The sequence below is a fragment of the Pholis gunnellus genome, assembly GCF_910591455.1.
Source record: "Pholis gunnellus genome assembly, chromosome: 14".
Taxonomy (NCBI): domain Eukaryota; kingdom Metazoa; phylum Chordata; class Actinopteri; order Perciformes; family Pholidae; genus Pholis; species Pholis gunnellus.
In genome coordinates, this window is record NC_136541.1 from 4,677,751 (window position 1) to 4,795,335 (window position 117,585).

At 41.5% G+C, this 117,585-nt stretch overlaps 9 protein-coding genes across 11 annotated transcripts; 1 reads left to right on the forward strand and 8 right to left on the reverse strand.

The window, feature by feature from the left end:
* Positions 1-1,440: 1,440 nt before the first annotated feature.
* Positions 1,441-4,169, forward strand: LOC306706024 (uncharacterized protein; the record flags this gene model as incomplete). Its single annotated transcript, XM_079172935.1, has 2 exons — positions 1,441-1,687; positions 2,253-4,169. The coding sequence occupies 2 exons, from the start codon at positions 1,441-1,443 to the stop codon at positions 3,188-3,190; spliced, it is 1,185 nt and encodes a 394-aa protein (XP_079029061.1). The 3' UTR covers positions 3,191-4,169.
* Positions 4,170-4,780: 611 nt separating this feature from the next.
* nectin4b (nectin cell adhesion molecule 4b) lies at positions 4,781-21,807 on the reverse strand. Of its 2 annotated transcripts, none has more exons than XM_079173553.1 (11): positions 21,371-21,807; positions 17,628-17,828; positions 15,844-16,011; positions 13,212-13,490; positions 10,907-11,024; positions 8,694-8,845; positions 8,182-8,341; positions 7,945-8,020; positions 7,611-7,670; positions 6,913-7,098; positions 4,781-6,029 (listed from the first exon to the last, which is right to left on the reverse strand). In XM_079173553.1, the coding sequence occupies exons 1-11, from the start codon at positions 21,420-21,422 to the stop codon at positions 5,781-5,783; spliced, it is 1,701 nt and encodes a 566-aa protein (XP_079029679.1). In that variant the 5' UTR covers positions 21,423-21,807; the 3' UTR covers positions 4,781-5,780. The 2 variants fall into 2 exon arrangements, with proteins under 2 accessions (XP_079029679.1, XP_079029678.1); XM_079173552.1 differs by having other exon boundaries at positions 4,781-6,065.
* A 2,526-nt stretch (positions 21,808-24,333) lies between these two features.
* Positions 24,334-25,938, reverse strand: fcer1gl (Fc receptor, IgE, high affinity I, gamma polypeptide like; the record flags this gene model as incomplete). Its single annotated transcript, XM_079173571.1, is given in 5 exon segments — positions 24,334-24,623; positions 24,863-24,892; positions 25,335-25,373; positions 25,791-25,917; positions 25,919-25,938. Coding segments are annotated over 5 exon segments (282 nt in total). The 3' UTR covers positions 24,334-24,557.
* A 2,174-nt stretch (positions 25,939-28,112) lies between these two features.
* LOC306706463 (vang-like protein 2) lies at positions 28,113-34,274 on the reverse strand. The gene is made up of 7 exons (XM_079173554.1): positions 33,965-34,274; positions 33,524-33,647; positions 32,160-32,767; positions 31,399-31,532; positions 31,004-31,139; positions 29,950-30,193; positions 28,113-29,827 (listed from the first exon to the last, which is right to left on the reverse strand). The coding sequence occupies exons 1-7, from the start codon at positions 34,033-34,035 to the stop codon at positions 29,567-29,569; spliced, it is 1,578 nt and encodes a 525-aa protein (XP_079029680.1). The 5' UTR covers positions 34,036-34,274; the 3' UTR covers positions 28,113-29,566.
* A 10,500-nt stretch (positions 34,275-44,774) lies between these two features.
* ncstn (nicastrin) lies at positions 44,775-56,018 on the reverse strand. Its single transcript, XM_079173548.1, has 17 exons — positions 55,898-56,018; positions 54,804-54,905; positions 54,113-54,236; positions 53,623-53,744; positions 52,752-52,897; positions 51,750-51,894; positions 51,468-51,580; positions 50,870-51,022; positions 50,665-50,769; positions 50,450-50,527; positions 49,564-49,733; positions 49,352-49,454; positions 48,977-49,075; positions 48,292-48,379; positions 47,832-47,995; positions 46,960-47,172; positions 44,775-46,015 (listed from the first exon to the last, which is right to left on the reverse strand). The coding sequence occupies exons 1-17, from the start codon at positions 55,953-55,955 to the stop codon at positions 45,893-45,895; spliced, it is 2,106 nt and encodes a 701-aa protein (XP_079029674.1). The 5' UTR covers positions 55,956-56,018; the 3' UTR covers positions 44,775-45,892.
* A 2,476-nt stretch (positions 56,019-58,494) lies between these two features.
* Positions 58,495-70,515, reverse strand: copa (COPI coat complex subunit alpha). Its single transcript, XM_079173547.1, has 30 exons — positions 70,342-70,515; positions 69,871-69,984; positions 69,710-69,783; positions 69,365-69,445; positions 69,160-69,236; positions 68,801-68,910; positions 66,962-67,071; positions 66,444-66,543; positions 66,068-66,286; positions 65,635-65,785; positions 65,446-65,512; positions 65,263-65,338; positions 65,039-65,121; positions 64,469-64,694; positions 64,149-64,287; positions 63,467-63,629; positions 63,128-63,274; positions 62,752-62,941; positions 62,548-62,643; positions 62,220-62,308; positions 61,942-62,065; positions 61,724-61,813; positions 61,519-61,619; positions 61,262-61,408; positions 60,959-61,099; positions 60,606-60,788; positions 60,345-60,455; positions 60,090-60,251; positions 59,323-59,517; positions 58,495-58,892 (listed from the first exon to the last, which is right to left on the reverse strand). Exons 1-30 carry the CDS (start codon positions 70,379-70,381, stop codon positions 58,833-58,835), a joined length of 3,666 nt encoding a protein of 1,221 aa, XP_079029673.1. The 5' UTR covers positions 70,382-70,515; the 3' UTR covers positions 58,495-58,832.
* A 1,003-nt stretch (positions 70,516-71,518) lies between these two features.
* On the reverse strand, positions 71,519-76,859 carry pex19 (peroxisomal biogenesis factor 19). The gene is made up of 8 exons (XM_079173569.1): positions 76,755-76,859; positions 75,062-75,150; positions 74,474-74,636; positions 74,291-74,376; positions 74,035-74,208; positions 73,779-73,949; positions 73,416-73,460; positions 71,519-73,053 (listed from the first exon to the last, which is right to left on the reverse strand). The coding sequence occupies exons 1-8, from the start codon at positions 76,816-76,818 to the stop codon at positions 72,967-72,969; spliced, it is 879 nt and encodes a 292-aa protein (XP_079029695.1). The 5' UTR covers positions 76,819-76,859; the 3' UTR covers positions 71,519-72,966.
* A 3,140-nt stretch (positions 76,860-79,999) lies between these two features.
* On the reverse strand, positions 80,000-86,881 carry LOC306706464 (uncharacterized protein). Of its 2 annotated transcripts, none has more exons than XM_079173555.1 (3): positions 86,752-86,881; positions 82,508-82,611; positions 80,000-82,293 (listed from the first exon to the last, which is right to left on the reverse strand). In XM_079173555.1, the coding sequence occupies exon 3, from the start codon at positions 82,289-82,291 to the stop codon at positions 81,080-81,082; it is 1,212 nt and encodes a 403-aa protein (XP_079029681.1). In that variant the 5' UTR covers positions 82,292-82,293; positions 82,508-82,611; positions 86,752-86,881; the 3' UTR covers positions 80,000-81,079. The 2 variants fall into 2 exon arrangements, with proteins under 2 accessions (XP_079029681.1, XP_079029682.1); XM_079173556.1 differs by having other exon boundaries at positions 82,439-82,611.
* Positions 86,882-88,137: 1,256 nt separating this feature from the next.
* glis1a (GLIS family zinc finger 1a) lies at positions 88,138-110,762 on the reverse strand. Its single transcript, XM_079173551.1, has 8 exons — positions 109,734-110,762; positions 104,328-104,489; positions 99,813-99,926; positions 97,462-97,570; positions 95,927-96,083; positions 90,808-90,938; positions 90,592-90,690; positions 88,138-89,764 (listed from the first exon to the last, which is right to left on the reverse strand). The coding sequence occupies exons 1-8, from the start codon at positions 110,634-110,636 to the stop codon at positions 89,622-89,624; spliced, it is 1,818 nt and encodes a 605-aa protein (XP_079029677.1). The 5' UTR covers positions 110,637-110,762; the 3' UTR covers positions 88,138-89,621.
* Positions 110,763-117,585: the final 6,823 nt, after the last annotated feature.

Consider the following 117,585-nt stretch of genomic DNA (forward strand, 5'->3'; position numbering starts at 1 on the left):
TTCAAACAATCACTTCTTGACTTGACTTCTTTCTGCAAAATAGTCTGTTTTTTAACAATTGTGAACTCAGCCACCGCTACTTTTGTTGGATTCCATCTTAAACGTTTCTAACCAAAGCTCTTTGATGTGCAACAAATTGGAGAACTTGAAGGCACGGTCTCTTTGTTTGCTTTTTTTTATGAACCTTATTATTTTTGTTCGTGGGAAATATACTTCAAGAGATGGCCGCTGATTAAACGTTTTGCAGCTTTAGCGAGCGACTAAAATACACTTGGGGAATTCATTGGCTAATAAATAAGTTATAGGCATGTGTATGGGGCCAAATAGGGTCAAATTTGATAGAATATTTTCCTACAAGGGCAGGTGCTTTGACCTCAGCTCTTATGCTCTCATGGAAATAGAGCATCATCTAGTGGACAAACTGAGGCAGCACTGCTGTACACATCAATCTCAAACAACAGCAAGGTATTGCCTTCTACAGGTCTTCTCAGTGTGCAAGTTCGGTGACAACTTTGTGGGGAAAGGGATCTCTAAGTTTGGAGCACAGGCAGTTTATTTGAATAGTCGTTGGTCCAGGATTTAAGCATCGATACAATTTGTGTCATCTCAGCCACTCCTTGAGTGTGTCCTGTCAGAGGAACAAACAGGATCTGAATATTAAGCATCACAAGACAAGTATAACAGCACTGGGTGAGGGCAGCACTGTTTGATTTCATCTGCTCTATCTCCTCCCTATGATGAAGGCCCATTTCCACCACTTATTACAAACTAAATCCATCATGCCAAGTGTATAAGTCTAGTTATGTCACTATTAAGATAATTATTATAATCATATTAGCGTTTATATTTATGAGATACCACTTCATATTTATCAGAATGTTTAGCTTGTTATTGTCACTCAATGAGTATTTGGATGGACTTTCTTTGTTATGGCCTCACAGGCGTCTTCATTCTTGAGATTGGAAACAACATATTATATATTTCCTACATGGAAAAGTAAAGTTTTGTTATATCAAATCACCCCAAACTGTAACACTTAACTTTAACCCCCCAATTAGAAATAAACATTTAATTTGTATGATTTAATTTAATGTGTTTACAACTACTTTATAGTTCGTTATGAACCATTTGTAAATGGTTTCCTTCAAACGCTGAAGGAAGTTTGCTTTTAGTCACGTGTTTCTACTGAGGAATTTTGTCCCACCAGTAGCACCGTATCTCTTCCGTCACATGACCACCAGCGTTTCCTGTTACAATTGTGTTACACTTCCATGTTTTTCGCCTCAAACAGCGACCCGTAATGTGAACCACAGCGGTGGACGTCGTCACTAGTCGTGTGATTCGTGTCGCACGTAAGATACAAGTTAGTTCAACGTCCCGTCGCGGAGGCGCTGACCCGGAGAGGAGGTGGTGGGGGTCGGGGGTCGGGGGGGGTCAAACATGGCCAACTGTGTGGCTTTCCAGAGCAAGTTAACCTCGATCATGGAGGTGCTGGCGAAGGCTGCCGTGGTGGAAATCAGCAAACTGTGGGAGGACGGCTTCGCCCTCGTGCAGCTCGAGCTCCGGCGGAGAGAGGGCGAGATCGAAGCCCTGAACAGAAAGTTGGTGTTGATGGAGAACGAGCGGCTCACGAGTCCGTCTCCACCATCTTCCTCCAAGAGAGAGCTGCAGCCGCTCACCGGTGACGGTGAGCATGTGACCCCTGACCTTTGTTTGGAGAACACATAATGCATGTTTCCATTTGATCATCATTATTGGCCTTTTACCTCAAAAGAAACTTGGAGGCTACTCTCTGACTGCATCTAAATAACATTTTACTCTCATTCTATCTGTTGGTCAGTTGGCAGAAAATGGTTCAACAACAATTTAGACAATTAATCTGTATATATATTCCACTTTCAGATGTGAGGATTTGCAGTTTCTTTGAGTTTGATGTCTTTGTAAACTGAATAACTTTGGGTTTTGGACCGGTAGTCAGACAAAACAAGTCATGTATACGTCACGACTAAATGGAAGAATAATTTATAGATTAATCAATAATGAAAATGACTGTGCGTTGCAGCCCTGCTAATATCCTTTTAGGTCAATCTGTGTTGGTAAGAAGCCATTTTAAACCAGTTAAACTTGTTCCACATCGCTTTGAAACCTCACTTTGTTACATTGTTACTTGTTACATCTATATCAAAGCACATGCATACGGTCAACTGGCTCTCAATGCATGTATAAAACATGCACCTGCTCTGTCGTTTCAGGGCCGGTTATAGATTCAGTCCAGACGCTGTCGTGCGATCAGAGCGTCAGAGAGAAGGCGGACACGTCAGCGAATCACAGGACGCCGCCTCCATCGCAGACGGAGGAGAAACAATGCGAGCAGCTCAAGTCCGACGTCGGCGAAAGCGACGGCAGGGACGACGACGAAGACCTGATAGTGAAGCTAGAGGACGAGGACGACGTCCAGATCGTGGAGCAGATCGTGGACTCGGTGGATCACGGTGCCGCCGACGCCGACGCAGACGGAGCGGGTCACGACGAGATGGAAGTGGACCTCCAACCTGCCGAGGAAGAACAAGAGAGCCAGCATTGGTCGTCTGTTTCGGTGGGAGACAGCGACACTGCCGATGACTCGGACTGCTTCTTTGAACCGAAGCAGCTGTCGCAAAACCTGGACTCGGAAATCCTGCTCATTCAGAATGCGTTGGACATTTTTGACAATTCAGCAGAGACGGCGTACTCGGACAGGTTTGCGAGGGACAATGGACCCAGTGCGTCGGGTAAATCGAGGGCTCCTGTGACTTTTAGCCAACCTCAGCAACAGAGTCAGCCTGTGGAATCATTAAACCACCCAGAGAGAGGAGTGTCCATCAGATTCCTCTCAGAGAAACCACCACAAACTAAAAACATGTCCGCCTTCAACCCCGACAGCAGATTCTTCCTTCTGAACGACCCCGAGTTGAATAAAACGATAGCGAGCCGCCGCATAAAGGAGAAGTGGTTCATCTGCCCGTTCTGCGGCAAGAGCTTCGACCGCGTCAGCCACCTGGAGATCCACCAGCGGATTCACACGGGAGAGAAACCGTACACGTGCGACACGTGCGGCAAGTGTTTCTCTCAGAGGAGCAACCTTCGCACTCACCAGCGGACTCACAAAGAAGCACTTTCCCAAAATGATTCGGTAGCCTTTGAGGCGTGAGAGAAAAAGCTCGAAATATCTGTGTGTCTATGAACTAACAAATTCCCTTTTCTATTTTAATATCACTGAAAAGTAACTGATTTTACTGTGCACTTCTTTCTTTCTTTGAGATGAATTAAAACTTTAACATAGCTTGGAGTGGAAGGACTAACTTTGGTATTAAGTACTGTTTGTAAACCTGGCAGCCAGTTTAAAACAAACACATGTTGGGACATCCAGCCACGGTGACATGGCTGAATATTGACGTCTGCAGGTTACACATAAGGACATGAATTGCAAACGTGTGTGTGTGTGTGTGTGTGTGATGACTGTAGCGCCTCTAATGTCCCTCGACATCACCATTTTCCATCCTTTGTCCGTTATCAGGCTCACGGTGAATATCGAGCAAACAGAACTGCTGGTCGAGGGAAAAGATATAGATGAAAAATAAACAGACATTTTGAAAAAGACAACCGCAGCGCTTAGAGAGTGAGACTGAACTCACACCAGTCTATTGCTTCATGTAACAGTCGCCATTGCACGGTGACCGGACTTGTGTCTTTGTAATACTGCTGAAATGTCAACTTTGGTCACATTTCATTTAATGCAAATTGTGACACTTAGGCAATATCTCACACTTCTGTAAAGTCATGGACTGCATTTATAAAGCGCCTTGCTAGTTTTCGACTAACTCAAAGCACTTAACACTACATACTGACATTTACCACACACACACACACACACTCACGGATCTAATCTAATGCTCATTCACTGCACAGCCTTCAGCAGCAATTTGAGGTTTCAGTGTCTTGCCCAAGGACACTTCGACATGCGGACTGGAGGAGCCGGGGACTGAAGCGCTCTTGCCCCTGAGCCACAGCTGCCCCACCATCTGTATCTAAGGATAACGCAGACAGGAAAGGAAGCACTCATCTTAGCACTTTAAGAATTCAACCTTGCATGCTGGGAGATGTAGGTCTTCTTGTAGATAGTGTCGTCGCCCAAGGTCTCCTCCAGTCATCCATGCCTGGTTCACTTCCTCCCCAAATATTCCTTTTGAAGCCAGGAGCAGCATCCTAAAGGAAAAGTTTGCCATTTTGGGAAATATGCCCTTTTCTCTTTCTTAAAAAAAAAAAAGAGTTAGATGAGAAGATTGATACCACTCATTTCCACCAGCAGCTGATTAGCTTAGCTTAGCACAAAGACTGGAAACAGAGGGAAACAGCTAGCCTGGCTCTCTGGAATCCTCCAGCGCTCACCAGTTAACGGGTTATATCTCAGCTGCGGACATGACAGTGAATAAGCATATTTCACAAAATGTCGCTGTAATCGTTTAATACAGAGGTTTTCTGAGATTACTCAACCATCCCGTCACACAGAGAGAGACCAGCCACCCTGTGAAAATCCAGTTTTTCTACTGGTACCCACAATCTCAATTATTTCGTTCATTACCAAGCAAATGATGAGCAAATCTAATTGAAATGCTGTTAGTGCAGCAGCTGTGATCAGTGATGCCCTTTGTCCTCACATGTATGAGGCGAATCAAGCTTAATTATCCCAGGTTATAATAAAGAACAATGACTTTGTATGCTGTACTTTTATGAATAAACATTTCAATATTTACATGGCAGTTTTTTTTTTTTTATAGTTCCATAGAAAAACACTGAATTAATATAAACAATTTACACGACGACACAAACACACACACACACGGCTGTCTGTGCGTTGATACAGAACTTTGCTTTACAGTTCATCTCCTGCACGTTTGGTCCAGTCTGTTCTTCGCTGTGCACTGATATGGTTTACGTCTGGTCATGGAGACCAGTTTGCTTTGTGTATACATGAACATCCACCAGTTTACTTTGTCCCCGTTTGTGTTCAGGTGCCTTTTTGACCTTTTTTTAAAGTTGCTGGTGGCTGTTCAATGACAAACATAATACATACATACAAAAAAATGCATACACGTCTTATCCACAGGTGCATCCAAGCTGAACATATCAAACACTATAATATAGTTTAACGGGTCCTTGTCCGTATGATCCTCCCTGAATGTCTTTGATGGCACCCGATGGTGTTTGTCAGGATTAATTGGGAGTCTGCCTTTGTCAATAAGATAATATATAACAGAGTAAACATTTTGTAACAGCAACCTTTATTCCTTGCATATTCAAGGAGTGAAAGATCTTTCATTTACACTCCATGGTTGTTTGTGAAAGGCGGAACTCGTCGGCCTGCTACTGTAATTCTCCATCAGCTAAATGATCGAGATCAAAGGCTTCCCAAAAATGGGGGCACCCCGCCATCTCTGGTTCATGTCAGGCTGGGGACCTTTGCTGCATGACAGTCACCATCTTTCTCTCCTCATTTCCTGCCGTCTGTCCACTGTCGGCTGTCTAATAAAGGCATAAAATGCCACAAAAATCAATTCATAGGGTGAGAATAAAAAGACAAAATCTCACAATCCAGATGCAAGAAGTAACAGTTTGGATCGTTCTTGAGGTAAATTACCTCCCTGCAGTCAATTTGTACAAAAAACACCCCGTTGAAAAAGAATAACATCAGTTTCAGTGCAGGCAGGCGTTTCTCTCCTGTTTTGGATGAGAGTCTGCGTCTAGATGATCTGTCCTCTGGGGTGCAGCAGGATGGCGTTGGAGTGTGGCCTGGGCCTGAGGATCCCGTTACTGTAGTAGAAGTGATTGGTGAGCGCCTCCGAGAGCTGGTAGGAGCTGCTATCCGTGTCGTCCGCGTGTTCCTCATCCACCGACTTGGTGGGAGCCCAGTCCTCTCCCTGCGGGGGGTCTCCCTCTCTGATGTGGCCCAGGTCCGGCTCTCTGGGCCCGACGCCTTCGTCCGGCTGGGCCTTCAGGGGAACCAGGGAAGAGGGCAGACCTGAGTCCTGGTATGAACGGCATAGAAACACATTACTGTCTCTCTCTCTAGCGCTGGATGTAGATATGTTTTACTCCTCTTTTTCTTTTTTATTAATAAAAAAATGGGTAAATCCTTATTTGGTGTGAAAAGTTCACTGCTATGATATAAAATGGGATTAAACACTTGCTCCAAATATCCAAATAAGGCGTTGTGTTCACTTTGGTTCAACAAGACATCCTCCAACTATACAATACATTTTAAAACAGCCTATGAGACACAGCATTGTATGTCCGCTGGTGTTTGTTCAAAGTGAAAATCAATGTATGCAGGCTAAACACTGAAGAAGACAGGTACAAAAACACAATATTTAAGGTGGTGAAAGTTACTCAAAGAGGACTCAGGTTGGTGAATTCTCTGCTTTTGCAGCAACATCACGTACTATCTTTTCACAATAGGTTGGGCAATAATACACCGCTACTTCTGCTTAAAAAACAGACAGGAAATATAAACTTTTCTACATTTTGGCAGTGTTGAATGCAACCCTGTAGAGCGGATACTTCCTGTAAAAATGAGTGTTTAAGGGTAGCCAATCAGGTTGTGATACATTCCCTGCTGTTAAGTATGGACCGAGTTTACTTTCCTTCGAGGACATTTCATCCTGTTTGTAGATAAACAAAAGGAAATTTGATCATTTGAAATGGAGCTGACCAGATAAATTTGTTTTGGAAAAAAGGATGTTTCAAGTCCTGTTGTTCCGTCTCCAAGACAACGTCTGACAGCGACGACGCAGTAAATAAAACACGATACGGTATGACACATTACAAACGAAACTAAATGCGTTTCAACCTATTCTCTGGGATGCTGACACATACCAGTGACATGTTGCTGCTCTTCAGGTAGGACTCCACCCTCCTCCTGCGCTCCTCCTTCTCTCTGTCCATCTCGGCTCCTCTCAGGCTCTCCCTGCCGTCGTGCCAGACGACGGGGCGTCCCAGTTCGTCCACCTCCACCCCTGCTGGAGGCCCCCACTTCCCGCTCAGAGTGGAGACGGGTCGTTCCTGCAGGCGGGGGATAAAAACACTGATAAAAGGGCTTTTCACTTCTCACACAATAAATATGCTAATACAGCAATTGCTATTTATGCGTCATCAGTTGCTTAGTTAATATACTATAGTATTACTTTGAGAAACTGTGTGTTTTAAAGGGGGATGGACAACTGGTGTAAGCTAGTCATTGATGCCACTTTTTACATCTTTGGAATAAATTTGACCATAAAAAGGGGAATATTCAGCATTTCTCTCAGATGTTTATTACTGACTAGACTACTGAATTACTTTTGTCTTAATAATAATTTCACAAAAAAACGAATACCGTGATTATTTCACAGATTAATCAATTAATTGTTTATTCTCTAAAATTGTAAAAAAAAAAAAAAGGTCATATTGACACTTTTGTTTCAACATTCTGAAACTCAAAGATATTTAATTCACAATCTTGTAAAACAGAGAAGATACCATCTCTTCACATTTCAGAAGCTGGAATCAAATAATTCTCCCAGAGAGGAACTCACCAGAGACAGCTGGCTGTTTTTCATTCGGCTGTCTACTCTGAGCAGAGCGTAATCTTCAGGCTGGAATAAAGAGAGAAAGTGAGAGAAAAGTTAGCGAACATGAGAGGAAAAGATAAATAAACTGAATCGCCCAGAATGAGATGTTAGCATGCAGTGTTCAGAGACACATTATTTGTTTGAAGCTGCAGCAGCCTGCAATCATCAGCCTCCACACAGCAGACATGGCTGCTGTCTTGGTAGCGGCTCCACCCCAAAACTACACTCGGGCGGGTCGGGTGTGCCCACCTGGATTCTCTGAACCCTGCAGGTTATTGTTCTCAATGTGTGTCTGTACCTGCACTCTGGGGTCTGTGCTGACAGAGTTCAGTCTCCTGAAGGAGTTTTGTCTGGAGAAGCTTTGAATTTCCTCCCTGAGAAAAAAAAATACATTTAAATTTCAGAAAATAGTGTGTACATTTTAAATAGCAGTTAACAAGAAAAACATTCACAGTCCAGCTGGCATCAGCGTATGGGGAATAAATAAAAGTTTGTCACCACATGGCTTTTTTCAAGAGAATGTGGGCCAGCTCACGTTTTTTCGTTGAGCTCCCTCTCAAGCTTTTTGTTTCTGTGTCGATGGTGGCGGTTGACCAGCAGGACGACCAGGACCAGGATCAGGACCAAAGCTCCGGCTGAAGCACCAATAATGATCAGCAGCAGGTTTTCGATGGGGCCCTTCTGTTGAGAAGTCTCTGGAGGAAAGACGAGGACGGGAAGACACCTGATGAATATCTCTCACGCAAACACAGTCACACCGCAACAAAACCACAGTGACACGTTTCCTGCAGCAATTGTGATCCTAAATGAGTTAAACAGCATCAGTTCATGCTGCATGTCTATCACAAGGGGGCAGCAAACATGCACAATTAAGGAGAATTGCTCAGAATTTAGTTTTTGTTTCAAACTCAACTTGTCTTATGATTCATGCAAGTATCTGTCCTCTCATTTCAACCTTCTACACCAACAAAGCATACAATAGCAGGACAGTCCCTCATTTTAGTCCCGTATAATCCGAAAACACCAACAAAGCTGAAATGCACTCACCGGTTACCGTCAACATATACTCTGTTTTTCCTACTCCCACGTCGTTCCTGGCCACACACTCATAGAGCCCGCTGTCATTCATGCGGAGGGCACGTCCAAACACCAGTTTTCCTCCAACCACAGTCACCCTATCTGGCACCGCTCCTCCTTTCCTGTGGACGAGCGGAAGACGACGTTACCATTAATTGGGCAACGATGTGAACCAGAGGTGAACCCATCGATAAACCGTACAGAAACGTGTGACTCACTGCTCCAAACAATGGCTGTGACTTATTTTGGTGACCAATGTGAACCGACCGGCATTCCAGTTCAAAATATAATCCTGTTGTGTCACACAAACATCTATACTGACGCCTGAACAAACACAGCAGCATGAAATGCAGCGACCGGCTTGCTTCACAAGTGTTTTCGGCTAAATTAAAACACTTCACAGGATCGGGTTCACCGCAGCGTGTAACCACCAATTCCCTTGCACCTGAACCAAAACCTGCTGGGCTTACAACTGGCGCCCATTGATCTGAACAGACCAAATAAATATAGGTTTGGGGGATTTAAGCAAGTTCAGCGAGTACACAGTGCAGCTGAAGACATCACATAATGGAGAGCCAGTTTCTGATCAGGTCCACTGAGAGGGGTCATGTTGCCCTCGGTTTCACTGTGCTGCAGCAGCTATTTAACTGCCGCTTCACCCCCCCAAACGGAGGGAAGCTCAGATTTCTTTTCTCCAAAACCCCACCTAGCCTTTCTAAACAGCCTTTTATAAAAGAGTCACAGGAGGAGATTGCATCTGACACAGAGTAGATGGTTGAAAATGATACAGATAAAGTGTGCAAAACCACCTTCAGCAGCCAAAAAGACTAATCTGTTTTGTTGATCTTTGTGAGAGAATTCTCACAATACCAGTGCAACGAGATGCAGGTAGGCGTATTTTGTTACCATTGGTCAGAGCCATGCTAGCAGCCTTTATGCTAAGCTACGCTAAATGGCTGCAGGTTGAAGCTTCATATTTACCTTGCAGACATGCGAGAGGTATAGATCTTCTTATCTAACTCCACAATTAAGTAAATAAGATAACATGTTCTTTATTTCTTCAAAAGGTTCTTGATATGGTATTCAGAGCACTAAAGGTAGGGTGTGTAGCATTTAGGGGGATCTATGGGAAGAAACGGGAATATAGTGTCAATAAGTATGTTTTCTTTAGTGTATAATCACCTGAAAATAAGAATGGTTGTGTTATAGTTACCCTAGAACGTTTATATCTACATACAGAGTGGGTCCTCTCCACAGAGCAGGCCCCCCGTGTTTCTACAGTAGCCCAGAATGGACAAACCAAACACTGGCACCGTTAGTGCCTTTAGCATCGTTAGCTGCAAGCCACCGGAGTTATGTGGAAGCCTGTTTCCCAATCGAATAGTGTTTCCCTCCTGTTAAAATGATAGCAGTCATTACGTGGTTAGGGTTAAGGATATGGGTTGGTTCAGGTACGGGGCAACGCATATCGATGGGAAACATTATTCGACAATGTCTCAGCACCGTTTAACTCAAATTGAAAAGAAACTTCTTCTCTGGGTTTGAACAATGCTTGTCCAAACAGCGTGATCTTGTAATGATGAACGCGCCGAAGGGTCTGTGAAGTTGACAAACCTTAATCCGGAATAATCTTAATATTTTAAGATTGCCTCACGGCTAAAATATTTTCCACTCAGCACACAACATTTGATCGTTGTGTGTTCAGTCGTAGCTGTAATGGCTGGTACGGTCTCTCTAATTTAAGCACAGACCCTGTGTTTTACCAGGCATTACAGTGATATTTAAAGCATGGCACTATGATTAAGTGCTTAGCATGCGTCTCCTGCTCTTCCTCGTGTCGCTGACTCCCTCCCTCGTGTGAAAATATCTCCCTCAATCTTCTTCTGACTTCAAAATTGCGCAACACGACACCACAGTTTTTATTCTGTGGTGAATCGAGCCAGGAGAGGAAAAACGCCCTCTTTTACATTCAAAGCACACTTCCTCGTTGTTCACAGGTGTGTAGTAGTGTGTGTGTGTATGTGATAGCAGTGGCTTATACATGTTGCGAGACACATTCCAGTGCCATGTAAAGAGCAATTAGTGCAACTAGCATCCCAGGGGGCTGAATTAACATGTAATTGTCAGCCAGACAGAGGTAAACAGTTAACGTGTATGAGCAGCAGACAGACTGGTGACGGTACCATGTCCAGGTGATGTTCTGAGGTTTGGGGTGTCCTCCGCTGCCGCAGACCAGCTCAGCTTTCTCCAAACCCACGAACCAGTCCCCTGTCCCAGGGGAGATGGTGGCGTCTGGGGGGTCTGAAACAAGAAACACAGAAAAACCTTGTATGTTAGGATTTGTATCAGCAGAGAGGGCCATGAATGTGTGAGGCTGTTTCGAGTCTTCGATTATCTGAAGATGATGTTGCCTCAGCACTTCTTTACGTTCTCATACTGATAAAGTCTGCAGAGGTGGGACAGAAGCAATTGTTTTGCAAGTCACAAATAAGTCTGAAGACCTGGCAATGAAGTCAAGTCAAAGTACACTAAACTCTGGGTTTTGAGTCGTTATGCACCAACATTTAATACCATTTTAAGACTAATTCAGTATATTCAATTTACAGAATGAATCAGTGTGTTCGGGTACACGATGTCCTTCCAGTGACACAATTAATATTATATTTCTGAGTAATATAGCACTTAGAAAATATCACTCGTAAATCTCACTTTAAAGAGTTTGCTTAACTTAAGAAGCAGAAAAAAATTTACAATATATAATAAACTGTAAATAGTAACTAAAGCTGGCAGTAAAAAGCACAATATCTGTTCTCACATGTGGTGGTGTAGAAGTATAAATTGCGTCGTATAAAAGGGAAATACACAAGTAAAGTACAAGTCCATCACATTTTCTATTTAAGTACAGTACTTGAGTGAATGAATTTAGTTATATTCCAACACTGCAATTATTTTTGATAAAGTAAATTGTAATCTTTTATCTTGGGGAGAATATCAAGTCATTCCAAGTCAAAAGGTTAAAGTACAAGTGGAGTCACAAGTCATTTGCGTTCAAGTTGAGTTGTAAGTCTGATAGCAAAGTCTGATTGTTGTCGAGTCAAGTCTAAAATCATCACATTCGTGACTCGAGTCCACTCCTCAGGACGACATTGAGCTGTCACATTACACTAGACAAAGAGCCATTGTTGCGTAGAGAAGGAACTGAAGTGAAGGGTGATAGTGGAGGACGAAGCATTACTCATACACTTTCCCAGCAACCTGCCAATATTGTCTAATGTTTAGTCGACTGCCAGCCATTTATTTTCCCAATAGGAAGGTTAAGCTATACAAATATCTATTGAAGGTCAGCCAAAAGGGGAAAAGGCCACAGTGGGTTAAATGAGCCATTAGCAGGAGGAGCTAAAGAAGGTTGAACTGAACATACAATATGCAACAGTGTTCTAATTGTAAACTCCATACGAATTCTGAGCAGATTTAAACTGTGTCACACTGACAAAATTAGAAATACTTTAAATTCCGAGATGTACACTACGGTCCAAAAATGCCATTTACAAAATAAATGGGAGTTCTACTCACAGCTGCAAAAATTCAAAATACATTGTGAACGGTGGTAGAACTGCTGCAGAAATATCTCAAAAATGTTATTAACAAATATTTGGAAAACTACTTTGTTCTTATTTGAGTTTAGATTATAGGTTTATTTATTTGGTGACGGTGAAAAGTGAGAAGTGAAAGTGATTTTACATGCATATGCATATACATGCAAAAAAAAGTATCCTGTAAAGATTAGTATACCTTGTGTACATTTACTACAAGTTATTTGGAATAATAAAAGAAGGTTTTCCTAGTTGACATTGCAGGAAACGCACAGCTGTAGCTAATAATAATAATAATAATAATGATGATTTATTTATAATGACTACATTTCATTAAGGTGTTCCCGTTCCACGGCTCTGGTATGAATTTTTTCTTACCGACACACCTAAATGAAACAAAATTAGCATGAATCTATCTATGAGTCAAAAACAGAGCCCGCGCTACATACCACAGAAATGATCAGCAGATCTTTGCACTATAAACAGTCAGTGCACTGAAATAGGTCAGTATGCAAACTAAAAAAAGCTCTTTTTGTCTGTGCAGTTTTTCTGGTCACAGCTGCATAAAAACACATTTACAAATTACAAACATTAAAACTGTGGATGGTCGATCTACGGGTGTACTGCATATTTCCTGTTAGTACAAAATGTGCAGGTATATTCACTAATAAGCAGTACACTCTGATATTAGTACACACTGTATACAGTTGGTACAGCATGTAATTATATTCTCAGACAAAGGGTGGTTCCTCCCACTGATGTTTAACTCAACCAGTAAGATTATTTCTGCACTTAGACAAGCTCTACCTTCGAGAAAATATGAAATTCTATTAAAAACTACAATCTGCTTTTGGCCTAAAAACACGACATCATCATCATCATCAGCTGTACTCACACTGGACCACCAGGCGGTTTGAGATCCTGCGCGGCTTCTCCAGGCCGGGATGCCACACCAGACAGTCCAGCTTTTTCCCGTTCATGCTGCGCAAAGGGTGCAGGGAGTAGTAGCTGGACACGGACCCGCCCTCTTTGGTGCGGTTCTGGGACTGGCCCGGCAGGTCGGTGTCCCAGGAGAGGCGGGGAGACGGGCGGCCCACGGCTCGACAGGAGGCGGCCACGCGGTACGACTGGCCCTCCACCAGGAGCACAGGGTCCAAGTTGGAGATGGGTAAAACTGAGACGAGGAGGAGAGAGGAACTGTTCAGAGGCATCAAAACATGTGTTTTGCTTATTGTGTTTGAGCTTCACTTTTCATATTCATAGATTCTGGATTTTTCAGGGTGAAGAAGTGGATGTAATTTTAAGATTATTTAATTTAAGTTTTGAGCAGATAAACACATCAGACACAATTTATTATTAACATTTCTTTATATGTTAAGAAACATGTTAATTTTAAGTATGAATGAAAATACATGACATTTTTATATATCTATATGGTTTTATTAAAAACAGATAAATCAATTTACTTACTTTTTTTATTTAATTATGTACTTTATGTATCTAACACAACATATTTTTGATGTTGTGTATAATTGTACTGTGGGCTATTATATGAATTGGGTTGTGTTTTCAGATGTTGTATTGTCTTGCTTTTATAGACACTACTTTCTGTGTATTACTTTTTTTAAAACACAATAATTACTATTGCAAATATAGTATTAGTAGGAACACTGATGTGGTAAACCACACCTTCCTAAAGCCTGCTCAAGGTAAATTTGTCTTCACCTTAAATTACCCAAAGTGGCTGTAATTAGATCCATTAAAACCAGGACGTCACTGAATGTTTGACTAGTGATCATCATTGTGGGACAAGTTTCGAGCAACAAGCACTGACAGATTCAGATGAGAACGTTGTTATAAAAAAAAAAAAAAGACCATAAATACATCCTGGAACACAGACGAGACCTTAATCAAGAAAAATAGGCGTCACCAGGATCTTACCGAGGAATGAAATACAGACGGGGAGCAACAGTGAAACAACTTCAGGCATGAACATTAACAATATGTAGAGAATCCTCCAGGATATCAACTAAATCAAGTCCATCTGAACTGTGCAAGAAGACAAAAACTATCTGCGTAAATGTCACCAGGGATATCCTCACATGAAAACATTTCCGTCACCAACTGGTTTAACGGTTGTGATTCACACCCAGCTCACGGCAGCCTTGGCTGTTGTCAACACCTGGTAAATCTTTCCATTGGTGTTCGGATTATTAACGTAGAAGACTAAACAGGTAGTTAGCATTAGCAGAAATATCCCTTATGGATTAACGCACAAAGAAAAGGGCACCACCTGTAGACACTCAAACCTCGTAAACAGAAACTCTAAAACACATGACATCACGGTACCGCCCTCAGTGTGTGATTGACAGGTGGCATGTGGGAAAGAATAATATCCTGCTCTTCTTATGGATTCAACAATTATTAGTTACATGTTTTAAGGGTTAAGGAGTCGAGGGAATCCGATGGTGGAGGTTGTTACTAGTGAGTGTATTTCTGTAGGTTTGTCTGATCTGTGGCGTGTTGGGACAAGTTTACAACTGAGCTGTCACCACTTATGACTTGGTGCAACAAGAGAAAGTCATTTAGAACAGATAGCAGCGCAGCAGGTTTTACTAGGAGGAGGATCCAATAAATAAAAAAAACAGGATCCCCCACAGCTGCTATTAGGCTTCCACTAAAATCAGGACACAATGGAAGAAAGTGATGAAAGGAGGACACCCGAATGACTGTCAGAGCCGGTGCAGACACCTGCATAGATTAATGTGAAAGCGAAAATGTTGTGCGACACGTGCGAGTGAAAAACGCATCTGATACACTTGCAGTCTAGACGGGGGGGGGGGTCAGCCAATTGTTCATTCCATCAAACATTACAGCAGCGGTCACCTGGCGGGCCGAGTGGACCTTTCTAGTTTATTTCATGATTTAGTGAAGCACTGGTGTGATTTAAGGACATCTTCTACACAGAGTGGAAACTCCATATCTTGTCTGATCCATCATTTTCATGCACGTCTGCACTTAATTGACCAAATATTGTCATTTTGTTTCTCCCTATTGTAAGGACACTGTTGTTATTTCTGTCTATACAATATCTATTGCTCTTCCCGAAGTTTCTCCATTTTATTTTTTCCCCTGTTAAAAGGCTTTTTCAGGGATTTTTTCTTTTATGAACGAAACAGTCTGAGGATAGAAGGTGTGGAGCCGTTTGTGCGGTTTTGGGCTGTATAAATAAAGTTAAATTGACTTGGAAACCGATCACTAACCTGTTAATATCCACTTATTGGTTCCATTTCAAACTGTTAATGTTAAAAAATAAACTCTTACAAAAACACCCACTGAAGCTTCAGATATGCCGTCAGTGTTTGTGGCCACGTTGACAAACCTGCTGAAAATCCTCCGGTTGGCTTTTTCTTCTACAAAGATGATTACGGTTTAAACATCATTACAGCAGCTCTGATAGGATTAGGAAAGTGTGGGAGCGCCGAAAAGAAAGAGAGAGAGAGAGAAAGTACGAGGATGACTCTCACCCCAGACGGTGAGCTTGATTTGCCTCTCAAAGTTCCCGTTGGGGAAGGTGGAGATGTGGCAGGTGTAGCTGCCCTCGTCCAACTCGTCAGTGCTGCTGATGAGCAGAGCCGAGTTCACCGTGGGGGTCCCGCTCTCAAACCTCATCCGGCCGGAGTAACGCCCGAACTCTGACATACAAAACAAAGACTTCAGCTCAGGCCAGGTTACATGTTCATCATCCTTTAAAACAAAGTTTAAACAGACAAAACAAAGACTTCAATATATGGGAACAATACAAACGCTTCGTCAAAAGTGTTAACGCCGGGAAAGGATAATAGATTTATAGGCATTGGCCAAAATAACCAGCATTTATCCAAAGACGTCACAACCTCACCGTACAGACAAATAACCAGGTGTAAAACTTAATCAGGGGTCGCCCTCACTTTTTTTGACTTTGGGCCATTACAGAAAAATATCACAGTCCAAACAAGTTTTACTTAGTAGTACTTTTAAACTATAAAACAGTGCAAGGCCTACGCGCCCACTTCAAATTGTATGATTTTATGTGTAAATATGCATATAAGTAGTGCAAAAACAGGCTGAATTTGCCAAATATTGGTTTGTGTTCATGGCCTAAGGGCCAACTTAAGAAATGATGATAGATTTGTAAACGTGAGATACAAGTCTATAAGTCTATAAATCTAATATTAAGATGTAACAACCAGAACAGGCAGACATTGTAAAACATTGGTTTCTGTGCCAAGAGGTTAAGCCAGAGATAATTTCATTATATTTAATCCAAAACTAGTGTTTAAACTAGGATATGCAATGTTAATACAGATTGATTTATTAGAAATGTGCTCAAGCCGTATTCTAGTTTATTTGGCCGTAGTTTTGTCACCTCAAAACTAAACCGTCTCCTGATGGGATCTCATTTCAGATCATTTCCAGATTCTTAAAGTCTTTCATCACAGAGCTATGAACCGACAGAATGAAAAAGTTTAACCTAGCTGCAATAAACTGGGAGGACATTTGGTTTTGATGGTTATCGGTTATCAGTTATTGCATGTCCTTTGAACTCAGTGCCCGTTCAGTATTAATCATGAGAGGAGGGGCAGATTTATTGGAATATAGTTTAACCTTTTGTTGGTGAAATCCGCCCAAATTGTACAAAAAGTAGCTCAAATTATAACAACGAACATTTCCCACCAAAGTAAATAAAACGTTTAGATTGTATATTGTAAGCCTGGACGTGTGGTGAAACAGGTCTGCTGTATACACACTCATGTATTCTCTGACCGCAGCAGCCACTCAACTGACTAATTACAGTGTGTCACTGTCGAGAAGGATTACGTTTACGTGGCTACAGCAGTGAGACGTGTCAAATCCTAAAACTACAAAAAACGAAAGTTAAACTCTCAAACTCTCCGACACTAAATGTTTGACACAGATCACAATATAAACAAATACTCTAAAAGTGTATCTAAAAGTTTGTATTCCTGCCTATTCACACTTCCTTCCAACACCTCTATTCTTCTGACCAACCAGTTTTCAACCATTAGCAGCAGAGAACCTTTTAAATAAGATACACTTTACTTCTTTGTAAGAGTACTTTTGCTAAAGGAAGTAACAGTAGTATTTCCGTAGCAGAACTTTGTATTATTGATTTGGTTGTTGTAATTGCAATTCCTGAACAAAAGCCTGATAAGGACAGACCATGTCACAGTAACTGTAGCACAAACTGCTCTACCAAACAGTCTGGGGACATAACACTCTCCACTGTTAACCCCTCGCTGCAGCTCACCTGTGTGGCCGTCCACGAAGTGGGCCGTGATGATCTGGTCCTTGGTGCCGTCGGGGAGCTCCTTGTACCAGGAGACCTGCACCACCTTCTCGTCTCCCTCCACCTGGTAGTGGCAGGGCAGCCGGGTCTCGCTCTCGGCGAAGGAGCGCTGGGAGGTGACGGACCGAGGAGGCTCCACGAAGTCCGCCTGCACACACACCGCTGAGGAGAGAGGGCGTCATCAAATTAAGGTGAGGGAGTGCGAGAGGTAATTGAAGAGCGCCTGCACAATTTGACCATTAATTAAAAAGGTCAGCCTGTGGTAACTGCCTTTTTGTGGTATCAAAAGTCACGTAAAATGCAATAAATCACAGATATTAACTTTGTTTCTGGTAATCCCTCCAACAGATGAGATATTTCAGTCTGGACCAAAGTGACCGACCGACCGTCATCGTCACCCCGAGAGTCACGCTGCTACCAAACATTTGCTTGCACCAGCTTCTCAAATGTGAAGATTTGCTACTTTTCTCTGTTTTCTATCATTATAAGTTGAATATTTGGGGGTTTTTAATATGGTCAGATGAAACAAGCTATTTGAAGACATCACCTCAGGCTCTGGAACTGGTGACGATCGTTTTCCACTATTCACTGACGAGTCTTTCTTTTTTATTGATCCCTTATGATAAAGTTTCCTTTTAGACTACGATTAAAAACTAACAAAAGCTTTCTTTCTTTACCCATGTCATGTATTCATCATGAAAATCTATTGATTTTCTAAACACTGCATCACAGGAGGCCTTGACGTCACCCCGTGATGCATTAGCCGAGAGGCGAGGAATACCCCAGACAGGTTTGTGCGTAGACAGAAAAACACATTCACACCTACAGGCCGTCACCGGTTCACCTAACCTGCTCGTCTGTCGGCATGCAGACACAAAGAATAACGCAAACTCCCCAAAGAAGGCGCAGGGACGGTTCGTACACAGGACCTTCATGACGGTGCAAACAACTTGAACAATAGTGCTTTTATGCGTCTTAATTCTTCCTTCAAAAGCAGAAATGTTTCCCTGTTTGGGAACAGACTCTGAACAGAGCTACTGGAGAGTCTTTGTTATGTGATGGTTCAGATCCTGTTTGAGAGGTTCTCAGATGCGTTATGTCAGATTATTTTTGTTCGGATTCCTTGATCGTTAATTATTCTGTTGTCTTTGTTTAAACGTCTCAGAAGTCTACCGTTTATTTTGAAGATTATGAAAACATACGAGAGTTGGACTGGTTATTGTCTGATCACCTGACTCTTATTCCAACTCCTCTTATTGATAAAACTCGTTACCCACCGAATATCTTATAAGATATTACTTATCAGTTGTTGACATTACACTATACCATTTGTCTCATGTTTATTTTGTATTATTTATGGATGTAGTTGCCTCAAGTATTTCAGATCTGACCTTTCCTTGTGATTAGTAGTTGCAGCCTGTGGCTTTAGTAGAAAGATTTCATGTTGTGAATTTGATGCCTGACAAAAGTCCATGACCAAAACGTTGTATTTTTAATAAATGCAGCGCACACACAGACAGGTGTTTTTTTAGGAGACTCCAAAAAGAATATTCATGATTAACCCAGCTTCAGTATGGTGGCCATGGAGTCTCATACGAGTGAAGTGTTATCAAAGCTGTCATCAGTGCCGACTGATGACTAAGATTGACTGTACTTTAATCACACCTGGTTAGAAGTCTCCGTCTGAGCGTGGGACAGAAACACAACCATGACGGGAAAAGGGTGTGAGAGAGCAATGCTTCTACAACTCAAACAGCGAAAGCCAAACATTTGCCCTTTGACTTCTGGGGTGAACACACGTTTTTTTTTTTGTAGTTACTGATTTATGAGCTCAATTAATGATTACACCACAGCCAGTATGGGACAGGGCCGTCTCCCACAGATAACATCCCACACAGTCGGACACACAGGGGGAAACTGGTCTCTTCACACAGAAAGTTTAAATTTGGCCAACAAAGAACTGCAGTGTGGGTGACCTAATTGTAGAGTGGAGAGAGAAAACGGACAGAGTTGTAAGAGAGCGACAGAAGAAGAACACCTCGATCATTCATGCCATTAAAAGGGAAAGGAAGGGAAGAGACAGAGACACATAAGACTGACTTTAGAGGAAGGCAACGAGAAATGAAGATAGAGGTGAGAGTCAATAGAGATAAATAACAAACTGAAAGAGTTAAACACACACTCAAAGAAGACAAACACAGGTCCACTTGAGTTACAAGGCTGCCATACAAGCTTTTCCTGTTCACTCTGCACAACAGTAACTTCATCACACGTTTGGTTGCAGGATTAAAAGAGAAAAACAACAGTCTAATAGGTGCATTTGCTCTTTTGATCGGAGCAGCACGGCCTAAATTAAACCGCGGCCAAAGACGGAAACAACAGCAGTCGTGTAGCGACATAATTGGTCACAAAAACACAGGCGGATGCACGTTGGGCAATGAGTTGTGATTCATGTTTACCAAAAGTAAAAATGTGACTGAGCCACATTCTGTCATGCTGCTTCTTTCTCCACACCTGCCAGGACAAACAGTTTGTGAGCGATTGTTGAACATTTTGTTCCTAAACCGGCTTTAATCTGCTGCTTAAACAGCCTCCACTCTTCTGTGAAGACGTTCCACCAGATGATCCTGAGCCCGGCTGCACTCGGCCACCTAGTGAGGTTGGCCGATAAGGTTTGGATCACAGCCGACGTTTCCAATCCTCAAAGGGTGTTGGGCTGAGGAGGTCAGAGGGCTCAGTGCAGGCCAGTTAAGTTCTTGCACACCAAATTTGGGTGAAACCAATTCCTGATGGACCTGTGCTTTGTGCACACAAGTTGAAACATGGGAGGGCCTCACCAAAACGGTTGCCACAAGGTTGGAAGCACTGTACAATCTAAAACAACATACCATCTTATTTCGCTTTTAGATTTTCCTTCACTGGAAATACCTGGATCATGAAAACAGTCCAAAACTAAAGTAACAGAGGAAATGTGTGTCTAGCCAAAGAGTGTATACTGAATAATGAAACATCATCATTAATGTTTGGTCATGTATCTTCAGAAAAAAAGAAAAAACACACCCACACATCAGAAAAGAGACAGACAGGACTGTGCCACCAAGATCAGAGGTGTTCACATGCTTTAACATGGTGTAACCAGAGACACCAATATTCAGACAGTAACCATGAGTAATCAGACACAGTACATGCACAGACATATTAAAATATCATAGGATTCTCTGTTGTGTTTTTTAAGTACACAAATGTGTCTATAGCTTCATTTCATTTGCTTATTGGAATATGAAAGTGTTATTAAGTTAAGACAAAGATAAATGTAAGTTACCATGAAGCATCATGAGTTAGTATTTCCATGGTTCTCCTTTTGTTTTCCTGTAAAGCAGTTTGTAACTTCTGTTTTCTGTCCTAAGAATATCATAGCGAAAACTCCAACCAATGATTTTATAGAAATTGGGAAATACAATAAGGTTAGTGTTTAAATGTGTATTTAGTATGAGACATAATGCAACTCCTTTTGTTTTGGAATATTACAGTAACTTTTTGGAAAAGCACAAGAAGATAATAAGCAACATATATTTTGACAATTTCTTCATTTCTGGACAAACAGCTTAAAAACAACAACAATAAAAGTGAAAATTAAAGGACAGACAGTGCAGGTTGTGTAAAACAGTGAATTGTAATGTAACTGAATGTAACAGAAAACTCACCAACTAGTAAAAGCAGCGCCAGACATTTTGCCCTTTGCCCCTTCAACTCCATCTTTAGTCCCAAAATAAAAGCTGGTGGGAATCACCTTCCTCTCTGAGCTGGTAACACTGTGGTTATCAAGCTCTCATGGTCGATATCTGCTTTGAGATCTCACAGGAAGCCCAGCAGCACGCACGGTGAGGAGCCCGCAGCAGGTAGGCAGGTGCAACAGGTGTTCCCTCTTCAAATCACACATATGATGCTTACTAAATAAAAAATCCTCCACGCGTCGTCCTCTGGTTGAATATTGTTGAAAGTTGTAAACTGCATAAACTTAATTCCCTGTGGAAAGTCCTCTGCAGAGCCTGCACCGTGAACTCAGCACACAACGTATAAGTACACACCTGAAGGTAGAAACGTGATATGACATTTGATCTAACGCGGAAAATAAAAATAAAGCGTGTGTTAACCAAACAGAAACCTGCTTGTTAGTCACGCACAGGGAGAGGCACCTACAACACAGGTTTGAGCCTCCACACCTGTCTGCGTCAGGCCCCGCCCACTGCTCCAGCTAGACACGTCCGTTTGGTGCTGCGTTTATGTGGCATTGAGAGAATCGTTCTTTTCACGTGTTCTAACGTCATGTCGGAAAATAAAGACAGACACACAATAATAGACATCCTGCAGCATAAGCTGATTTATTTATTTGTATTTATCTACGGTTAATAATTCAACTTAATCATACTTTACAGAGCTTTTCATGCAAGAGAGAGAGAAAAACAGAGCAAAATAAATGAGAGAATATGACAGAAAACAACATTATTAAAACATAATAAAAAAGGTTTCACACTGTCCTTTGGGATACCAAACTCCTACCTAGAGAGGGTTCAGCAGAAATGTTGGTTAACACAGTTACAGGCCACTAACATCACGTTTTATTATGACTCTGTCAGCTATACACCTGTACAGTATAGCATTATAAATAACACACATCTTTAATTCAAATAAAGCGTTGCATGGTAAGAAAATAAATATCTATTTTATTATGCAGTTCTAACTGTTTGTGAACTAAAGCTGAAAAAAATCAGAATTACAAAATGAGAGCACATGAACGCCCCAAAAATGAATTACCAGCGAGAGATGCTTCCTGTCACGTGAGCTCTTACTCTCAGCATGGTGGACATTTCAATAGTAAAAAAAAACACATCTGTAGTTGTTAGTAGGAGCTGTTATTGTTTAGAAACACAGGCACTGCTTTTGGCTATAAGATATCTTTAAAAAATGTTCCGTTTATTCACACAAACACGTGGTACTAACGATGTTCACAAACAGAAGCTTGAAGTTCCCAGTGGGACTTGAAAGCAGCATGAATTCTTGCGAAATTCCAAATTGTCCAGTTTTTCCACAACAACATGAGTGTTTATCTCTGACAGGAAGATGCTCCCAGCTGTTGACTGATGATGACCTGCAGCTACAGCAGCAGACAGCAACATCTTCATTCGTATTCATATCATTCATATTTCTCCCCATAATACATATTTTATTCAAGTGAAACTTACTCATCCTGAGTCCTCATCGGCTCTCCATGCTTCAAATGAATCTGTGATGAACCACAAATATACAGAGTAAAAAGACTATAAAACAGCAACGACAAAAAAAAACACACAAGTTTAAAAAAAGGTTGATTCAATACATTTATTATCATTTTGCAGAAAAATAATCACTTCTCTTACAGCAGAAGGTTTTTAGGGATTCAATAATAATGATAATATGAACAGAAACCCTATAAACATGCACGTGTCGTCTAATAAATACTCAGTTCACCGTTATTCAAATGCAGCTGAGCCCCCGAAACATTTTTTTCACACGTTGAGGTGTGAAACAAAAGTGTGTTGTGTTGCAACAGAAGTCTGAGTGAGTGAGTGAGTTTCTGGTGTTGTGAAGAGCCTGAGGGAGAACAGGACACAACCACAGAGCGCACAGGCTGTTTTGAATCTGTTTTGAATACATCGACAGTTATGTTTCTGTGTAAATAAGTGGGCGAGACAATAGTTGAGGCTGCTGTCAGACACTGTGACCTCTGGTGCTGTTGTATGTTTCTGTAAAAAAAAATAGCAATTTTTAGACATGATAGATGTTATATTAACCGTCTATATGCTCAAACTAAATGCTCCCTTCATTCTGGTGAATTACAAGTTTGAAACTATTTTGGGTGTTTTTGATTTCCTCAAAATAATTGACAAAAATGATCATGTAACGTTAATTTTTACCATAAACATGAAGCACATCTGAGAAGTTTGTAACAATTTAAGTTGAGATTAAGTTAAGAGAGTTGAGATTGTGCTTTAAAAACTGCAGCGTGATAAAATGGACATGGAACTTGTTGAAACTAAAATGGTGTTCCAAACATTTGTGATGCAAAATTGAATCAGATCGAGATTTGTTTAACTCTAAAACCACAACATGATTTTCAGGACCAATCAAATCTACTTTATAAGTAGAGTTTAGTCGATTGATCACTTAGTTGATGACAGAAAATGAATGTAAAACAGAAAAATCTAAAAAGCTACTTCCAGCTTCTTAGTTATGAAAATCTTCATAAATTCTGTTTTATATCAGGTTCTGAATCAGCTAGTATCTCCCACATGGAAGGACTTTGACTCTGTTTTTCCTTCATATCATTGGAAACTGAATCTTTGGACTGTTGGTCAGACAACAAAAGACGCTAGAAGACGTCACCTCCGGCTTTGGGAAATTCCGAGGGGTCATTTTGTCATTTTACACACTTGAAAGATTATGAAAAGAAATTAGCAGATTAACTGTTAATACAAAATAATCATTAGTTTCACTCCTTCCTCATGTGTGTTTTCCACATGAAGTGATGTAAAAGTACTGAAAAAAGGGAACACGCACAGAAACAAAAGATAAATTCAAACTTCTGTTTTCTTGGTAACTTGTGAAAAACCAGCTGTGAAACACGGAGCGACGTGCAGAGAACACACACTGACAAAGCCTTTATTAGTAACTTGTTATATTAATTTAGTTTTAACATTTCACACACGATATGCTGAATAAAAATAGTATTTTTACAAAGAGAAAAGTCATGCATAGAAACTCTTCACAGGCTCAACTTAATATACAGTATAAAGCTTTGAGAGGTTCGACACGGTGTCTCTGTGCTCGGCATCCTCTCTGCACCCAAACCCCTCAGTCCATCGGCTTTTTATCCATTTTGATGGTCTCGTAGACATCAGTGCTGTGAGTGGTCAGACCCTGCAGAAAACAGACATCCAACTAGTGAGAAGTAAATACCGGATGTTAAAAGTTTAAATACATTTCTACAACACAATGCTGTGAGCATTTCCTGCACTGAGTCAAAGTGTTTTTCTTTTCTGACAGCCAGGTAGGTGAATAAAAAAAGGTTCTTTACCATCCGCTGGGCCTTAAGCGGTCACTTTCCCTTCATGTGGCTTTTTAAATGTTTTTTTAATCATTAGAATGAGAGGTCTCACCGCATAGATGCCTCCTGAAGCGGGCTGCTTCTGTGGGACAAAAAAACAGTTGAGAGGAATTATCAAGTGTGCTTCAGTGGAAATGGTTTCTCAGTAAACACAACAGAGCGCTGGGTGTAACGTGTGAAATTCTAATCTTTTAGGATCAATGATTAAATGTAATTTTGAATGCATATTATTAGCAGGAAGTGGGATCTTGACACATTTGTGTGAAGAAACTCTGGTGGAAACTGTGACTGCGTGCGTGTATAAATAATGTTGTTCGGTGGTCAGCTTGAGCTTACAGGAAATTACAGATGGAGGTTGGCTTTAAAGCAGAACTACTGCTTTTGTGGGCGAAATAGCAAAAAAAAAAAAACAGAAGCCAAAGCATTAAAGAAAACAGCATTTTCTCAGCACATTTCAGTAAACCATAACTGTCCTGTATTTTAATTTTTTTTCTCCCCACAATAGCATAGAACTTTAATTTTACCTCAGGGTGATTGGCAGCCGTTTTTTTGGACGGAGTCATCTGTCAAAGACAAATCAGAAAGCACAAATTATTGTCAGGAGGTGTAAATTAAACTCCAATGTGTGAGATTTAACTGGCAAAAGTGCTGAAATATTCAAAACCATATGAAGAGTTTGATACATCAGAGACTCTGCTACAATGAGCATGAAAGTAAACAAATACGAATGAGGGAGATAGGATCATTTACGACAGAATAATCTACATTTCTATAAGATAGCGGAACATTTTAATGAATTTTTTATATGCAAAATATAGAGAATTTCTGAACAAAACTTTTAAAATATTGTTAATAATCATATTTCTGTCAGCATCGTCATTCGGAAGAACGTTAACGCAACCATAAGGAACAGTTCTGCACTTTCTTACACTCGTCATGGCGGCGTGTGTGCGTGTGTGTGTTGTTCCTGTTTGTCTTACCCTCAGTCTGCAGTATAAGACGGTGAGAATGACGCCGTAAAGGATGAGAAGCCCATCCAGGATGTAACATACGTTCATGTCTCCAACGGCCTCTGCACACAGACAACACATCATCATCCTCATCGTTCATCATCATCATCATCATCATCACTTCCAGCAGAAATGTGTCCCACCCGACCGACTGTTTAACTAAAGCATTTTCAGTGCTACAGGTGTGTTGAAAATCTCCCGCATGACATTTGACCATCAGGTGGGATTGATCACCAGTAAGACGGCAATGAGCAACGCTCGCAGCGTCTTACCGGCTGGGCTTCAGATGAGAAGAGAGGATCTGTTGCGTTGCTCCCTCGTCGACTGTCAGCGAGAGCTCTTGTCAAACCCTCTGAAGTGAGCTCTGTGAGCAGCAGTGAACAGGAAGTCCGGGGCTCTCTGTCCGTGTTTTTTTTTTTTTTTGAAGCTGTAAAACCACGGGCCTACCACACTGCCATCCTCTCTTCACAGAAGTTCCTCTTAAACGCTTAAGAAGAGAAAGAAAAAACACCCCCTGCTTCTGTTTGGTCCAGTGACACAGAACGTTCAATGTGATTAATGAGAACACACATTTAAACAGAAAGCAGAATCTGTGTGAAACTATATGTCACAAGACAACAGTGAAGATGGTCATTATGTTTCTTAACGATAGCTTCACCTCCACCAACCTCCCACGCTACAGAGTGAGGAAACAAAGAGACATATAAGGAATAAATGGTTTAATAATGGAAAAAGGCCTATCACACTATACAAGCTACAGTTACCAAAAGGAGGAAAATACAAGACAAATCTACAAATATTTTTTACAAGCCACTTGTTTTTCAAAAGTAAAAACATTCGGAAAATTGCATCGTCATAACTTAGGCACCTTTAAAATGATAGAAAACAAGTTATTATTAAAAACCCGGAATAAATTTAGCATGCATCTTTAAAAACATCTGCATTTTGATCGCTCAGAATTGGACCATGATATTTGGATGTTTTGTAAATGTAACAGGCTTTTTAAACCATATTTTCACTGGAAAAAGAGTCCGTCGTGTTGTGGCTCAACAAACTGTAGGATGACGCAACAGATCGGCTCAAGTCTCAACAATCAGGCGAGTTTTGGCGTTACAGTAGGTTTTGGGACCTGGAGGATGAGGAGGAGGATGAGGAGGAGTCAGTGTGGGGACAGATTGTGCCCCACCGCTGCGCCTCCACATCTGGAGAGTAAGGCTGTCGGATGGAGGCAGCATGTTTCTCTGTGCTCGTTTCAGCTCGTGGCACAAGGCGAGTGCGGTGATACGCTACCGCTGCAGAGAGGAGTTACAATCACACGTCTGGTTTGGGATCTTTTGTTAGAAATGCATTAAAAATAAATAAATGAAAACCATAAAAGTCAGCTGATAGTTTAACTTCAGCTGCTTGTTCAGGACTGAATTCCTTATGTGTATATTGTAAAAGAAATACAAATAATTGACCCATTTACACCTGCTATTAACAAGCGGACTGGAAAGGTTTATCTGGACATTGACATCTGATCACAGGCCTGTGCTTTTACACCTGCTAGTGACAGGTGTTCTTGTTGGCTCGATGCTGCATTGTGATTGGATATGAATGTGTTAATTGAGCTCAGGACTCGTCAACGCCGTGTAAATCTTTAAATGGAAGTTTCTAAAGCTTTCAACCACATCTCAACAATGGCTGCCAAATGATTTAGTGAACATGATTTTAGAATCAAGCTTCTATTAAATACATTTTTGTATCTCAACCTTGCTTTATAACCGCTGTCTGTTATGATGTGATGACATGTTTTCTGATGTCTTTTGACCTCGTTTACTTCTTGAAGAGATGTTATCGATCGTTTGTTCACACGCTTACGTTTTTGATCTCATTTAACTAAAATACCGTAATATCATTTAAAGGTCCGTCTCAAAAAGTTCACATCTTTGTTGTTCCATCTTTGACAATTCAGATCTAGTTGTATTACTATAAATACATTATATAGAATAGATGTATGGTTGTACTATATATATATTATATGTAGCACACTCAGTAGAGAGTTGCTCAGGGGTAAATGTTATGGTGAGACCTAAAGTATGTTCATATATATGATGGCGGCCTCCTCCTCCAGCCGTCACAATGACAACTGAGCAGCTCCATCCACTGTGGACGGCCCTGAGATGTGGCTGAGAGCTTCAGAAGCAACAACGAGTTGAACCTCGGGCTGAGGAAGATGTTTCAAGCTCTATTTGTCCTTCGCAGGGGGAGGGATCGCCTGCCGGGCAGCTTGGGGGGTGGCAGGAAGTGGTGTTGTTAAAAGTTTTTTTTTTTTTTTTTTTATGTGGTCAAAATGTCACAAATTGCATGCGCATATCGTTGACATCCAATCGCAATGCAATCCAGACCATCTCCATATCTGGTTTAGCCGATAAGTAGGAAGTAGATTTAGTAGTTCTGCACGCAGTCACGTCCAGAAATAATCTACATGTGTCGTATTCTCAACGAATCCCATGAAGAGACCAAAAACTAAAAATGGATTGATCTTCCTTAAACCATATTATTAATGTAACTAAAGCCTGATAGGAAACCATTAGCTACCACAGCTGCACCGGGTGAGATATTAATGTAATTCTCACTAGCGCGCATTAGTCAGTGGCCCAGTAATTACATCATTTACTCCAGTGTTAGTAGTGTGTGCCCAGCTGTTGGTCTTTAGGCTCATTTTTATTGAATTAAAGCATTTGTTTGTGAAGTAAAGACTTCCAGGAAGTGAAACAGAAGCCAGAAAGTATTGAAACACATTATTGGTTTTCTGGTATTTTCATGGGAGTTGGTGACAGTAAGAAGTCAGAACAACACCAGGCTTATGCTTTAACGTCCTTATCCAGGTACAACAAGCTGATTAAGATTGCATGATAATAACAGGCACCAGTGGGGTCTTTGTTTAGTCTTCTTGTTAAAACTGTCAGATGAATAGTATAAATGCCCGTGTAGAATAAAAACAAAACCTGCATATTTAGATAATCATGAACAGAGAGAGTCTGGAGAAGCTCAGGAATGTTCTTCCATTTTTCTTTACAGTCAGATAAAAAGACATTTTGGCCTTCAGACCGCAAAAAAGAAAGAAAGAAAGCCATGTGTTAATTCAAAGCACATAATGCTACATTCTGTAAGTGTAAAAAAAGAAAAGAAAAGAATAAAGTCACACCCTTTAATATAAAAACAGTCCGTGTCATCTTAAAGAAAACTGACAGGGAGCAGAAAGGCAGTGGTTCACCAGCGTCACAGTCAGAGCTGAGCTCCCGTTAGTCTTTAAGACACAAGAAAGAGGAAGTGACACATGTGATGTAATCCTCCTCCTCTGTGTTCACGTGTTGAGTCAGCACAGTAAAGTAGTCCAGTGGTTACGGCAACAGATGAGGCAAAAAGAGAAAAAATACCCCCTTTCTTGTTGTTGGTTTTTTACAGCGTGTTGTAAAAGACAAAGACGTCACAACGCAGGAGGAGAAAAAGTCAAGGCATCTGTTTAGTTCCAGGTTTGAACAATCGTTGAGCTGATCACAGTTTGATATCAGAGCGTCTGTGATGATCATAGAAACAGGAGGAGGATCCAGACTCTCCTCTTGAATGGTGTCTTTGATTGGATGCGAGTGGACCACATGGCCTCCACATGTCCCGCCACATCAGTGATCCAGCAGGAGCGGGCACGAAGAGAGGACAGCGTTTGGGGGGGGGGGTTGTGTGGAGAAAGAAGGGGAGACCCTTCACACCGAGGTCTCCGACTGCAGCCTCATGACGAACTTGTGGCTCTTTGGGTCGATGAACTCCTCCCCGAGGCGCAGGAAGGGGAGCGGCGTCACCGTGACCACCAGGGAGAAGTCCAGGCGCCGCAGCGAGAAGACGAGGCCCTGCCGCAGGGCCGAGGTCACCGGCTCCTCGCTCACCAAGGTCCACTGGCGCCCCCTGCCGTTCTGCTGCTGGTACTGCATGGTGGGGCCGGGGGAGAGGTATCGCTCCAGGAAGGCCTGACGGGGAGGATGTAGGCGGTCAGTAACCAAAATACCAAGTTTTAGAATAAAGTATGTTACAATTTAAAAGACACACAACATTCAGCCTTTCTTCGCCACAGTGATCACAATCTTTTTACCTTTGGCGTCATGTTGTGTGTGATGCAGAACTGCAGGTGTGTGAGGATGCTCTCCATGCTGTGGAAGGCCTGCTGCCGGGTGGTTCTCAGGTATTTCTGCATGGCTCGGGCCATCGGGGCGAAGATGGCTTGAGCCGCCTCCCGAGGGTCCATCACCTCCCGAGGGTGTTTGGGGGACGAGGCCACTTCGTCCTCATGGAGACGCTTGATGTGTGTGAAGGCCTCTTCCACCGCCACCACCAGCCTGGAGGGTTGAGGATAAAGCTCCGTTATAAACCTCGTCAGATGTGTGCTTAACTCTCAGCAGAGTCTCTATTCAAATAGAAGATTATCTTGGTTGCTTTACCTGTTTTGTTTAATTATGATGGGAGATAAGAGCGTACGTTGGCTGTGCTCTGATGAACATAGAAACTATTTACTGGGTTTAGATTTTAAATATGTTTAGAAACAGAAATAGTTTCCCTTCATAATCTGTTTGAGCTGTAAAACACCAAAAGTAACCCAGGAGATCCTCGATTAATGTCAGTGCTCAAATGATCCATAATCCTGTTTTAAATAAATCTTGCATCTTATAAATCTGTTATGATATATCTGCCAATATACACTTTTGTTTCTCAAATACAGCAAAAGCATCTAATCGCCCTACAAATAAGGTAATACCGGTATAGTTGTGCTAAGCTAATATTAGCTGACATTATCAGCTCAGTCAATTTAATATTCAGACTTTATTGCTACGATTTCTGACTTAGAAAGTAAACGTCGAAAACTTTATTTATACCAAGAGGAGAAATTGAGAGAGTGAATCAAAACGTTTTTGTTTTTGCAAACAGGCATTAAGGTCAAATTGAAACATGACTTCAGAATTAAAAAAAAAAAAATCTTACAGTGACTGTTAATCTTAAAACGACAACCTTAAGTCAGAGGTTCCTCTCTCTCTCCACAAGAACAAATACTACATGCAAGTCTTTCTCTGTGCATTCACATAGTCACACGTCGCAGTGATTCGCCTGCCGTTACATCACACCAGGAGTTCCGTGAGGAACATCTCTCTGACCTGGCCTTGCGCTTGCGGAGCCTGCGGTCCATCTCGGCCTCCTCGTAGTAGAACTCGTTGTGGGAGTTGTCTCTCCTCCGGGCAGCAGCTGCTATCATGGCCCGCGACTGGCCCGATGAGTTGTTGGTGGTGCTTTCTACAAGACGACACATGCGGAGGAAGAGGATTAGCCGGTTGCATTTCAGGTATTTAGCTGATGCTCATATTCAAGTGAGAGAACGCTGAACTCTCACAGTCAGGGAGAGCAGTTTCAGGTAAAAGGGGAATCGTTACAAATCACCCCTCAGCTGCTTTACGGTTTAACCTCAGTGTACGTCATTGAACGTGTCGACTGACAAAAGCCGGAGTTCTGGATTAAGAAACAGGCGTCAGAGCGGCCATGAGGCTGTGATTACCGTCCAGGGAGTAGACCTTGAAGCCGGTCATCTTCTTGGACAGGATGGACTTGGGCAGGTTGAGCAGGGCCGGGTTGAAGACGGAGAAGTCGCTGTAATATCGGTCCAGCACCCAGACGGCCGCCCGCTGGATACTAAAACACAGCGTGTCAATCGTCAGTGTCGCAGTAAGGACATGTCTATCGTCAGCTGCTGACCAAGCAAGAACATGAACTGTATACACACATGACATCGACGGTCAATAGCAGTACGACTTCCAAATGAGGTTATTCTTGTATCAGGAAGTGAATTCAAATGGGAATATCCTCTGCTCAGACGTTGTAAGAGAAGTCAAATAGATTTATAAACCAGGTTTGTAGTCATGCTATAAAACAAAACAAATACACACCTGAATCTACAAGGCTCCTGATATATAACTACCCTCTATGTTTCATCACTTTAGGGGCCAACAACCTCAATTAACCCCACTTCAAAACACACAAACAATCCCTTTAACGGGGCCCCAGCTGCTGATTGAAGCTGAGTGAAATGAGGAAGACCATAAGGTGTAGTTAAAAGCTCATAAAAAGGCAGTAAGTGGACCTCGGGGCAGTGAATATTTTGTCTCTTCAAAACAAAAACGTAGGCCATCAGAATGATTTAAAAGATGCTATAATAACGTTCAAATTGTCAACACATATAATTGTGTTTTGTTATGAACGTTATTAAATGAACTTCTTCTTCTCATCTTTGTTCCGGATCAAAAAGGATCACACACTGACCTGAGGTGGCCCACGTTGTAGAACTTGCTGGCTCCGTCCGTGCTCCGGACCACCTTGAGGCAAAAGGCCGGCTGCAGGTGTCGGACCTCCAGCAGCACCAGAGCCAGGTACTGAATGAAGAGGAGGGCGTCCACCAGCGAGGCGGCGTACTCCACGATCCCCCTGTAGTCCCGCTCCCGGGGCTCCAGCACCCGCACGCCGTAGAACAGCCAGTACGACGCTATGAAGAGGAACACCAGCACCATCAGCAGGCAGCGGAAGACGAAGAAGCGCGGGAGCGTGGCGCGAGGAGGCCGGAGGAACAGCGCCCAGGACGAGATGAGCAGGACCAGGAGCTTGAAGGCCAGGGAGACGTAGAGGCCCTCGCAGGGCGTGCCGCAGGGCTCGAGGGCGTCACGCCACAGCACCTGCGGGAGGATGAGGAAGGCTAAAGGCGTGACCAGGGCGAAGAAGCTCAGGCAGCCTCCCAGAGCCGGGCCAACGAAGCGCTTGCACTCCAGCGGAGTCGACTCCTCCAAATCTTTGGTGATGCGGGTCAGGTCCTCGTTAGAGATGCTGTGCTCTGAGGTGCCGGTGACGACCGTGGTGGTCTCGCCCCAGTTATCATCCTGTCAGAGATACAGGTATCAAGATGCATGAGTGTTTACGGTTCATCTCCACATTAGTCCTACAAAACAGCAGCAAATGATTAATACAAGAATTCAAAAAGCATGAAATGAAAATGAAGCTTTTTGCAGGTTTTACCAAAATATGTTTGTGGTCTTTTTTACTAGATAACTGACTAAAATGATGAACCAGATCTGGTTTTCGCTTTTAAAGATTAACAGTCAAGTAATTAATCAAACAACTTGTGAAAATCTATTCTGTATCAAGGCAGAAACCCAAGATGTTTATGTGAAATGTGTGTTCAGGAGGTAAAGAGAGCCTGAGCAAATATAGACGCATCATTTCTAAAAGAAAATCATTCAAGAAAAAGATTAGACCTTAAACTTAGTCCTTAAACTCTGCCATAATAATATTCTATGAAGTTATGTAAGAAATCAACCCCTCTGTGTCTGTGTGGCCAGCAGGAAGGGTGACAGGTTGGGTAAGCTTAAACACAAATACCTCTTTACTATTTAAAGAAGGACGCCTCTTCACTTCATATCAGGAACAAACAGATATCCTCAGTCCCTCTAATGAACACATGCCTTTTAAACTTAATATAATACGTCGTCGGTATTTTAAGACCACCAGACGACACCTGCTGTCTTCTTAACTGACTGACCAGACATGCAGTGACTGACAGCTCCAAAGAGACACCAGAGGAATATAAAAGAGACTTTTATAGGCTTTTTGAAACGGGCAGAGAGCAGCTAACTGACCCGTTCTTCTCCGCGGGTCGACTCGGCGTCGAGCAGCGGCTCTCCGGGGGTCTGGATGGTCACGGATTTCTCTCCACGACTGCTGCTGTCTCGGCTCTTTGAGCGGTGACGATCCCTCCGATCCCTGGAGGAAAGAAAACACCACAGACGGGGTCACCGGCCGTGTCGCTGAACATACTTTATTTTACTACACATCACCACACCACCAGCTTTGAACTTTCTTTCGTGTGACTCAGTTTTACAGTTCCTTTAATTAAATCAACTTATCGATTGGTCAACTAAGGATGTCTTTGATCGGGGACAGCCCTTATTTCTTTAACATTGCAAATCAGTCAAATTAACCACAATTAGATATTTTTCTAAAACGTTCAGGCCCTTGAAGAAAATCTGTGATTTGTGACATTGGGCCACTTGAATACAACAGACTTGTATTTTACCAACCTGTGCTTGCGGGAGCTTCTGGAGTGGGACGACTTGTACGAGTAGCCCGAGTACTGCGACTCGTTGTCCATGTCTCGGGTCGGCGGCGAGCAGGCCTTACGAAGCCCGCCTCCTCCTCCTCCTCCTCCTCCTCCTCCTCCTCCACCACCCGTGCGCCGCTGCTCGCCGACTCCTCCCAGCTGGCTCTTGCGCTCGGAGATGGACTTGGTGGTGAGAGCCAGGGGCAGCTTGAGCAGGTCAACCTTGCTCCTGAGGGAATCTATCTTGGAGGCCGACGAGGAGGGCGCAGGAGAAGGGAGGCGGGAGAGCGGGGGAGGCTACGGAGAGGAGGAGAAGAGGGGTGGGAGAGGACGGTGGGTAGGAGAGTCGCAGCAGGGGAGAGCTGAGGAGACTGTGATCTGAAAGAGGAGGCAGAGAGAGAGAGGGATGCTTAAAACTTCACCTCGGTGTCTGCTGAGGATCACATTTTAACTGGTCTGGATGAAGATCCTTGAAACTGACTCTTAACTACCAGTCAAAAGTTAAACATGACATCATTTGTAAAGCCCTTCTTGGTGAACTTCCTGCCTTCGTGTTTCCAGCAGTTATCACAGCAGACCATCGAGACGGATACACTTAAAGCTCCCCGGGCTCTATTCTGAGCTTCCTTCTATATAATTCATTAAAGGCTTTGATCTAAACATCGTTTGGAAACACTTCCTTCATATCTGGCTTTCAAACGGGACGTTTAAAAGAAGTTAGTGTTATTGTTTAAAAACGTAAAACTTCTAAGATACGGTTCAATGCTCCAGTAAAGGCAGAGAAGATGTATGTGTACGTTAACAAGGAGGAATTTAAATACAAGAATGTTTTTACTGCAAATGTTTCATGAGGAAGGAAAATGCTTTTAACATTTAGTGATAAAAACTTTAATATAAACATACATTTTGTCTGTTTACAAAAATAAATTCCTAAAGGCCCCTTTAAGTGATGATTTATGTGCTGATGACTTCAGAACTACACTTAACTTAAAGCGTTTGTAAACACAGTTTTAGGGCCTGCGTTAATCTGTTCATATTCTTTGCTTTATTAGATGTTGTCCAGACATGTCGATCGCTGGAGGATCCTCCTCAATGAGCTCCACACAGTTCATTTCTCCATTTGATTGTTCAGTGACACAGTTGTCTCCACACAACTTAAGTATCTTCAGTCTGGGTTTAAATGTGTGTAGAGACCAATGTTTGATTTTGTTATGTTGTTATTTGATTGATTTGTTGTTTTTTAAATTTGATTATTAATTTTTGCTGTAAAATGTTCAGTGTATATATATATATATATACACTGTATATGATTATAAAAAAACCCATCTCACACGTGATATAATAATTAAGTATCATCATCAGTCCAAAACTCAAATATACTAAATTTAAAATGATATAAAACAGAGAGAAGCAGCAAATCCTCACATTGGAAGAACAGGAGAACACAAATGTTTGAGTTCAGGTATGAAAAATTGTCTAATTTAGAAATATTGATGATCAGTTTAACTGTTCAAATATGATGTAAAATGAGATGTAAGAGTCCACGTCTGTGGTTGTTGACTCCTGTGTGACTCAAACCTCTCACCCTGGCCCGCTGAGCACTGTGAGTGACACACAACACACATTAACCCTAAACTGAGGCTTCGGTTTCAGCTTCGTCTTCCGGGTCTCGCCGAGGTTAATCATCACGCGGCTGCGTCAAGGCGGCGGCTTCAGCCGCCGTCAGCTCGGACACAATGGCGGCCATATTGCATTACTGTGTTTTCACAAAACTTGTTTGCCCTCTCTCCCTCTCTCCCTCTCTCGCCATCTCACATTCCCTCCCACACTCCCCTCGTCCCCCTGGGAGACAGGGCCTCTCCGCTGCCATGGTGATGAAAGAGGGTGTTCAGCTGGGAGGGGGGGGATCGGAGGTTGACAGTTGCTGTGGAAACCTGACCTTACGCCGCCCCTCCGACCACTCCGTCCTCCAAAAAGAAATCGGCAAAATAAAAGTGTTGGCATGACGGATGTCGGACTGTCATATGCTGGTTAAGTGATAAAGGGCGGGTGACGCTCGCTGGCTTTCACTGGGCCTCTGGTGGACGTTAGCTGCCATCACTGTCTTAAGGGGTCCTGATTTGACTTAATGTGGGTTTTTCTGCTCCATCAGCGCCTTTGTGATTAAAATCCACTTCCCCCGACACGCCGAAATACTGTGCGAAGACGAATCGGCCCGTGGGATTTCTGAGAGTTTCTCGTGCGCTCCTTTTGTTTCACAGCGTTCATATTGTGTCATGAGAGGAAACGCCCCCTTATCCAGCACCAATAAACCCACTAAGTCTTACCAGACGAGAGGATCTTGAATCCCTGCCGCCATGTGTAAAAACCTCCGCGTGCCTACTCCAGACCACAAAACTCAAACGAGTAGCAGCCTCCTCCCGGTGTGTCATCATACGCTTTTATCTGCAGTAATGGCAGAGGAATGAGCATCTTATGTACACAGTCACGCTCTGCTTTTCATGCCACATAAAGTGCAGTAAAACGGTTTCATGCTGACCACATGATTTATCTCTGCAACAGAGAGGAACCTGCCCTGTAAATGTCACGCAACTGTATAGCACAGTGGTACAGTTGCATGACTAAACACTGGGAAACACAGTAAAAGACCCAAGATTCAAGATCTGTCCTGCAGATAGTCGCTGCGGATTCACATGGAGAAGCGGATTTAAGTGGAGTAAAGTAGGAAATATGGTGAAGGAGAGTACTTACAGACTCTTAGGCAAACCATATGTTTCTAGACCGGCAATAAACTCAATCTAAACAGTGTTTTTATCTAATGGCTGGGGAAGCTTAGCTGGAACCTGCCCTCCCAGACAGAGAAACCTCGGCCAAAATAACAATCTGAATTCATCAGTTGGCCTCATAATGTTTACCCGCCGCCCCGTAAAAACAACAATTAAGCCATTACAGTAATACTGTCCATATTTTAAACAATTACACTGCAAGATGAGTCACTCTAGGATAAAGATAAAAACACAAATATGTTGAATGTCTCATTAAGTTTAACAACCTCGACTAAAGCCATGCAGGGCCATGTATGTATCCAAAAAAGACATGAATAGAAGTCTAAACAGCAAATATTGTGGTGATAAATAAAAGGTTGTTGTGAGGACGGCACGAATAGATAACGTAAGTAAAATCAAAAGGATTTCATCACTGTGTATTATGAGGTACGCTGTGTGTAAAGTTTACATTTTGGTGTGAGGTGGGTGGAGGCGTCAGAGTGTCAAAAATGTAGAGCGATAATCCTCAGAGAATGAAAGTGCTCAGTGAATTTGAGGGCAATCTGCCTGTTAGATTTCTGCGTACAAGTGGAAAGTTTAGCCCAACGGGGCAGACGCCAAAGCCAAAAGGATTCATCCTATGGGGACCATGAATACAGTTACATATCAAGCACATTTCAAAATGTTTTTTTAATGCAGAGAAATGGTCAAAAGCTTAGGTCAAGGGAGATTTTTTACCCCGATGGTGAAGTCAGATAAAAAAAAGTCGGGGAGTCACCAATAAATTGAAGATTAATCCTCAGAGGACCCTGAATATTTAGAACAAATGTACTTGTATTCTTGCCAGTAGTTGTCTCGATGTATTGCAACCTGTCTCATGAAATAGGGTTACTAAGTACAACTTCGGACACCTAGGGATGGGTAACGATGAACAAAGTGCTTCATGCTCAGAGGAGATGTCCAGTCATCACCAGTGATCCGACTTCATTAAATATATTTTTGGTTTTGGACTGTTGGACGCACAAAGCAAGACTCTGCATACACAGTAAATACAAGTTTCTGGCACAGCCAGGAATAGTCGGATGTGCTGAATGGTGATAATGTAAATATTATTTAGTCAAAACAAAACTTGCTTCCTTGTGTTCTTAACTTGTAAAGCTTACCTTGATGAAGAAAATGTGGATCTCTGCAGGTTAAACAACGGCTGCATTTCACAAGGAAGTTCCTCCTGTTTTCATTTTGCAGGACTGACCTTTCAGTCGTCATGTCAACATGACGTCATAACACTTACGACTGACCCGCTTTCCTCATAATGGGACACATGTGGTATGAAGGGCGTATGAGATGTGGTTCGGTTGGTGTTTTAAAGCGGATCCTACATGAAGCCTCACGTCTTTTCAAAAGACACAAACGCTTGAATGGAGAAAGGAAACTGGTTTGTAATTTTAGCCTTGCGATACTGGTAACAGGGATGATATGACCTACAATCTATATCACAAACTCCCACTGTTTTGATACATCAGGTTATGATATTTCCCCTTCTAGTGTTGGCCTGCTTATGATGTGTTTGAGTCCTTAATGGCTGGTTACATATCATTGGTTGTTATTGCAGCTATTTTATACAATTAAAACTATTTTTTAACCAATTTCAAACATGCGTCGTGTATGTGATGTCATTAGTCATTAGTGTTATCTAAACTCTGACAATTGCTAACAGACAGAGTTTGTTACAAACTGGAGGCACGGTGTTTGAAAGACAGGTAGCTTTCTCATGAAAGATGCTATCTGGATGCATTGTGGGAAATGTAGGATCCAGTGTTTTTGGAGCCTTTACATCTGTCTCTCAAAAGTCCCCCAACTTTCTAGAAGTGAAATACAATCACTGGAGGCCCCTTTTTAAAGGAATAGGTCGACATTATGGATAATACATGTATTTGCTTTCTTGCTGTGAGTTAGAGGAGAAGAACGATACCACTCATGTCTGCGCGGTAAATATGTAGCTGGAGCTAGCAGTGGATTAGCCTAGCTTAGCATAAAGACTGTTCAAAAGTTGAAAAGAATTTCCACCTACTAGCACCTGTGAAGCTCACAGTAAACACATTAGATCTTGTTTAATCTGTACAGAACCGTGTAAAAAGTATATATGTGTTGGACTAATACAACCCCCCGTTTATAATATAGATTAAACAAATGTGACATAAACGTGTTAACATGTGAGTTTTAGAGGTGCTGCCGTTGGGACTTGTTACCTTCTGACACAGCCAGGCTAGCACTTTTCTACTGTGTCCAGTCTCTAAGCTAAGCTAAGCTAACAGGCAGCTGGCTGTAGCTTCATATTTATTCATCAAACTCACTGCAAGAAAGCGAATAAGCATCTATTTTAAATTGCTGACATTTTGCGAGCACTGGCTGACGTCATACTCTCAGCTAGCGAGGGATGGGAACCGAAACCAGGTATCGAACGGGCACCGGTGCTAAAGTCTGAAAGGCCGGAGTATTGATGAGCTCCAACGTTATCGGTTGTTTTATCTTTACTTTTAAATGTTTTGCTGTTAAAACTGTCGCAGCTTCTTATTTATTCATCTACCTCTCTGCAAGAAATCGAACACGCATTTGTCCCAAAATGTCCTGTCATTATTAAACAAGATAAATCCACTGAATGCCTTTACCTTGTACATTATGGTTACCCTGATCCTTGAGCAGCACTGGGTTAAACCCGATGTACTGTGCAACAACTACAGCGGCAGCTTGAGACGAGCCCGTCTGCCAACCAGTCAGACGGTTAGTGAGAACGTGACAGAGCGCTTGATCTTCAGGGGTGTGGTCCAGCGCTGAGATGGATACGGTTTCCTATTCATCCCAGTGTCCTATGGCCTACTTAATGAGCTTCACCGGGATGGTCCACCTCAGTCAGCACGGCAACATTAAAGTTAAATTAAAGTATTGAAATAACACAAGCAACAACCCGTCGTCGTTCGTGTCTTTCGATCGACTTCTCCTACGAACACAGAATCGGTTCCTGTTCCTCGTAAATCAAACAGTGGTGGGGTTCTTCAGGATATTTAACTCGTTCGTTTCTCACCACCCCTGCCTCAAAGTCAAAGTCTGGCTTCTAAAAAAAGAAAATGACCTTTGTTCACTTCACGCTCTGGGCAGCTTTTAACAGAGTTTGCACACAAGAGGCCGGTTCAGTAATCTGCGTAGGTGTGTGGTCTGAGATTAAACAGCGATGACGTCGGGCGTCACTCCTACGAGTGCCAAGGATTGTAAAACTATTTAATATCTATCATTAACTGATAGCAAAGACAACTGTCTTCTGTATGAGCTGAGCTGATAAACACATGACATCTCTCCCAGAATGAGGCCTTATAGCCAGGATTCTAGAAACACTGAAATATGCTGAGTCACCACCAAAACCCACTGACCGGAGACATTTTTTGACAAGTCACTAACTAAACTTCAAATTTCTATTTACTCCAATCAAAGTATTTTAGACGGATAAATCTAATTCAAAATGTTTATATCTTTTCTACATGTTGGTCTGGTGCCAGTGATGTCATTCTGGAGCTCCGTTTGGTTCAATTTATTGAGCTTTTAGTTGAAAAACAGTCAATGTATGTGTTTAACTTGTGTTTAACTTTAGAACGTAAACTTCTTCTTCTTCTTCTTGTGTCAGTAAATTAAACCAAAGGACATGACCATGGTGCTCTCAATGGTAGCCCACTGTATAGCTCTGTTTATAGACGCTCCACTTCAACCTGGAGTTACATAACACATCATGGGGACAAGTTAATACTGACGTATGCTTTTGGTACAAACCCGAGATGTTTCTCTTCACCGAGTATGAAAAACTAAGGTACTGGATTCCTCGTAATCTTGTTCATATAAATGCTCATTTTCATTGTATTTAAGTAAAGTTATTATTTGGCTGCTTTGAGTTCAAGCTAAATTAAACGCTGACGCACTTCAGAATAAATTAGCTTCTTTTGGCAACAATTACCATCCCCAATCAGCTCTCAGCTTTTAAAATGAATATTCACAAATATTAGAGCAACAAGTTCTGTTGTAGTTTGAAAAATGTTTTGCTTTCCACTTATTTATTCATTTAGAAATGATTTCTGTGCCTTTATTTGGTGTTTAAATGCCTGTATTTCTAATCAAATACCTCCTGTTTATGTAAATGACGCTGTTAAGTAAGAAACATGTGACGTACATATAAACTCAGCGTGCCTTGAAAAAGCAAAGACGTTGATATTAAACAGTAAGTTCACGCTGCTCAATAAATCGCTCCGACTGACTTTTAAAAGCGTTGAAAATTATTCAGGAATTTTGCCGTGAACATGTTACGTTTGAAACAAGCAGATGTCGGATTTTACAGCCTCGTTTTCCCCCCAAAGGCAAATCAAGCTTTCATCAAACATTCTGAGCCCCGGGCAGCGAGACAGCAGCTGCCAGGGTGGGAAGGCAATCTGGGCCGTCTCTGAGATGACCAGCTCCGCTCAACAGCCATTTGAGGCCCGATGTGCCAACTGTGAAAATAAGGGTCCAGCAGGGGAAGAGGCTCATCACTGTACCAGGGCCACACACACACACACACACACACACACACACACACACACACACACACACAAAGGGCTGACCACCACCCACTGCTGCCTAAAACGACATCAGTAAAACCAGCAAAAACAAGACAACTGCTACTGTCAGCCTTCGTGCACACATGGCTAGCAAACCGGAGCAGGTGTGTGTGTGTGTGTGTGTGTGTGTGTGTGTGTGTGTGTGTGTGTGTGCAAATCTAACAGGATATGGTTGAATCAACAGGCCTGTCCTCTGGTCAGCGCTGTGTGTCAGAGAGCCCCCCTGCACACAATCTGTCTTCATAGCCAAACAAAGTATTGAGGGGACAGGAAGTGGCTCGATGAGCCGAGATGAGATGGATGTGGTTCAGATGAAGGACTCCGGTCCATTAGACGGCGTGGGTGTGAATACATTTCATAATAAATCCAGTTAGACAAACATGTTTAAGGGTCGGTTCAGACAAACCATGAACAATATTAGCCCTAAAGTTGTGTTTAATATAGTTGCAGAGTTCTCTCCTCGGGTTTAGGGCGGGCCCCTCTTGTGAGCACATCTCTGGTGTAAAGTGGTGCTTTGACATGATTCTTGTGGATTAAATTAGTCGACTGAAAAAGTATTTATTCTATGACGGCCCTGCACAGGTTTTGAGATATTTTCTGCAGACGCTGAGTGCAATCCAGTTTGTGGTTCACTCAGTGTTTAAAAATGACATTTGAAAACCTCAACAACACCATCATCAACATGCCTTTCATGAGTTTACTCACTAGAAGATCTACAGATGGAGGAGTTCTCATTGGGAACTATTTTATACTTAATAGAAAACACTCACTATTTCTTGAAATTTTAATTGGCTTAATGATTAAAATAAAATGAGTTAGTTCAGGCCCTACTGGACATTATTACACATGTACAAACCTAACATTCATAGTGATTCTCCTACAGGCTGTTTGAATCCATGTGTGTCAACAAACCCCTGGAGTGAAGCAGCTGTACTGTGATAGTACTATCGGATACTTGATGGCATTATTATGGCCTGTTTTATCACCGTAACAGTCCCTCTGGAAGGCGTTTATAGTGTACATGTGCTCCTCTGTCTCCCTCTAATGAGTATTTATAGCAGTGTACAGTTTGTTTCTCTTGTTCTCTGCAACACACAGCTGAGGAACACCAGGCCTGTTGCTACTGCAGCTACATTACACTGTTTCAGTCTGATCGGCGCAACAACGACGCGAGAGCCATTTGGACACATTTGTATCCTCCCACTGTTGTCGGATGAGGTAACGTGGATCAATAATTCAACAATGTCTCCAACATGCACAAAAGGCTACAAAGAGGCTGACTTACTGTGAGGGATCCGGGAGCATTTAGGGCGAATATGAGGAGTTGTGCGACCCACAAAATGAAAGAAAAGGAGGGTGTTGTACAGGCAGGACAATGGGAGACTCCCAGGCCCCACTGGTCGCGTCCTGATGCCAAATTATAGCCCCCAAAAAATGCTCGTGCCCTCTCTTCCGCATTCGCTCCTCCACCACTGTAAATGAATGGACGCACTCGAAATTCCCTGCGGTCCTTCAGCGAGGAGAAATAATCAAAACCGTCGGCCTACAATCAAACTGGACGCGGTTCTTTTCCTCCATGCGCATCTCTCTCTCTCTCTCGCGCTCTCTCTCTCTCTCTCTCTCTCTGAACGTTTCATTCTCTAACATTTATAAACACGACTCTCTCTCTCTCTCTCTCTCTCTCTCTCTCCCACGTTTAAAACCGCTCCACAGAGCTACGTGGCCTCGGTGAGGACAACAATAGAGCCGATGAGGGTCCTGAAGTTCCCTGCGGTTTCCCAAAAAAAAAAAAAAAAAAGGCAACCATCGCGTCCTGTCGACTATTGTTTGGGGAAACCGGAGACCTCCTGCGCCCCAAGTCCTCCTCCTCTCTCTCCCTCTGCGCTACAGCAGCGCACACAACCACCAACCAGCAGCATTTTAAGACATTATCCGCACAAAATACTACTTACTTATTCCAGATTGTCCATTCAGGTATTTTCTCACTTTCCACTTTCTTTCCACTCAGCCGTAGCACCGTGCGCCCCGCCTCCGCTCCACTTTGGCCCCTCCTCTGTTCCTATTCCCTCCCCTCCCTGTGAAACTGTGTGTGTTCAGCCACAAAACATCCATTACCGCACACACACACACACACTGATGAGTGCACTCAGTGAAAAGAAGTGGACGCTATAATGTCACAAAGTAAAGTGGTTCCCTCGGCTCATAAAAGAGTTTATGGAGCTGCTGATGGGAGAAAAAGAAAAATCCTCCAGAAACCACCAACATCATCATCATCAGATGTTTTTATATACAGTCTGACCTTTGTAGAGCTGTGAAGACACATTTGTGTTCAGACCAGCAGCTTTTTAAGACATTTAGATGAACAAACTCTTTCCTGACCCAAAGCAATATTAGAATGAGCCATTTTTCCTGTAATACTCACAAAAGCAAATTAAAAGCCGTGTGAGTCATTTCCTGCCCTCACGTGTGATCCTCAGAATTACATTGGATAAATACCAAAAAGAGAAGTCATGGTATCTAATGTCTTTACTGTATAACTCACATTTCTTTTGATGGGATTTTATGGTTTGTTTCATGATTTGTTGTCAAGTAATAAATATCAAGGCAAACATATTTTTTTTTAACTAAATGTATCTTATTACAATATAGTTTGTATGAGTGGAGAGGAGATTAAAGTCTTTTTTTCCAGCAGGTTAAATCTTACTAACTTGTTCATATAATGACTTTCAGAGTAGCTGCAGGTTTTATTAAGATACTTGGAAGACTTTTACTTAGTTGTTTTTTTTACTCGATCATGATTTATGAGCATGAAATTACCAATTTTACAACTGAATAACCACAATAAAGAGCATGTATTTTCATAATGAATACAAGTATTTTCTTTACCTTATATTGTCATTTTGCTTCCCCATGCTGTAACTCCATAATCCCTCCTTCTGTCTACTCTTTATGTCGGACACCGACAGCATGTCTGTGGGAAATATGTGATTTCTGGCTTTATAAATAAAATGTACTTTATTTTATTATTGAATTGTAGAATCTGGCTGATTTATTACAGCAGGAACAAACCAAGAGACCTCAACACATTTAAACCTCTAGATTAAAACTAAAGAAGAAAATGAAGTATTAAATATGTTTTTAGAGTTTTAATTAAGATCCGAGCAGTCACAAGGTGACAAGCTGTTCACAACTCATTGACTTCCTGAAGGGGAACCACTGGTGTCACGTAGTTTTTAAATGTGTAAGCACAGAAATAAAAAGCTGATCTGTGGTCACAGTATTTGTTTGATGTTTTCTGTTGTTTGAGTGCTGCTCTCTCATCTGTAACAGGAAGCTCTTAAAACATCAATTACATTTCCTCAGTGAGTCGACAATGAGAGAAAAAAACTTGAAAAGAAGCAACGTGTTTATTTCTTCATCAAGGCATCACAACTGGTCATCGACTCCAGCCATTAAAATTACAACAGAATTCAAAACCATTTTTGAGCGTTGACACATTTAAACTGTACTTTTTAAACTAAAGTTACCACAAAAAGAAACCTTGTGAAGAAGGTATGGAACCAAAAAGAGTGCACAGCCAGAGCACCAGCGCATCTTTAGTGTCGAAACACAAGATGTTTGGACCGGATTTGACGTGGTTCTTTTTGGCAGCTGATCGATATGAAATAAAGTGTTTGTCAGCCACGCCGGGGCTGCTGGGAAATTCTTCTTCTCCACACAACATGTGAAATTGCAGTGGGTCTGCAACTACATACACGTGTAGTTGTATGTGTACTGGGAGTGAACAATATAAATATTCAGGATTGTTGTCAACATCCCAGAACCTAAAACTTATCAAAATACTTCACCGCACATGTCCAGATTTTGCAAAACCCTAAATTTAACTACTTGTTCGCGGACTCAAAAAAGTGGTTTCTTCATCTCAGAATTGATTGATAAGTTAACTACATTGACAGAGAAGACAGAGGCAGTATTGCACATACCGTCGCATTCCTCATACAAAGTTCAGACACAAACACACACTCATAATGGTCCGTACACACCGAGTCACACAGTCAGTTGATCACACACTCAGTCACATTTACATATTCACAATCAGAAACACGCCCAAAATAATGCTCGATGTTTAGTGCCTATCCCGAGACACCATGAACAAAACATTCTGCGACAATAAGAGAAAACAAACAAAAGAAATATAAACATCTTTTCCACTGACAGGGCCCGACCAGTGTCTTCTGACCCTGATGAGTCCAGATCCATCCAGGCCAATCCAGTCCGGTCCAGTCCTCGTGTCACGCCTCACCTCAGTGAGTCCATAAACATGGAGTCGTCGTCTTCTTAATAAAAAAAGAAAAGAAAGAAAAAAACCTCTGCTGCTGCTGCTGTTTCTAACCTGTGTACCTACTCGTGGTTTGTCTGTCCATGTCTGGTTGGGATAGAAGTAGTAGTTGTAGTAGTAGTAGTAGTAGTGGTCGTGGTCGTGGGCCGGCGTCGCCTCAGTCTGGATCAGTAGGTGGCGTTGGCGGGCTCCCTCCCCGAGCCGAAGAGAATGTCGGCCTTCGAGCTCATGAAGTACGTCAGCAGCAGAGACGTTAGCAGCACGCCGACACCCACGCCCAGCGTCACCATCTGGAAGAGTCAATAAGTCTGATAATTAACACCTCTCAGATTACGCATTCTCATTTCATACATTTGTTAATGTAGAAATATTAAAATCAGAGCAGTTTTAAAGTCACTATGTGTAGAATTTTAACATATTGGACTTTGGCGCCCCCCAGTGGCAGACAGCAATGCACTGCTCCCACCACACAACATGTTTTCTTGAAATCAGGAGTCTTAAATCGTTGAGGTTTTCCCTCTACGTGACTGACCGGCAACACACTACCAGATCTTTCACCACAAGTTTTTCCCGATTAAACATGTCTGCTCTCCAAACTACATTTTCTCATTAAATGACATGCGAGGAGTGTCACGGTAAAAGACCCAGTGCCATGCGTGACAGGAGCAATCAGCAGAACCTTCCTTATAATCATGCTTGTTAATGTTGTTGTTTTCATCAGACCTGCCTCACATTTCTACACAACACATTCTATTTATCATTTGAAAGAACACAAACACAAACAAAATGTACACATTGAAGCAACTAGACAGAGCTAAGAGAGGAGCAGGGTTTCGTTTCATTTCAGTGTGATGCCAAAATGAACTTGCAGAGACTTGAACCTTATCGGAGTTAGGTGATCCATCACTGTCAGCATTAAGTCTGCTTTGTTGTTGTTGCTAGAGCTCCTTTATTGCTGCCGTTTTGGAAACCCGACTGTAAAATGTATATGAACTGTGATTTAAATCGGATTATTACGCCCCAACCATCGCACTATTTATCTACTTGCTACCAGATATTACTTCTCAAGAACGGCTGGTGAATGAGGCGTCAAACGGTCCAGACTTCCTACAGCACGTGAATAACCAACACTCCTTCAGAGGAAACCATCGGACATCCACGGAGCACAGGAGTGTGTTTTAAATCTGCATCACATGTGTCGTCTTTGACTCTGCGGAGTGAAGCGAAGGTTTACCTCCAGTTCGTGACTCGCCACCAGGAATATGCGTCCTTTGATGGACTTCCACCGGGACTCTGTCCACGTTGAATAGTCTTTGGAGGCGTACTCCCGCAGGTCGAAGGCCGGGGACAGCGCTTTGGAGAGGCGGGTCGTGGAGCGCATGCAGAAACCCTCCCTCTCTGTGCTGTTGGGAGGCGCCACGCCTTGAGCCCACAGGTAGGAGTACATCTGAGGGAGGAGGCAGGGAAATAAATACATCAATATTTAATATTAATGGAGTCAAAGATGTTACAGTTCCAATAGAATTCCTAATCTACCGTTATTATATATTTATTCAGTTGTTACATATTGAAAACTGTAATAACTATATAACATTTTAAGTACAAGTTGGTGCCACTTTGTCTTTATTTCTTGTCCACCAATGTTTCTATAAATTGCAGGTTTTGAGTTTAGCGAATAACATTTCTGGAGAGAAACACAATTAATTGAGTTTTATGGTATTTTGTATTCTGCACTTGTTTTAATATTATATGTCATATATATGTAAAGCACATTGTGTTGACTTGACTAAATAATCAGTCGATCTAAAGAGAGATAATCTGCAACTATTCTGGTAACCGATAAATCGTTTAAAAAATACTATAATTTACTGGTTTTAGTGTCTAAAATGTGAAGACATGCTGCTTCTTCGTTTTTAATGACCGCTAATTTAATTTTAAATGACCGTAAATTGAATATCTTTGTATTTTTCCAACAGAACAAACAACTTTGAGATACACATCTTGATCTTTTGTAATACGTTTGTTTATAGATGTATTTATTCTTGCGGTATAATTTGTCTCCGACTAAAGTAAATTCGTAAAAGGAAGACTGCTGTAGGGCCTCACATGTTTGTTCTCTTTGTCCTCCTCACTCTCTCTCTGGTTCTGGCAGTTTTCCTGTGTGACGTTGACGGTGGTACCGGTCAGGTTAGCCAGCAGGTACTGGACCAGAAAGGTCGGCTCGCTGGACTGCTGGGCCACGCCGACGTAGAAGTTCGTGGGCCTGTCAGCTGAGAGACAGAGGACAGAAGAAATGAAGTTGTGTGTCTCGAAATAATGCAGCTCGCTGAAATGTCCCCTCTGGACATGCATGCAGGGCCGAGGACTCAACAGAACAAATGTACGGTCTCCTCTGCTTTGTCAATAATGAAAAAAGGGTTTCCGACTGCCCTTTAGACTCCAATGCAAGCAAGCAAGAGTAAATATGTCAAATACAGCAGTAACATTCATCATTACCCCAGCGGCTTCAAAACAAAACATTTGTACGAGTCAACAAAAAACAGGATTAGCTTGTATCTCAACTCACTCAGGTGGCTCGTGAGGTCAGAGGGGATCAGCTGCTGGAACCAGGAGTTATTGGACCGGACGAGGAAACCGTACAGCATCCGGGTCACCTGAGGGACAGGAAACAGTTAAACGGAGTCAGTCACCAATACATGTGTGTCATTAGGAAGAAATCTATCCAGAAAAACTACTTGAAAGCCTGTTTCAAGGGACCAAAAGAGACAGAACAAACTAATATTATATTATATAATGTAATATGTAAAGGAAGTAAATAAAAAGAATATGTGTCTTGCGAGTAAAACATGCAGGAAGGTGACAGTTAAACAGTAAAAACAAAGTTCCTCCTAAATACAAAAGCTTTCTAGGAACATTAAATGGAAAATTAATACCAATATCACTGTAAGGAAATGAAAGCATCTTTTGATATTTGACATCGGAAGATAATCTGCATTACTGGCTTAAATTCTCACCACAAGTGGATGAAGAAACAGTAATGTTTTTAAAACCTCTACAACTTTAATTCAAATGTAAAACACAACTTTTACTGTTTACTAGACGCTGACTTTAGATAAAATAAAAAAGCACAAATTCATATTATTCAGGTGGAGAAATGCTGCGGTGTTGACTGGGGACACATGTATAGAAACAGTGAACTTGTGGATAAGATGGCTGAAAACATATTCCACTAAGTGCTAAATAAATCGTACTATTTGACGGTCTGCGTTGATGTAGTTGCTCTCGCTTGCTGCTCCTCCTGCCTGTACGTACAGAGTCCGGGCAACCATGGTGGCCACCTCAGTCAGAGCCTGAAGATGCACAAAGAGAAATGCAGAAGATCTTCATTTAGTTGCTTCCCAACAACAGCTGAGTGAACGTCTCAGTAATAAATTAAACAGCAACAAGCCTGACAGCTTAAATATTACCAGACAAGTTTGGACTTGACTGAACTGACTTGAGAAGTCAGCAAACAATGAGAACGGTTTATGATTACACAACCGATGAAAGCAACTAGTTGTGGATAACACATGTACAGCAGAATGACTCTGCAACAACATGCGATGTGGGTGATTAAGTAGCTTTACCATGGCAGTGTCAGTGACAAACTCAAGCTGCTCCTCTTGTGTCAGGTTGGATGGGTAAGAGATGTTCAGGTGCTCGGCGTTATCGTACATACTCTCGTAGAACCTGGAAACAGAAGAGGAAAAGAAATTAGCAAAACAAGACAATTCCTCGAGGCAACGCGGATCCCATGATGACAATTTAATGCGATAGAGTGCAAATGATGGCGAGTCACCTGTTGGTGAAAGCAGATGCATGATCTTCGATAACGACTCCAGGGATTGGCCGAGCTCGCAGGAAGCGCTGGAAGGAGGAGGGCGGGAGCGGCTGAGAGACATTCGGCTCCAACACTGAGACGTTTAGGTCTGTGGCGACCAACTGCAAGTTTTGGATGAGATTCTTCACCTGGAACGCAACAAAAGAATAAACGTTACACACACACAGTAATACACACACGCTGTGAGCTCAGTGGTTTGATCTCTGCTCTGTTTTACATCCAAGTTTACTCCTAAACGGTCGTCTAATACTTACATTTGCAAGTTTTACAGTTAAGCACATTTTTTTTGCAGTTTTTGAATTCTTTTTATATTTTGCATTCATATAACTTAATGTAGCGGTAGAACTTAAGGACAATTTCCACTTGTTTCCACATCTGTTCCTGTTTTAGTCTTTAAATGTGTATTAGGATGTTTTAGGATCTTTTCAGAAGTACAATTTTAATTTCAGAATAATTAATTTCAAAGTAATTATCCTCTTATTAGGTGCAGCTACGGTATTAATATATGATACAACGATACATTTTTATAGACACTATCGTTTACTATATGGTCAATACGGTATCTCGAGTTCATTTTCCTGCTTGTGTACAGTACACGCTTACAATGGGAATAGTACTCTATAGTATAGTATTTTTAGTTAGCCTCTCTAATCTATACATCTGTTTGTACATCATCTTTGCTGATGTCACACTTGAGTTTCAGTTTATCTTTTGAATTGTTCCAATCTAACGGCACTACACCTCTTTAAAAAGCTATATTTAGAGACATTATGCTATCAGTTTAAATAATATTTGTTTCATGTGTTGTGTTGTTGGAGCAGTGATGTTTGAGAAGGACACAAACCTCTTCATCGACACTGCTGTTCTTCCTGGACACCGGGTCGGAGTGAAGCCACAGTTTGGACTCAGCACGCAGTCCAACCTACGGTGAACAAATTCAACACACTGAAATATAAACAGCATATGCTAGTATTGAAAACTTAATGTCTCTTTAAGTATTACCTACAAATCTGATATCCTGAGCAGGTTGCTACATACAGAACACAGACACGTACACACCTGTCCAACCTCCAGTACTGAGTGAATGTTGTCCAGGTCCACAGCAAAGTGATTGTTCTGCATATCGTACACCATCCTCGAGCTGCCGATGTAGTCAAAGGTTTCCTGGAGTAAAATAAAAAAAATAAAGACCAAAATAAATAGAGTATGGTTAGAGTTGTTCGTCAAGCACAACGGGGAATACAGTGACGTGTAAACGACTGACCCCTTGAAAGAAGGCGTAGAGGATGTTGTGTGAAGGCGGAGCCTCCTGGGTGGCATTCCGCAGAGCGTGAGCGGCCGCCAGCAGAGCGACAAACCCAGAGACGCCGCTCTGTGCTCCCGGAGCGACGTCAAAGAAGAAAGACCTGCTGTCCAACTGCAGGGAGGAGAGGAGATCCATCAAGCAGACATCTTGTCAAGGTAAGGAGTTCAGGTCAACTTGCAATGACCTCAATATTAAATCACAGGATGAAGCAAACTGTGAGGGACCGCAGCCCATCTTGTCTTTTGATTTACCAATAATGCATTTCTGTTGAAAAGTAGGGCTGCAACTAACCATTATTTTCATCATCAAGTATCTGCTGATTAGTTTCTCAATTGACTGATTCATAATTTAGTCAATAAAGCTCAGATTGTAACCGTTACATCACGTGCGCCATGTTAGCCCGCTGGGTCTTAGCTTTCATACGGGAAGGCTTTCAAAGTGAGTGACATCACTGCAGATACTGGCTGAAGAAATGCTAACGGTGTTCATGAACTCACGTGATAATAACTAACAAATGTTGAAATATGGGTACAGGGGTCAGGACTCAGTAACTCACCCTTGCTGCTGCTACGACCACATTCTCCCCCACCTTGTGGCCCTTGGCTGTGTTGTTGAGAGGCTTAGTGGAGGCCCAGACATTATAGTCACCCAATGGGTCGCAAACCATCTCTAAAGGGAGACACGGAACAAAACAAAAAAAAAACAGTATAAACATTGGATATTTTCTTGCATTTAAATAGATTTTCTCCCTGACAAAGTGTGTAGCCTTTTTAAAATGTCCTTTGCATAGTAAGTAAACCTGTTCTTAGATATGTATTAGTGTTCTGTAAATGAATACCCGGCGTGATGCTAAAGTTGATGTCATTTCTCCTCATGCAGGTGGCCGTGTCGGTGACGGCGGACATGTGGGAGAAGAGCTGCATGGCACACAGCGGGTACTGAGGAGTGCTGCCGTTCACGGCGCGGTTATGGTCCATGTAGCACTGCCGATGGAGAACAGCATACACATTAGGAACATGTTCGTGTGTGGGTTCGATAACATTATAGTATTTTAAGAGAATCTCAATTAGTTTGCAATCCTTCAGAACAAGTTGGAACGTCTATAATGGGTCTGGTGCTCTTGCTCAGGGGCACACTTGCAGGTTTGAACACAGCGATACGTTAACGTCCGTGTCTGGGACTCAATTTATCACTTTGACAGTTAGGTATCAAACCTCAAACCAAAAGCTTACAGAAGAGTTTCCCTCATCTACCCGGCCATCTTATCTGAGACAGAGAGCAACCACAACGTTTAAACTCACAGAGATAAACTGTAACAGGAATTCAGCCTCCGGATAAAGACATTTAAATGTTTCAGAATCAAAAAGTCACCAACACAGACCTTCACAGAGCAGCTTGTAGAGTTTTAAACTGGCAGGTTAGCTCTTATTTTTATGTGTCAACATGAAACCTGCTGCTGAGGAAGAGAACCATATGAACACGTTCACTGCATCAGAGGCAGATATGAAAACCCCTTTTGTCACACACTAGAGTGGGAAAGCAGCTAAAGATTTATGGGTCCTGAACATAATGTGTCACAACATGTTGGCTCCTGAGAGAAGATCTTAAGTGCTGCTGAAGCTTTACGGGCATCGTGCCTAATCGCAGCCACTACTGGGACAAGTTCAGATCAGACTCTTTGGAAATGTACTTTTCTTCTAAAATATGTCTATTCTCAAACACCAGAGGCAACTGGAAATCAACGAGACAGACATTTTGTGAAAGCAGAGACAACAAAGTGATTATATCAAAAGGGATTAACAGACAAAATATGAACTTCTGTTGATTCCTGTCATGTTACCTGCCGTATGACCTGAGTGTCATTGTCGTCTTTCATAGAGAAGATGGGGAAGTCGAACTCCTCGTAGGACAAACCGTTTCCCAAAGGGTTCCACACTGTCACCTTACAATGGGCCATAGCTGGATCGTAGCTCTCTGTGTACACGCCTGAGGGAAATACAGAGTTCATGTCAGCAGCCGCGATACTAAAGCAGAAACTCATGAAGAGCGGACGGATTTCTTTAAAGTATAGAAAGTGAAGCTAAAACTGCTGTTAGGATCTAGCTCCTCAATTCCGACAGGTGAGCTTTTAAATAGTTTATTCTGTGTCAATACATCCTATACAGCTGTGAAGTGGTTCCACAAGTAACAGTCTAAATAAATGTAGCTGAAACCTTATTTTTCACGGCTTGGATGGGCATGAAATTCACCCGGTTCAATCATCAGTACAACTGAATTAAAAAACATCTGATTCTTTGATTAAAAATCAAAGTCTGTTTTGTATTCTGGGTCAATTTTGGATGAATTTAGCAGCTATGGTGCCATGTTTTGTTCAGAAATCAGGCGAGAAAGCCTGTTGAATACGCCACAAATGTGAATGACTTCTTCTCCGTAAAACTGTCGGTCACTAAATAAACCTATAGCATTATACATTAAATCAGTAAAAGAACATTTTAGTAGAGGATTGAGGAATTCAATATGTGTTGTAAGTACACGCGTGACTATATGGAGACACTACAATGTTGCAGAAACTGTTCACAGAACTTTAAAACTGAATCCACTACAGCGTGTTATTTCACGCGCTGAGCCCTCTGAGGATCATAAATAAATAAATGTCTGTAACGGGTTTCATACTGAGGGACAAGTCTCAGCAGGCAAACCCTCACCCTCACCTGTGTTCTCGTTGGGACAGTTGGTGTGCGGAGAGAAGCCGCCAGGCGGGTTTGTGTTTGCCGCCACAACAGCAACGCCCGCCACCCGGCTGGAGCCGTTCTTCAACTTCATCATGATGGACCTGACAGGCAAACGGACGGCAGGGGGCAGTGGAAACGATACGGTACAAACACGGGTCAGACATGTGATTTAAACTTCTGTCCTCAGGGGTAGACGGTACATTTATCTTACTGACAGCTTATGACTGATTGAGTTTTATTGCCATGACTTGACTTGACTAACGCTTCTCTAAATAGAAAGAGTATTCTATAAGTGAAAGGAATACTTCGGACTTATTGAACACATATTTTAACTATTATTTAATCCATATAAACAACTGTAAACTCTTGATTTCTGACGTGGTGAGACATTGAAGTATACCAGAGACCTTCCTCTCTTAGGAACTAGTAAGAGGTGCTTCCTCTACAGGGTGAGACATGTTCACTGTACCTGGTAAACAGCGGCGACTCCAGGATTACCAGGTAAGGAGGATTGAGACCAGAGTGCAGGACCCAGTCCAGGTTTTCCTCCGACTCGAGCACATGGAGCACGCCCACATTACCTGACAAATGGGCTAAAATCAGAGAGAGGAAATTTAGTATCAGCATCTGTGAGGAGATACAACAGCTGTACGAGATAAAACTGTCCTGAAAGCTTATCTAATCGATGTCTGTCCACCGGACCTCTTCTCCATTACGGGAAAGGTTTCGACACAGCAAAGGCTAAAGTGCTGCTGCTGGGGCTTTTTGTAGTATAACAGTACACTACAGGATAACAGCTTTTAATAGATATTAATCAGAGAAAATTTGCCTGGTTTTATCTGCAACTTATGTGCTTTTATCTTCTTCCAAAAAATCATTTCTGACTCTCAAAGCCACAGAACTGATTTGCAGGTTTCTGCCTGGAGCAACCACACAGACAACTCTTTAAAAACACTTTTTAATAGTCTGAGTAGTAATCATTTTACTACAATAACCGAGCCAAACAAAGACACCCAGAGGCCATAAGGGGCACATACTCTGGATTTAAGAGTTGCAAACTGTGTATAAAAGTATTTTTTACTTGTCACGAGTGTCCTAGATGCATGCCTGGATTCTTGTGACGAGCACAAAGCATCCCTTTAATCTGTTGCTTTACTCACACTGGCATCCTATTTGATGTGTTGCATTGAGCAGCCGCACACACGGGATAGTGTAATTGAGATGCACATAAATCTTCTTTTCCACCGAATTACAGCCGACACCTGCAAGGGAAAAAAGAAACTTCAACAACTGCACAGGCCAGGAGAGCAATATAACACTATGGCATAGCATTTACAAAGGCCGCAAAAGAAAGAAAGAAAAACAGAGAGTGGGTTTTAATTTTTTAGACAAACTAAAAGAGTCACATCCTTTATCCCTCACTTATAAAACTACATTCCTAATTTTAGACTTGGGACTAGATCTCTTTGTGTAAATACTCTTGCATATGGGCAGATGACCCTTTCTCTGATACAATGGTGGCAATTAAATTAAGACATATATTGACTTTGAATGAGTCATTGCTTGCAATCTTTCCAGACACTAACTGTCAACATGCAGCTCCACCAAAGTGTAGCTTTTTCGGCTTGTTTCACCTGTTAGTCCACTAACATTTACAGCACTTAGAGTAAAAGCAGTAACATTACAGTTTATAAATAGATACATAAACGTTTTAATTCAAACAAAGTGCTATTTTTGGTGGATCACCTGTATGCCGAATGTACCAGGGCACCCTGAAGATGTGAACATAACTTCAGTTTGTGCTTCAACTGCTTTGACAAACAATTCAACATTAAACGAGGAAATAGTCTATGTAGTTTGGTGTGACGGTCAAAGCATTTAATCCCTCGAGCGCATCACGAGATGCTGGGTGGCTCGTGTACCAACAGTGCAGAAACAATCTGACAGTGTTAGCGGAAAGTCGTCGAAAAGACTTAATAACAAATAAAAAAATAATTATTTCTGAATTTCCAGCTGACAGGAATGGGTCAAGAATCGTTGCACTGAACCCCATATTGTGAAACTTGTATTAAAAACCCGGCAGTTGTGATTTAAGACAAAACGGGGCAGCTTTTTGGCTAACGGTTACTAGCTTAGCATTCGGTTAGCTCCGAGCACAAAGAAGTCCATCAAGCTAACCACCTCGTACAGAAACACTCTGCTAACAAACAAATACACAGATGTGGAACATGAGAACTGTTTGAATACAACTTACCGATGAAAAACCAACAAACTAGCAAATTAACGAGCCATTTGCTCGACAGCAAATCCATCTTCCTGGTTCGAAAAAGCAGAACAACACAACAGTAGGTGTTGACTTGGAAAGCGTCCGGGTTCCGCAGTTTGGTTCCGCTACCCTGAAAGGTGACGGACTCGTTCAAAATGGCAGCTCTGGATCTCTGCAACGGGAGTAATTAAGTTTTATATATATATATATATATATATAGGCTGGTGGAACATTTTCTAGGTAGGGCCATCCAATCAATTTCAGCAAACATCCCAGTATGATTTAATGCAAAAAAAAATTAAGGTATCAAACACACATTTACTACTTTGCAGTTAAATATTTTACATTTATTCCAACACGAAAAAAAGCAGTAAATAACACTTTGATAAAAACGTCAGGACATCTTATTTTAGTCACCCTCACGGGCAATTCAGTATAATATATATATATACAGTGTAATATATATCATATAATAATATTCAGTATAATATAAAACACACACATACATATATAGATATAAGCTATGATGAGTTTTCACTGTTAATTTACCATCTCAATTAAATGTTGATGCCTCCATGACCAAGTTGTCATGAAAGTTGCCAAATCGGTTTGGCCCAAAGCTGAATCTATTTGAGGACGCTGATTGGCTAAATTGTATGTCACTCATTTATATCTTTAATCAGCAATTGGCTAAACTGCTTCATAGACCCTCCTCTTTTGGGACAAATTCGTTTGGCCCCCCTAGCTGCGCGTTCTGAGACGTGTCGTGCACACAGGTGGAGAGGATGAGCAGGAAAAGCATATATTTTGCGCAGATATCATATTTTACACATATTACTGGGTACATTCCATAGTTCAAAAACCCAATTTTTTTTTAATATTTACACCAAATCTTTTTGTGAGGCACCTGCACCCTTTGTGCTATGAATTGGGAATGTTTTTAGGCTAGCCAGGGCCTCATTTAATAAATTACAGTGCTTTTTCTTCAGACGAACCTAGGAATTTCCCCTGTTTGCTGTGTTCAGTCTTTAGCTACTAATAACCAGTAACATATACACAATATTTATTTTATTAATTTTATTAATCTCACAATCCCTAGTGTTATTCAAGCATTAACATTTTTAAAATAGACCTTGTAGTTACAGAATTGTAGTCTCTTTTGTATGAGTTACAATTTTCGAGAAGAGGCCTAAATAAAGGCATAGGGTTCAATAGGTTTGTGATTTCATTTAAGCCTCGGTAGTCGATGAGCCTTGTCCTTCTTCTTGTCCTTCTCCACAAAGAAAAATCCAGCCCCTGCGGGAGAGGACGAGAGGCGTATGAGTCAGGGAGTCGTTAATATAATTGTAAATCTCCTTAAAGTCCAGGTATTCTGCAGGAACCCCCATAAGTTCAGGCGTGGAATTGGCGAGCGTGGCACCTCGTGGAACAGCGGCTTGCTTCAGGCAGACTAGATTACAGGCCTGGCTCCAACCCCCGAAAGGCCCCCGTAGTCCAGTCGATGTGAGGATTGTGTCGACGCAGCCAGGGGTATCCCAGAATGAGGAGGATGCGAGGGGTTTGCAGGATGTGGAAGCTGATGGTCTCGTGGTGGTTGCCGGACAGTAGCATGTGGAACGGAATGGTTTGGTGCGTCACTGTTCCCAGAAGGTGACCGTCCAGGGCGCTGGCTGGAACAAAGGAAATCAAAGGAAATAATGAAATTACAGAGAGCCTCCAGATTTCTGTATTGATTTCAAACAGCATTGAGAAACAATGCTCCTGCTTTTTAAAAAATCTATATTTACGCTTCCCTTTGATCATGGATGCTGTCATGTGTTTCCATGCAATCCCTTATAGCAGGAGGACCCAGTATTAGTGTTTGTGTGTGTGTTTGTAGACAGTATCTGTCTTCCAGATGTCCCTCTAATGGGCCTCAACACAGACCTGTGGGGGACTCCAAAAATACACAGCGCCGGGGAGAGATTCATTTTCCAATTACCTTCGTCAACTCCTTTTAAATGAGCTACAGTGAAACCTTTCAATACCACGGCCATTTCTCACTACACTGTGTTTAAAAAACAACAATGTTCATGACCTACAACCTATTGAGATTGTTCCTGATGATTTCATGGCATCACTGAACCGCAGAGAAGTTAAATTGATATCTACTCCATCTTCCAAGTAGCTGAACGTATAGTTTAGTCAGTGATTGTAAGTGCATGCAGCAGCGGCCCCGGGCGAATTCAACCACAGCAAGAGGTGACATATTAACTACCTCAGACTGGTAAACAACAAAAAAAAAAAGAAAACTTGCATGCACTATATATATATATATATTAAATAATCATCATACGTACATTTAATAACTACGTTATCTCCTTCCAACACCTAGCCTCCTTGTTTAAATGTAAAGGCCCAACATAATGCCAACTAAAGTGATTCAACTCTGTACTCTTTACTTCCTTCATGACTCAGCTCTGTGATGAACTTTGAATACTCTACCTTTTTTATACAGGCAATAAAACCATCATCCCTAAGTAGCATTGGCCACAAAGCTGTGCCCACAAACCACATCAAAAACACACCACACAAACGCATTTCCGTTCACAAACAGGCATTTATTTTTATTTTTCATTTTGCCTAGATACAGAGCAGTGCTGCTCACTGAATTATTCATCTCACACAAGTCAGGAAAGAGACAACAGTTAAGTTTACAGCCCTAATAAAGCCACAGCACAGAGATGACGCAGCAGGGAAATAGCTTTTTGAAGGATAGGTGGTGCATATGAATAAGATAGTTAAAAAGGACTCCAGAAGTTTAACATCACTGTGAGCAAACATATAGATCTCTGCTTTCATTTCACGTGTTAATAGTATTATTTCTCCAGAGTAAGTGTGGATGTATTTGTCTTTTTCTTGTCCTCGTCTTCTCCACCTCCTCTTAACGGAACTGAAGTGGACTCACACGCAGACCGATCACATCCTTACCGATCTCTGTCACCTGGAAAATAAGGTGAAATTAAAGATTACAGAGAGGGAATAATGAAAAAGATAATCACTCACTAATCTTCTACTGACAGAGACACAAACATCCACCAGGAAGTCCCTAATTAATCTTTCTGATGAAACAAGAGAACACTTTTACTACCGATTACATTTGTTTTCTTAACTCCAATATGCAGAGAAACTTCTGTCAATACTACTGACATACCTCAAGAAAACAAGATCTATACAAACGTATGATGATTTGTACGAGTTAGTATTCTACATGTATATTTAAGTTGCACTGTTGAAAATACTTTCTCTCCACACTTTTGTGACTGTGACGGTTTTGAAAATGTGCTTTTATAAAACAGAATATCAACGCGGTCTATTATTTTGAAGATTAGCTTGACTGGAGTTGTGCATGGCTGTCCCGAGTCCCAACCCACCTGTGTGACCCTGCAGATCTGGCCTTTGTACGTAGGGCAGTAGCAGGCTCCGGACAGAGGGCACTTCTCAACAGGACGTCCGCGGTACAGAGGGACGAAAGAGGCGGCGCACAGGTCGAATGGATTGTGGGGGTCGTAGTTCAACTGGTGGGCGTCCGTCAGGGTCTTCTCACAGGCTGCCAAAATCTTGCGGGTCTGAATGGTGGGAAGACATGAGGAAACAGTGTTTGAGTCAGCGTTTCTGCACCGCCGGTTCCCTCGTTTCAAAGTCAAGTAATTTCTTTTTTTTAATCGTTGGTTTGATGCTTGAAATAAAGTCTGTGGTTAACACAAGCTGACGATATTTTGACATTTGTTCTACGACATAACAGTAAATACCCCTCTCATGATTTTTAAAGCTTTTTTACGCGTCTTTAAAACAAGCGGCTGAATGAGACTACAAAACATCATCACGCCTTTACAGCCTCGTTGTGTAGATAGTTTATAACTTTAGCTTTTTTTTATTCTGCCGATTGCATTCACGATTGAAAAAAAAAAAATCCTAGAAGTGGTGTTAAGATGTGGTGAGGACTATCTTGCTAAACAAAACCTTTAAATACTGTAAACGTGTTTTGCTACAGAGCTTATTTTCTGCAATAATACAAAATCCCATTGGCTTTTTGTCGAGGGAACCAGTGTGAACTTTTGGGTTTGCCTACAAAAATACATAATCTGTGCAGCTTCCTACTCAAAACACAAAATGAAGCGGTCGACGTCGCACAACCGACCTGCTGTGCAACATCCGGCTTCGGCCCCAGCTCGAGCAGGCGACGAGCAAAACTGGCGGCCGTCTTGAAGTTGCGCAGCTTGAAGAAGAGGTTCAGCGCTGTGCGCAACACCAGCACCATGTGGACCGGCTGGAGATTACAGTGGGTGAAATAAGCAGCCATCTGTAGGGGAAACACAGACGCACACATCAGATGGTCAGTCTACAACAACAGCTTTTTCAATTAAGGTGCCGTCAGAAAGCCGAAGATGTTTACCTCACACAACCTCTTCTGCTGATCCAATGTGTCTTTAGGCAGCTTCTTCCGTTCCGTCTCCATGGTCAGACCCACAATGTACTCTCTGCAAATTGTGATCAGCTGCTGAGCCTGAAACACACACACACAGATCCAAATCACACATTTATGTATTCAAGTTTATAAGCAGCCCCACATGGGTTTAAAAAAAACAAATTGCTATAATTTGTGCTTCAATTGGAGATTTAATTGATTGCAATTCACAGCTGCTTTGGTGCTCACCTCTGCAATCTCCTGCTTGTTATCCACCACCAGCAGAGGAACAGACAGCAGGATGACTCTGAAGCGCTCGACAGCTTCCTCGAAACGCCCGGATGTAGTCAGCTGGTAGCACTGCTGCAGGCGGGCGATGAGGTCGGAGAGGCGCAGGCCCACAGCAGGCAATCCTTGCTTTGCGCCACAGTCCTAAAAAAATAACAATATTTGTATATTTTCATATTTACTTTCACTAAGAAGTCTTTGATTAGAAACAGGAAAGCAGGTACATTTTAATTCATAATTTCATCTGTCTCCACTGACGCACATTGAGAAGCATATTGCGATTCTTATGAAGAGGTGATAAAAAACAGCTGTACCTTCCAGTTTCTCTGGGGTTGGCTACGCAGGCAGGGCAGGGAGGGCAGCCCCAGGTAACAGGTGCGGCCTCTGGACAGGGTCTGCATGAACAGCGACTTGTAGGTCTCGAAGCTCACAACTCCTACCTGGTCGTGGAGCAACTGTGGTACACAAGGAGAACAATAAATGTCAGTATAAAGTGTGAATTAACATTACAACACTGTCATCCCTTCTGTGCTCGGCCACGCCTCAGGCAAAAAAAAAACACACTTAACTTAAAAACAAGCAAACAACAGGAAATCAATACAAATTGTTGCACTTACTCTCATTGCAGTTTCGAACGAGCCAGCCAGGATGTGGTCCACTGGCAGCTGCGAGTTGTTGCACCACATCTGTGTGGGACTCATTCCCTTGGTCGGTGGGACGAAGAAGCCGTCTTCTGCTCCTCCACCAGCACCAGCCGGCATGTCCTGATGGATTAGAGAAAGACATAGCAATTAAACAAAAAACTTGAAAGCTATCAACACTGTTCTTGTGTTCATTGTTAACTCTGTTTTATTAGTGGAGGGATTTCTCTCACCAGCTCTGGAGGAAGGTCCAGGTCTTCCTCCACCTCCCAGCCTCCTCCCTCCTCTTTCCCACCTTCTTCCCCTGATCCTTCCTGGGCATCCATGAAACCATCTGAGAGACAGAGAAATATTCATTTATACAAAAGGTGCAGTATTGATGATGTGGTCCAATCCGCTAATTGTAAGTGTACAATTGTTAAGTTGCACTGTATTTACCTTCATCCAGCTGAAGCTCGGCATCGTCTCCCCAGCCCTCTCCTCCTGCGGCTTCCATGTCCACGTCGGCAGCCATCTGACCGGCCTTCCCTACAACAGAAAAACACGGTTCTTACTCTGGCAAAAACCAGCTGCCACCGGCTACCACTACTTATACAAGTAATTTATTCATTTTTTCTGACTTTCAAAAACTGCACTCTTGCAGATTTATGACTCACCCTTTGCTGCAATGGCTCCCTCAAAGAAGCCCTTTGACACAGTGAGCAGAGGCCAGTTGGTGTCCAGAGGGTTGATGGGTGGAGAAGGCTGCAGCAGCTGTGCATTGGGATCAACCTCCGGCACCTACAAGACAAAAGACGCACCATTGTTTTATTGAGATTATGTGTTCGTGCTACACAGACAAAAACTATTGAGAGCACAGCTTCTGCTTCAGACTGCAAGTTATGGTTGTCCTTGTTGTGTGTATAAAATGTGTTATTTTTTTTTAAAAACACACCGTCTCCTTTTCTGGGTCAAAGGTCTCCTTCAGCGCCTCGGCCTCTTCGTCCAGCCCATGAGTGGCTGCAGTCAGGTAAGCCAGAGACTCTGGAAACAAACACACAAACAGTTACACATGTTGGCGTCTTGTTCCATTGTCAACAATGTAAAAAACAACTTAATGTATAAGCACATGTATGGCAAAGTGGAAATTAAGATGATTAGGTAGGTGTTTGATTACTATTTAAATTAAATACATAACCAAAAAACATTAAGACTAAAATTCTACATTAAAAGAACAGAGAAAATATGAATGAACATGTGATGAAGGTGACACTTAAACTCACTCTGTCCACAGTTCTTGAGGATGCGGACCCTCTCACTGACATCTCCCAGGTAGAGAGCTGCCTGGTAGTGACCACTCATGTCCTTCCTGATCTCAGCTACAAACAGAGTTTTGGATATAAGTTCACTGACAATAACAAGACGCCCAAACCTCAAAACAAAACCACCACATCTTTGTTCATTAAAAAGGAGTCCGCATCGCTCACCGATCTTCATCATCTTGCGCAGCTTGGCCAGGTTGCCGGTGATGAGGTAGAGGAAGGTGAGCTTGTCAAAGTTCTTGGTCCTCTGGTAGCACATTTCCACGACCTGGTGGTGACCCTGCAGCAGCGCTGCTTCACCCAGACGCTCCCAGCAGCTGCGCTCATCCAAAGCCTTGGCTGCCTCCAGAGCAACCTGAAGTATGGACAAACGGATTGGTTTAAACCCAAGTGTGCTTGAACCTGAGTCTCATGCAGAAATGACCCAAACTAGAGCTTGATCAGCTGAAATTGTTATTAAGCTGAAAACATGAAAATAAAACAAAGACGTATTAAAATAAATAGAAGTCCTAATCATACAGTTAGTCCAGCAGCAGCTCACCTCGATGTTTCCACACTCCAGAGCCAGACTAAAGCGAGTCTTCTCATCTTTCACAAAGTGCAGCGCCACCTCAGGGTAGCCCTTCTTCTGCAGGTAGGCGATGATGGACTGGCCCACCAGTTTGGCATTACGCACCATATGGAGGACCTGGAGGGTAAAAGATGAGAGGAATTATGTCTTAAACCACAATATGGGAATCAAATGATTGTCAGAACAAGATTTATGAGGTAAAAATGGAGACTAGAGATGCAGAGTCATCACAATACTTTCCTACATTGTTGCACATTAAATACAATATTGCGAGGAAGCAGGTGCAGTAGATTTTAACAATTGATTCACCTCGTCATATTTACGGTTGACCAGGGCCAGTTTGAAGCGGTACTCTGTGGGGTCGATGGTGAGGACGCGCGGCCTGCACTCTCTGTCCAGACAGTAAACACTGTTTCCTCTCACGCGGGTCACGTAGATGGGCAGGTCCAGGGTCCTGATGATGCCGTGATCACTACAGGAAAACACAATGAAAATACAACGTTAGAGGTTTTCACCAGTTGATGTTGATTCTGCTCTTCTAACTGTAAAAACCTTTAAATCTAATGTTACAGGTTTCCTTGTTTGGAAACAACAAAGCAAACAGAAAACTTTATTTTGTGTCTGAAAAAAAGAACATACCTTCCAAATAATACACACTGTATGACAGTCTTCTTAATCTGTTTAACACGTTTTCTATGCATTTACATATCCAGTGCTGCTGGTTGCTTTGCACTATAAAAACTGCTTTCATCGTTGAAATCAGGTCAGTGAAGACACTGAACGGAAATTGTGTGCCCACCACCAGTCTGGTACATTTAGCTTCATTCGTCTACACTTCCAGTAATTACTCCGCCATATCTAGTTTGCTTATAAAAGTTGAACCAAAGTCCTGAGTGTTAGGATGTGTCGTTGTGGCCTGTATAAAGTGGAGGCAGTTTACCTGCCTGATAACAGACTTGTATCAACTACGGCTGTACTAAGCAGCACATACCCAGAGGTGAGGGCGTATTTGATGTGGTTGGAGGTGGTGTAGATGAAGACTCCACTCTCGTCCCAGGCTCCACTCTTCACTCTGATGTTCTCGTGAATGTTGCAAAGACTCTCCAGCTTGCGGTTGCAGATCATGATGGCTGAGAGACGACAAAGAGAGCGAAGAAGATTTAGACCGACTTTGTTTCGTTTAAGAATCGCTACAGCTTAACATCAAGTTTGAACCAATGACAAAGCCTCAGCCCTTGCAGCACAAACATAGTTCGAATCCGATAAAGACATTGTGACTCTCTGATAAGTGTCCTTGTCTTATCTACCCACCGTGTTTAGCCAGCAGAGCCACGTGGCTGGTGTCAGCGCTCCACACCACGTACTTGACCTTGGCGATCTTAACGGTGGCCAGAGAGCGTTTCTGCTGCACGTCAAACAGTGTGACGCCATCGGCATCGCGCAGCAGCAGCGAGCCCGTCCCGGCGTAGAAGATTTCCTCGCAGCTCGGCACCTGAACCTTCTTCACAATTTCATTCTTCAGGTTCTTGATCAGCAGCTGCAAAAGGAGAGGCAAGGTTTTTAGATGAGCCGAGGCAAAGAATTCATAAAGATACAGAGAGCGTAGGTATAAAGATTGAAAGACATTTTCGTGAAAAATGTTTTACAAATGAGATGTTAACTATTTTAAGGTAAAAACTGATTAGCTACTGCAGCCTGTATAAACCAGTCTTTCATCTTTAGATGAAAAAGTCAACGGTCAAGTTTAATGTCCTCGTCTCTGCCTTTCATCAATCATTTATTAAGAATTCCCCAACGTTTCAAGATGAAGTTCATGTCAAGTTATTACTCTATTCTTTCGCAAATCATTTTCATACTTTCTAGACCTGTGAATGGACTTACAGAGTGCATACGGTCCAGGACAGCAAACCTGTTCCTGGCCACCCAGACTGCAGTCAGACCAGATGACCTCTTCCCCTCCGGTGCTGAGAAAAAGAAAAACAGTACGTTTAAAAAGGGATCCAGTTTGTTGGCATCCGTTCAACACCTTACAATACAAAAGCAACAGCAATGGTGAAAGCAAAGTGTGAGGAGGACGGTTTAACTTTAGTGAGTCGTTTCTTTACCATCAGGGTTCTGAGAGTCGCTTTCTTTGGGAATGGAGTACAGGTCATAGGTGCTGTTCTCCAGGTTGGTCGCCCTCTGAAGCAGGTAAAGAGTATTGTAGAAAACATACGGAAAACATTAACTGTAGTTACCAGTGAGGGATTAACATTTGTGTTTTATATTTTTAATGGAAAGATTCTTACAGTGCAGAGCAGGACAGCGTTCTCAGCTGGGTTGTAAGACATGCTGAACACCGGGAACTTAGACCCACTGGGACGAGAAAACATAAAAAACAGCACGTTACACTCACTAGTATCCAAATACGTCAACAACATTCTGTAATCACTCAGAATGAGGGTGGGCTGGATGCAGAACCACGAGAGATGACCGACCTGCGTAGCTGCATGACAGCAGTGTCCTTGCTGCTGTTGAAGTCCAGCTGGCGGAGGAAGCGGTCCTTGACGTAGTACAGCATGTTGCCGTGCACGGCGTATGCCGGACGCTCACGCTCCAGCTTGAACACAATCATGCCGCTGTCATGACCTGAAGCACAGACACACACACACACACACACACACACAATCTTTCAGTGTAATAGGCACATATACAAAGTTACACACCAAGTGTTTGAATGTGCAAGTCTGTGAAATGTTACTTTGATGTATAGCGGAAACCAAAACGTGGGATGTGAATGACATCTTCAATCACATGACACTATTTAGAGGCAGGTAATGATTTGTAAACTTTCATAATCAAACACAGGAAACAAGACTCTACTTGACTTAGTTTAAATGTGTACAGATGCAGACCAGAGTCACCACCTACCAGCAGCGAACAGGTTGAGGTTTGGGTGAGCCCCCAGCACCCAGAAGCGATCGTGGTCCCGGCGGAAGGTCTGCACTCCGGTCCTCTTTGACATATCCCACACCCGGATGCTCTTGTCCTCAGAGTTGGACAGGATGAGCTCCTGGCGCGGGTGGAAGACGGCACAGGACACGTTGTTGTAGTGACCGCGGCATGTATCCAGCTCCCACGCCTTTGATTCTGGACCGTGACAGGAACAGACCACAGAAACGGGTGGAAAAAAATAAATGTTAACACTGGGTACGAGTGGAAAATCAATTATTAAATCAGCAGTTGAAATAAAAAACAAGACACAACAGCTTCAGTTATAAGATTGTGGATGAACTGCGTCACACACCGTTCATTCTCCAGATCTTGACCTGCCTGTCGTCGGCTCCAGACACAATGAGGGGCATGGTGGGGTGGAAGGCAGCCCAGTTGACCCCCCGGTCGTGACCCTGCACATAGATACACAAAGTCAAGTCCCACAAATCTAAACGATGGTCCAGCACTTTCCCCGAGGAATTCTCTACAACTGTCCTCTCTGGGAAAACACCACCATCAGAGGTGGAGGAGTCCAAAGATGAGAGTGTGACTGTGTCTGGTTGTGTCTCAATTTTTCATTACTTTCATATGACGACACACTACAGTTAATGTTAAAAAATATCATTACAATGCTAAGCTTGTTTCTCTTTGGCTTTTCAGTGAAAAGGGGACATTTACCACTGAGGGACACAAATTACTTTTCTAAAAAGGCGTTTCCAGTGAGCACGACATCTTCACTCAGGTGAACGTAACCTGTTGCTCACCTGTCAAAGTTAAAGGTTGATTTATACAACTTCAGACTGAATCATACACGTGAAACTCACTGCTCACCTCAAGGACGTGCTTGACAACAGCATCCGAGGCACCGAACAAGTCAACACCAGAGATGCCGCGCACGTCCGTCTCCACAGCGCTTGGAGACAGGTTCTTCTTCCTCAGACCTGGAACCAACATTCAGGGCATCGCGTGCAAGGAAGGAGCCATATTCATGTTACACAAAGCACAACCAAAATACAGAGGAGGAAAAACAACAAGGGACAAATTATTAAAATAACGAAATACTCAGCAATATAACAGAGAGGAGAGGGAACAGAGCTGAATTATAAAAGGAGGGAGAACTGTTGGACTATTGAACACACACACACGGTCTAAATACACAAACACAACCTTTGCTCTCTCAGTCCCTGTCATCTCGAGTCTGGAAACAATCATGGTTGTAATAGTAAGGTTGATTGGGTTAATGAATCACACACACGCATAGAGAAGAAAACCACAATTATATGATCGATTTGATTTGATGTGAAAGATACCGATTAGCTCCCAGACTCAAATGAGATCAGGAAAAAAAATGATTGAGAAAACACAGCTTGCATTCATGATTCCTGCCGCTTAAAGTGATGTGGTGAACAGACAGTTCAACAGCACCAGAGAGATGACACAGACGGTAAGGAGGTGGCACTAGGAACCCATGTGCAGGTGTTGATGTTTCCAGGGAGAGCATGGGATAAGGAGGTCACAGGGAGTGTGCAGACTTGGCTGATGTGGATGGGGGGGGGGGGTGGTGGTGGTGCTTGGCATTGTAAAAGACGTGCTCTGATGGGGCGTTGGATGTCAGGAATATGAGGAGCTTCTTGGTATTTGTTTTAGAGGCTCATGCATGTTTCTGCACTGTAACATGCAGAGTTAATAGAATGTAACATGTCACAGTTATGGGTTAGGAATTAAGTTGGTAACAATATATGGTGACTTTTAGTACAAGAAATATAAACGCTATTGTATATTTCATGTTATATTTTGAGTAGTAGAGCTAGCCGTGCAAATGTCATGCCAGGAGTATAAAAACATGTCAAAGTCAGTACTGAGAGTTTTAGTTTATGAAATAAATGCGTAGTTAAGCAGTTAAGGACGTTTTTCTTGATACATTTTATACCAATGCAAAAATGGTAAAATAACAGTGGACTTCCTATAATTAAAGAATGCAAAGTAAGCCTTCCTTTCGTGTTAAATGGATGCCGTGCATGGAACCTGGTGAGTCAAGCGTGCAATTTCTTCACCCCGCTATGATGTAGGAGGTCATAGAAGCTGAATGTATGAACACAACCATGCTCTTTACTACAAAATGTGAAAGCAAATGTATCCCGAGGACAGAAGACAGTAACAGGTCACATCATACGCATGTTCACAGGTAAGAAAGTGATAGTAGATGCAAGTCAATTAATGGTTTAGTTAGAGAGAAGAGAAGGAAAGGGAAGCAAGAAATACAATCAACAAGCATAGATTTTAAGAGCATGCAGTGGCACAGAAACACCTCCCGCTTCTTATTTTGGTCTTTTTCAACCACATTTTACATTAGATTTTCCTCTCTGACCTGTAAACTATTTCTTCATTCAGAACCCCTTACAGTGCAGTGTTTCATTTAGAAATAGCACACTATAAATTGCTTCTGACAAAACATCTATTTCCCTGTCTGACTTTCCTGAAAAGGAGAGGTGTTTCTGCTAACAGCCCATAGAGATTTGTCCTCTACAAGTACGAGAGGAAGAAGAGGCGGTCCAGGACTTTAATTCATCCTGTTCCTGCTTCTTCCTCGTCCTTTAGACCACTCCACCCTCCCACCCCTTCCTCAACCCAGCCCGCTGTCCTCTGGTCAGCCGTCCCCCAGGCGCTCACCGGAAATATCCCACACTCGCACGGTCTGGTCCAGACTGGCAGACACCACCAGGTCCTCAGCTGGGTGGAACTGGGCACACATCACATAGTGATTGTGGCCGGTCAGCACACTGTGGATGAAGGAGGAAAAATGGATAGATTCAGAATTAGAACACAGGTATCTTACTATTTTCAGTGTAAAAACAATAATAATTATAATGCTTTTTTTGTTAAACAGTGTTTGGGTGGGTTGCAAGATATGATTTGTGCAAGATATGAAATCAAAACAAAGGCCCAATGTTTGTATTCTTTTATAAAACTAAATAATAACTCTTTAAATCGTTTTTTTCTGTTGCAAAAAACTTCAACGTGTGTCTTACCAGACGCAGGTCCTTGACTGCCAGTTCCAGATGCGAATAGTCTGGTCATCTGAGGCGCTCAGAATCCAGGGGTAGTCCTACAGTAATGGAAATGGTTGGATTAATTAAAATCATTTCAAATTTACTTTTTTCGCATGGACGACAAGATACAGAGTCTTTGTCACTCTCTACCTTGAAATCAGAGATGAAATAGAAAGGAACTCACATGGTGGAAGAAGGTAGTTCTGATGTAGTCAAGGTGTCCAAGGAGAGTGAAGAGGCAGCGTCTCAGTTTGTAGTTCCACACCTGAATAAAATAGGAATATTTACTCAACATGTACATGTATAACATATTGATGTAATCTAATGATATAGAATATGACAGATGCGTAATCACCAAGTTATAACTGCACTATGCAAAATGCCATTAAACATCACATCTAATGTAAATATTTGAACTTAAAAGACTTTTGAGATGATCCTTTGCTTTAAGACATTTGTGTCACAGTGAGTAACCCAAGAAAGCATGAATACAAACACATTTTTGGTGCAAAACAATAAGCAGTCTCACCTTGATTTTGTAATCATCTCCTCCAGACACAAACAGAGGCTGCTGTTTGTGGAAATCAATTCCTCTGACAGGACCTGTGGCCGAAAAACACATCGATTACATCAAATATTTATATTTATTAATCTGATAACAGTACTACATCGGCCACATCACTGCCTTACCATCATGCTCGTCAAACTTGTCAATCAGGGTGCACATCCGGTAGTCCCACAGCTGGATGACTCCGTTGTGCAAACTTGCAAGAACCCATGGCCTCTTGGGATGGAAACTCAGGCCTGAAATGTAGAACAGCTGTCTCATTATATAAATTTAAAATAATTTAGGAATTCAGTCGATGGGAGGCAAGCTTACTTTATATATATCAGCAAGGAAACCATAACAAGTTTAGCTAAATATCGTTAGTTAGCTAGTTAGTTAAGCTAGCTAACGTTAGATGGCTAAATAATTCAATAACACTACATTTAAACACAAGACGTGACATAAATCTTTGAAAGTTGTGATACATAAACATATTCAACTGATTAATGTATTAATGTATAGACATAACGTACATTTAAAATGATTAGTTGCGCCGGTAAACGTCAACTAGCTAGCGTTAGCTATTAAGCTAACTGCAGCTAACAAACTCTTACCTTTGACACGAGCCGACTTTGTTTCGAATTTTGTTAACATCGTCACTTGATATTAATACAAGTCACGATGTTAATGCTGTGGTAAAATGTAACTCCCCACGAACAATAAAAACAACTCAAATACTCCAGACAGGTGAACTCAGGTGGACGGTTCGACTTCGCCCATTTAGCCGTTTCTCCTTTTTCTGACACGTAGCCCGTTTTGTCTTCCGGTTTTGGAACAATAAAGTTGTGAAGGGGAGATTTGACGCAGAAAGCTCCACGGCGGCGGAAAATAGAACTGTAACACATAGAACTGAACTGACAGGAGCCCTGCTGACTCGATCATTACAGCTAATCTAAATGTTTTTTTTCTACAGTCTGGATAGCATAGACAAGACAGCAGCAATACAAGGTCAATTTCTCTAGCTGTTCTGGGGCTTTCAGCCATATCATACGATCTTCATCTGCACATGGACATTGTAATGGAATTGCAGATGTTTACAGTTCAATTTCTTCAGAGCACTTTTAGGATTTTCCGTCCATGTGTTTGTAGCTTTCAATCGTGTCTTTAAGATATCTATACATTCTCAGAAGAAAATAGAAAACTCAACTGAAAGCTCCCAAAAAAAACTAGATAAGTAGATAAGTGCTTACATATTTAGATCCTCTACTTAAAAATGTATGTTAGTATAATCAGCAAAGTCGTCTTTCAACCAATAACAATAAATACACACATGCAAACCATGTGACCTTACATCAATGTTATTGTTACCTTCTACACTTGCGTCTACATACTGTATGTATACTGTATAAATGGATGCAGACATATCTTTTTTTCTGCCAATGCACTTATTTTGAACACACTCACACATTTCATTGTACTTCAGCAACATGCACACACAGATGTTTTTATGGCGTTGTACTGATGCTTATATTTTCTTTGATGTATTGCCATTTCAACTGCAATTCTGACAGTTCAAATGACAAATAAACTTGAAACTTAAATGATAATTGGATTGTTTAATCTATAGCATATTATATAAAATTAACTAGTTGTCTAATAAATACATAAAATAGCAAAGTATAACTATCACACAACTGCACAATACCTAAAAATAAATGGTTTTATATCACTTGCTGCTGCTGCTGTGTAAAAGCAATTATGACAAATACACAACATCAAAATAATTTGCATTATACCATTATTTTATTTCATATATTTACAACACTGTCAAATAACAGGATGCTTCTTCTTTTCTCGGTGCTGTGGGCATGTTTGCGTCGGCCCTGAGAGTTGAATAGATTGCACCCCCCCATGGACCTCCACAGCAGCCTGTTTAGTGTAAATCTGTTATCTTTTCACTGCATGGCTGACTGAATCCTTTCACAGTACCCCTTTATTACGCAGTTATTGATGAGCTGATGGTCGTGTGACTTCTCGTCCTCTCTCTATGGTCACAGAGGTTTGTCCACTGGTGAAAAGTGACCCGCTGGAGTAAACACACCACGCACAGTCAACGAGTCATCAGGTTGTTGATGTTCCACCCAACAGTGCATCTGTATGAACGACGGACATGTTTCTCTCCTCGAGTGACACAACTCTGGAAAGAACACGATGTACTTTCAATGGAGGGTGCAGGACAAAAGCACACGGTGGTAAACACTCCTGAATATCCCTCGAGAGTTGTTCTTTCCCAGCAGGGATCCCATACCAGAGAAAACATCACTCTGCACATTAAAAACACCGGGGATCACAAGGGGAGCACTCGTCACAGTAACTCTACACTCACCACAGCAAAGGCATACAGGAATCATCATCTCAATCGTTTCAAATCAACACCTGGGAACGAGCGATAACACTCAGGGAGGATGGGTCTTCTTAAATTAGTTGGCGCTGGGAACATCTCACGAGGTGTTTAAACCTCTCTAGTATTTTTAATCCTTTAAATAATTAACAAATGTACACTACTCTTTTTTTCTCCAGTTTCCTTACATGTTAATAAGTAATTAACTCGTTAAGTTACATCCTCTACAGCCTGTACAGAAACATAGGTGTGTTTTTAATGAAGCACCAAGAATTATCACTTACTTGGTGATATTGCAGAATTCACACCACTTTAAAACTTATAATCTTAAGTGCTAAACTGAATGATAGCAACATCTAAAGACCTAAAACAATAACTTAAAGTCATTCTGCAAAGGCACTGTTAATACCCGTTAGGTGGTTTGATAGATTTTACCATGAGGCTAAACAGTTTTTGTAAAAACAACATAAAGAACGGCAGTGGTATTTTTCTTTTTTAAAGAAATGCTGTTAAAACTAAACCGTGAAGGAGCTGCAGCAAACGCTGACAAACTAACGCAGAGATGTTGAAATGTTCTCAGCTGTGCGTTCAGTGATTTTTAGACAGGAGAGAGTGTGTTTGGTGTGTGTGTGTGTGTGGGGTTCCCGTTGGTTTTCGTGCCTCCTCCTGTTGTTTCTGCATCCACACACCTTCTACTTGAGGGAGAACGGTGTTGAGCGGTCCGGTCACTCTCCTGCCTGACCTTTGCTTCACACTCCTTCACTCCCTTGCCTGTCGCTGCCGCACACAGAGGGACCCATTGGCTCCGGTGCTTCTGATGGGTCGCACCGCTACCTGATCACATGATGGAGCACTGCTCGGCCGCTCCGGCCCCGGGGCCTCCGGGGAGATTGAGGGACTCCATGTCAAAGTTGAAGCCTGGAGGCTGGAGGGGAAGAAGACAGAGGGAGAATGATGTCATGTCTAAGTCAGGGTTGGGTGAAGTGATAATATATACGATTTCCATATCATTAATGCAGTGGTAGCTACGCCTGTAATTTATACTTTTTGCATCAATATGATGAAGTACCTTTGTTTGTAAAGTATTTCATTAAAGAGGCATCAAGGATGGCAATATGAAAGTTGTACACACGTTCCAATTTAAAAGGTTCTTCCTCACAATAAAATAGGCCCTCCTTGGCTGGCTGCCTGCACACACAGAGGCAGTTGCTAGCGCTAGCACTAGCAGCTAGCACTAGCAGCACATTTCCATTTTTATCCGAGAGACAGAGAGCAGCTTAAACTCACCGCGTCACCTGCGAGCTCTTTGGGTGGCTGACCCAGGTCTTGAAGCTGCAAGTAAAAGCATTATAATCTGTGATGAGTTTCATTCTTAACCAACCAAACCCTATTCACTGTAAAGTAAACAATACAACAGTTTTTAAGCTGCCAATGTATAGTAACGTAGTAGCTATTTCATGTATGGTATCTGCATCATGTAAGCACTTGTCGCAGTAATGGCTGAATGCTGATTCACAATCCAAATATTCCAGAAGTACGAAACAAAAGACATCGTAACAAACCTAGAAAAGTTTGATTCCTTTATTTTTCTCAACTTCGTTAACAATTAACATTACAACAACGAAGAAGTCAAATGCAGCGCGCGTTTACCTTTTGCATCAGCTCCATGATGCTCTCGAACATGCCGTCTTTATCTCCCGCCCCCTGCTCCTCGTTCTCAAAGCCCTTACAGATCTCTCCCATGATTTTGGCCTGCTGCTCATAGCGCTGGTAGTCCTCCGGGCTAAGGCTCGGCTTGTTGGCTTCCAGCCATTCCGGGTACTGTGAGGTGGAGGGACATTTATGAGTGAGTCTTAGGAATGGAACTACAGACTACAGCGATATTGCCAGTGAAACAAACGCAGACCTTAGCAGTGATCTCTTTGAGAGACGGATAAAGCACTTCCTTAGAGAGGAGATTCTGCATGATGGACTGCATGATGGGGAGGATGTTTCCATCATCACCGCCTCCTTCGCCTCCCTCTTCCAATCCCAGGCCTTCTAGAGCCTTGACGAGGTCGTCTCCAGCTAGTCCTGACGTCTGTCAGAGAACAACGCCAACAGTCGGTAAACTCTTCCATGTTTGCATCACTCTTAACACTCTTAAAATCTGATTTACACACCTGCAGGTTATCTGCATTCTTGGCCAGGCCACGCAGGGTGTCTTTAAGACAGGAAGTGAATTCTTGCTGGGAGGCCGTGTCAGTGCCTGAACAGAACACACATCACATTTAGGCTACAGGAACTAAACAGTAAGCAGAAGAACATAATCCAAAACCACAAGTAAGCAAATATGTAGACCGTACCAACTTTGCCTGCCGCCTCTGACAGTTTATTGAAGTGCTGCAGTAGTTCTGGCTCCTCGTGGGCCAGCTCAGTCATGGCCTTCTCCCACTCCTCCTTGGCTTGGGTCGCCATGTCCCCGTCAAAGAGCGTCTCAAAGAGCTTGCTGTCTTCAAGCAGAGGTGGCTACACAGGGAAACAAAAAGTATGTAAAGCTCCTTCTTCACACTTCTGATAGAGCCTGTGAGTGCTAAATTGTATCAAGCTGGATTTTTTTTAATGTTTTCTTTCATACAAATTACATCTACAAAACATCTTTTGTTCCAATGTTGGCTCCTTGGCCACAGTTACAGCCCCAAAAACAGTTGTTGCAAATGAGAAAGTCCTTTTTTGTAGGGTGGGGTCTGAACTTTGTAATCTTTACAGGTTGTGCAACCAGCTGAATGAAACACTTGACAGCAGCAAAGGGCAACAAGTTATAAAAGTAAGAAAACAGAGACGGAGCAACTGGGTAAGATTAAAAATAAATACTTCCATCTGTATCTTTCAGAGTTTAACAAGGTGTGAATCCTAAAACAGCGACACTGTTACAAAAAGAATCACCAACAGACCTTCTCTGCACCACTGGTGGCTGAGGAGGAAGCAGCTGCAGGTTCAGGGGCCGGAGGGGCCGGTGTTTTGTCAAAGTCACCCAGCGCACCTTAAAGAAAAAGATAACGTTAGAACCATGCCAGTGGTCTTTTAGAGACTATTTTAAGGAGTAGTTAAACAACACAAAGGTTAGGATTCAGTATTTATCTACTTATTCCTTTACTCATTCTCGTGCAGTGAATTCCTAAAGATTCGATTGTGTCCAGAAGCTTTTTATCTCGTATTTTCCTCACAGGTAATGATGCATAATGGGTCTTCTTTGGAGCAATCCAATGGATGTTTTAAGCTCTTTTCCAGCGATGAAAACACAACTCTCATCTTTAATATTATGAATTAAGATCAAACTACAGCTCTGAGTTTGATGTAATATGTTAACTAATATTAAAATGAGTATATACTGATAATAGAACTTGAAATGTACAGTCAGTTTAAGTTTATTAGGTGAACGTTTCTAAAACAGTAATGCAATAACTTGTTGCCTCGTTTGTGGTGCCCTACTGTGTTATTCTAATATTTAGTTGGTCCTCAGTGTATAACTGTGTTATATGTTAAACATTATAGGTATAATGTTTATAATGCAATATCATTAATCAGCACCATAAACTACAATCTCTAAACTGAGATAAAGTTTCAACACAAACTGAGCATAACAGCGTTCATATAAGGTGAGGATTGTTGCAGCTCTGTTGTATTAGACATTTTAGCAACACGTGCACGAGTGTACAAAAGCAAGTAAAGAGAGGCTGACAGCAGACATACCATCACAGCGGTTTACAGTATCATGCTGTAACTGTGTTTTATAGTACAGTACGGTTAATTACTATACACTAAATATAGCCTACTACTATACACTAATAACTAATGAGTATTACTGAAAACTTAAACACAGGTTTACTGTTATAAATATTACAATGTTTTCTATAAAAAGGTAATTTAATTAGTCATTAAAGAGGTATTATGAACTTGGAGTTTTTTCATTCTATTTTTTGGATTTGGGCGGAAGTTTTACTCACATAAATAAAATAGAATAAAATACATTATTTCTATTGTTTTACTAATCTTTTTAAACTATTCTAGACCAGAGGTATAAAATGCATGAATTATTAAAAAAGTTATTAAAATTATTTAAAAAATTAAACACATGTGCAAACATCAGCCAGAGTGGAAAACAACAACAACCAAATAATCACAAGTCATTCACTATGTTAAGAGCTAACGTAATTACCGTAATTACACGTAAACAAACGCGTCTCAATTTACAAGTTCACAAGCAAACCCATTAAAAAATAAATAAATCAACCTGCAGCTAACTGAGCGCCTCTCTAACCTTCTGTATCCACTGATCGATGTAACTGACAGAAGAACACATTAAAGTATTCGTATTGTATATAATCTATGTGATAAAGGACATCTTAATGTATAATGTACGACATTTGTTTTAAATATTCCGACACATTTTAAAGACCATACGAGTAAGTTATTCATGCTGCACAGAGGGAATGACCCAGCTAATATCGGTCGATCCGGGTAACCCCATAGAGAGAGGGGGGGGGGGGGTCTCCGTCGAGTCTCAGCGGTTTGTAACGCCAGAACAAACCCTCCTCGCGTGAGTAAAGAACGCGTCGCCTTAAAAGACTCAATGTCAACACTCACTGTCCAATAATTCGTCCAATTCTGCATCGTGTCCGGTGGACTGCTCCCCTGTTCCCGACGCCATGATGTTACCTTCTTCCAAAACAGCCACCGAGCAGCGAGTCTCCGAAAATTGACGTTTCTGTTGAGGGAAAAATGTCGCATAAACTATTACGTCATGCCTAGAGGCCTGGCATTGGAATCTGGCGCCATCTAGTGGTAGAGGTAAAGAACAACAGGCCAAAAAAACCAAAAACACATGACAGTGAGTGACAGAAGAGAAAGAAATACTCAAGCAGGTGCAAATGAATGAAGGAAGACTGATGAATATTATTGTATTGTAAGTTCAAGCCAGAGGGGCAAATTAGTATTCTTTATTCTTTTATTCTTTAAGTAAAATAACAGTAGTATTTTCATTCTTTAAACATCACCAGAATGCAGGAGAAAAGTTTTGAAATGAAAATTTCAGCTCATTTGAATCCACATGGAAAGTGTTCGAGAGGACAGAAAACTGTGAGCAAACTGTCCAATCGGAGCTGTGGTAATTTTATTTTTTTTGCACCAAATAATGACCAAAATATTCAATAATTCCTGTTCATCACTTGCTATTTAAAGTAACATCTGATTAGTCATTAATAGATATTTTAAATGTAATGAATAGTTGCATACAACACACACAAGAAATACATAAACATCCCATGATGAATAATTAAAATCAAATCCTTAATATGGGCACCACATTGAGGTCTTATAACCCACAGTAGCACCAATGTGTTGACAGCATATAACTACAATTTTAGAAATACCTCAAGTTAGTGTAAATGGCAATAACGTCTGTGCTATGGCCATAGTGCTCTATAAATTACAGTGCCTAACTGTAAAGATGTTTTGTGAAGGTTTAGTGGGCATTTTGTGGCATTTAATTGTCAGGTGGGTCCATCCCACGCATCTCTCAGCCTTCTGTCATTGGCTGCTGTGTTCTGCTCCCTTGTTTGTTTTTCACATCGTTACAGCAGCCTGTTGTAAATCAGACTTTTTTTATCCTCTGACTCTGTTTGTTCACCTGTGACAGGATGTTTATGAGCCCAACTATCCTCCATCAGAGCCTGGACCATTGATTCCTGATTATTCAGCTGCAGCAGACTCATGAGCATCTGTATCTTTAACTTGTTGTATTTATTACCAATAGATGAATGCCTTCATCTCAATAAAAGTACTCTAAATGTGTTTTGTGTGGCTGATAAATGGTAGTTTCCTTTCCTGTCAGTAGATGGCGCTCTTGTGATGTGCAGCTCTCAGCCTCAGCCCTGAGGCCTCACTGTCTGTATTTATCTCATCAACAAAGACTCATAAAGGCTCTTTTATTGACAGAAAACAGTAAAAGAACATCTGACATATTAAATGTCATGTTAATATGTTCATTTATGATACCTCTTATCTTTAAAACCACAGATCAGCTGTTTGTTTGGCACATTTATTCTAAGATTTGTTTATCTGTCACGTATATATTTTAAGTCAGTTGTCTGTAGCACATTACATTAATTTCCTGTAATATTTACTCTTATTTGTGTACTTGAATATGAAGGGATGGAAAGAAACTAAGTAGTTTTAATCAAGTTATATTACACTGTATATATCTGTTACACAAATACAATTCTGAGGTACTTGTACTTTACTTTATTTAAGTATTCCATTTCATGCTGCTTCACTTCATTCTGGAGGCCAATATTGTACTTAAAAATCATTCCATTCTTCATGATGGGTACTTTTACTTTTGGTATTTATTTTGTGCTTTTACTGAAGTAAGATTTTCCCCTTTTACAGGTCTAAGCACTTCTTCCACCACTGTAGGTGTGTCACAACAATATATCATTTTAATTAGTTCACAAGCACTTCCCACTTCTATGTTTGTGTCTCCATCCTGAGTAAATCTCGACTCAATGGTTGCTCTGTGATCTTGGTCTGTAGCTGAAATACACTCCCAGATTAGCATCCATGGATACTCCAACAACTGCTTTCTGCCTCATACTGGATCTACTGGTCGTGGGCTCAGAGCCCTGAGAACAGGACAGACTGATTGTATTGAGTAACCCAATGCGGTAATTACAACTTCCCACGGTGAGTGAAATCAGAGCTCAACAGAGAAGTGGGATTTCAGGTAGCTGGGGTCGACCTGGGTCATTGTCGGGGCAGAAAGAGCTGAGGGGCCACGGAGAAGAGCCTGACTGAAAGGATCCGGAGCACGCTCTCAAAGAATGCTGCGAGCTAATGACACAGTTTGTATTTTCTTTCCTCTCTTGTGATTGTTTGTCATCATCATCATTCACAGTCCTGAGGCAGAAATCTTGAAAATAGCATTTATTTTTCGTGAAACAATATGAATTTTGCATACAAAAAAACAATCAAGATCTGCAAGTATAAACATATTGATGAAAATCAGTGCATTTCTTACCAGTATACCTGTTTTGTTTTAACAGAAAGATTATTAATTGATAATGCTGCTATATGTTATTAAGTTTTACCATCAAACACTACATAAGGATTTATATAATTTCCCTTCAAACTCGACAGTTTGGCTTTCAAACCCAGAACAAGGTCTCTAAATTTGGATTTTTTCATATTTTATTGAGTCAGTTAGTCATCAAATATACTTTCTGTAAATTGTATTTCCCAACATGAAGGCAAAAAGTAGAATGAAATCCATTCCTACCTCCATCCAAATGATGAACTTGGTATTTATGCAGTATTTGCTGGACTAGAAGTAGTCAAATTAAAATATATTGAGTCTAAAAAGAGCTTAATCATAGCGTAGCAACCATAAATCCTTACATTTGACAAAGTTATCCCTGTTAACTGCTCATGTGTGGACTGCCAGGCGAACTAGAACAAATAAATTAAGTCACCAACAGGCTGCCAAAACATTTTTTGCCTAAAATTAAACAAAGAAAAAAATACAGAGGACACGACCTCAGTGAACAAAAACTATGTTGTGTTATTTCTGTGTACAAAATGCAACATTCACTCATTTGTCATCTGTCAGTAAACTTCCAAATGACGATGACTAAAGCTTTGATGGAAAATACATAAAAAAAAAACGTTTGGAAAATAGCATTGGCGTGAGACGTCCGTCTGTTTTCCACATCTTAGATAACATCCTGCCGTACAAACCTAACGTTCAGTGTTTGTCTTTTGTGTCTCCAGTGTCATTCTGTCGTGTATCACCACTGCACAGAAATGCTCTGCAGAGATTTTGATCTTAAACCACCTGCATTTGCATCTGACCCCCCCCCCCCCCCCCCCCCCCTGATATTTTCCAGCACATTTCAGTATGTGACGTGAAACATGGACGAGCCTTTCGTCCTTGCTTAAAAATGACATTTATAAATTTAGACTTCTCACCGAAGCTTTACATTCCACACTTCACAATGAATGAACTGTAAGCATTACAATGGGATTAGTCATTGTGCAGCACCTACATTTCTGGTTGTGACGGGCCCAGAACATCCTGTATGCAGTATAATATGTGTAACAAGTCAAACAGGAATGCATATGATAATTACACTTGGGTGAGGCCAAGTTCAATAGAGTTTGAATGAGCAAGCATTTAAAAAAAAAAAGCCCTGTTCTTTGTTAAAGACGTAAAAACAATATGAAGTGTACATTAGCATGGAGTGCAACATTAAATACAATACATGTCTTAGTTTTTTCCAGAGTGAAAAAAAAGTGGGCCTCCCTTTCAAACCGTCGCTGCGTTCCTCAGGTCCCACAGGAAAAGCTCCGGATTAAATCACTTCCTCTTACATTGTGATACCTCGGACCACTCTCTCTGTGTCAATAGATAACCTTTACTGTAACACACACACACACACACACACACACACACACACACACTGTCTCTCTTTTTAAGAATTCACTTGACATTTTGATGAAATACACTTAGAGTATTAGATGAGAAGATTTGATGCAACTCGTTTGTGAGTTAAGTACAGAGCTGGAGCCAAGATTATTTTTAGGTTAGCTTAGCATAAAGGCTGGAAGCAGAGAGAAACAGCTATCCTCATTCTGGGGTCATCCCTATGTTCCCAGGGCCCTATGTTCTTGATATAAACTAACATTGTAAGAGACATCTTAGTTCAAATTGCAAACAAATGTAGTTTGAATGGTAAAAATCTGTTCAGCCACTGTGGAGATATCAATGTATAAAGAAAAAGAAAGAAATAAACTGTCTTGGTTTTAAGGGCTTTTAACATACAAACATGTGAGCGGTTCAGATCTTCTCATATAATTCTCTTTAAGAAAACGAAAACATATTTCCCAAAATGTTGAACTATTCCTCTCACATGGAGTCACGAGAGGCTGACGTTCTCATACTCGCCGTGGTCCGAGTCCTCCAGTTCGATACCCGGCATCAGGCTGTAGTATTCAGTTGACTGTTTCAGGTAAGCCTTCTCTCTGTCAGCTGAGTCCTTCATCACCTCGGTCACGCTGACCGAGTCCAGGTCCGTCTTGCCGGCCGCGTCGGGCCCCTGGGGGCCCTGCTTCTCCTCTGTGGAGCCGGAACAGCGCGAGGATGCTCGGGGAAGAGACTCCACCGAGTCCAGCTTAATCTCCACCTCTTCATAGATGTCCCTGGTGCTGCCCAGGAGGGTGGATGCTGGGCGCAGCAGCAGCTGGTTCTTCAGGATCCCCCCGTTGCCACAGTTTCCAGCTTTTTTCGGCTCAGTGGCTGCAGCTTTCGGCTTGCTGCGATGCTTCTGGCCGTTGCAGCTGGAAGCTCTCTTTTTTGAGGTGCTTACAGGTGCTTCTCTCCTCTTCCTCCCGCAGCACCAGCAGAGCACCAAGGCGGACAGGAAGAGGAGAGGGAGCACGATGAAGAGTGCGGTGAGGCCAGCTGGGCGGCACACGTCGCTAAGCTTCACCGACAACACAGTCCTGCCGGCCAGGTGCCGGGGTGAGGCGCAGGTCAAGTTCCCCAGATCCGGCAGCTTAGTGGTCCAGTTGACATTCCTGCCTTCGTCCAGGCCTTCCAGCAACAAACAGGAGCAGTCCAAGGGGTTCCCATCCAGCTCCAGAGTTTGCAGACTGGGCTTCTGCAGCAGAGAGCCTGGGAAGAAGCGTAGCTGGTTTCCCTGCAGATACAGCTTCTGGAGGCTGTCCGAGTCCTGAAGAAAGCCATCAGGAAGCTCCTGAAGCAGGTTCCCGCTCAGATCCACCTCGGTCAGGCTGGGCTGGCCGGCCAGAAAATCCCTTGGCAACGCCGTTAGTCTGTTATGACCTAAGTAAACCCTCTGCAGTGTAGACACGCCTTTGCCACTCATGTGAACAGAACTGATATTACAGAAGGAGAGATCCAGTGTGTCTATGTTTGTCTCATTTGTAAACACAGACCAGCGCACATGGCTGAAAGCGGAGCCAGAGTAGTTTAAGCAACAGACGTCAGCAGGAACCTCAGAGGGAAACTGGGACAAAATGGTGGCTGCTGGACACGCACATCCACCCACAAGTCCCATCTTTACCAGGAAGGTAACAATCAGCAGGGCACCACACTGGCAAACCATCTCTGAAACAGAACAAAACAGTAAAACACAGAGTGTACTTCATTGTGCCATATTGCTACCACAGTGCCCCATGCCTCTCTCTCTCTCTCTCTCTCTCTCTCTCTCTCTCTCTCTCTCTCTCTCTCTCTCTCTCTCAGGCAGCTCTACCTGCCTCCTGGTCTCTCTCTCTCTCTCTCTCTCTCAACACTGGAGGGGATCCTCTTTATGTGGACTCACAGTTGTAAACCTAGCAACTTCTCAGAGGACTCCTGGTTGCTGTGAGGATCGTGGGAGTTGGCATGGTGACACGGTACACTAGGGATCAGGAGTCCAGTGTTTGGCTGTTGGAGAGGAAACAGATGCTGCCATGACTGTCACGTGAGGGCTGTGCCGTTAATTGACCGATGAAAGTTATACAAATATTACCTGAAGGTAAAGCTGGAGCCTAAAATAGTTCAACAAGCAGGTTGTCTGGTTTACTTGGACTGTAAAGCCCCTAAAATCTGGTGTAAAAAGGTCAGACTCCATTCATTCAATCAGTTTATAAAGAATAAACGTTTTTGTTTGGTTTAACTGTTGGTTGAGTTCAAGCCAGAATCTGTGAACCGTATCCAAAACCAACCAAGAACAATTCAAAACAACCCGCTCACTTTCAAATGCATTGATAGGACTTTAAATACAGGTCTCACAATAGAATAAAATACGATTTTATTGTTGTTGAGCTCACCAAAACGAACAAATGTGTAATGACAGGAAACCATCAAAGTAAAAAAGCAGAAGAAGCAGTTGCAAAACAAATGCTGTTAAAATACTTTAAACTCAGCATAAACTTTTGAAACAAATAATAAATTATACTGAGGAACATTTGTTTTTCGGCACTTGTAATAAAATACTTGCAAAGCAATGGACCTTTATTATGAACAGTCGAGAATCAGAACAATCTGTTTTCCGTCTCTCCACTCATGCATGTTGTTCCCGATGGTAAAAAGGAAATATGTATTTTATAGAAGCATGAATTTAAACTTGGATGAGGTTGGGCATGTCCAACAAAGTACAGTGCAGCGGGCAGGTTAACGGTACAATTAAAAGGAACAAACATGCAAGACATGAAAACACATCTGCACGGTAGAAAACAGCATAAATGACCTTAACGAGGTTTAAGAACGTCCCTAAAATAATGTGAAACTGCTTAATTCCACTGTAATCATTCCTACCGTGTGTCTCGCTGAGAGACCGTGACATGACAACCTTTGGGAAACCCTGCTATTGGATTCATAAAAATAAACTAATTGCCGGTCACTTCCTAAAACTCCTATGGTGACGCTGCGTGAACATAAAAGCTCATGTGGTCGACGTTAACGGGGCCTGTGTTTTACATGCGAAGCAGGCAGGAAGACAGAGAGAGAGAGTGTGTGTCTACGGTCGTGACATCAGACTTCCTCACACGCCACAATAGAGCGGAGAGCTGCTGCACTGTTAGGAGGCAGGAATGTGGTAACTCCCCAGACCACAGGGACAATTCATGCAGGACCAGCTGAGACCACGAAGACCTCTTAGCCTCAAAGAAAGCTCACTTCACCTGCTGATGAAAATAAACTCAGAGAAATCAGAAATCATATTCAGTGACTTCTCATTCCAGCTAATCTCATCAGCTACCTAACTAACAATCAAACAGAAACAACTGCAGCTAAAACAATTGGTTGAGAGAAAATTAGCAATAGCAACTATTTTGATAATCAATTAGCTATGTTTTAAAGCAGAAATGCACTGGTTCCAGCTTCTCAAATGGGAAAGTTTGCCTGTTTTCTTAGCCATTCATTCCAGGAAACTTATTATCTTTGCGATATTGGATGAAATAAGACGTTTAAATATGTCAGCTAGAAGAAACGATTAATGAACGAATGGAGAAAATATAACAAACGCAGGAAGTGTGCGTCAAAGGAAAGGAGGATGACGTAATGTATCCAACGTGAGTGTTTGACCGAGTACATGGGAGGATGAGATATAGAAGGCTGTGTTACCCAGATCTATTTAAACTGCCTCGTGGCAGTGTATCAAATAATCTAACATGTGATTATTCAGCAAATACCCAGTGGTGAAAAGTAACTAAGTACCTTCACTCAAGTATTGTATTTAATTACAATTTTAAAGGTACTTGTACTTTATGCTTTTGGTAGTTAAAGTATATTTTGATTCCAATGCTTTTGTACTTTGACAACAGTATTTCTACAGTGTACTTTTACTTAAGACCTGAGTACTTCTTCCACCACTGTCAATATACAGTAATATTTCATAAGGTAGCTCGTTCCTCTCTGGGCCACAGGAGGTGATACGGTTCACATTTTCGGCAGCAGACGGACAAAAAGCAGTTTGTTTGGAATGAATATAATAAGAAGTTCTGGTCTTTAGCGTGAGCAGCGACAGCCACCACAGCTAAACAAAGAGCAGAGAAACTCCAGCAAGAGGAAACCTAAAGTCAGACAATCCACCGCGGTGACAATAACAAGGATCTTGAAGATTAAAGATACAGTTAGTAACTGTAACTTTAATTAAACTAACCTTTACTCGTATTAGCTCAAATTGTCACTATATTCCGTCAGTAGTACATGGGACAGATAATCTGTGATGAAAATGAGGTTCCTATTTGAAGGTTAGATCGAAGCTCACGAGCAGACGTGTGTTTATGTCCACCTGATGAATGTACGTCCAATATTCACTCTCCTTTTAGCTCTGGTTTTTTGGTCTCTACCAACTCTTAATGGAAATATCTGGCTCTTAAGCAGCTAAATGCTCCTCTTTGTTCACCAGCTAGTCTCTAACTTTGTCTGTTCGATACTGAGCAGCGGACTGTCAGTTATGTGGAGATTTCTCATCAACAACAGCTGCCTGCGGCTGAAATGTTAAAGTTGTGGGCTGTAAAAACAAAACAACGAGCTAAAAAGCTCAGCAGAGCTGCGAGGAATTGTCGAGTCGGGGGGGAAATTCACCACGAGCAACCTCTTTGACATAAATGTGATCCATTGTGATAAATGTGATCCATTGTTGATATAGAAATTTTGATTTTTGAATTTAACATTTTAAACAAATGGGACTTTCCTTGTTCTTTGAAGCTGTTTGGTTTATTTATAAAGCAGTGATTTGTTCATAAATCTTATGAATAGAGAAAGAAATGCTGTTTTTGTTCTTCAGTGAGGCCTTCGAACACTTCGAAGGAGATTAGTTGAATGTGTGATTAAAAACAATAAAGATTTCTTTGGATACAGATTCTCAAATTGTCACCATGTGAACTGAGCCTCCTGTTAGTGCCCAGCATCTCATATCTTATAGCTCTGTCATTATTTGCATGGTGCACAGCTCTGTAAAAAGCTTTTTGTCCTGTCTGAGAGCCGTCAACACACAACATATTCAAAGCTCCGAGGAGGAAAAAGGAAAGCTTTGTGTGTTTGAACATAGATAATAATTTGCTTACATTTGGTTGCTTCGGTCGACTTTTTGTACGAGCACAGTTTGGATGAAGTCAGACTTCTGTATGTGTTTCTAGTTCCATGCATTCATAAGATAACTCCCATCTGAGCCCGATAACACAAACAGTCTAAAGGTTATAGAGTCAATTCACAATCTGACAGCTCGGGCAGATATTTCATCTTTCTGCACATTTGAGTCAAGCACTCACTCTAAATATTGACAGAAGAGTTGATCTTTGGATTTTGAGACGTGACGCCGCTTCGTCCAAACAGAGGGATTTTCATCTCCCCTCAGGGTGTGAAGAGAGCCCACGGCGAGAGGAGCGAGGCCTTAAATCTGGAGAACATGGGTGATCTCACTTTCCAACAATGTGAGTTGCTACATCCTCTCCGGCTGCAGAGCTTCCTCTGCAATAACGGTCTCCATTCTCCTTTCATACAGCTCTCCATCATAAACTATTCGTATATAAAACCGGGGCTGCAGCACCACTGAGGACGCAGAAGGATATTTGGGGATTTTTGTCTCCAACAATTGAAAGTTGTGGTGTTTTAAAGGCTAATTCTCTTATTTTTAAGAGTTAATAGGTTTTAAATGTAGTAATTAAAAGCGAAAATTATATTCAGGATTCAGTATTTTGACAGTGTGGAGAGGTCTTTTAAGCAGCATGTATTTGACTGAATTAATAAAATGTTGAAAACTACAATTAATGAGACAAATGTGTGCACTTTTTTGGAGTCTGGTCAAACTTTCTGAGGAGGGGTGTGGTTGCTTTGGGGAGGACTTGGACGCCTGACCTCAGTATTGCTCATAATCCGTTTGCAGCTTTGTCCAAAACACACCATAACGTCATCATTTCAATTTATATCCTTAACTGCACCCTGTGTGGCTGATTAAATCTCCTACAAATATACAAAAACGTACCTCAAAGCACCTCAAAGCATGAACGTGCAGTCATGTTTTGAGGCGTGTATCTGTGTTATTTGCACCTGGTTGAGAAACAAAACGTGTCGTCTTACCTGTGACTGTCATGTCTGCTGCTGCTGCTGCTCTCCGTCAGAAGCTCACGAGAGATGAAACTTCGATTGAGGTTAAACGTCACGCGGAGCGACGGCAGCGGCCTCGTTCTCCTCTCTGCATCCCATCAACTGTCCCGGCTGAAGCTCTCCTCCTCCGGATCTGAGGGTGTGTCTCCCTCCGAGCGGAATGTGGAAATACAGCTTGCAGGCGGTGTGTGTGTGTGTGTGTGTGTTTGTGTAGGCGTGTGTGTGTGTGTGTGTGTGTGTGTGTGTGTGTGTGTAGGAAAGGGTGTTAATCATGTTTGTCCATACACACAGTTCAGTTAAAGTGTGTTTATCTGCGACTGAAGATGACAGATTTGAGTTCAGCCCAAAGTTGAACCGAGCTGCTGCAGCGCTGTGACGGCAGAGCGCCACCTGGTGGCTGAACTCACTTTATCACCAAGCTGTTGCAAGTAAAAAAGCATCAATACATACTTAAAAGTGCCCATTATGCAGAAGGGCTCATTTCAGAATAACGTATATTTTAAAATGTGAATAATGGAGCTATTTTTTGTTTGTTTTTACAAATGACATACTTTGATTGAGATGAGCTAATTCGATTTTTTATGTTTTTCTACCTCTGTGGTGTCGTTTACAAACATTATAAACAAATTGTTCAACTCCTTTGTTTATTAATTTGTTTCAATTATTTGTATTTAATTGGTGAAGTTCAATTGAATTAATCAATTGCTTATAAATAAGTAAATATTTAATCATTTTCATAAATTCATTTAATTCCACATTTTCTTTCACTCGTTGCCTCATCAGCTGTCTAATGGAATTTCTAAGTTAACTTTCTCTTTTCATTGTTATCACCATAAGCCTATTTAACATTTGACTTCAGCTGTACATCTACTGTACTTTTGTTTTTTGCATGACCAACAGATGGCAGTATTAACTAGCACTCAACTAGCTCAAAACATTCTCTAAACACACTTTCAAACAGCGAAAAGATAAAATGAATAATCAAGAAGTTAATTGACAGATTATTATTCTTGATAATCTATTGATTGTTTCAGTCACTTTTCACATAAAAATGCCAAAAACATGAACTGATTTGATATTTGATATTCTGTCAAAACAAGACATTTAAAGACGTCATCTCCGGCTTTGGGAAATTATAATGGACATGTTTCACTTTTACAATCAGAACAATAAAAGGGAGATTAATTGATAATGAATGTAAGTGTTAGTTGAAGCCCAAGAACGAACAAACATATACAAACAGATTTATTTATTTAGATATAAAAGACAGGTTTTTTTACAGTCTATATACACTGTTCAATGACAATAATAAGAAAATCTCTGAATTGCTACAAAATCAGTGTAAACATTTTTTCTGGTTGTTCATTTTCTCAAAGTGTGATGAGACAGAAAAGAGTGCAGAGAACTTACTGTAAACAATGCACACCTCCCGTTCACTGAATATAACACTGATACAACAAACATGTAAAGGGACAGAAGAGACAATAATAAAAAAAAGGAGATTATGTTACTGTCTTGATTGTTGTTAAGATTACACATATTGAAACGTATTTGTTGGCACCTCTCAGTCCACGAAAGACAAATCACAGACGATACATTTTAGTGCAGTTTTTGTTGGTTTGTGTGTCAGTTTTAAGTCCCTGGAGTCATCCGCACTGATCCATAACACAGACTGTATGTGTAGAATATTTATATACAGTCATTCAGACACTTGGTGGCAGCACTGCTACAGTTTACTGCTCCAGTCTCCTGCACTTCCCTCTTGTGCAGCAGAATGCTAATGAGCAAGAATCATCTATTCAAACGTAATGGTTCCCAACCTTATTTGTCTCGTAACACCTTCAATTGAACCTATTTACGCCCCCCTTACGATTACATTTATCTATAAGTGGAATAGAGTTGAACCGACAAGTGTTACTCTCTTCTAACGATTCAGATTGTTTCATTTGAATTATGGACCGAAAAACAAAAAAAATATATAAAGTTCAGTATGATTTCTGAAATGGAGTGGAGGTGCTGCTGGGTCTTTGTGGTGATCGCATGCAGGTGCTCTTTGGATCCTTCAGGTGTACTCTGCTTATCCAATCTTGTGAAGGGCTCACTGCACAGGTAGAATATGGGCTTAAAAAAGTGTCAAACGTAAGTCTCCTTCAAAATAATCCAAGGCACACTGTGGGGTTTGTGCAAAATCAAAATGCATTTTTGCTCAAACTGTTCTGTGTGCCTTGGATCATTTTGAAGGAGACTTACATTTCATACTTTTTTGAGACCATATTCCACTCACACAACGAGCCCTTCACAAGATTGAATAAGCAGAACTGTGTTGTTTTGTTCTTTGGTTTCTTCTTAATCATAATTCCACCCGAACAGATGTATTTATGGATCTTAGGTTGGGAACCACTACATTATAAAATCCCATTCTGTCAAATAACATTGTTTTAACATTTCCTGGAGGCAGAATTAACCCCACTAGATATCAGTGTCAGGGCCAGAGAGCCAGCTACCTTTCAACAGATCAAACTAGCACATAAAAGCTCATAGCTCATTCTATCCAGATCACAAAGGCTGTGGTCATCTCTGAATAAAAAAAAGTCACCGCTATTCACATTTACAATTTTACCAGATTTCCTCTTAGCCCGCAGCTCTGCCTCAAGTCAATTCTGCTTCTTTTTTTTTAGTACCGTTAAAGCTTCCACTGACATATCTTCTGTCAAGAACACCAATAATTCAGCCAACTTCAGCCTTGAATGAACAGTATACCGTTGTTGTGATTGTCTGATGCATTTTGTCTTCAGGAAAACAAAGTGATTACTGATTCCGTTTTGTTGGTTCCGGGTGGCCCATCATGAGTCCAGGTAGATGGAGTAGATCTGGTTGAGGCAGCGGTCGACGCCTCCTGCCTGGAAGAGGAAGCTGTCGTCTGAGCAGGGAGACATGGAGTAACCGCCGCCCGCCTGACCCTGCAGCTCCTGCAACAAGTCGAACCCTGAGGGGAGGAAAACAGAATCATTTTAAGAATGAACCGTTAATTAGCTTGCTAATTAGCTACCTTACATTGTGTTGCCAATAACACCAACTCCATTTAAAGCAAAGTGAGCAGATAAGAGGAATTCACCAGCAGACCAGAACTACATACAGCCAGTCCGGTTAAGAAAATGTCCGGTTGTCATCATTTTCAGAAAATCTGTAAGTGAAAATGTGGAATGTTTCTATCCACTACTGTCATGTGAATTTTAGGAGTTGGTTCGTCCAGATGAGCAGCTGGTGGCGCTAATACTCCAGTCAGGTGCCATTAAACCACTGTAGAAGAAGAGGCAGCGACGAGATGATGCAATTAAAAGGAGCTCCAGAGAACGGTATGGGGGGAAGAAAATGAAGAAAACATGATAGAAATAAAGTATAAATGTAAGTTTCTTCAGTTAACTTGAGTAATGTTTAAGTCTCCTCATCGCGCCACACAAAGCGTTTGAAGCCATTTTTCGTCTCTTCAGTAGATGTTTAAGTCACATGCTTCACATGCGTCTTGATTTATTCTCCAAGTATGTTTCCATTGTTCTTCCTCGCCTTTTGCTTTTCATCAACCACACTCAGCCAAGTGTAAAAACTGTTTTTGCAGTGTTTTACAGTTTCTTTCCTGAATTTTCATCATTTCTTATGAATTTTAAAAGAATGAGCACAATGACAGTTGGATGAAAAACACCCAGAGAGAGAAGATCACACCCAGCGTACTCTCTCACCACCACCCATCTGGCCAATCACAGCGAAGAAGCACTCTGATTGGAGCGTATGGACGCCTTCGCTCTGCTGTCTTACCTGTAGAGTGAGAGGCGGAGGAGGTTGTGAAGTAACTGGCGGGTTCGAAGCCTCCATCGCTGACTGGTTGAGCAACCTTTCCCTCTCCGTACAGACATCCTTAGAGAAACACAGAGGGAACTTCAAAAGAACAGAAGCACAAAAAAAACCCGATTTGTCCTACCGATGCGTTGAGGCCGCTGATGCCGACACATGTTCTGTAGACGTTGTCCGTACCTTGCTGCTGTGAGAACACTTGTTGGTGGTTGTAGGTTTTGTGGTAGCCCTGCAGCTGGACGTCCACTCGGTCTGACGAGGAGGTCACTGCGCTGACGTTAGCGGACATGAACGACGACGATGGTCCGTTTCTGTTGGCAACACGACACCAGGTAGCTGAGTTATTAAGTACCCCGACATGAACATTTATGTGAGTGTGAAACATGACATATACAACCATGATGAACATTGAAACTTGATTAATTTGTGTTTTAATCGTAGATTCTGTTGCTTCAAATGTGAAAGAACGATCACCATTGCAGCCCTGGACTCACTTTCTGACTCGTTTGAGTGAATTAGATAAAGAACTTTAGAAGGGAATTATTAGTCTTATAACAGGACTCAATCTAAACGAACAGGTTTGACATTTTTGACGTGTTTTTTAAAACTAGGTTTGATTAAAGTTTGACACAAACATCTCGGATCAAATCAAACCCAGAGCAAGTATTCATGCCATTGAATCTGACAGTGTGGCAGCAGCTGTGTTATCACGTAAATACTTAAAACTCTTGTACAAACAGTGCAGTTTATACAAGGAAGCGTTTCCACCTCGAGGGGGGTAATGTAGGCGGTCTTTGTATCCATCGCTACGCTCCAAGAATGTGCTGACTGTGCACAAACACTCTGACTCAACATGGAAACGAATGAGTCAGTGGAGCCAAGTCGACAAGAAGAAAGAGCGAATATCTCTCCAAGGAGATATGTAGCTGAAATCCCCCCCCCATATGGTATTTGAACCCCCCCCCTGTTGGCTCTCAGGCCTGAGAACCCTCCTGGATGATGTACTGGACCGTATTGGTCCCCAGAGAGCCAAATGGCCTTGGTTTCTGCTGGAAGGGTTTTAGTGGGCTTCATAAACAAGCCAGGCCTTGTCAGAGATACTGATGGCTGCTGGCCCAAAGCGCCATCTATATTTTCATCTGAACGGCTATAAAAAAAGGAAATGTTTGGAGATTTCTTTACATATCTATCATTTATCATCCCCAGGTCTCTATATTACCCATTTCCCATGTCAAATGCTATTACGTTTAATTTAACAGCCTCCGTGTTCGGTGGAGAAACACAATAAAAGCCAAAACTAATCAGAAGGACTTTTTGAAACCCAAACTGATATAACTTACAGATGGCTGCGGCTTTCCAATGTAATAAAGACCAGGCTTTGTATAAGATTATGTAAACAAAGTGGGCTTTGATATAGAACGACTGTTGAAATAAATGTGCCGCGATGACTGCGAGCCCCAAGAATTCAACACTTCTCTGGATTCCCCCTTCGGTGGCCCCAGAAACATCGGAGCTGACCTTAACTCTAAACAACCGCGGCTGTTCCACGGCTTACATTCTTGCGACCCTGCAACAACATAGCTGGGATGTCTGAGCCGTGCCGTGCGCGGCCCCGCTGGGACGATCCTGTCGTTTTGTGGCCGGTGTACCCAAAACGTCTCAGATGCATGAGCTTAACAGAGAGCCCATGCCTGAGGGAGCGACTGTCATCGCAACCTCAGGAAACTGTTCCTCTGATCATATTTTACCGGCTAAAGCCCTTCATCATTTTTCTTTTCTTTCCGACTAACTGCAGCCAGCTGCCCTCCTTGTATTTGGAATGAGAAGAATCCTGCTTGCAGAATTTAAACTCATTATGTTTATATGCGCATTGTGTTGTATGCAACGCTTGGCAGCACAGTTGGACTGGATCAGAGGAGATAGATGAGTCGGTTCACTACAAGGTGCCAGCTTGTGCACGCTAAACTGATCTGTTTTCAGGTTTGGCAGAGGAAAGATACCGTGACACAGATTTACCGGATCACAGATGAACACAGATGGAGATTTAATGTGATCTAAGCGCTAGCAATCAAGTACTTAGAGACACTAGAGCACACTTATTGCACGTTAGAGATACGGTAAATACAAAAATGTGTGGACATGTCAAAACATTTCAGTTAAACTGGCTATTTGGATCCGATGCCAGACGGGGCTTCTGCAAAGTAAACTTCATTACTCCTCTTTTCTTCAAATTGTATCATAGTGTTTCTGTGTGAGAGCCATCCCGGTTAGTGTGTCTGTATCTGATGGAGACGCTGCTCCAAAAAGTCAATCCAGCTCTCACCGACCGCAAAACACACCGACGCCGCACATCACAAATACTCGTTGATGGACAAGCCTTTAGCGCGGGGCCTCTGAATCCCTCAAGTATTAAATAATTAAAAGAAGTCGAAATGGCTCGTCTCAGCCAGAGTAAACACGCGCTTGGCTATGAGGTCAGAGCCCGATGCCGCGAAGCGCAGATAATTTACTTTCACGTGTTTAATGTCTCGCTAAGTCATTTGGGGGAAAAAACAAGTGCTTGTCTGGTATTGGCTTTGGCAGGTCGTCGTACTCTGCGGTCACCAGAGGGATTCTATGACATCCTCAGTGTCTATAAAGAGACGTCAATGGACAGATTGTGCAGCGCGTCATGGAAGCTCTGGCTGCAAACTTTAAGGAGATGGAGGCTGAGAGATGCTGCATTAAGGCGAGTACAGTTGTATGTCCTTCAAAACTCAAACAGACACCCAAAGCCGAGCAACAAATTGACGGACTTACAGGTTGACTAAAATATGGCTTTGTTTGGTGAACTCCAACAACTCTAAATTGGTTAGTTTTACCCCAAAACAGGATCTTTTAAAGCCGAGACATCAGGGTGAAATCCTGCTAAAGCTAACAGAGTTGAAGCATCTTGAAAAAGTTCAGTCGTTACACTGTTTATTATAATGTTTTTTAATGAACTTTCAAGGATCCATCACCATAACTTTTTAGGTTTTCCATGGCCTGTTAGAGGTCGTCTCACATTCAGCTAAAATTGAATGCAGTTTTGTTTTTTTAATCATCTTTATGAAGCTCTAGTGTAAGTTCAGTCAGGAACACTATACTCTTGCATGCCCGTAGTTTATTTCTCATACATCTGCCACTCCTCACGCATGCTCACTCATTATTTCCTTGCTGTTATTGTTCGGGGCTGTTGATCATGATATCAGCTGTCCAGATCAGCTGGTCTCTTCTATCCAATAGCACAACGACACAATTACATCGTTGGCCTATCATCTTGCTGCTGACTCTCCTAAATATGATTGTCTCTCTACCTTCAGTACGTTCATGATGCTGTTACGCAACCCTCCACCTCCCCATCTGCGCCCAATCTTCTCAGATTCATCAGCACCATCAGCACCAGTGTCTGGACTCCTCGGGGGGATTTATCTTGCTGCTACTCAGGGCAGACGCCCCTCGATTACAAAGCTCCCTGTTGAGTCCAATCGCCAAAGACTCTGAAGACTTTATCATCACATATGATTTGTTCACAAAAAACAATTATCTTTTCTTATCTGACTTGTCTCTCCTGATTGAAATGCGTTTTATATACATTTGAAAAAGCACAGAATCTTCAACATCATCCTAAACCAACAAAATAATCCTCCAACTTTCAATGATTTCCAAGTCCTGGTATAATGATGATGATATTCTATACTAATACATAATAACAGCATTTTTTGGAATAACAAAACATTTTCACTCACGGTTCACTTACTGGAAAATATTGCAGGGCATGAAGGTCATGGCTGAAAGTTTAAACAACTGGATTAAAAGTTAAAAATAAATCAGACTTTCCAGTAAGTGAACTTTGCGCTAAAAATCTTTTGTCAAACTGCTGCTTCCCCGGTCAATAATAAACCTTCAAGCTAATAGTTTTGAATGTTTTGTTCAAAGAGAACAAACCATCTTAACTCTCCTTTTAACTCCTCTTCCAAGACCTTAAGTCCATTCAAAAACTATGATTCTTGGAAGTACTGGAGAATTTCATGGGAAACTATGTGCATTTTATATGAAGATTTTATATCACTTATTAAATCACAAAAATGTTATTCTGGCCCTTATCAACACTCTTTTTTATTGGATAGACTGCCTTTGTTGTTACTGTTGTGCCAATAAAAGTTACTTTACGGGCAATTCTTCAATGACCAATGATTTGAGGCCATATTGTTCAGAAACTGCTGGCCTGGAGGCCCTCAGCTGTATCATTTCAGTCTCGCGTCTACTTTTATACACGGGCTAGACAAAATTTGTCTCAGTTTACAGTACACATAAGTTCTGTGGCCTGTGACTACCCAATCAGTGCAACCACAAAGCCTTAACTCCATCTCTGGTGATAATGTTTCTGGTTTATTCAAGAATGCACAAGCTCACATCAATCTCCCCGTTTCTGGGCTTGTGCTGCTTCACAGACAAAAGAGGCGAAGAAAAGTCACATCCCGACAGGGTTTTTGATGGCGTCCATGTATCCGAGGTTTGACATAGCGAACGGAGGAAGGGTTAAGCAGTTTTAAAAATGCTTTCGTGCGGACCAGATTTGTGAAATGGATAAAGATTTTGGGGCGAACACCCGGAAAAATACACAGAGGAGAAGAAAACTGTGGTCAGTTTTCCCTATTTTTATCTTTCGTAGAAAATAGCTCTGGATGAAAACTGCCAAATGCAAATGAAATCTCTTTCAGCTCCATTGTATCGGATTGGCAGCAGAAGTCTCTGCAGCAGATAACTCAAATCTTTGCCAGGCACCAGCAGGGGTAAGAGGGAAAATGTGGGGATTCTTTGAGTGATTTGGATGAACTGACCATTTAAGTTTGCCTCTGAAGATCATTACCATAGCAGTCGTAAAATATCCTCTTTTAAAGACATAAAAGCAATATCATTTCAAAATGCATGACAGTGAGAACATACAAATATATATTTTTGACTTTCATAGTTTACCAGCTGCATCTGATGATATGAAAGGTCGTTTGTCTTAACGGTGACTTCACTCTACGAAGCAATAAGACAAGTTCAATAAAAAACATAGGACTTCAAAATGGAAAAAAATAAACTGCGTCTGCTTTGACATTTACTGTTGAGCTGCCCATGAGCAAGGCAAGTAACAAGAAGCAAATGTTTATAACAACAGCATTGCTGAAGAAGCCCATGTGTTCACCGTTTATTTAATAAATAAATAATTGACTTTGGGGCTGCAACACATTTAACTACTTAAATCTGCGTGCATTGATCTCGCACTCACCCCTCTCTCATGCTTCCTGCGCTTGTTAGTGAAGCTATGGGGCTGTTGGCGTCAAAGTTTCCCTCCAGGCCGCGGTACCTGGAGCAGGGGTCTGCTGATGGAGGGAGAAACTCAGAAGTTGCCCTGTTGTGGACGGAGCTGCAGTTTGAATACACACCTGGAGGAGAGACAGATTTATACAAAAAAAATCACTTTACTGAAAACCTAGATTTACGGTTGCTCCTTTTCATAGGTTTCTGCAGCTAAGGTTGGCTTAGATTTACTTATTATTAACAGCAGTTGCAAAAAATGAAACGTACCAGAGCTTCTGAAACTTGGCTAAATCCTGCTTGCACAGTTAGCGGTTCATGTTGTTTGCTAACAACGCAAGAAAGCTAAGGCTACGGCTAATGATTTCTTCATTCTCCATTCCTCTGACACTTTGTTAAAGTGATTCATTTATCAATTAATAGTCTATAAAATGTCAGAAGATAGTTCAAAATGTTTCTAAACGGCTCTTTCAAATCTAAAGAGCTGGAACTCTTTAGATTTGAATTATTACAATTCAGCACTAAAGCTTTTGACAAAACTAGCGGCTAACTGAACTAGCAAGAAACAGAGGCTGTATTTAAAAATGGTTTAGCTTCATTTTGTCAAAAATACAATTATGTTAAACACACAGAGGTGTCGTGGATAATGCTGTGAGAGTAGTTTGACACGTTTCTATGGACAGCTCTGGCTCCCTGCAAAAAAATCAAGACACAAACTCTTCAGGGACACGTTTAAAACCAGGAGGCCAGTGTTAAATACTGAAAACAACGTTTTATGACGACGTTCATTTAAAGTATTAACACAAATACCAGCAGGGCTTTCAACACTTGGCTTTGAGTTTAAGGGCAGCTGATGATGATGATAACATATGTCACCATAAATCCAGCACACACACAGTAATGTACATACGCAGGTATATACATAACAGTCGGAGAGTAACATTTAGCCATTTCTGATAAGGAGCAAGTCCTCTTGGGACTTTTTCAGAATTAAACACTGACATGCTTGTTTCACCCTGAATAAACATAGCTGTTAGTGTTGCCGTTTGAGGCTTTTCCCTCAAGTCTTCTGGGTAAAGCTGCAAGTAGTCTGAAGTAATAGACATGGACAGCTCTCCTGGACACTCTCCCCTCTCTTTTGCCAACTGAGCCTCAGTGTACCTGACAGCTTCTTGATCCCGGTTCAGCCATTGAAAGGGAAAGAAAAAGAGCTTGGCTGGAAAAGCAGGTTTGGAGAAGCTGAGGGACGAGCGGGGAGAGGGCCAACTCGCCCGCAGTCAGTGCCCGGTAATTGGACAAGGTAAACACTGGCATGATGAGCTATCATCGAAGGAATGGGGAGAGGAGGGAGAGGAAAAGGAGCAAATGAGGCCATGGGAGCAAATGAAAGAGACCGCTTAACGGCCCAGGTGTTTGGGCAATTACCCTTTTCTTTGTTTTCGCTCATTTCCACAGAGGTAAACGCAGGTATCCATTTGATTTTGCTACCGTTTCATCTGTGCTTACCTGTGTATTCATCTAAGCTGGGTAAAGGGGAGCCGTTTCCTTGGTGGAGATGCTGCCTCGCCAGACAGTCGCTCAAAACGTCCGATTCCAGCATTGTGTGCACCTGCACCTGTCAGACCAAACACAATTTAACATACACTGGTAAATGATAAATGGTATATTTTGGTGCATTTAGTGTCATGTTTTCATGTTCGTGGGCATATGCGGATGCCTGCCTGCATGTAGGGATGGGATTAATTATTTTAAAGCTGCAGCTTACAGTGTAGTCGTCTTCCAATTGTGTTTTGCTGTTGGGCAACACAGCTCCCATGGAGCCAAACTTTGAAATGATCTACTTCTCTTTTGATTATATACAGTAGAACAATTGAAAACACAGTGAGATTTCTGCAGGCACTTTTCTACTGTTCACTTTTCAGAGAAATTACGCTTGAACCAGATGGCTGGTTCGTGTTTCGTCTTGCGATCCAGCTCCTCGATATCCAGAAATCTTGTTAGGCAATCTTATTCCAAAATGTTCTAACAAAGTTAAGGCAGGACAATTTACTTTATTATCCAGCGGTAACAGGGGATCCCCCAGGACTTTCCAAAACACATTATGGACAGCTCCGGGACCCGCTGAGAAGCTCGCGAAGGACACCCAGGAACCACAAAAGGGGTATGAATAATCTGCGAAAAATGTGCGCCCAAACCAGTGTTTATGAAGATTCAAACTTCAATAGCTGTGACGCATCAGCTCGGGGAAAATGTATAACCGTGAGGACTTTATGAAGTGCATGTTTAATATTTCAAAGTCCTCTTTAGCCCCACAGGGTTTAATGCAGCGCAGGGCGTGTCAGCCATGTCACAACTTACAAGCACACGTGTTTCTGTTTAAACCAAACAAGCCATGGGAATACACACAAAGCCCCAGTGTCACTGGCGGTCCATAGAAAACAAACAAGGCCCAGATAATGCCGAACAATAGGCTCCCTATTCGGACTTCCAGGGAGCGTGTGTAATACTTTGTTTTTCATCCTACTGAATCATAAACATGCTGACTCTCTCCTCCTGCTGCTCTCCATCCCTTTCTCTCAGAAACAAGGGTTCTACACGCACACACAGGGTGCTACCTAGGACCACTGAGGTTCTGCGAAAGGAAGGAAGCATTTCCCTCGTACCTTAACATTAAACGTAATTCTCCAAAGGTGGAACTAACTTCCATGCTGTTTCAATAATTTTGTTGCAGCTATTTTGACTTTTATCAGATGAACCTAAGAGGCGATACAAAAGTAAATACTGTTCTTCTTCCCTCTGTTGAGCGTTGATCTTCACTTCCTTTGCTTTTTCTCTAGTCGACACATAATCGGGATCTCTTGTCTTCTTCATTCATCCTCTCTTACTCACTGCTGTGTGTTCAAACATGATCTGTGATATCTAAAAGTTGTATTTCCAGCTCTAATTATCACTTCTGAGTGTATATTTTTCTCACTCTGTGAGCGTGTTATGATTCTTACCGCTAACATTGTTTATACTTCTGGCATTGTGTGTATCTTAGATTTGAGATATGCTTATGGTTATTGCATATTTGCACTTTTTCATTCTTTGTAAAGCAAAGCAGGACAAATAAAGCTCTATTTAGCTCTATCTTAACTTATCTATATTTATCTAATTATTATTAGTAACACTGCTTCTGCACCTATAATATCAGAGTTTGGGAAATTGATACTGAAGTTGACTATATTTTATACCCATTTATCTTTTTAAATATACTTATATATCTTTTGAATTTGATCATTTTCATAAATAGTCATGAATTGTGGTTTTTAAGTTGAATGTTATTCTTATCATGACAGAAAACATGTATTTTGCATCATTTCAAAACTGCACAGAAACCCAGATTAGTAAAGATTAGGGTTAACCACTAGACAGACAAATACAAAATGAAATTCCAATGAAAGTTAATATAATTTTTGTGCATTTGAGGTCAAGCAGAAAGATGACATGACCGTCAAGTTATAGAGAAATAGTTTCTGAGGGTTTTTTGTGGTAACTAGCTGACCATGTAACCGCAAATCCACTGCTTGAGTCCAGCGGTGGGCCTTAGTTGTATATCATTCTCCTATGTCCCTGTCCAATAAAAGCTTGATAAATGCCACGAAAAGTAATACAAAGTACTTCAGAATAAATGAAAACAGTTTATATAAACCCTTTTATTCATAGCCCTTCCACCACATCTAATATAATATGATATAACCTAATCCATTTTTAGAAACACAGGACGGTTTTATTAAATATGTCGGTGACCAGAGAACTAATCCCATTCTGCGTTCAGCTAAATGTCCAACATGTAAGAACATAGTTGCAGTTGTTACCTTGACCTCCCTCTCCTGAAGGCCTTTGGCTGAATGAGCTTTGACGTGCTTTCGTAACGAGCTGGGATCGGTGTAACGCTTGGTGCATCCTGGGATCTGACAGGCGTACGGCTTCTGTGAACGAACCACGACAAGAAGAGTTGAAGAGGAAAAAGAAAGAAAGAGAGAAAACTATGAGAAAGCAATACTTCAGAGTACTCTAAAGCGTGTTTTCATGTTCCAAAAACACAATCTGACAAATAACATGTCCAAAACATTTCTGTGAATAAAACGCCAAACAACAAAGTAGACCTTGAAATACACAACATTATATGTATTTTTAAGTGTTCATTTGTTTTTGGTATTTTTAGGTTCATCATTGACAAAATCAGTGATGGAAGAAGCACTCAGATCTCTTACTTAAGCAAAAGTACCAATACCACGAAGTGTACAGTAAGTATTCCAAGTAAAAGTCCTTCATTTCAAATCTTACTTTTGTAAAAGTTAAGAAGTATCAAAACACTTTGTTGCCCCCTCCAGTACTCATAATAAATACAAAAATGAGATGATTATTGGGGCAGAAAACGAAAATAAAAAAAATAAAGTTCTGCTTCACTAATGTCAGTAACATTTCCTGAATCTTTGATCATCTCTTTGGGGTTTAAATCATTATTTAAATGTAACTATCTGAAAAGTGGTGAGGGGGGGCAAACTACTGGTTTCATCTTTCACAAACTGTTTTCTTTTTGTAACTAGTAACTATAACTGTCAAATAAATACAGAGGTGTTAAAAAGTACTTGAGAAAAAGTATTTAGTTTCTTTCCACAACTGGACAAAATAGTAGCGACCGAACCCTCGATTATATACTCTACACTTTAAACACTCGTGCAAATACAGGACTTTGTAAACCAGGTCACAACATTCACCACATGATATGGTTTATGGATATGATGTCAAACACAAAGTATAATTGTGTTTACAAATAACAGCACAAGTTAAAATGAGTCATATCCAGATGGTTTATAGATGTGAGACTGTGAACAGTAGTCCTGTGTATGATACACACACACACACAGGATACATGTGGTTCCTTCACATGACATATGTACTCACAGAGAGAGAAAGGACATGAAGATTATGTCAACATTTAACATAACGCACTCCTCAACTGAAAAATGGAGGATATTTACCGTTGGTCTGCCGGCTTTAAGAGAGGAAGAGAGAGAGGAGTTACAGAGGAACAGCTCAGATATATTTCCTCCTGCTCAGCCATATATCAACTTATTCTTTGATGAACTCAACTTTAGATAATCATACCTGCAATCAGTATAAAAATGAAAGACGATGTATTTCAGCAGGTAGTTTCTCGATGGAGTAAACCTTTCATAGCAAAGGTTCAAAAGTCATTTCAAAACTATTACGGTTGTATGCCTCTGCCAAGCGGTACATGTTGCAGTTTTGGTTTCGGTTCATCTTTGAGTCCAGGTGGACGTTTGTGCCAGTTTGGAAGATATCGCGTTCACACGAAAGGAACGGACGGACAAACTGAAAACATGATGCCTTTGGGTCATGGCTGTCGCCAGCGCAGAGGCATAAAGGCATTATAACAAACGTCAAGGAAGATGCTTTGAAATGTGGTTATATTGTAAACAGAACTATTATTGGAAAAAGTTGTTACGTGTCAATGTATTTGCACAATTTAACGTGAAAGCAGTACGTTTCTGTCTTTTGGTTGAGTCGCCTATGTTTGACATTCTCAAAGTTGTACGTTTGGATGAGTATATAAGGCCGTTTCCAGGAACCTAATTCATTACAGATTTGTGTTCCTTTTGTTGGAGTCAATTGAGTTTTCATGAAAACTTCATGAAAGTTATTCATAAAGGTGAATTTTGCGGTTTATTTACCAGAATCTTCAGTTCACAGGTGTTATTACCAAGAACACAATGTTAATTGAATGAACGGTTCTAAAATTCTGAGAGTTGGCAGGTTTTCAAAACAGCACAAATCATGCATTAGGTCAAAAACACAAAGAAGCAGAAGTTGCTTTTTTTTTAAATGAGAAAAAGGATTTGTGAGGAATATAAGAAGAAAAAAAAGAGAAACAAACAGTCAGTATTAATAAAAATAAAACCAAAACTATACTTCTGTTAAAGGGATGAATTGAGCAAACATCTGCAGTGAGGAACTGTAAATGTTTAGCACACTTAAAGGCAGAAATGAATACATTTCAGATGTGAAATGACTCTAACGCAGATCTGGCATCAGAACTACTCCTCTACAGCGCCTGGCATTAAATGCTGCCAAAAATTGAGCGATATCTTGCTCTTATGAAACCGTTTCTGAACAATATTCCCTGGGAGGCGAAAAAGATAATGAAGTGTTGAACCCCACTGCCTTTGTATGCTTAATGAGTGTTTGCATAGTGATTGTCCGCTGCTTAAAACTAGGACATACATTGCTGAATACATATGTGAGTGTGCAATTAGTTGTGTCAAAATTCTAGAAATAAAACTGACGGGTTGGCTGAAACAAAGCTTTTCCGTGTATCGCAGCAATCCAAGATGTTACGACTGAAATGCTTTAACTAACCAAAGTGACGAAGCAGTCGAATTCAAATAGAAAACAACAAAATTCTGTGTTTCATCTGCTGTTTGTCATTTCGCCTCTGATTGGTCTTGTTAATTTCAACATTTACCGATTGATCTTTATCTAGAAAACCAATACAGTCTTTAAAACACTCAAGGTAACAAATCGTGCAGAAACCGGTTTCAGGTTTCTGGTTAAGTGAGCTGTAAATTGTAGTTGAGACACTGCATGCATGAGACTGACCTCATTTTGGAAACAAATATTTCGTAACACACTATTATTTATAACATTAGTAACACAATACAAGATATTCAGTCGAACCTAAATAACTTGTATTGACACCAGTCTTTTCTTGGCTGGTTATACTATATTCAGCAATTATTTACATTCAGACAGTTCTGGGACACATCTGGGGCTCAGTCATGGCGCCAGATGTGTCTGATCCTTGATTTGTGACGCAACTGCGAAGCCGCTATTAGCCAGCGTGAAACCACAAAAAGGAGAAAATAACTTTCTCCTCTTGTTGTAATAACACGGGAGTGCAACGTACAGCTCCATCTCACCCGTGTAATGAGAGATCTGATTTGCTGGATTACTGCTAAGTCCTCGTCGCTTGTCAGCAGGAGTAAAAATAACTGTGGTTTATAGAATAAATCCACAGCAGGTATGCAGTTTCACGATCCCAAAGAATGTTCTGTGCTGTAGGCAGACAGAGGAGGAAAGAGGGGAGCAGTGGCCCTTTAAATTAAAGTGAACCTCTGATTACAAACAAATACTGTATCATAAAGGAGTCTGTGTATGTAAAGCATACAGGAGATTGAGGTTTTATATATTAGATTGCTTCATTTATATGTTAAAGGCAGACATAGATGGCTTTTACATAAATGTTCCTCATGACTTGATATGATGGAAGATCCCTTAACAGATAACTCTGATTAAGCAGTGCGCTCCTAAGAATCGAAGTAGATGCAGCCGAACCAGAGAAGTCTTTTTTTATTCCACACAATTCTTGTCAAAACCTGGCACCTACATTACCCACAATTTAACTCAACCGCTGCCACTAAATCGTCAGAGGAACTCATTACTACAGCTGTCAAAAAATGTATAAAGTACAATATTTGTCTCTGAAATGCAGTGAAGTAGAAGTATAAACCACTATAAAACAGAAATACAAGAACCTAAAACTTATACTTAGCACAGTACTTGAATAAATATACTTACTTTCCACCGCTGGACATAAAAGAACCAAATAGGAAAGAGACACAATACTTGCATGATATTTTTTGGCACCTGGTGCACGACAGGGAGCAATGGCTAGTTTAATTTACAAGTTTGGATTTGGAGCAAGAAGAGTGTTTTCTGTTTTCTCTCAAGTTGCATCAGTGGTGGATTTCATAACTTCTTTTGCCACAGAATCCTTAATTTATCACTCATCGCCCCGCTTCCCTGAACCCCCTGCTGCATTCTCCCATCAGTGTCATCATTTATGGTTTTAATGGTACCTTTTGGATTCGTGTAGATCCCAAGATTTGTTTTTCAAATTCTGCTCGTACCACTTGACCTTTTGTAATGAAGCTGTATTCAGTTGCTGTAACTTGAAATGTTGCCGTTTAACTGAGCTTTCTAAACTCTTTTTCAACTCACCACAAAGCAAATATAAAGGAAAAAAAACGAATAGAAATTGGCTCCTATGCAGCGTTTCATGGTTTATTTAATTGACTGTATTTTCTTTATGCACTGAAGATGTAATTTAATAGAAACATTTATTACAGTGGTCTTAACCAGGTGAACAAGACACACATTTAATCTGTCTCTCAGTAGATGGAACAGACAGAAAACTCTGTTCACTGGTTTCATATTTTAAATACACTTGCATGCTCGAATAAGAAGCTTTTTAGAAGAAGAGCGTAATCTTTAAGACGTGTGGTGGGTGGCTGCGTGTTACTGACCGTGTCCAGATGTGTGCGCTGGTGTTTGGCCCGGTCGCTGGAGTTGCTGAAGGCCTTGAGGCAGCCGGGATGCTGGCAGATGTACGGTTTCTCTCCTGTGTGGCTCCTCAGGTGGATCTTCAGGTTCTCCAGACGTGAGAACGCCTTGGAGCAGCCCTCAAACTGACAAGGAAAATACAAACAAACCTGACACAACTACCAATTGAGGAGAGTGACATATAATATAATGTAATAAAAAAGAGGTCATCTTGGATTAGAGTAAGAGTTAAAGGCAGCTTTAATGTTAAGCTAGGTCAGGGGTAAAGAATGGTGTCATGGGGCCCAGTAGAATAAAACCTAATGATGGTCAACACTGGGCCTCCATAGGGATGCTCACGCAACATTTGGCACATTTTACTGTGTATTCAGAACTAAGTTTGATGCATATTTTATGTATAGTGATGAATAGGGGCAAAACACAAGGCAGTTTGAACTTCATTGGGCCTTTTAAGTATTTTACATTCATATATCTACGTGTATAAATCCTCGATTAAACTCGATTCCGTTAACAAAACGGAGTTAAATTAAATTTTGAAACTTTTATCCTCTTCTACAAATCATAGACAAATCCCATCTGCACCTTTTAAAAGTAGGTTGGCCTGTAACTACACATCATAAAAATCACTTCCCCACATCCCAGATGAGTGATGCTGAAGTCTGATCCAACAAAAAGAACTAGCAAAGTGGTGATATATCACACTACAAATTCATACGTTTTGGGTTGTTGAATCATAAACTTCAGGTAATGGGCTTTTTCCCAAGAAGCAAATTGGAACAGAACTACACAAACACAAACACACACACACACACACACACACACACACACACACACACACACACACACACACACACACACACACACACACACACACACACACACACACAGACTCCAGACGGTGGTAAAAACGTTTCTGTTGGATTGGAGCCAAACAAGAAGTAAATATCAGAGTCAGCAGCTTTATACCTTTACAGAAACTGTGTCACATTCAATCTCACAGACTTAAAATTTACAAATGTGTTCATTTCTGGCATGCAAGTCAAAGTTTGAATGGATATATTTCTCATGTTCTGATCTAAACCTGCTGGAGCACCAACATTGAGTTAGCGAGAACGTTCAGACGATAACAGGAGAGAATTTTCAAAAAATGTCAACGATTCCAAAGTTTCTGAATTCACTTTATGTGGTAAAATCAACACATTTAGAATGTTTTCAATGTGTTTTCACTTGTCATTTAGGATGAAAATAATAAGTGTCATCTACTAACAAAGAGGATGATAGATGCAAAATAGTGTGTTTTCAAAAAGGATTAATACTGTTTTGCAATGAGATCCTGGTTCTAATACTAAAACCAAAATACAAGAATTAAGTGTTTCATCCTTTGGAGGAAAATATGGAAACGTTTTTTCTACCCAATAATCATTCCAGTGGTTTTATTAGGTCTCGCTAATGAGTCAGTAAATGTCAGTCACCTCGTTTACTTTAATAAGTCCGTGTATAAAAAGCACTACATCATGGTCAAATTAATCCAAGACTTGAAATTGTCTTGACAAACAACTAAAATAACAAAAACAGAAATTAAAAGCAACCCATAAAAAAACAGACCAGTGAATGAAATATATAAAAGTTGGACACGTTACGTGAACTGTGCTGACAAACACTTCGGTTTTGCGTTTTTTGAAAGGAGAAAAGATTTAATGCTGCTTCATTCTGGCTTGTCAATTTACCCCGTGGCTCTGGTAGTAAAAACATTACTTTTTTTTTTTAAATCAAACAAATGTCACCCCACCCTCATATACATGGCTCCAAAACAGAAACAGATTTATGAAGTCTTTGAGGGAGTAGAAATATGAGCACAGTTTTATCTAAGTTTTGTGACGTTTCTTTTATTTCTACAATAAAATTGGGAGATAAAAACAAATTCTAGGAAAATCAAGGAAACTGTACATTAATCTCAACTGTCTGACGTTTAAAGAGGTTCAGGTTTATCTTGCAATTTTTTAATTTAGTTTATTCCTTAAATATTCTTTCCTCCTTTTCATGTTTAACATGTTAATATATTAAAATATTTGATTATTGAATGTATGTAATATTCAACAGCATGAAAAGACCAAACCAACAATGTGTTAGTCCATTTGTCAGTACTTTCTGACTTCCTGTCTGAGCTTCCAGCCCATTGGCTCCTACTGACAACATACTTTTATGTTTTGGGTTTTAAACGGCTCACAAATACATAGTTTCCTTTTTATATTTATTTAAAGATTCAGTCATTTACTTAAACAGGTGGGCACTGTAGTCTTTAGCAAACAATACTCAAAACAAGAGAAAATATTGCATTTGTTGGGGACCATTTTCAGCTGCGGATCAATAAAATACAAATCAGTTTTATGATAGGTTTATTGAAAGACCATTGTTTGGGTTAAAATGACTTCTTTAAGTGTATGGGAGCTTCCTAGTCATGGTGACAATAATGGCTAAGGTTAGGGGACGATCTGGTCACGCTTTAAAAAACTAAACGAGGGCCGTTGATTGGAAACAGGAAACAAACAGCAGCCTCTCGTGTAAAAGGCAAACATTTTGTTGACCCATCCATCCACCCCGACATTCCTCCTCTTTGGCGATGATAGACAACGTCATCTGACTTCCTCCTTTGCACCCATTATAATAATTGTTGCTCGAGGGTTTTGTCACTTGAACGTAAACACATGTTGTTGTGGGACACTTAAAAGATTGATGCCGTCATCTGTCTTTGGAGGACAGTCTTGGTGATGTATGACTGACTCATAATTAACTTTAGTGCCCATGTTCATTATAATAAAAGAAACATGTCAGCCGGCTCAACGCTGTGCCTAAGTGATGTGCTTTCAATGATTGTTTTTAGGCAACAATGGAGCTCTATGGCACAGAGCAATAAGATATCCATCATGTTTGACTTAGATAATCCTAGTTAGTAAGATCATAGTCGGTTTTGGTCTTTAAATGGGATTTGTTAACAGTAATATCACAAAACGTACCCTTTAAATGTATCTACACGTGAATGTCACTTCATTACCATTGACTATGACTGATTACTCTACCACAGTGGATCTAAAAACACTTAGGCAGCTTGTGTTTACAGCCTGAGTAACACCTGTCTGATCTGAGACTTGACATAACGAGCTGGTAAATGAGGCTGAATTCATTAAAACACACTGACTACATTCATATGAGAGATTCATTTTTCCATTGCTGCACTAGGAATGACTTAATTTACATGTTTTGGCCTGAGCGCTTACTGAAAATAAAATGACGTTATTCACGTCGTGAAGTGTGACTGACTTTTTTTTGTGTGTGTTGATGTTGATTTAACTTTATTAATGTGTGTGCAGGCGACTCTCCACAGTAATGTATTTACAAGCTGGCAGCAGATTAGGTCCTTCAATGAGGAAGCGTGTACCTGAGTGAAGATTTCTGAATGAATTATTAATCGGAGTCTCAGGTTGATGACAGCGAAGGAGTCGCCGGGGAACAACGGAGAGAGTTACTCACTTCTCTGGGATTCGGAGCGGAACGTGTTCAAGCTGCAAAAGTTGTGTTTCACAAAAACACTGACGACGGACTCCGTGCTTGGGCTCAAAGGCCACTGTTGTGATGGTCAATGCAGAAACCTCACAGTCTCGGTCTCCTCATGAACTGAACCTGGTCTGGTTTTGTCTTCATCTTTGTCGCAGTTTTTGTCATTATAAGATTTATAGTCCATCACCCCTATAAACAGCCTGCACGTTTCACAAAACAAGCTGCTCAGACAGATGGAAAGGCAGGAAATGTTTAAAGAGTTTCCTCTGTGGGAACAAACTTCACAAACTAAAATATCACATGCTATTTAAAATTATGATCCATTAGATTTTGTTTCAAACCCAATTATTGATAATATTTATGGTCGGCACTGTCACGTATGAATGAGAAAAGCTGCAAACTCTCACGTTTGAGAAGCTGCAACTGGAGAATATTTAACATATTTGCTTTATAAATAAATGAAATGTCAATATGTGTCTGTCAATAATCGAAATTCATTCATAGATTAATTTTCTGTCAATCAACTAATTTATAATTTGACTAGTGGTTACAACTCTACAGTAAACCACATTGTGGTTGCTCAAGAACAAACTATTACTGACCATGTGAGTTTCACATATGTTCTTCCAATATATGTTTCTGCTTCGCAATTGTTTTGTTGCCCCGAGAATTCTGGGACTTGCTTAACCGCACTTGCGGTTACCTGTGATCCCAGGTTAAACCAAACCAACCGGGACGGAAGGATTAAAACTTTGTGTGCACGTTTCAGAAGGACGAGAAACTTCAAAAAGGCGGGAAAGAGCTTTCTCTGTGGGAACATGGTTCCGACAGGAATGAGTGATTTATCAGTTTATTGCATTCCTACTTAGTAACTATAAATTATTTGCGTTTGTCAGAATAACCACATGGTAATTGGCAGGTTTTTGGATGCTCAGTGCAACAGACACAACCTCCATTCATTCAACACTGCCACGTTTCTTCCTCTGGCATGCATGAGTAAGGGAAACCTGTCGTGAGGGGAGGAAACCGTTTGATCATCTCTCTGTCTAACAGACTCTTGATCAACGGCAGCACAGTCCGAGAGTCGAGACGCACTGTAAGCAAATTAATGCCTCTCAAACCCACTTAAACCTCTAAGCGGCCCATCGGAAGGCAACACAAAGTCGGACGGGATGAGATTTGTTTTGACTGACTGGAAATGGTAGCAGCATGTGTTGGTGGCGCTAAGCTGCAGAGGTTGCCAGTTGGATTTCCTACATTTTTGGATAAATCGCGGATGAAATAAATGAATGGGTTATGGTCAATCGAAAAAAGTCTGGAATTTGTAAATAGATTTTATGAAGGTGTAAGGAATGCGTGTGATGCCACTCCCATGCTTGCAATTTGCATGTGTGTTGGTGTGTATTGGCTCTACTGCATCTCGTGGTCAGGGAAGCTTTCAAGTCATTGAAAATAGGTTTAGTTGCACCTCTGAAAATTAATTAGGTATCGTGAGTACGTTGCATTGAGGGTCTCCTGATGGAGGTATTGGTATGTGACTGTTGAACATCATTGATAAATATTTAATGTTTCTTTCTCACACAAACACGACATTTTGACTGTGTTGGAAATATATGAATGGGATTCTTTTTCTTTTAAGTCACCGCATGCCTCTTGAAGCTGTTCAATGGGCAGCAGTAGAAAGCTGTCCTTGTACTGAACAAGCATGACTTGTTTTTATGTGATTACAATTAGAACGTTATGTTTGTCTTCTCATAAAGAAATAATAAAAATCTGTTTATCGTGATCGCCCAGACAAAAGCAAACCGACTCACCATGCATTTATTGGGTTTCTCTCCAGAGTGGACCCTCATGTGGATGAGCAGCTTGTAGCGGGCGTTGAAGGGTTTGTGGCGTCGCACGCAGCCGGCCCAGAAACAGGAGAACTCTTCCCCTTTGCGCTGGTCGATGTGCACCTTCTCGATGTGCCTCACCAGCTCCTCCTGACAGCTGTAAGTGGCACTGCAGTCGATCCAGTGACATGGCTGGTCCTGCTGGTCCACGTTGGGGTCCTGGCCTACGGGTCCATTGAAACTCGGGAAATGATGTGGGGTGCCGTCCTGACATTGGATGGGATGGCCCGCGTGGAACAGCTCCACCTGCTGGTTGTTCACTTGAAACGGTTCCCTCTTACAAGGCGAGAAATCGTCCGCAGGCTCCTGTTTTATGGAGTGATACTCCTCCTGCATCTTTATTTGAAGATGAGGAGTTTTGTTGCCGCCAGGTGCATCAGACAGAGGCAAGGAAGATGCAAAAAATAAAGATGACGAGGAGGCGGAAGAGGAAAGAGAGGAAGGTGGGGAGCCGAAAGGAGGAGATGTGGCACAGCTGGTGAGCATATAGGATACAGGGAGGGAGGGCTGTGGGTAACAACTGAACCTCTGAGTGTTGCTTTTAGGATCCGTGTGCGCTGTGACGGCAAAGTCCTCCACAGTCTTTTCTATGTGAGATCCAGCTGTCTTACAGCTGAGCAGGGAGGTGAGATCACGGCCCAGCGAGGACAGGGACAGGGAAGTCCTTGGAAGACAGCACATGCCCAGACCGCCTGAGTGTATCGAGGGCTGACGGAAGCCACCAGAAGACAGCGGCGCCTGAGGGTCCTCGGCATCCTCAAACACACTTCCAAAACCAGGAAGAGTCAGCTGGACGTCTGGAGGCCCGAGGTCAGGGGGCCACATCTTGGCCCCCCTCCTCTCGTTGACTTCCACCAAGAGATCCTTTCAGTAGAATCAGTGATGCTGAAACTTTAGGAATCCATTGGAAGTGAAGCCATCGACAGCGTTTTTTCAGTTCTCAAATGTAATCAGATTAGGTTCATTTCCAGCGGTTGGCATTGTCTCATTCAGCATGTGTAATCTCCTGTCATTTGTTCCAAACTGCTGCGTGGTCAGTCGTCATCTCTCGAGCTGCACTGTGGGAGACACAAACCAAACCCAGATGAGTCATCTTAAAAAGACAAACAATCAGATACAAAACACTTTCTGAAACACGTCACATTACAGCTTTGACAACCAGCGGGTGAAGAAGTAAATAGATCCTTTGCTTAAGTAAATTTACCAATTACAGTCCTGAGGTCAAAATCAAGTATTATCAACAAAGTGTACTTAGAAATGGCTCCTGTGGCCGCTGTAGCTATTCAAGGTGAAGTTCAGTCCAGCGGTTCCCAACCTAGGTGTCAAGATAAACTGAGGAGAAAAAACAATACACAATTCTGTATTCATCTTTAGGACTTTTTTATTATCTTTGCTTTTCTGGGGAGGTAAAATAAAAACAGTTATTAAAATGAAACCACGTGGGAAAACATGACGAAACAAGATAACAGTGCATCATGTTTTTTTAATTCATCATATGTTTTATACGCAAGATATATTCAACTATACCCAACAGTAAATAAAATACTTAAAATCACCTCCACCAACAGTAGGCTGCAAATACTGATTGTTTTTATTGACGATTAATCGGACGATTAGTTGTTTGGTCACACACTGTCTGAAAATAGTGAAAAATGTCGATCAGTGTTTTCCTTAAATGTCTTGTTTTGTCCACAACTCAAAGATATTAACTTTACTGTCAGAGAGTAAAGAAACAAGAACATATTCACATTTAAGAAGCTTTTTTTACTAAGTAAAGGATCCAAGTATTTCTTCCAGCCTCTGGAGCAACAAAAGGCTTTGTACAACTCTTTTTACATATCCAGTAGTACTCCCCACTAGCCTGTAAACAGTGTGATGTTTAAAATACCCCTTTAAGTACAGGACTTGAGTAAATGTACATTATACATTCCACCACTCACATAGAATTTTTTTTTTTATTGCGATGTTGTAAAGCTATGACTCAGCTGGCACGACTACTTGCCATCCCATTCTAAGGGTTGAAACCCAAGACCCAAAATGTGCCACACTCTGAAAGTTATTCCCTCATTTCCAGCCATTGGCACCTCTGCGTTCAGTCATTAACAACAAGTGGACCAAGGTGACCAGCAGAGACGGTCCCAGATGAAGTAAAACCAAAACAAACAGCGTGTCCGACCTTCTTGTCAGCAGGCTTCAATCAAACAGCTCTGAGTGCGACGCTGAAGCGAGTGTATATTTGGTTTCCTTTGAGCTGCTGTAACAGTCGGGGCTGATTCATTACAGCGGGCATTAAGGCCACCCTTGCAGCAAACAGCCAGTCGTTGTGTGGCAGCCGATTGCCTGGAACCTGGTCCAGATGCTTGTTAACAGAAGACGAGTAATGGACCACATCTCGGTGCTAGCTAGTCCTGCAGGACAGAGAAGCTGGAAAATAGCAGGTCAAACAGAAGCTCCCCACACCCCTGTCACACATACAGTAGCTCCACTGTGCAAGAGTCCTTGAGTGTTTATTGAAAAATACTTAATTTCCACTGTTTTCTGCCATCTGCCAGATATTGAAGATCATCATTTTCAACAGATTCCCTGCCACGTGCAATTAGTCATCGGAAAGATTCAATGGGATCGTTATTTTACGAGCCAGAAACCGACACAGTTAAGATGATGAGTAAGATCACTTCTGTAGTCATATTAGCTGACGAAGGAGTCACTAAGTGTAGGTTCATGCCCAAAGTTTCCTGGTATCGTCTGGTTTACAGTTTTATGACTCTTCCCGTAAACCCCCCCCCACACACACACACACACACACCCACACACACCAGAGACGTGTAGCAGAGCAGCCATGGGAACTGTGGCTGAATCTTAATTAGAGAGGTTGCGATGTGTCAACAAGTTGAACAGGGTTAATGAGTCTTGTGCAGCAGAAGTGGTATATTTGAAGCATGATCATTGCAACCTAGTACCTGTTGTCAAAACCAATATTAAGAGTTTTGAGGGCAAACCGTGGGATTTCAGATGCAAACAAAGCACTAGATTCACAACAATACATCTGATAAGTAATCTCTTACTAGAGCTTTTTTTTTAGCATCAAACCAGGACACATGTAAACATCGACTCCAACAAAGTGAAATCCAGCAGCAAATATAGCAAAAAGGGGATTTTATTTTAGCATTGTCTGTACACAAAGAACTCTGGTGCTAATCCAGAAAGACGAGTCAGACAGTAAAACTAAGAAAAGTGTCCCACAAAGCCTCAGCGAGCCAGCAAACTATATAAAATAGCAGGCTCATCTCATGTGGTGTTCTTTTAAAGACTCACTTGCTGAGGTTAGCTAAACACAGCTGTGGCATTTTAGGACAAGCAAATGTGTACTTGTCTCAACAATAAGCACTTTGGTTCTGGAATTACAAACTTTTTTTTGTGCTTTTTGGTTTCAGCGAAACATGGGAAAAAGATCCTTATTGAAGTGAGAGATGTGAATACACAGAGTAAACAAAATCCAGTTTCCTAATCCTTCTTACGTAATCTTTAATGGTGTTACAGAGGCATCGAAGTGGATTTGCAGTTACAGACTATTATTATCTCATTATTTGTGCAAAGCCGAGAACTATCAGTTCATCAGATGCATGTGAACGTATCAGGGAAAACCAGTTCTTTTTATTCTTTTATTTTTGTTTTTTAACTTCTCCTAACTAAGACCAAATGTTTGCCAGTTCACAAGAGAACTTTTTATGGATAGTGGAAAATTATTGTCAGTCTGACCACAGAACAGCCGGTCACTCCTGCTACCACCCTGCTTTTAAAGCTGTACTAATCAATATTTTGATATTAGCAATGGATGAAATGAATATGTATAATGTGAAAGGTGTTGCTCGTAGTAAAAAATGTGTTAGTAGCTTGTTTCGCTGCCCGCAAATGGCCCCAAAGAAATGACAATGCCTCTGCACCTCGGTAGCTCGCAGTCTGAAAACTGTCTTTCATCACCAAAAGGGCCAATTGCACTCAGCTGCAAAACTTTATTGCCGTGTTTGCGCTGTAATATCATCAGCAGAGAACATCTTTTGTGAATTGGAGCTTGAGACAGGGCAGTTAGTGATTGCAAGCGATGCGTAATTCATGGTGCTATCCACTGCTGCAGTCCATTCTTCACCCATCAGTCTTTAATGTATGTACAGTAATCAGACATGTCTTTGTATGTATGCATGAGTACATGTACAGTTAGTTTGGTCATTTATTTTAAAGCGGGGAGTTACTATCATATCACTACTAATAACAGGATGACAGCGACATATGGAATGAGCATCATGTGTTTCCACATTTCTATATAAATCATATGAGATTTTATGTGTCTGAGAGGGAAAATAAGAGTTGTAAATCTTAGTTGCTGGTTTTAAACGAGCAAACATAATTTGTAGGTAGAAATACCCACAGGTGCAGTATATTTCAGGTTGGGACAATATCTTTGCAAGAGAACAAACTCTCATAAATGTGGCTGGCTAACCATTAGAGAAAACCTGTGAATTACGTAACTAGTTTCACAACTGCTGCTTGTGTTTTTATAAACAACATGAGCGATCGGTATCCCAGTAGCAGAGAAAGTTGGCCGGAGGGGGAGAGTTTACACTTCTCTAAATAATTTGTGCCTCAAGGCGTTCATTTTGAAAATAGGTTAATCCTGTGAACCCAATTTTGTGGGCTATGAGTGTGCTAATAAATCAAAATTTACTCTACTTTCTGGTCAATTTTCCTTCATTTATTCAGAGGAAATTGAGTGAGCACAGCCGCCTGCTTCACATTCTTACACTTACACACATTCACACCTTGGAAACTTAAAGAAAGACTACAGTTTTCTACAGGTAAACACAGGGCGCAGGTGGAAATTAAACAAGAGAGTAGTTTTTTTTTGTAGAAAACACTATAGATTAAAAAGAAAATACAATCATCGACACACATTGGTCATAGTGTCAGTGTTGGACCTGTAGCCGTGTCCCAGACGGTATTAATCACATAATCAATTTCAGGCTGTAAAAAGCAACGCTTTTCTACATCTCCTCATACGGCAATAACTCGCATTAAATGGCTCTATTACAGGAACATCTTTTTTTACATCAACTGGTACGAAATCCCTGCCTAGTGCACCTTATCTCCATCAGAAGACACAGAGCAAACGTATACATCTTACTTATGTTACACGACTCAAAAGGAAAGGTTAACAATAAAGGAAGTAGTGCAAAACATATATAAATGTCATCTATTCAGATCAAACACATAGCTGAGTTGGGAGCACAATCCTGTCCGCTGTGGGATGAACAGCTGGATTTTCTGTTCAAACTAGGGGGGGGGGGGCGGGGGCAATTTAGGTCCGACTATTATAGGATATGCAGAGGAGTTTGTCCCTCTAAAAACAGACTGTACTTCGTATGTAATATGCATAACATCTCGGCAAAGTGTTGTGTTTTTGTTCCGTCTTCGCCCACCGTAAAACGTTCCCAGCAATACGAGCTGTCAAACAGCTTCAGCAGAGCAACCTAAACAAGAGGATCATGAGGTGGAGCCTCCTGAAACATTTATTTATACTGAGAGAAGAGGCCCAACCTGAAGCTGCTGACCTGACACTGAAAGCTGCAGAGCTGCACAAAGACGCAGACTGTTAGATTAGAGGTGAACGAAAAAACTGAACCGAGTACAAAGTGATTCATGCTAATTATGCTGGGAACTGAGTCAAGAATTTCTTTCAAGCTGTTGTCAGTGGCATACCAAGAAATGACACATTAATAAGATCAACATAACCACTGTAGTCAAAAACTGTAAAATAACTGTTTCTAAGAGGCTAAACGTGGAAGGTCATGTATCTGAAACTAAAGGAAATCTATTTGGAGATGACAAGTGCGATTAATATTAATAGTGATTGTAATAACTTATGGTTAATATTACAGATGGCCCCTGGAACTTGAGGCTAAATCCATCATTTCCTCAACTCTAACCACTGGCTAATGTTTTCTGAGCAGCACAAATTTTAGATGTCATCCAAGAACATAGAAATAACTCAGAAAAACTGTAGAATTGTAAAGTTCTAGTACCTCGTTAATCAGCGTATTTCAGAGATAAGAGACCGTCCTCCCAAGAAAAATGACGGCATCAGTCATTTCAGCAAATGGCCAAAAACAATTAAGACTCTTGCCAATCGGAAGCAAAGGAGGAAATAGACCGATGTTGATGAAGAAGGACAAAGTCCATCGAGGAAGGAGGCCGGGGTAATTAACGTCGATGTTTGCTTCCGGTTTCGTGGTCAGCGTTGGTTTCTTTTAACCATGACTGCCATTGTTCCCAAACCGTAAGTTGTTTTTGTGCCTAAATCCAACCAAACCTTAACCGTAGCGTTATCACATCATAAAACAGATTTCATATAAACAATAAATGATATTGTCCTGCCTACAGGGGTGGGGGATCAGACATTTCTTTTCACATTTCAGCGGTGCGCCGTACAAATACAAACACCAAAACTGGTGACAGATTTCAGCATGAAAACTGAATAACCTGTGAGGTTCCCTTTCATGAAAAAAAGGGTCTATGAACAAGAAAGCTTCAAAGACCATTTACTTCACGTTGACCTCGGGCAGGAGCTCAAACACCTGTGGACAGTAAGGTCATGTCCAGGTGTGCCAGGAGTCTCGAGACACTAGCGTCACTGAGGACTGAGGAGTGACACATGGCTGCAAGTTGCCTCCTCATTTCTGAACATGACGGCTCGGTGTGCCAGTCTCATTCCTGCAGCCAAGTCTACAGAAAAAGGTGCTGATGACCATTTTTCCAGAAAGCACAAGAAATCCCTGCAACGTCCAAGTGAATGATCAGAAGCTGCAGCAATACCGTGACCAAAATGCAATGCCGATGCCAATGCCGCTATGTCATGTCTACATTTTGTCCAGGTGACAAAACCACTGATGACTGTGGAAACACAGCTTCAAAATGAAGCGAGGAATGTAAAACCACCACAAGACCCGATCAGAGGAGGGGATTACTCTTCCATGCCTGGTTATATTGATACTGCAGCTGGAAGCAAAAGGAAAAACGTTTTTTTCTTCTTCTGAACAATAAGCCACAAATCAATATCCCACAGAGAGACATGGCAAATAACCTCAACGCTTACCCGGAGAACAAGGAGACACGTTGATATTAACACTACATGTCGTTCACCCATTCACACCCAGTCATACACTGATGGCAGGGGCTACGGGAGCAATTTGGGGTTAAGTGTCTCGCCCAAGGACACATCGACATGGACTAGCGGAGCCGGGGATCGAACCGCCGATCCTCTGATTGAAGGACGACCTGCTGATAGGAGAACGACGCAGTCTTCTACCTGTTCTCTCTCTATCTAATTCTATGGTCTGGTCAGACCAGGACTTTTTTGCACCAAATCCAATTAATTTGAATGTAATCATCACACACTCATAAAAACAAAGGGAGAATGAGAATTTTTACTTTTACATTTGTTTACATGCACACATCCTATATCCATCCTATGAGCTGCATGCGACCCGGTTTGACATCAAGTCATGCACGTGGTCAATGTGGCCACACTGAAGCCAAAGACTGTTAAACTCTCACGGTGTCTTCGCTGGTCAAAAAAAAGAAAATTCCGTTATTTTGATAAATGTGCTCAGTTGTATCATTTGTATCAACACTCCTGTTTCCATAATACTGCAGGCTACTTTGTTTTGTAGCCAGAGAAAAATCTTTGGCACTTCCCTGATTTGGAGAGGCAGTTTGGGTC

Bases quoted from the DNA above. Each gene is read 5' to 3' on its own strand.
- pex19 (XM_079173569.1), bottom strand. From the start codon at position 76,818: ATGGCGTCGGGAACAGGGGAGCAGTCCACCGGACACGATGCAGAATTG. The intron at 74,377-74,473 runs GTACGGTCTACA...TGTTCTGTTCAG, and splicing joins AGAGGCGGCAGGCAAAGTTG to GCACTGACACGGCCTCCCAG. The intron at 74,209-74,290 runs GTGTGTAAATCA...GTTCTCTGACAG, and splicing joins AGAATGCAGATAACCTGCAG to ACGTCAGGACTAGCTGGAGA.
- ncstn (XM_079173548.1), bottom strand. From the start codon at position 55,955: ATGGATTTGCTGTCGAGCAAATGGCTCGTTAATTTGCTAGTTTGTTGG. The intron at 51,023-51,467 runs GTGAGTTACTGA...TCCTCCCTGCAG, and splicing joins TGGTCGTAGCAGCAGCAAGG to TTGGACAGCAGGTCTTTCTT. The intron at 47,173-47,831 runs GTGAGGCCCTAC...CTCCTCCCTCAG, and splicing joins AGGACAAAGAGAACAAACAT to ATGTACTCCTACCTGTGGGC.
- glis1a (XM_079173551.1), bottom strand. From the start codon at position 110,636: ATGTGGCCCCCTGACCTCGGGCCTCCAGACGTCCAGCTGACTCTTCCT. The intron at 104,490-109,733 runs GTGAGTCGGTTT...TTTCCTTGTCAG, and splicing joins AGAAACCCAATAAATGCATG to TTTGAGGGCTGCTCCAAGGC. The intron at 96,084-97,461 runs GTAAGCACAGAT...TCTCTCCTCCAG, and splicing joins CAGCTTAGATGAATACACAG to GTGTGTATTCAAACTGCAGC.
- LOC306706464 (XM_079173555.1), bottom strand. From the start codon at position 82,291: ATGGTTTGCCAGTGTGGTGCCCTGCTGATTGTTACCTTCCTGGTAAAG.
- nectin4b (XM_079173552.1), bottom strand. From the start codon at position 21,422: ATGGAGTTGAAGGGGCAAAGGGCAAAATGTCTGGCGCTGCTTTTACTA. The intron at 16,012-17,627 runs GTGAGCTGCAGC...TTTGTATGTCAG, and splicing joins CTTCGTGGACGGCCACACAG to AGTTCGGGCGTTACTCCGGC. The intron at 11,025-13,211 runs GTGAGTACAGCT...TTCTTGTTTCAG, and splicing joins AAACCGCCTGGTGGTCCAGT to ACCCCCCAGACGCCACCATC.
- copa (XM_079173547.1), bottom strand. From the start codon at position 70,381: ATGTTAACAAAATTCGAAACAAAGTCGGCTCGTGTCAAAG. The intron at 69,784-69,870 runs GTAAGGCAGTGA...TTTCGGCCACAG, and splicing joins CAAGTTTGACGAGCATGATG to GTCCTGTCAGAGGAATTGAT. The intron at 65,786-66,067 runs GTAGGTGGTGAC...TCTGTGCTTCAG, and splicing joins CCTCAACCTGTTCGCTGCTG to GTCATGACAGCGGCATGATT.
- LOC306706463 (XM_079173554.1), bottom strand. From the start codon at position 34,035: ATGGACAACGAGTCGCAGTACTCGGGCTACTCGTACAAGTCGTCCCAC. The intron at 33,648-33,964 runs GTTGGTAAAATA...TCTTTCCTCCAG, and splicing joins AGAAGCTCCCGCAAGCACAG to GGATCGGAGGGATCGTCACC. The intron at 31,533-32,159 runs GTCAGTGTGTGA...GCTGTGTTTTAG, and splicing joins TACAACGTGGGCCACCTCAG to TATCCAGCGGGCGGCCGTCT.